Below are 143,349 nucleotides of genomic sequence, written 5' to 3' on the forward strand. Positions count from 1 at the left end.
ATTATATTTTAATTTAAGATTTTTATATCGTGATATAATTTGATTTATAAAATAATTTTTAAAATTTAAATTCTATAAATTAAATATTATCATTTAAGTGATCATATCTACTTTATAATATAATAATTTATAATAGTACTATTTAGTATGATAAGACAATAACGAACCAATCAATCACGTTTTTGCTTCCCAAACTTACTGCAAAAGCTATATATCATGCAGGAATTCTCTACCGACATAAATGAGCCAGGTTACTTAATTAAGATATGGATTAAGAAATAACTAATTGTAAGAACGGATAATTGTGATCAATTAATAATAACGAAAATATTATTAGTAATTAAAAATGAATAATTGTGATTAATTAATAGTAAGAAAAAGATTATTAACAATCTGATTACTAATAATCTTTTCTCGCAATTATCTATTTTTCTTATAGTATTGACACATGGGTCTAAAAGAATAAATCTTTCCAACCCCCAACCCCCAACACCCCACCTCTTTTTTATTTTTTAATATTTTTTTTTGAATTTATTTTTTTTGAATTAATTTATTTATTATTTATATATTAAATATTTGATAAAAAATAAAATAATAAAAATTAAAAAATAGGTGGAGTGTTGGGGGGTTGGAGAGTTGTGTAGCATAACCCGGGTCCAAAAACAAGAAAAAGATGGCACGATGCATGAAACCCAAGAAATCTTCGATCTACACGTTATTATATTGTTGAGATACATATACGTACGTGACACGCGTTTGCCTTCCACTCTTTCAGCATTTAGCGGCTTACGCTTTTTACTTCTTGGCTAAGTCATGAATTAAATTGAATCGAACTACGATGAAGTAAGAAAATACGGACACAAAAATATGTTCTAGTAATGTTAGATGATCTAGTTTTAAAGTGTGTAAGTTCTCATTTTTTTAAAAAAATGGTGAGATTTATTATTAAAAAATAATTTTTTTATATATAATCTATATTAATCTATTTTTTCAAAAGAAATGTACGAGACTTATATATTCTAAAATTACAAATATCATTTCTCATAATATAGTTATTCGATAATATTTATATTTTAAAGATTTGCAAATAAATTTATTGACAGCAAATTAATATTCACTGGTTTAGATTAGAAGATGAGATAAGACGGTTTTAGATGAAATATAAAAATTAAATAAAATATTGTTATTATTGCTTTGAGATTTGAAAAAGTTGAATTAAGATTTGAAAAAATTAAATTATTATATTTTGTGTGAAAATTTAAAAAAATTGTAATGATAAGATGAAATGAGTTGAGATACTATGAGATCACCTCTCAATTCAGGCGTGAGGCCTTACACCACACACCTACTGACATAAGTTTTTATTTTTTATCTTTTATTTTTTTCTTTCAAAATGTGTGTGGTGTAGAGTTGCTAAGTAGAATTTTTCTATATATACTTAACTATCTCAGTCATATTTATTGATTTAATCTATTTTAAATAGTTGCATAATTCAACCACTTAAATGATAACTAGCTACTTACACATACATGACTTGCGATGTTATGCAGAGAAAAGATTAAATAAAATAAAAAGCAATCTTTATAGAAAAATAAATTAATTAATCCACTGTACACGCACTGATCTTAATTAGAAAGCAATGAACTCTTTTAACTGTTACGGGCATAAACTCAAAGCCCATATGTAGAAAATAGTCCAGTCACCGTAGAATTATTTTTAGGGTAATTAACATTTTGGACAGCCCAAGCTTGTTCTGAACTTGCCCCAACCCTTCTCGGCCCAAAACGAGGATCATTTGAACTAAAGTTTTTATTGATACTATATACCATAAAAAGTAATTTGATGGTATATTAATAAAAATAACGCTAATTAGAGTAATGGATTGTATAAATATTATATATATTTTAAAAAAGAGTAAAATTTGTCATTAAAAATTTAATTTTTCTAGATTTTATATTTATTTATTTTTTTAAAAATGAATATGGGACACTTGCTTATTTTATAACTATAAATATAATTTTTCTATTAAAAATCAATATCAATATCTTTCCAAAAGAAAAAAAAAAATGAATAACAATAAGGGAAAAACCGAACGTGGCCCAATATAGGGCCCAGTCCTTCTGTGATCATCACAATTCGCCCAAATCGAGTTGGATCGTGAGCTCATTTTGATGTAACTAGGCCGGAAACTAGGCTCACCATGGATCAAAGATTCACAAGTGCTAGCTCACATCACCGAGTCAAAACTTAAAAGAGTTTGCCTCATCTGTGATACGTAAGAATTTTCTCATTTTCTGGTCTAGAGTTGCCGTAATTAAATATTAGGGTGTGAATACATAGTCGTCTATATCATATTTAATATTTAATTAAATATTTAATTATGACTGAGAAATTCACGTGATATTGTTTGCCGCCCACCCAAAGGTAAAATAATGTATGGCTTCTTCGCATCGACTTATTGAGAGTATACGGCAAATCACACCCTTCTAGCAGTTTGGAATTAATCTAAAAATAAAATAATAAAAAATGAGTTTATAAAATTGAGAGTACCGTTCTCTTGAATTTTTTTTTTTTTTAAAGAAAAAGAGTTTATCAGCTGGCAGCCCCTGTGCTCACCGCTCAACAGAAGTTATAATAACAATGAATTACAACGATGAACAGCTAATTGTACCAAATCGTTTGATCTGGCTTTGTCAAGTAGTGTGAGCCATCGCGTATCTTCTAATGCAAGCAGCATCACTTATAATGCACAAGTGATTCCAAAAAATAATCGGACCACTTTATTTGCGCACTAAGTTTTATTCCATCGTTCAACTACAAGAAAATGGCTTTTTGCATTACTTAATTTTGATGTGAAAAATATAAAATGGTTAGGAGAAAAATATAAAATAGTTGTTAAAGTTTTTCTCGCAACTATTTTATATTTTTCGCATATAATTTAAGTGATGCAAAAAATCATTTTTCTTATAGTGATATCGTGCATTAAACCTTCTCAATGTCCATTTTAATTAAGTCGAAATCCAACACATACACACACGTATATATATTGCATCGTTCTTTCAACCTTGATTATAATGTCAATTAGTCCGCTTAATACATGACTAATTTGGTCGTTGGCGATGGGCTTGGCGTTGTTGACTACACTCCATTACAAGCTGCCCAACTATCCTTGTCCGTGATTGCCTAATTCTTTTAGTCAAATGGGTTTTTCTTGTGTTTCCTTTTTTATTTCGTATATGCACTCTGAAAATTGTTATCAAAGTATATGTATTCCCACGAAATTTAAATTTAATTATAATAATAACATGCAGCAAAGCCAGAAAAACTACTGCTAAAACAGCCTGAAGTTTTCACTTGCACTTCAAATATCGGAGCTCATAATTCGGTGAAACATTGATACTCATTGTGCAGTTCATTTCGGCGGACTTTTTCTTCTTCATCACAAACATCAATTCCACTTTCCCGCTGAGCTTGGTATGGCTTGTCAACGTCAAGACCCCGCCACTCAACTCACGTCCAAGATTCGAAGTGCTTTGCAGGGCCTTTGAATTCACATTAACAGTAACACTAACTTTCTTAGTCGAAAGCATCCCAGCCTTTCCTTTAGGAATACTAACCTCACCCACCATCACACCGTCGTACATGAACACGGCAGTGGCGCTGTCATACTTGTAGGGACCGAAGTTGATGTTCTTAACCCTAACTTGGGTTATGAAGCTTATGTCAAAGGAAGCCAATGGTTGAGTGCTAGTGTTCACGTTCTGGAACGTCACCGCCGTGCCCAACCTCACCTTTGGGGTCTTAACTTTCAACACAGTGACGGAAAAGACAGCGATAACTATAGCTTGAAACACAACAAATATAACAATATATATGGCCCACTTGATCCTTTTCTTCCGGCGGAGCTCGTCAGAGTGCAAGGTCGCCAATTCTTCGTCGCTGCTTGGCTGCTTAGTTGCCGGTGCTACTGGGTACATCTGTTGGTAATTTGTTTTCTCTGCCATTTTCTTCTGCTAGGAGCAGTGTATACAGAGTTTCGAAAATTTTTGTGGTTAATCCTTTTACTGAAAGGCGCTAGCTAGGAGATTAGAAGGTGATTGTTTGTATGGATAATTGGCTGGGGAGTGTTGGTCTATATAGGGTTTTGAAAATTTACCGGAACACAAAGGATGAAAGATGAGAGAATATAAAAAGAGAGTTTTTTTTCAGATGCGAAACACGCGCCAGCGTGGAATTGTTGACTTCTAGACGGTCGTTGTACTTTGTAGTGACGTGTGCCTTCTCGAAGAGTGAATAATTTAGTGAACCAATTATAACGTGCTGCTACGCGTTTTGCTCATGAAGGACGTGTAGTCAAGGTTAGCAATTGAACTAACATTAGATCCCTTTCCCAAGTTGATTTAATTGAGTGCATAATTATTGTTCGGAAATTAATGGAAAATGTTTATTTTATTTTTCTAATATAGTATAATATTAATAGCTAGAAATTGCATTCTAGATTTTAATTAAAACTAATATATATTCATGAAATCGTATTTTTAAGAGAGTCACAGTTAATATATATATATATATAGCGTGATGCAAAATTAATGTAATTGCAGAATATTATTGTTATTAAAAAATAATAGTTCTTAGGTTCATTTATTCCTTTTTCATTGTTTTAAGTTTAAATGGTAGTTTCATATAATTTTTTAAATTTAATTTATAATAAAAATAATTTTATAATATAATATATCACATTAATTAAATTGCGTTAAAGAAGTCACCTTTTTTTTTTTTTTTTTTTTTTTTAAGCCTTCCTCAGATGGCACCGGGACGAATCTATTGAGTGACAGGGGGACAACCCCCGTTGGGGGAATTTAAAGTGCTTATAATTTTAAATAAAAATGTGTAAAAATTAAAAACTTGATGTGTAATGTATTATTGTATTTTATTAGTGGTTGAAACTAGTTCGGATGAACATAATCAACCCAATATGATAATATGATTTTAGGATGTATGTAGATGTTGAGGTGATTTCAAATAATTTAGATTGCTTTATAAATAATAGTATTTTGTAGATACCATCACTATAAAAAATGACAATTTTTCGATGTTTTTATATACCGATATTTAAGAAAATGCTGGCAAAAATAATCATTTACCGACATATTATTTTTGCGTTGAAAATTATCAGCATGTATGCCTTTATGCTAGTAATTAAATATACATTTGCTATGTTTGCATAAATATTGATAAAGTACAGAGGATTTAGCATCAAGATTTATATTACTAGTATTTATAGATATTACCGATATATACAAGAAAAATGAACTTTTATTGTAATGAACAGACTTTGTAACTAAAATTAATTATGAATAGTCTTTTTGTTATAGTAAGTTTATCAAAAAAAGTCCGATTTTCTTGTAGATATAATTGAATATACATTTTATTGCATTTACATAAATTTTGGTAAAGTAGAGATGTGTTTAAATATAAATAAGTTGATATATATTTATATGTATGAAGTAAGTTAAGATAGATTTAATTTTTTTTTTATCAAAAATTAAAAAAATAATAAATCTTATCGACAATTAATTTGGAATGAAATCCTTTCAACAACTAAATACAACCTTAATCAATAAAGGATGATTATGTGCGCGTGCATTTACTTTCTTAAAAGTTCTACCATGTGAAGATTCGAGGTTAATTGTATTTTTCTGTATTTTCCATCAGCTCTCCTAACAAATTTTCCTATAAATTGATCATTTTTAACATTATCAGGGCATTTTTTTTTTCCTGCATAAATTCGAAAAACAATACTCACAATTAGCTAGTTGGTGCGGAGAACTCGCTCTTCACACTGTTCTCATGATATGATTTTATATTTTACAGAGTTTAATTAAGCATAGAAGAGACACAAAACAGTCCGAGAGAGTAAACAGGAAGATTTCCAAGAATATGACTCAAAACAGTTTATACAAGCAACTTCCATCTCAAATCAGGCAGCAAACTGGACCAGGCAATCTACCATAAGGGATATTAAACATTTACTCTGACACTTTGGAGAATGGAAAGTGCAGAAAATACATCGATCCTAGAATTAGTGCGCGCATAACCTAACACAATAGACCATTTCCAAACTTGTTTAAAGAAGCATATCCCAAAATTGGATTTCACCTAGACTACTGGACTTTCACTGTGGTAAGGATCCTCGCCTTTATTGTATAATTAAGCACTACTCTTGTACTGTTTGGTTTTTTTAATATTAATATATAAGTGCTTGCTAAGAAAAAATAAATACTCTTAAATTTAAAGGTACTAATATAACCAAAACATAAATCACTTCGTATAAAACACATATTATGCTAAGTAAACAGCCAAATACAAAATTATTGAACGAGTACTAAAACACACCTTAAAAAAAAAAACACACACACACACACACAAACACAACCAAAAGTGCTTTCACATGCAATTCAAATCCTGGATTGCCTTTGCTGACAAATTAATAGCCAAGGTGCAGTTCATTTGGGCAGACTTCTTTTTCTTGATGATAAGCATCAGTGTCACCTTCCCACTCAACTTGGCTTGCCCATTCAAGGTCAAGACCCCAGCACCCAGCTCACTTCCCAGACTCCCATTGAACCTTGGCAGTGCATTCGAGCTCATGTTCAATGTCACACTCACCTTTTCCGTCGAAAGAAAGCCAGCTTTGCCTTCGGGAATAAGGACATGTCCCACAGTTACACCCTGGAACGAGAACGTCGCGTTGGTGCTCTCAAATTTGTAGGGTCCGAAGTTCCTGTTCTTAACTTTTATTTGGGCCATCATGGTCAAGTCAAAGTAAGGTATCAACTGAGTGCCGGTCACCAAATTTGGGAACGTGACCGTTCCCAACCTGACCTTAGGCGTCCTGACCCTCATCACAATGAGAGTGAAGATCAAAGTCTGTATAATCTGACTGATAATGCATGAGACGATGCACTTTATCCTCTTCTTTCGACGAAGCTCCTTGGATTCCACCCCGCATGATTCTTCATCGCTTCTAGCTTGCTCGTTTATTGCCTGCTGGTCGGTTTTCTCAGCCATTCTTGATCTCTGAGAGCTGTGAAAATAAATTAATGTAGTAAGTGTTTAAGGAGAGTTATGAACTGCAATATATATATATATATATATATATAGACACTTACATATACGTACATATAAGAGCTTTCTTGAGAGACATTTTTTTTTTGAAAAAATTTAGTTGCAAGAATAATTATGCATTAATCTACACACCAATTTAATATAATTATTTAAAAAGTAAATTTTATTAAAAATAATATTAATTTAAATTTTAAATATAAATGAATCAATATTGATACGCAGATTAGTATGCGAGTTTATTTGTATATAGTAAAACTTTTTTTTTTTTTTATTTCATAGGCCTCTACATAAATAGGATGGGTTCTCATCTCCATTAATTGTCTGGTTCATTTGTGCCTAAAACTATTTTAAGTTATATATTCTCAAATATTTATTTTCAAACATTCTCAAATAGAAAATATTTTTAATTTAAATATTTAATTTTTTTAATCTAATTTGACCTAATCATTATAAATTTTCTAAATTTAAAAAAAAAATCTAATTTTTTAAATCTAAAAACAAAAATTATTTTTTAATAAGATTTATTACTCATCATCTTCACACACCGTACAACATATTTATTTTTTTTAATTTTTTTTGTTTTATTCTTTTTAAACTAATTAGATTTTTTACTTATCATTCATTAATTATATATTTGGTAGAAAATAAAATAAAATAAAAACTAAAAAAGATGTGTGATGCGTAGTACCAGAATGTTGAGTAAAATTTTTTAAACTCAAATTATTTATCTATTATTCTTGAGATATTCTAAATATATAAATGGAGCCTTAAAACTGAACTTCCTTCCTGATTCTCTAGGCTCTCTTCAGCCATTTCCATGCATTCATCGTGATCGTACAACTAAACATTGTCTAAATTCCATAAGACATTAAGTCTGTGTTTAGTAAGTGAAAACCTTAAACTACCTTTTTTTTATCATTTATAAACATTAATTTACTATTATTTATTGACTATTTATTATTTTTTTATTTACTATTTTTTTATTAATATTCATAATTTAAAATCCCTTTAACATTTAAACATAGTGTTAATTTTATGGATAATACTGTTTGAACCGATAATTGATTGATAGTTAATCATTTTTATTTTTAATTATTTTTAATATTTTTTAGTGATTAAGTAAATGAATATTATTGAGTTTTTATTTTTTTTATAAAAAAATATTTTAAAGTGTTAAAAAATTAAATAAAAGAAAAAGAAAATAAAAAACTTGAAATGCCTTATTGAGAGTAGGTTGTAGGTAGAGTAATCTGTCCCAGTAGCAGTATCTAATTTTATCGGTAGGGGTACTGTGCGGCTCTGCCCTTCGTCCGGGGGAAAAGAAAAACGAAAAAAAGTGACGAGCAACACGCAACAACTACTGGGGGGTTAATTGTAATGGACCCCATATAAAAACGTAAAACACACGCAAAAAGGTCCATATGTTGTCACTCGTCATTGAATAGGCCTTTGGAAAGTACGTACGCTAGCTTTAATAATCGCCGGCCGAACTTAGGCCTGGTGTCAACTCGTGTTGCCCACGACAACAGTAGGGGACCCGGGCGTCCCCTAAGTGCATTACAAGTTTTTTAATTTTTATTTTATTTTATTTTAAATTTTTTTAACATTTTTAATTATTAAAAAATAATTAAAACATATAATTTTATTAATACTCACTTTTTTAATCATTAAATAAAATAAAAAATTAAAAAAATAATAAATAAATTGTAATAAAATAATAACTATATCATTTTTACTCTAACTTATCAAGATCAGCCTGAACGTTAGGCCGGTCTACGTTCTCCAGTGTCTCTACTAGAGAGAAAATAATTTTATTTATCCTTTTTATATATTATATATTATATATTTTTTAATTTTTTTAATAATAAATATATAATATATAAATGATAAATAGAATAATTAAATTAATAATTAAATTAAAAATAATTTTAAAATATATAAAATATATAATATGAGATAATGAGTAGCATCTCTCAAATATAATCATAATTATTAGTTGTAAAAATGTCGCATGTTCTTTTGGAAAAATAATAAATTTTATTGTTAAAAAATTATTATTTTTTATATAACACTTAATATTATTTATTTTTTAAAATAAATATATAACATTTACATATTCTATAACTATAAACTCAATTTCTCCTTCAAATTATTTTAGCGCGATTCCATAAAAGATACACAATACAATCCTATCACATAGCTTTTAAAACTGTTCAATCTATATAATAAGTCTATTTATCTCGGGATTATAAAGAATATGTGGAAAAGAATTATAAGGAGTTCAATATGCATCGAAGGGTATACATAGATTACTTATAGTGTCATGTTGTTCGACAGCACATCATGTTTTACAGCCAACTGATCCAATTGTCATTAGATGAGTTCATTCAAAACTTTTGTTTTTTCTCACCAATAAGATGATATTATATTAACATTATACAAAATGTTACATGAGTTGTGGAGAATTACATTTAGTGTGCCAAAATTTCCCATTAATGGAGCTGGGTTTTTTAATAAAAAATATTTTCTTTACAAAAAGATTTTATAGAAATAAATTAATAAATTTATGTCATTTAATGTGATATATTAAATTATAAAATTATTTTTTTATAAAAAATATATAATAAATTATATAAAATTACGTTAATTTATGAATTTATTTTTATAAATTTTTTTTATAATTATCGATTTATTTTCTTTTGCACGAAAGGCCTGAGTACTGGTAAATATTTCACGAGGTATTCTGATCATAGGTTGTCGCAGGAAATCATTTATATTTAGCTTTAAGTCTTAAAAAGATATAATTTAGTTTGTCGCTACTCGCTAGATTTTTAAAAGCCTCAAAATGTCGTTTTCGAAAACTCTAGTGTCAGAGTGAGGACTCTTTCGGCCTAATGGTATTTCATTTCCAACGGTACTCGAATCCGGGCCCCCACATGCAACTGGGCTACATAGTACATATATATGCCCCCCCAAATTTGACTAGAAACCCCCTCCCCCGGCCAGTAAAGAAAGAAAGAAAAACTGGTCTAACTGTTCTTGATTAAAGTATTGGGCCTTTAATTCAAATCCTTCTTTTTTCAACCGGAGTTGTTTTCGTTGGACCCATTGTGATCGTGTCATGTACCGAAAGTATTCCATTTTTGAGCATGACCAGAGGGGTCACAATCTTGATTGAATATTAGTTGCTTGACCATCTAGACGTTGCATGTTAACGTTTATGTTAAATTACTCATGTTTTTGCAAACTGATTTTTTTTTTTTTTGAAGTTTTGAAAATTTATTTAAATTAAACTGCTCAAAACCCCGTACTGGATCGGAGGAAGTAGGTAAAGCTGTGGCCTGCGAGCGGCCAGGTCAATGATTACAGTAGTGACTTCAACAACTTGTCGATCCGGTCGTTGATCACACTTCCAACCTCAATCATCTTTAATAATTGCATTGGGCATGCATGTGATACTCTGCATTTTTGTCGCTGAGCCAAAAGGAATACCAGTAATATTGGATACATTTCTAGTTTATGTAAACTTTGTCAAAAAATAGTAAGTATGAATCTACATGAAAAATTTATATTTTAAGGATGTGTTTCATTTTTTTTTTTTTTTCAAAAAGAAATATGCCATATTTGCACATCTTTAAACTGTAATTAAAACTACTTAAAAAATATATTTAACTAAATACCAAGATATATAATATAGAGGTACGTACTCATGATAATTTTTTATTCACTCTCACAGTATATAAGAATATAAAAAGCAACCAAACGTATATTAAAACATGAAATATATAGATCGACCGGCGGATGAAATAAAAGAAATAAGAAACTGATCAAACGAACAGGCTGATCATCAAGTTTTCACTTGCAAATCAATTCTCGGAGCTCATGATTTGGTGAAACATTAATCTTCATCGTGCAGTTCATTTCGGCGGACTTTTTCTTCTTCATCACAAACATCAATTCCACTTTCCCGCTGAGCTTGGCATGGCTTGTCAGCGTCAAGAACCCGCCACTCAACTCACTTCCAAGATTCGAAGTGCTTTGCAGGGTATTTGAATTCACATTAACAGTAACACTTACTTTTTTAGTCGAAAGCATCCCAGCCTTTCCCTTAGGAATACTAACCTCACCCACTGTCACGCCGTCGTACACGAACGTGGCAGTGGCGCTGTCATACTTGTAGGGACCGAAGTTGGTGTTCTTAACCCTAACTTGGGTTGTGAAGCTTATGTCAAAGGAAGCCGATGGTTGAGTGCTAGTGCTCACGTTCTGGAACATCACGTCTGAGCCCAACCTCACTTTAGGGGTCTTAACTTTCATCACAGTAACGGCAAAGACAGCAATGACTATGGCCTGAAAAACAACAAATATAGCAATATATATGGCCAACTTGATCCTTTTCTTCCGGCGGAGCTCGTCGGGGTTCGCCGATTCTTCATCGCTTCTAGGGTACCCATTTGCTGGTGCCAAGGGATAGGCAGGCTGGTAATTTGTCTTCTCGGCCATTTTGCTTGATTTGCTACTTCGAAAAGTGAAAAGAAATGAACTCTTCGAATTATATGTAATATGATCCCTTTTATCTTTTGTTTGCTTTTTTAGGATGAGTGGATGGAAGAGATGTTTGTAGTTGTGGTGGGAGAGATCTTATCATGTGCTATATATATAAAGGTTTACATAAAATAAGTAATGGGGTAGAGCTTCGTGGAAAATGGGATCAGTACTCTTTGACTTGGAAATTGGAATTGTTAAATTAATTGGAATATGGCAATCAAACGCGCTTGAAGAGTTGAAATTTTTGGGCTTCTAGAGGCCGGATGATGATTAATACTACATATCCGATATTTTACTTACGTGACTCATGCATATAATTATAATAATCGTACCTTTTTCAGTCTTGATATTTTTAACAAATATTTAAGGAAAAATGTCGTTTTTCTCGGTTAAATCTCTTTTTCCGAGTACACAGTCGATCAATATCTAAAGAAACTTCGATTCTATCCGACGTTGAATAAACTTGATCCATGTATCACGGTTTTAGACAGATCAGCATGATATTTTGCCCTTGAAAATAACAAAGGGATTCGACACTTGATTCATCATGTGATCGTAGATATGATCAAGAATTAATTATAATGAGATAACAAAAACTAAGGTGCCGTTTGATAGTGAGTTGAGATGAGAAGAAAATTGAAAGTCGAATAAAATATTATTTTTTAATACTATTACTATTTTAGAATTTGAAAAAAGTTGAATTATTTATTATATTTTAATCGAGAATTTATAATGAGATAATATAAACTAAGGTGCCGTTTGATAGTAAGTTGAAATGAGATAAGATGAATCGCGTAGAAAGTTGAATAAAATATTGTTAAAATATTATTTTTTTAATATATTAGTAGTTGAAAATTTAAAAAAATTGAATAGTTTATTATATTTTATATGGAAACTTAAAAAAATTATAATGATGAGATTAGATGAAACTCTTCTTGTATATATCCAAACAAGGTATGAAGGTACTATATATTGTTGGTAAGTAATATGTGAAAGAAAAATTCTATTTATAAACTGGTGTGAATAATACAGTAAAGTGTTAACATGATATGATTTAATGTGGAAGATAATTTTTAAATTTTAAATCTAGTTATTTAAATTATATGAATTATGTACTCTACATACTGGCTAGAGAATAAAATAATTTTGTGTTAAAAATTTATGAGCAATCGTTTATATAGTACTTTGCCTTGTATTACATTAACTGTACCTTAGTAATCATTCTATCTGTCTTAAAAATCAATGTCATTCTAGATGCTATCTTAAGAGATGAACTATACATATTTAGTTGTCCTATTGCTAATTAACATGAAGTTTTCATTTGGTTACGTAGTTTAGATGAAATGAGATAAGATATTTTGAATAGTAATGAATAAAATATTATTATAGTATAATTTTTTAATATTAATTTTATATTGTGATTTGAAAAAATTGAATTATTTATTATATTTTATATAAAAATTTAAAAAAATTATAATAATTATATAAGATGAGATGAGATGAGATTGTTTAATTTTTATAACAATCCTGACAAATTTTGTAACAATCATGGGAGCAAAGTTTCGGGCATCCACCGTCGTTGACTGCTGCACACAAACGATGAAAACAGCGAAGAGTTCCCCGCGACGCCATCCATCATATGATACGTACCGCCTAAAACCCAAGTAGTCAATGCTCTCTCCTCAACCATTTGTTTTCACATTATTCTCGTCTCATTTAATTTAAATATTACAATTTTTTTAAATTATTACATAAAATTTAATAGATCATTCAATTTTTTTAAATTTTAAAATAAACATAATATTAAAAAATTATATTTTAATAATTAATTTTTAATTTTTATCTCAATTCATCTCATCTCATTATTTACAAAAAAAAATACTGTCATAAAATGTAAACTACACGACCAAACAATTATTTCTTTTTCTTTTTCAGAAATTTTATTTCTATATTTTTTTAAACCTAGTAAATTATTAGGATTATAATTTTGATGCTTATAAAAAAAAAAAGAGTATAATTTGAATAAGTTGTACCTTTTATTGGGAAAAGCTGTACACTAATAATATTTGATGTTACATTAAACAGGCTAGGTAGGATTTTGAAAAGGATCGATCTTATTGATCAATAAATGCACTAAAAAATATTCCTTCTCATAATTAATTGAGCCATAAGAATTCCCACCCGATCACAAAGATGTACTGTACAATTGTTTTCAAAAGCCGTACGTAGAATATTGATATTTATTTGGTTAATTCATAATATTTAAGATCAAAATATTTCACTGCATGCATGCACCTGTTGGGAATTACTACGTACCCAATTAATGGCACTTTTTTTAGAGGAATCACTTACTTAGCAATGTTTAATTTTAAGATGAATATTTTCTCGCGCATGATATGTACCCATAGAAACGATGGAAGATGCTAGCTAGCGGGCCAGCCGAGGCCTACAGAAGCAACAGACATTGATTTGATTTTTTAGCTGCAAGCAGACGGGGACTTCTTTTCCTTTCTTTTTTCCCCTAAGCAGATCAAGGTTTTGATCTTGTCTACACCCTTTAGCATCCAGTACATATATATACTTCCTCAACAGCCAAGCTTCCACAACAAGCAATAAGCTTGCATGTTCCCTACAATAATTCTGATCAGCCACGCCCCCAAGAGGATATATATTGCATGGTTAGGTTCATGCTCCCTTTGATACTAGAGTATCTTAGATAATCTATGAATAATAGTCATATTGAGAATAATAGTGAATATATAGTAGTAAATAGTTTGTGAATAGGTAGTAAATTAGTATGAGAATATCTTAGAATAATTGTGTTTCCAAACAGACTGATCCTATTTATAATCTTTCATTGGAATGTCCAAATCACATGAAATATATTCTAAAAGGACTAATCAATGATATAATTAGAGCTTTATTGGAATCTTATAAAGAATAAAAATTTCTTATTCCCAAACAATGTGAGATCCCATACACCATCAACTCTTATATATCCCTATCGTATGAGAGTATAACAAATAGTCACTTTCTTAATAATTAAGAAAAAAAAATTAAAATATATGAGTTTGCACATTTGATTGGCATATTTACGAGGCATATTATTATTTTCCCTTTTTATTTTAAATTATTTATCTAGGCAGACATGAAATTTCAAAGAAGCGAGTTGTCTATATGGATTTAATTACCGATGCATGAATTATAAGTAAATGGCGGCGAAAACCATAGGTTATCTATGCATATTACATAACCTATATATCTAATTACAAACCGATCGAAGAGCCACCCATAGAGAGAAATTAAGGGAAGGACCGGGGAAGGATAAAGTGGTCGGAACTCAGAAGATCAAGGCTTGCAAAGACTAAGAAAATAGTAACGATAATAACCATAACAGATTCAACATACAGAACCTTCCTCCTCGAAAAGTACTTTGTCTTACAATAAATTCAAGCTAAATAGCGCCAAAACATGTTATTCACAATCTAAAACATGAACAGCTTGGCTTTTCAAATCAACAGTCATGGTGCAGTTCATATCCGCAGTCTTGCGCTTCTTCATCATCTTCATCAGCGTCACCTTGCCTCTCAATCTCGAAAGGCATGTCAATGTCAAATTCCCGGAATTCAGCTCATTGTTCAACTTTGCACCATCTATGACGACCCCATTCGAGCTAACATCGATCGCAACGTTCATCCTCTTCGTCTTCCTAGCTTTGGCACGTCCCTTGATAATATCTCCATCACCCACAACCGCATTCGCAAAAGTAACGTTAGCAGTGCTTTTTTCAAACCTGAAATGTCCGAAATTCTTGTTCTTCACTGCAATTTCAGCATTCAAAGTCAGAGTGAAGAAGGCAGGAGAGTTTGATGCATTATAGGTGAGGTTCTGCACCGTCACGGATCTTAGCCTAACGCTAGGAGTTTTGATGCGCATCACTGTCAATGCGAAAACCAGAATGATTATGGTCTGGAACACGACCCCAGCTATGATATATGCATAGCATTTCCTGTTCTGCATGTTCTTGAATTTCTCCGACTCCAACATGGCTGTATATGTAAGTTTGGCACCTGATTAAGCGCTTCCTTTTCAGCCTTGTCTCTGGATTTGTAAAAGTAAATTAATTAGCTGTTATATGTTACTGGAGTTGGATTGCTCGATTTCAATATATAATTATAGGTAACCGAGGATTTCGCATACATTTCTAATTTAGTGATCTTCGTGGAAGATGAACATGATTAACGTGGAAGTAAGAGTTTTCTTATTGGGCGTCATGATGAGAATGCAAGATATTTGTATAAGTCGTCTGGTTTTTGTCAAATGTCAATAGAGGCTCTTGGACGATGTTAAAAGTATTGAAAATAGTATGTGTTTACCGTGTTTAATTAAATCCACTTAATTTAGAGAGTAAATGGATATATCACGGCCTTCATGAATGGCAATTGGAGAGCAAATGCAACCTTCATGGCAATTGGTTGACACGTACCAACTGTCAGAAACAAGTCGATGTAGAGGCCGGTTGAGAATAGGGCCAATTGGACATCAAATCAAATTTATTCCTGCGCCGAAAGCTGGTGATTTTTTGAACAGTGCGTGGTTCACGAGAGTCCGGAATACAGCGCAATGCTATGGTCCAAGAAGCAGGATGGATGGGTTTGGCAGCAGGCGAGGGGGCCTTGACTTTGGGGTTTCATCTCACTCGTTTTCACATACCATGCCGAAGTCATGAAAAGCAAGTCACGGTTCACTTTCGAGAAACCTTACTCAAACTCACATGCACAAAGTCAATCGCCTTGTTTTTATATTCAAACTTAATTGGATGGTTTTAAATTACTCTGTTGTTTCCGTTTGCGTTCAGATTCTTCTGTCAAAATATCAGCATTAATTTGATGTGATATACGGTATCAATTAATCTTGTGAGCTAATTAGATCATGTGAATTCATCACATGAATGGAATCCAAAGAAATTAAATTAGTAGAGGTACGTTTAATTTCCTTAATAATAATTGATGTGGATCGACCGATAATGAATCATTACCATTAATGAAACCGTGTTGACATAGCTAAGGCTTCGTTTGATTATACAGTATTTCAAATAAGATAAAATTAGATATTTTGTTAAAAGTTGAATAAAATATTTTTATAATATAAATTTTTAATATTAGTTTTATTTTGAAATTTGAAAAAATTAAATTGTTTATTAAATTTTGTGTAAAAATTTGTTAAAATTATATTAATTATATGAGATGAGATAATTTGAATTTGGATATCCAAACCAGCCCACATCGATCCGCATATGAGCATATATAATATTGCAGTTTACAATCAGCGCCCTCAAATTTTCCCGCTATAGAAAACTTAGCACGCATGAGAAGGAGATGGAAGGTATATTTAGAATGAAAAATCCACATAAAAGTTGTATTAATTTTCTCGCTATAGAAATGCTACATATACACTCATCAATTGTATGAGTTTATTATCATTAGGGTGAGGCTACTCTGCTGCCTCACCCTTACCGCTGGGCTTACCACCCAGTGTAAAGTTTTTTTTTTTTTTTTCATTTCACATTTTTTTAATCACTTTCTTAATCATTAAGTAAAAAAAAAAATACACCAATATATTTAAAATCACTTTCTTAATCACTAAGTAAAAAAAAAAAATTTTTTTGCCGAGCAGTCAACCTCAGGCGGCAAAATAGTTTTTTCCTTATCATTATTCTTTTTACTAATATAAATTTTACAAATGAAAACTAGAATATATAAAAAGAAAATCTCCACCTTTTGAAAGGAAATTTTAAAATTGAGACATCAAGACAGGTTTTTTTTTTTAATGTATAAATTAAGAGCAATGCTAATTGCAAGTAATTAAGTGCATGCGAAAGATACATATATACTACCGTTCACGCTTTTGATATATCATAATTTACTTTGAAAAAAAATTTAATTTTGAAATTATTTTGTCAATAAAATTATATTATATTATGTCAACTCGTCATGTGTAGAGGATCGATGTGTACTAGTACTCCTCGCATGCTTGTAAATATAATTTTACATGATAAATTCAGGCTTAATTAGCAGTACGTACTTATGATCATGATGGGTGACAAAAACGTACATAGTGGTGAATGTCGACACTTTGCAAGTTGCAAGCATGAGTTTAGGATTTGAATATGTTCTTTAGTGGGATAGGATGCGAATTTTGAAAGGCCAACGATTCCATATATGACCACCAAACCATGAATCAGGTTGACTCTTTCCATTGAGAATCATGCATTTAATTTTTTACTCATGGGGCGGCTGGTCATGCTGCATGTCATCTCATCAACATCATGCTTTTATATATAGTTCCCATATATTTATATTGAAAAAATCTTTTTTCTTTCGGCCCATACAGATCGAGGTTCGATCGATGGATCGGACCCGAATACAATATATTTTACATATCTTTGGCCACTGATGATAACAATTTTAATTCAATATTATTATTTTAGTAGTCTTTAATTTGCAAGAATACTTTCCCTCGATCGTGATGTGCAACGTTGTCAAGAAGAAAGGGCACTAGTAAACAACATTAATTTCAAGAGTACTAGTACTTCATGTCTCCTAAAATAGGAATTAAAAATGCTGGCATATGCGACTAAAAAAAATGAAATCCTACATAGGAAATATATATATATACACAACAAACAAACAAGATGATCTTGTCATATACCTAAACCGATAGATGAATTTTTTGAATGAAAACATGAATAGGTTAAATTCTTATGTTAAGTGGTGGGCAATATGATTAATATATAATCATAATATGGTGAGGTTTGAAAGTCTTCCAATTTCTTAAAGGTGAGTACTATACCTCGTTTGACATTTTGACATCATCAATTAGCTAGAGTACTTGAAAGTTTATAGCATGCATGGTTGGGACCGGGCGGTCAAATTATATTGTTGCCATTCATTGTTGTGGAAGTTAATTAATTGGAAAAGTCTAATTACAAACACACCTATGCGCTAATATGTGCATTAATTTATTGTGATTGGTCAAAAAATAAATTTTATTAAAAACAGTACTAATTTAAATTTTAAATATGAAAGAATCAGTATTGGTACGTAGATTAGTACGCGACTTTACTTGTATATAGCAAAACTCTAATTAATTAGAATGAGCTTTCCTATTTCTCAATTAATTAACTTGCTTTTCTTTATGTGAAATCATCGCTTATTTCAAAAGTTTAAATTGATAAGAAGAGTTAGATTTAATTATTTTTATTATATTTTTAATACTTCTCCACTCTCAAGTATGGGTCAAACTCTCACTCAATGAGTAAGTCCAAACTAAATAGGGTAGAGTATAGAGTTATTACTTTAATTCAAGACATATGTTATGATATTATGTTAAATCAAAACTTATATATCTCAAAAATTTAAACTGATAAAAAAATATAAATTTAATTATTTGTACCTAACAACTAAGAAATTGCAAATGACTTTAAGGATGCAGGTCATGGCGTACTTCGAGTTGTTGATCCTAGAGACCAAATTAGTATATACTCGCTTTGAAATAATTTTTATCGTTGGATAATTAATATTAAGTAGTAATTTCAAAGTACACATACGTGGTATATTGATTCTATTAGAATATCATATATATACTAATCAAATAATATTTATATAAATATTTTAAATTATATGACATGTTGTAATAAGATAAGATTAGGAGTATTGATATATGAAATAAATAAGCTAGGTGCATGAAGACAGGTTTGGAATTTTTTTTAAACTTAATAATGTAAAACGTGTTTGAGAGATCACTTTGATCGGTAGTCTTAGTATAATGATGATATTGGCAAGTGACAACAGAAGCTTCTATCAAGTATCTGTAGTACCATGTTTGCCGGCCTCTGAGTCTTGTCGTGGCTGCAAGGAAGCGCGTTCAACATTAGAAAAATGCTAATTGAACCGATAAAATTGATCGATAAAAATGATCAATTGAGTTTTTTATTTTTTATTATAATTTTTTTTTTAATTTTACTTGATAGTTAAAGAAGTGAATATTAATAAATTCTTACTTTTTTATTATTTTTTAAAATATTTAAAACTATATAAAAAATAATTAAAAGAAAATAAGAAAAAAAACATTTATGCATAAACGGTTCAAAGCATATTTCAAGTTTTGTGTAATTAATATCAAGTTAAAAGCATATATCCCGGCCTCTAGAAAGATACTTGATCTTAGCATCCCGTTTAGATGCTAAGTATTTCAGATCATTTGTGAATAATAGTAAATGAATAGCATGATATGTTTGTATATTAAAGTAAATTATTTGTGAATTATAGTAAATTGATATAAAAATATCTAAGAACAATTATATTCCTAATCAGGCCGGCCTTAAGCTAACAATTAATATGAGGAGATTGATGATGAACACGTTATTAGCTTTTATTCTATGCGCGCCCTTAATAGAAAGAGTGTTGGGGTTTCAGTACATGAGTTAAGTAAAAGGTAATTATACTTAGCTAGATCGATGAGATCGATTGATGCTTGAAATTAAATAACTTTCACGCGTAGCGTTCAAACGAGGTTAGTTGAAATAATATATATTGTCTGAGGAAAAAGCTCTAGTGAGTTTGGTAATGCCGGTCGGATTGCATGCATGCAGTTGAAGGAATCAAACAATATTGGCCGAGAAATCATCATGATGTACATGATGAGGCAGCCATTCTAGACTTTCCCAATTCACCAATAGGCAGCCATTCGACAGTACTCCAATATTATCAATGTTTTCCATTTTAAATCGTCTCATTTTTTTTTTTGCCCACCTTTTAATACCTATCACTACATGAACCTATAATGATCTATTTACACAATCGAGGAAATTATTATTTAAATAAAAAATAAAGAGGTAATTTAAAATAATAAAAATTTTATGTATAATCATTTTTGTGTACTTCTTTATGCACTTCATTAATATGATTAGTTATTTTATTTTTTTAATATAAATAACTGATTTAACTAATCATATCAGTAGAGTGCGTAAATAGTACACAAAAATAACCATATATAACAAAATTCTTATATAGGCAATTATATATATGTATCATGTGTGTGCAATTGCGTAAATTACTACACAAAAAACTACTTTGAGCTGAAGTAATTTGACGTTATGATCTAATTATCAATTTAGAAAAACAATGTTACAATATTTTTTTTCTTGGCTTAATCGGAGGTACGTACGTACGTAGCCTAAACGCCCATGCGCATGCCATTGAGGACCATGACTGCATATTGTGATTCAAAAGTCAAAATACGTACACTACTATATATTTTTACCGACAGCAAACTTGAACTAATTATTAAGGAACTGGAATAATTTTCCACCGGCCACAAGTTTCAAACAACAAGGTTTTCTTTGAACAAGCATTTCACATGACTACAATCTATTTTTGCCATAGTCTCTTCATACAACACTATATATATATATATATACATATATATATAGGTGGGATGAAAGAATCAAGCTTCATTGACTTGATAAAAGATGAATGAATGAGTTAAAGATGAAAGAATCAGCATTATTTGGCAGACAACGGCATCTTTTTATTTTTTATATTTTTGAAGTCACAATGGTATCTTTTTTGAAACGACCTACTCTTGGCTCCAATAATAAAATATAACTGATTACTGCAAAAAATTATGCTATTATTTTATTATTGCCTTGTTCTGTTGACGTGATCATGTTCAGTAACCTTAAAATAAAAGATTTTTGTGATTTTGAATTGGTCGTGTATGTTATTTCCATCACCTACTGCAATTTGGGCTCTGGTAATATTTATTTTCTCTTTTTTCTCAATAATTAATTTATTAAAAAGATAACGATATTTTTTTAATTTATTTAATAAATCAATATAATTATGCCACATCATTACAAATAATTTTAATTTTTAGTGATTACCGTTTCTAAAATTTTAGAAAGCTCAATTTCTTTATAAAATTAATTTACAAGAGAGTCCTTTTGTAAAACTCGCACAAAGCAGCCCATATATTTCTCAAGTTCTCTGTTAGTGCGTTTCTCTCTATCTCTCTTGCTCACTAAAGACTCGGCCTTCTGTTCGGCCCGTTTTAAATCCCGTAGATCAGCCCATATATTCATTGATCTGCTGATTTCCTCAGCCCCATACGTTGGAAGACTGCTCTTGCTGAAAAAAAAATCATGCACATCGAAGTCGATTGGATTTCCATGGCTGCAATCAATTTTTTTTCAAAATTAAATAATTTAAGAATAAATATAAATTCGTTTGAAAAATAAATGAGTTGATTGCAGTTATAAAATTTCGTATAATAATAGGTTAAAAATTAAATAAAAAAGAGTCATTCCTTATTTTAAAAGATATCTTAACCAATAAAATTGAATCTCAATCTATTGAAACGGGAAGTCAATTTTATTAAAGAGTATGAAGTTAATTGTCTTAATGTCTAATGATACTTATAATTCCCTTCTCTCATAGAGAACAATTGAATCCCCGAGCCCCAATTTTCTTATAAATAAAAACATGAGGCAACCGATATACATCGATCATATGTTACATATTGTGGGTAGTATGTTACATAATTTAAACTAAGAACAAAACATGTGGACATCTTTGTCAGCATCAACACTTGATCAGACATAACTCGCTGTTAATTATAGAGTAATATACAATTATTAGTTATACAAGTATCGGGTACTCATTTTGAAAAAGAGTGAGATTCATCATTAAAAGATTAATTTTTTCATGTGGATCTTTTATTTATTCAATTTTTTCAAAAAAAGTGTACGGTACTTGCATACTTTATAACTACAAATATCATTTTTGATATTTCTATTGTATATTGCTTCAATTTTTTTTTTTTTTTTTTTTTTCTTGTTTTTCTTTCTGTACGTGTAGATTGGTACAGAAAAAATTTCTGTAATACAGGGGAGTGTTAGAGATGGATTGGTGAAGTGAGGGTGTAAATAATAGAGTTACCCACTCGGTCTTCTAGAAATGCTCCTTGTGGAAATCAAACTTGGTAGGACCTTTTTGATTGAGTTCGTAGCAGAGCTTGTTAAGTTCTTTGGCCAGAACCGGTGCCCCACAATAGAACACCCCTAATCCATACGAACAAAACCATAATCACCCCATAAGAAGAAAGCTATATATATTCGCTATCCAGCATATATTTGGAGGTTTCACTAACCAATTCTTGCAGAACAGTGCTTGGAACATAATTTGGAGAAAACTTTCTTCCAGTTGGGCCTAGCGAAGTGGGTTCGCACCTAATATTAGGGACCAGAAATGTTAGTAAACACATGCAGGATTGTATGCATATGTAACCATATTGTAGTGGTTGTGTGATTAAATTATAGAAGCATACTCCTGAGTATAAAGATGGCATTGATGGTGTCTGGAATAATAAAGATTATCATGTGAAATGGTAAAAGTCGATCGAAGTGTATACCCTAGTGCCGGAAACAATGTCGACTCCATTCTTGGCATGGTTGAGAGCTTGCACCATGGTAATGAGAGCCGATCGGGCGTCTCCTTCCTCGTAAACACTAGTCAGATAGTTGTGCATCTCTATGACACCCTAAATAAAATCGATATTTGACCAAGTTAAGAGTCGCCAAACTAGATCTGGGTAGATATTCAATAAAAGAATGCAACCAACGACAAATTTAAGCACAGGCATTGGTGGTTGTTCAGAGTTTTGATCTTTACCCTTTGATCAAGCTCGGCTACTTCATTCATGACTCCTTTAAACCAATCAAACGAGCCTTGCTCCCTAGTTACCCAGTAGAAGTAAGCGTTAGTGGTCTTCAGAGCTTTTTTCCTCTTTGGACATGCTGTACTGACCATATCAGGGTCTGTACTTCCAGAATTCAGGTCTGATATTCTACTGATATCTGAGATTGAATCCTGAACAGAAGGAAACATAACTGTTAGTTTTAAGATAAAAATATCATTCCAAGGCATTGTGATGATTCTATATAATGTAGGACTGATTAACTAGTATGTACTATATTTGCAGGTTTGAAATTAAGAGAATGCCTTCACTAGTGATGTTGCAAAATAAAACAAGATACTCACTGCCTCCTCCTCCTCCATTTTGACAATATTGTTGAGCAGATCTTTTAGAATGCTGATAAAAGGTGTTGCACCAATCCCCAGACCAACAAGTAGCAGGACATCATACTTGCTATAGTCTTGTGCTGGAGCACCGTACGGTCCATCTATTAAGAGCTTCGGTAGACTGTTATCTCCAGAGAGGAATTTTGCATATTAAAGTATGTATTACGAAGTGCAAACTAAAGGAGGGAAGACATTAGAAAGAGATTCCAAATGTACCTTTTCTTGGTTGTTTCGTCAGCCCGGAGATCTCCACTCCTTCCAGCCCCAGGAGGCTCACAGGATTCAGAGAATAGCCTCTTAAGCTCTTGTGTCCAGTCACCTAGCTGCCGAATGTGAACACTGAGGTAGTCGTCTCCAGGAGCAGAGGTAATGGAAAATGGATGCCTGCAATACACAAGCCATATCATATCAACTGCATCAAGAATCAAGAGAAGTCAGATACAGAGGAGGTCTTCTAACATAGAAGTCGGACACCAAGAAGGGAGGTCTTCTTGAGTTTTTCTAATTCATCAATTCTTCAGAGTTCATATATCATGGTCTAAAAATAAGCCTGAGGCATTCAAAAAGAAATCTAACTTTGTCTCAACTTTATAATTTTCCTTCTCCTTTCTTGCCAAGATGCCAGGAATTTAGCACCGCAGGCAGCATGGTGATTGAGATACTCACCAGAAAGTTTTTATTTTAATGAACTGTTAAAGCATTCAGCATATATTCTCACACACAGCACTTAAACTGAGTACAAGAATGTCATTAAATATAAGTTCCTAATGGAAGTGGTGGTAAATATATGAGATTTTCCCCAAAATATACGTTAAGTGATCAGCGAAAGCTACAATGACTTTACCACTCAAAAGGAGAAACCACAGGGCATTGGACAAACATGTACTGTCCACTCTTGTACTTGAACTGGGGTGGCTTAGACATTTGCAATGCGAGAACATTTCCAGGATGGATAGCAACCTAAAAATTAGACAATTCAAGGGGTGGAATATTTAGCTCTGTCAGCCTTGAAATAACTAGAAAAACACCACGAAAATATATATGCAATCCAAGTGGAAGGCATTGGCTCCAGCTGGGTGAGCTCCAGATGCCTTCCAAAAGCAAACAGTTTGCACAGTAATGCTTCAATCAAGCGGATACATGCAGCTTGGGTTTGCTGTTAAGTAAATGCCAGAGGCAATTCGTAAACTGATCTTCTCACCTTCTGAAGGCGGACACTATAGGAACCAGACCGGAAGTACCTAAGGGTCCTTTCTCCAGCATATAGTAAAACCGGAACAGCAAGATACATCCAAGTCTGCACGCAGGAACTCAATATGTTATCCAACTCTTCTAAGCAAAAGCAACGTTCGGCTACATCTGAAGATAGATATGAATATCACTAGTCAAAGATATCAAAAGTATACCGTCTTAAGGTACCACTTGTGCACAAGATAGACGTATAAACCATGGATGATGAGCAACACATAGACAATGACAAATAGGTGGTGTGAATACCAGAAGGCATTGAAACCAGTGAGCCTATTGAAGGGCTTGGGCAGCTTGATTTGATTCCGCCTGAACCATCGTGTTGCCAGTGTAAATGCAATCACCATCAAGATCACCATTAGAATTCCAGTCACACCTTCTACCCCTTTAACCAGGTCTACGTAATCGGGTTTATGCACCCCGAAGTCATGATGAAGCTTAAAAGTGTCCGCATAGGTTTCCTCCGGCAGATTTACCAGCTTTGGAAAATCACATGCAAGGTGGTCTCCGGCATGGAGAATGATACCAATTACAATGGCTGCAGCAATGGTCTGCAAGGAGCAGTTAACAATAACAAAAATCAAAACGAATGTAACCAGAGGTAGATAGGTATTCATAGATATCAAGTATGTGAGGAAATTTATAGACCTAACTCATCTCATAAAACCGGTTCAACAATAGAAGGTTGTTCATTACTTATAAACATGTCCAACACTTTATCCACAAGTAATATGAGATTTATTTCTCAAAACCATTTGTTATATGCTTGCCAGTACATTTGTGGTCCTTATTACAAGATAAGTAGTGTAGGTTTCTATTTGTCCTGAGACAAGCTCTGATATCATAAAGAAATTTATGCGCCTACTTATATCATAAAATCGGTTCAATAAGAGAATATTATTTATTACTTATAAACATGTCCAAGACCTTATTAACAAACAATGTACAGAACCTCTACGGACCAACTTTTTCCTCCTTGCAGTTAAAGTACTCCACTGCGGTGAGTAATGGTTACTTGATATGAAGACTGCTAAGCCAAACCCTTGGAAAGACGAAAAAGGTATCTAAGATGCAATATGATTCATATATGTCATCGTTCTATTAAATTTAATTGTTTAGGTCAAGATGTTTTAGATTAATTGACAACACCTTAATTTTTTGCAAAAAGAATCAAGAATCGAATCTCCCTCCCATATATATAAAAAATAATAATAGTAAATAATAATAATAATAATAATTATATAGATATGGCACTGCATCAGTATGTGTATATAGAAATGCACATTTTTTAAGAAGATGATCTTTTGAATTATTCAACGACTACCTTGGACTTTTTGGTGTAAAGTATAGCGCAGCCACGTCTAGGACAAAAAATAAGAAGACTTTTTTAAAGAAAATTATTTGTACATGTTTAGATTTTGTAAGTTCCGATAATTTTTTTGAATTTTTTTTTTTTAAAAAGACCATTTTTTTCATGACGGATAACATTTTTTTTTTCTGAAAAACGTAAGTGAGAACTAGACACTTAAACCTGTAATATTACAATATCTCTTTAATATTATTCAGCTAGAAGATTAAGGTCTGTTTAGACAGTGAAAATATTTCATCTTATCTAGTCATTACAATTTTTTTAAATTTTTATATAAAATATAATAAAGAAGTTAATTTTTTTAATTTTTAAAATAATAATATTAAAAAATAATATTTTAAAAATATTATATTCAACTTTCATTTCATCTCATCTCATCTTACTTCACTATCCAAATGCCAACTTAATTAAAAAAAAAAAAAAAAAAAGTCCTCGACATCTTCGGTTGGTGGCACAATTCGCGTCTATTTCCATTTCTTGGACAAAAGAAAGTCTTCAAACAGCCAACTTAATTGTTCTTTTCCAGACCAACTTGTTGATCAGATCTGACGACTTAAACTAACTTATGTTCTGCTTAATTAGGCGCTGATTAATTATTTTAGAATTCTATTTCGTGCGAATGGGTGCAGTCCGATAACGACTGAGATCAACCTTCGTGTTGACTTTAAGTATGAAGTCTCTCTAGAAGGCCGGTCCTAGATATGAAATTGACGTATGAACAAAGCAATAAAAAACGACCAAGAAGGATCGGCTAGGTGACTTGTACCTTGTGAAAATTGATGTTGTCGTCAAAAGGAATAAAGAAAGCCAGTTTGGTGGACCTGAGCCATGTGATGGTGTTTCTACAGACGGGCATGAGAATGAGGGCCATGTTGAACTTAAGGGTCTCAGCCGCACCTTTAGCCGTACAAAGACAATAACCCATGACTTCGAAGGCTCTTCTATTCTTGTACTCATAGAACTTCCATGTGAACAGTCCAATCATGATCAGTATCCACAATGTCAAGACCCAAATTCTCCTCCAATTCTCTTGCAAATAGTACAGCAATTTCGTGCTCCACCTTCTTATGGGGCCTTTCTTTCTCAGCCCTTGTAGGTTCTGGCTCAACGCTTGGCTTGTGTAGCTCAGCGCTTGACTGTAGTTTAGGTACGTGTCCTTTTGTAACAAAAGCGTTTCCAATTGCCATAGCTGCGAATCATCACCAACACCAATTGTCACCAAGCACTTGTACAAATTAAGCATAAAAGTCATCACGAGTTCAATCATGTGGGCGACAGTATGATCTAGAACATGTCAGCTAAATAGTGCAAAATCTTTGATAAAAAATACAACACGCGTGCCTATGGGTATAATGATATGGGATAATGTGAAACTGGACAAGTAAAATCAGACTCGCACATGGGAACGCTACTTTATATATACATGTGTGAATCGGAATTATAGTAGGTCAGGAGGCTTAAAAAAGGATATGTAATGTTAGTTGCGTTTCTATGAAGTCGAGTCTTGTATATTATTTTAAAAAAAAATGAGGTATTTGATTAAAATTAATAATATATTTTTTATATAAGTCATAAATTTATTTTATTTTTTTTAAAGAATATTATACATTCTAAGACCATAAATATTATTTATCTTCTAATATCAATTAAATGTATACAATATTATTTCCTCGGCCTTACCAATATAATAATGCTTAGGTATGTAAAATAAAGTTATGTTTCTTTCGTAAAATCTGCTACTCAATCTTTTGTAGGTATAAGGAAGTTTTAATATAATAAGAAAAATGATATTTATAGTTGTGATTGTGCAAGCGGCGTGCAGTCGCTTTGAAAAAAATAAATTAATATGAGACCTACATGAAAAAAAAAAATTAACTTTTTAATTGTGGATCCCACTCTTTTTCAAAGTGATTATACAATGTTTATAATTCTACGACTATATATAACATTACTCATGTAATAATGTTTAGTTATGTTTCTATTTTTTTTTTAACTTCAATCGGAAAGTGGTGTGCTTGAAAAAAAAAATCAACTCTGGTATTAAATAGTGACCTCATGCTAACTCAATTATGACTGGTAGCCAACATACAGTTCCGCTCTTCGACCAAAAAGTCAAAGTCAAGAACAAGATTGAAACTTTGAAAAAAAAAATCATTGTCAATGTTGATTATGGATATAAAATCCGAAACTAACCTGAAATTACAAGAAGACATTCAATAAAAAAACAAAATTGATTCGGGTTTACTGTATTTAGTTCTCCAAAATGCATGCCAAAACAACGAACTTTATATAATTGTAGTACTTTTCTTTTTCCTAAAACTCATGAAAGTAGCAGTACTACTGTACCATACAAGTGAGGATGCGAGATATATAAAACTTACCTCAATATAGCCAAGTCTTTCAGGGTCCAACTCCTCCATGATCATAGCAGCATATTCCTCTGCTTGTTCCTTCAGTCTCGATAACTTGTTCGCAGAAGCACTTAGCATAATAATCTAACCATCCAAGAAAAAAAAAAAGTCGAAATTCAACAACACCCATGAAAAGGAAACAGATTGACCCAGAAGCCATTACCAACCCCACTGAAAATGACATAATTGCATCAACAAATTCTGATCTCCCTTAAAAACAGAGAATTCGAGACGCCACTTTCCACCTTATTCTCGAGCACTAAAAAACCGACATTACAGTTCACTAACTCTTGGAAAGTCCATATAACTAGATAATAAGATGCCTAAATCAGAAAAAATATTGGGAAACGTCATAGAGTACGAAATGTGAAGAACCTAATCCCTCATTGGAGTGGTTGGTTCTTGAATTTCATGGGTTTGTGGTTACCGAATCCTGCCTAACGTTGATTTTTGTTTTAGGAAAAAATTATATATTTATAACCCAAATTAATAACCCCCTGTGGTGAGTTTCGCAGTATTACACCAAGGCATGAAGCTATTTTTTTCTTTTTTGCTTTTTTTTTTTTCTTTTTCTTTTTTTCTCAACAAAAAAGGTTTGGAGGGGGTGACTAGAAATGACTTCCCTATTAGGACATGACAATAGTAGCATCCAACCCGCTAAAAAGCACGAGGAGCCTAGACGGCGAAAACTACCGGCACTTTCTACAAGTTATACTTGACCCATAACTTGAGCTCAGCCATACGAAAGTATCAATAATCCATAAGTCAATAAGTTACCAATAAGTATGAGTGCTTTCGTTACGGAATTCAACCTTAGGATCTAATGCCATTACCAAACTCATGGAACATTAGACACCACCATCAGTGGTAGGCATGAAGCTAATTAATTATGCAAGACTATAATTAATTTGAAATTACCAAATTCGTTTGACTCAACCGTACATTCTGTTTTTTTAAAACTGACCATAATTTCAATTCCTAGGCTACTTGAGTAGTTGGCATGGCAAAAATCATACATAATTAAATAATTCAGGTATAATATTCCCGCAACTTCAATTGAAATTTCGGAAAAAAATAGGGTGACGTGCAGAGAAATTGTTTGGACAGAAACCTTGCCTCTTTAACTTCTTCTTCACCAATTCTACCATCATCATTCTTGTCCACCCTGCAATATAATTAACATGATATCAAATTAGTAAGTTACTGTGAATAGCATAATTTGTCCTTTCCATTCACGTATTTGATTGATCATGGAACTCTGGTATAAACTTTTGAAAAAAAGAGGAAGTGGAACAATTAAATAAACAAAAGCTTAAACTGATGATTGAACTAATTAAGTATGCGTGCGTACGCACATTTCGAAGAAGATCTGGAGACGTGAATCGAAACTTTGATCGGTAATCTCGGACCAGAACTCGTAAAGCTCTTCCCTGCTAATCTTGTCAACCTTGAGCCTTCGTCTCCGTCCCAGAGCATCGAACAGCTCCAGTGCAAACTCCTTCGAATCTCTCATTCCTGAATAAATTATCGAATATTCAAGAAAAAATGGATAAGATCAGGTATTCCGGAAGTGATTTTTTCTTGCCAAAAAAAGAGAATATATGTATTTTTCGGACTGCTTAGATCGGATGAGAATATGAGTCTGAACCTATGCATTGCGCGAAATCAGAGCGGTAAAGAGAACCGTTTTTGGCGAGGTTATGGAAATTTCTTTCCACTTGGCTCCATGCATCGACGATGTTGGTTTTGTTGCTGATGAATCGGAGTCCACGAAGCGCTTTCTGAGCGCCGGACCTAGTCCGGTCGAGCTGAGCTCGTTCCCTCCGTAGAGCTCGAGCGGCCAAAAGAGAGGCCAAACCGCTGCTCTCGGCTCCGGCACTGTTCTGAGAAGCATTTACCGCCGCAGCAGAAGTCGGAATTAGCGGAGTACGGGATGCGTGGCTGTGGCTCCACGAAAACCGCCTCACCAGCTCGGCCCGCAGCTCCTGAGATAACTGCCGAAGGTTTCTCGACGAGTTCCTCTTGATCGAAGCCGACCTCGACGCAGGCGCCGACGCCGAAGCAGCTGCAGCGGCTTTCCCGTCATCAATACTAATCACCGTGGCCGGCTCAACACTTCGAAGCACAATTGTATTATCATTCTGAAGATCGAGCGTGACTTCAACGAACTCTTCAGCGGAACTGTATTCAGTTCCAGCCGGCGAGGATCCAGTGCTCAACACCGTTCCCTGGGGAACGGTGTCAGAGGCCCAACGGCGTTCGTGCGTAGGATTGCTAGCCTTCATCGTCCCATAAAACTTAAAAAACAAAAACAAAAGCAAAAATACATATTACATACATATTTATATGTGCGTGTACTCGTGTGAAAGCAATTAATAACAGATTATTAATGGTCGTAACGAGAGAGAGAGAGAGAGAGAGAGAGAGAGAGAGAGGTTGGAGATGACTTGGCGCGACGCAGTGTATTTTTTATTTTTTTAAGGGAAGGGAGAGTCGTCAAACGCGTTGGGACTTGGGAATCTCTCGGAAAAGACACGTACGCGTCAGACGGAAAATGAGAAATCAGTTTAATTTCTATAATCCAGAAATTTATTATTATTACTAGCATAAGAAAAATTAAAATATAGATTTTTTTTTTTTAATGTTAACATATAAAAAAGATCTCCAATTTTGCATTAGCAATGCTTTTATTATTATTATTATTATTTTTTTGCATTATATCTAGTATTATTCAGAATATAATATTTAAAATGCATAACAAATAAATACAAATATGTATTGAAAATATCCAAATTATAATTTGGTGGGATGAACTCGATCCCAAGCAGATCAGGAATATAAATAATGTGGTGTATGGATATGCATATGTCCTAAAAATAATTTATTCTGCTAATTAGTGCAAATTATTCTCTTTCGAATCTGTGACCACTGTGTCTCAATCCCAAGAATACGTCGATGTTATATCTCCCTAGCTGATCTCAGGCTCTCTGTTTTTTCTGCTTTCACATTTTGTGGATGAAACGCGGTTGGACTGGAGCTGCCGGGTGTTAGGGAAGGTTTGTATATTATTTTTATATTTTAAAATGAGATTATATATATATATATTTTTAATTCAAACCTACAATGTTATCAAAAGGCATTTGTCTCTGAAGAGAGCTTTAGGTTCAGCAGAAGTACTTCCGTCAAAATTGAGCTTCACATGTTTCTCTAAAGGAAGACTTGGTCCATCTCATGAGAATATGAACCTTTGGCTGCTTAAATATTACAAGGAATATTACTTCTTTAGATAGTGAGATCACGGATATGAGACGAAATTATTTGTAAATAACAGTGAAATTGTTTGAGTTAAAATGTTTATAAGATTTTAAAAAATTAGAGTGAAAAAATTAAATAAAAATATTATAAAGTTAAAATATTGTTATAATATAATTTTTGTTTTGAAATTTTAAAAAGTTGAACTGTTTTTTATATTTTGTTTAGATGTAGTTTGAAAAAGTTGTAATAATTAAATAATAATTAAATAAAAAATTTAAAAATTAAAAATTAAAAAAAAATTAAAATTAAAAAATAATAATAGAATATCTTAGTATCCAAACCAGTGGTTAAACTTAATTGCTGAAACATATATATCAGTGTCTGAACAAACCAATCTTGCATGCATGTTAACCCCTAATTAGGCAAAGAAACTGATCGATCTGTCAGTAAGAATTTGATCTTCCATATGATCAGTTATCTCTCGCCCTGTCGCCCATGCATGCTTGCCCCAAACTTCATTCTCCCATCCCTTGCTATGCATTGTATCAGCAAAATATCTCCACGTACACCTCATCATGATGTGCCAATTGACTTTTATAAGCTTAAGTACTGGACGTCATGGTCCAAATACTCCTGAATAGCACACTAACAATGTCGTTTTGAAACCAAGTAAAAGTGGAATTTTGAATACCGACATCAAATGGCAGACTATTATGAAAAACCCTCCACGTACGTACAAAAGGATTAATGAAATCTTTGCAGGAAGATATTGTTCATATATTCCAAAACCAGTTATGACAACCAACAAATTGACCTAGATCGGGATCTAATAATAGCACAGGCGCCGGAACTTGTTGAAAAATGTCACTCCTTTTGTTGATGATTTTTTGATTTGATATTCTCTTCATTTAATTTTTATAATTATCAAGTTATTTTGATTTGGTATGATGTTGATTTGATTTTCATAATATTTAAAATATTTATCTTATTTTATCTCAATATAAATTTCTTATAAATAGGAATATAAGCATTGTATTTAATAACAATTTAGAAAGTAAAAATGTAGTTCTTAAAATCTCTTTCCTTGTCTCTCTCTTCTCTATCTTCTTTTATACTATAGTTTATTTTCTATCATGATATTAATCTATTAGAGTTTTTGGCTAATGCTAGGCTCGATCTTATAGAATATTTATTCTCCCGCTAGCTTGACTTCTTACAAAATTTTCACTGTTGTTTAATTATGCATCATCTCAAATCAATATATTTGGAGTATCTTTTTTAGTTGTGAGGCTCTTTTATTGGGTTTTGATCTATTGTAAGCATTATTTGAAGCCCCAGTTTCAATTTTCGCCCCTTAATTTTGGTCGAATAGTTGATTAAGGCCATATATAGCCCATTGTTAGCAACAGCTCTAGATTTTATGTTCCAGTTGCCAGTCACTTCATCACCAACACCATCATCTCATTAACTATAAATTAATGAATACGAAGGCTACTACTTTCAAATTTCAAACTCAAGCTTCCAAAGTTCTCCATCTTAAATTCAAGGGAGAATGTTGAAGATAACATCAAATCAATCTTTTAGTTTCATATTATCTTGATTTGATTTTCATAATTATTAAATCACTTTAATTTGATATGATCTTGATTTGATTTCCATAATATTTAAAATGAGCGAGCTACTTTGCTGCTTGAGTAGTACCGCTCCATTTGACCACTAGTTGCTTTTCAACTTTTTTTTTCCATTATTCTATTCACATATTTTAATATTTAAAAAAAAAAATACACCAACATACTTAAAATCAATTTCTTAATTATTAAGTAAAAAAAATTTTCCAGACGGTCAACTAGAGCGATAATAATTGGTGGGCAAAGTAGCTTTTTTCTATATAAAATATTTATCTTATCTTATCTCAATGTAATTTTTTTATAGATAGAAATATATGCCTTGTATTCAATAACAATTCAGAAAGTAAAAATATAACTCGCAAAGTCTCTTTCCCTCTTTCTCTTTTCTCCATCTTCTTTTATATTATATTTTATTTTATATCACCTTTCAGCCCTTCCAAATATGAGGAATTGTTGGTCATTCATAACAATAATAATCAGCCATAATCACATAAAATGACTAATTATTATTAGAATAATTTTATATATAATCGTGAAGTGTGTAAATGTCATGTAATCATTTTGAAAAATAGTAAGGTCCACTATTAAAAAATTAATTTTTTTCACATGGACCTCATGTTTTATTCATTTTTCTGAAAATGATTACTAGATGGTTGCATAATTCTCTAATATAAAGAGAGCTTTTTCATGAAAATAACGGATTAGGAAATTAAAACATGAGGTGAAAAAGAAAACAAGAATGATCAGATGGACTATTAAATTATAATTAAGACTCGAGTTTGTGTTATGAAAATCCGATAATTAGCTCAAAATATAAAGTCAAAAATGGTCACATAAATTATATGTTCATCATGTTTTAAATATCTCGGAGTGATCGTTGAGATTATCTAATATTTCTTCTTTCGGATTCAGATATGAAATCTTCTCCCCCCCTGACTTGTACCGTAAGATTAAACTACCAACTAATTTAATTCTGATCTTGAAAATGAAACGCCACTTGACAAACATCAACCACCAATTAAGCTCTTTCCTAACTAAAACAAAGTTCACTGCATTCACATGCATGCAGTTGCTTTTTGTCTTCGGTTTTGATAGCTACACCACCTCATTCTCCATTGTTGAGGACTTACATCATATATAAGAAGAGTAATGCTAAGGACTCGTATCCGAGATAAAATGAGATTAGTTAAAATTATATGTAAATAATAATGAGATTGTTAAGTTGAGATGAGATTGTTTTTAAAAATTATGTGTTTAGATTAGAAAATCATGAGATGAGTTGAGATAGTTTGTAAAAATAATAATGAAATTGTTGAATTGAGATAAAATAAGATGATTTTTAAAAATTGTGTTTAGACTAAAAAATGATTTTAAAATAAGTATTTAGATAAAAGAGTATCTCTCCATACGAATTGGGATGAGATCTCTAAAACCAAATGAGTCATAAGTATAAATCTCAAATACCAAGTTTTGGGCAAATCTTTTGTAAAACTGTGGGTCCACTAAAAAAAATAGTTTTTTTAACACCTTTTTTTTTATACACTAAAAAGAGCATGCATGCCACTTGTATATTTAAAACTTTTATATATCATTTCTCATATAAGAACCATACAACAGTTCATTAATTCCTCTTCCTCTCCCGATCATCAAAGTATATATATCCACTCTCTCTTTTCAAACCATTTTTTATTAATATATATCCATTAGTACTCTTATTTAACCAATCCATTTGAAATTTGATGCACATATGATGATTAAACATATGGCCCAAAATATCCGTTACAGAGAGAGAGAGAGATCAGTTGCAAGAATGGAGAGGATAGATCTCATGTCATGTGATTGTCGGAACTCAGTATAGAAAATCCTTAAATCCCATGGATAATGATATCAAGGGAGGACCTTAGAAAGGTTTTCATGACATGGATAATGATCTTCCATTCGTACTTTTCAGTCTGGGATATTAATGGATTAGCTAGCAATAACATTTCATGGCTTTTGCGAAGATGGATATATATATATATATATATAAGAATTTTTTTCCCCCCCTTTTTTTTTCTTTTTGACTTAGACAGTAATAAATAGGATAGAAACAAACAAAATGTAAAGGAATCGCATTATATATGGCTAGACTAATATTGTTCAACACGATTTTTTTTTTTTATTTATTTTTTTGCTCAAGCAAGCAAATTTTATTTAAATAAAAGATGATATATGTACTTAGGAGTAGGGTTTCTTAACAAATACTCCAATGCAGCAACTACAATGTAAGAACGGTAAGAAAAAAAAAAAAAAAAAAAAGAGAGAGAGAGAGAGAAAAAAGGATTTTAAGGCTAATTTCTTAATCACAATCGAAGTCTTATTAAAAAAATACCGACGTTTTGGAGGTTAGCGATCCCTGAAGGCGGTGAATTTGTTTCTTCTTCTTCTTGGTTTGTAGCTCGAACGAATAGTTCTAATTAATTAGCCAGTATATTGAAGCGTAAGTGAAAGTTGAAAGCCAGAAAATGAAAGGCTGAGTGCGCCATAAACAAACAAAATGTAAAGGGATTATGCAGGTGCCAGCAGTTCCTCTAATGAATACCCCCTAGCTAGCTTTTCATTTTAACCGTCGAAAACACAGAATTCTGGGCCAAATGTTTTCGCAGTGCATGTCCTTGTCATTGCAAGCTCCGAAGTGGGAATGGGAATAGTACTAAGGGTTCTTGAAGTTGTCAAGGCCCGGAGAGATGCTATGGGCTCCACCAATACCATACAACTCTTGTAAGTCAATTGCCCACCAACTCCCATGTCCGAATACCCCAATTATGTCCTTTTAATAACACCTGTTGTTCATCAATCCCTGTATATATAATTGCAGTTCTTCATATTCTGAAAGCTAAAGTACTGCTCAGTTTTACAAAACAAAAAGAAAAACTATATTCTTAAATCGGTGAATAAAATATAATTTTTAAAATTTAAATTTTATAAATCAAATATTATCATTTAAATAATGTACTTTATATATATACCGTTTTAATAATAAAATAACTCAAACAAAAAATAAAGAAAAAGATATGTGCCGAGTAAATAGATTATACATAGAAGGCTTTGAAAACAATACAAATAATTTTAAATAAAATAATGTTGCATAAAGAGAGCTCAACGGTTAGTATTGCATACAAGTGTTATTTTTCCTAGAAATAAATATTAGGCACATATAAAAAAATATTATGCAAATAATAATAGAAATAGTTCGTTTGAGATCGAAAGACGTCTGAACACATCTAAAAGGAAAGGAAAAATATACACAAGGCCATTGACTTTGGTCCCCTTCTTTCCATGCCGGGTCCAAAAATTAAAAAAAGGTTAAAATCATTACGAAAAAGGTACCTTTATGACTTTAAAATATGATATTCGGCTAAAAACACAGAGATCGAAGAAAAAACAAAGAAGTCTAGAAAATCTTTTTTCTCTATCTTGATCTAATCTTTTCAACATACGTAACCGATGGGTTGCTTAATAAAGTCATTAATTGCGGCTAATGGTTTTCCATTCTACTTAGCTTCAGTCTCATCAAGGTCAAACGAGGCCTTAAATTATCTCATAAAATTCTTTCTTATTACCGACCCAAATTTAGGGCCTGACGGATCAACGTAACGAGTCGTTGTATTTAAGAATCAACTAAACTTTGATGACTCTTTTCAAAAAAACAAAAAAACTAAACTTTGATGACAATGCTAGGGAAGAACTTTTTTGTATTTAAGAATTAAAATCTTCTAATCATCTAGTATCGATGAATTTAGTACAAGTGATTCAAACTATATATCACTCTATTGAAGAATCTAATTCTCCTAATATTATATTTAGTTGTAAAGATTCTTGTTGCAAAACTATTAATATTCTCATTAAGGATGAAGAACAAGAAAAAACCATATATATAAAAATATATATATATATATATATATTATGTGTGTATCAACCGGCCAATTAAAATGGACTTTCTGTGATCATACGTTATATCTATTTTACAATATATTAAAGACCCAATCATTAATTCAAAAATCTTAGGACTGTTAGATATTAATTTAGTTAAACTTTTAACTTTCAAGATCATAACATTCCACCACGATTTTGAATCTAACGTGCACGATGGTCCACTATATCGATGCTAACTTGGTGGTCGTCTTTTACTTTTTGGCGGTTTCACTTATTTATCAATATTCAATAACTTAACACCATGCTCATACATAATATCAAATTATTTTAATCATACCTATAGGTCGCCATCTCCATGACTTGAACTTGTAATATAGTCCTTGCTCTGATATCAATTATTAAAAATCTAATTATTGATCTAAAAATTTTAGGATTGTTAGATATTAATTTCGTTAAATCTTTAACCTTTTGAATTTACGAGTGCTGAAACTTCAATAGATCGAGAAAGTTTGCACCAAGGATCAGGATTGACAGATAATTATTCAAGAAAGCATTCAAGAAACGAATAAGAAAATTAAGTTTGGGAGGAGATAAGAGGAAGCTTCAGAAAGAAATTTCATATGGCCAGTCCTTGTCTCGCACTGGCCTCATCATATGTTATACGGCATTATCTTTAGGGTTGGTAGATTTAGCTGTAACCGTGTACGAAATTCTTTAGCTTGACTAAGCAAGCTTACTTCCTTTATTTTTCTACTTACCTAATTTATATTAATTATGACTGTGACGTAAAAAATAATTATATTTTATATATTATTTTTAATTATATATCAAGTTTATATGACAAGTAGTAATTATTTATTTAAATATTAATTGATATATAAAAATATTTAAAATAAAGAGGTTTGAAAATAAACATATTCACATAAAATATATAGTCAGATAACATTAATTGAGTAGGTGTGGACTTTGGACTTTGAAATCTCTGTATCAAAGAAACCCATTTTATTGGTCCAATATGGACCTACTGTGATTTTTCCGAAGCAACCTGGCCTGTCTTGGTTCTTATATATAGACCGATGACATTTACCATACGTGGAAGAGGGTAGAGAAACATATCATTCAGATTTTCTACTCGAGAACATTTTTTAACTTAATGATGGGCACGTTTACCATGCGAATATAAATAAATAAATAAATATATATACACACACGCACATATGTTATAGTTGAAAAACTTGCGGCGAGTTTTCCTGGTTGTAAAAATAGTGGGAAATGCACCAAGTTTTTATCTAGTTTTCAAGAAATTTTAATTAAAATATCTTTTTAAAATTAATTGTTGAAATTTTAATAATTATTTTCAAATATAACATCAGTATTTATTCCTTTAAAATATATTTTTAATTTTTTTTTTCAAATGAATTTTTTCTTTAACAAATCAAGGGGAAATACAATCAAACAATAAGATCAATTGGCGCATACCAAAAATAAATAAATAAATAAAAAGTAGAGAGCCAATCTCTGAGGTCTTTTCTCGATGTCCACTGGGCCGTACGATTGCTCAAAAGAGCCTAGAGGTTCGGGCCAATATTACTTTATAGTCTTCACTCTTCAGGCTCCTAAGCCCGTCCACTTCACATTACAATGCATAAGAAGCAAGCAAGAAAAAATCGCAACAAAATTATCGTCATGTTTTTAACTTTCTTTTATTTTTTATTATTAATATTTGAGATCTAAATAAATTTCATTTGATTTAAATTAGGGCAGCTTTGGGGGCATGGGATGAGACACAAAATTCTCATTTAATTTTATTTTATCTCATTTCATCTTATATTCAAACATAATTTAAATACAATTTTTTTAATTAATCATTATAATTTTTTCAAATTTTTAAATAAAAAATAATATTATAAAACTATATTCTTACAATATTTTAAATTTATGATATTTTTTATTCAATGTTTTTTCTTTCATTTTCTAAAATCTAAAAAATACTTAATTCAAATTATCTTACCACTATTAACAAATTATCTTACTATACTATTCATAAAATTTTCATCTCATCTTACTCCTCAAAGCTACCCAAAATTTCTTGGTACCAGCGAGTATGGGATGATCGAATACTATTTTTTTTTTTCTTTTATATCAAAATGCTTCTATTATGTACTCTAAATACTCATTTTAAAAAATCTTATACATAGGTGCATTGTAATCTCAAAGGTAATGTTAGATACATTTTTAAGATGACAAGATTAGTACATTCTCTTTAAAAAAAATAAAGTCTATTATTAAATAATTAATTTTATTTTTTTATTTATATGAGTAACAAACTTAGCCACTTTTTTTTAAAAGAAATACGCGTAACCTGCAAATTCTTATTATACAAATATTATTTTCCCACGACTATAATAGTGTTCAAAGATAATATAGGATTGATTTTGAGTATTCTAATTCAATTTGGGCCGAAACAGCATTGGGCTAACTAGAGGTTGGTAAGTAGGACGTTAATTGGACTTCAACAAGCTGCACGTGGTTGACTCCAGATTCAACGTGTCCCTACTCCCCCCCTTTTTTTTCTATATTTGATAGTGAATCATATCTCAGCGGGGCCCATCAGTCCTGATTTAGTGTGCTTACAAACATGCTGCAAAAGGTGCCACGTGTCCATATGCTTCGTCTTCATAACAATTTTTATTTTTATTTTTTTCAAGTCTTCATAACATTTCTAAGATAAAAGCTATCTACAAAACAGAGCCTTACGTACCGTTGTTTGCTTCTCTATTCAAAGAAAGTCCTTGTCTCGTACATTTAGGTGACTTTGATGGACTATATATTATACGATTTCAAAATCGACAGCCGACACACTTTTTGTCGTGTGGATCATATTCTTTTGAATTATTGTTGGGTGTCTGATCGAAAGATCACGAAGATTCAAATTAAATTGTCAATATTGATATATAATTAAAAGAAAGTCTCGTGTACGTATAAATTAGCTAGCTAGATCGATCACCTCAAATTCAGTTGTGAATTTCCAAGCTCGTGAATTTAATGACAGTCCTAGTTATATATAAAGAGTACGAAAAATGAAGAATTTTTGTACGTGCATATATTATATATATATATATATGGGGGTTGGATACGTGTTCTTCTATCTTTTGTTTTGTCATGAATTAGTCTGCATGAATGTGGTCAATCAAGAATTATCAAAGGAGCTCAGCTAGCTCGCTAGGTTGTTCTACCCACTATTAATACACGAAAATTCTTTCAATTGCGCGGACGGACAAAACTACTTTCACCGTCAGTCACGAGAGACAGCGAATCAATTTGTGGCATGGAGTGATCTCCAGCTAGTCCTGGCCTGTTCAATGAAAGAAAAATGGGGGAGGGATATATATTATCTTTTTTAGTTAGTTTTTGGGAAGTTGTGGTTTAAGATTAATGATCATGTACATATATTTCTGATGAAAATACTAGATCATCATCAGTAATATTTCAACTATTGTTGATAATCTGAAATAAAATGGTAATAACACTGTCCCATAATCGTTCGTCTGAGTTGTCTTCTGTCATTGCGTCCATGGTCGGTTCCCTACGACTTATTTAATTGACAATTTCGGATCTGATCCTTAATTTTCTATCTAACGTGATTAGCATGCATGAAGGACGTGTTTGACAAGAAAATGACTAGCTCCTACTGATCCATGCGCCTTCTCTCTCTCTCTCTCTCTCTCTCTCTCTCTCTCTCTCTCTCTCTCTCTCTCTCTCTCTCATCTCTCTCTCTCTCTCTCTCTCTCTCTCTCTCTCTCTCTCTCTCTCTCATCTCTCTCTCTCTCTCTCTCTCTCCTCTCTCTCTCTCTCTCTCTCTCTCTATATATATATATATATGATGATAAGAGAATATTAAGTTCATTAACGCCGCAGAAAGTCTGATTCTCTGAAAGATTTCTTAAAAGGAAATGATGAGCCAGCAATGTTTTTCAGAAATTTGCTTCCATATTAATGTTTTTGAGAAATATTTGGAAGGATCATGATCAGCATCTTAAATGAGCTTGAAATATCTTCCTATATACAGCGCCGATGCGCTTTCAACCGAAACCGGGCTTGAAAATCCACTACAAGAAAAATAGATAATTACAATTAATTTATAACAATGAAAAGATTATTAACAATTAATTTTATCCATTTTCCTTATAGTGATCAATTAAATTAAAATAGATGCATGCTCGTTGTAGATTCTTTTGTGTGACACATGGCATCTGAAATTCATGAGCATGCGAATCTCCATGAGGCCGCTGGTTTGACTTACTGGCTGCCGTGTCCACTACTGTCATGCTAGCTCTTTTAATTATTAGGTATAAAGTCATGTCTCGCGACCCTTCTTATACCATTTTCTAAGAGAGAGTACTACGTACAGATATTAATATGATCATGATTAAGATTGGTGACTAAAAATACGTATATATGATCGATATTTGAGAGATGATCTTAATTCTCCCCTGAACCATGATCTGCTTAATCAAAGTCTTCCTACGTACTTGTTCCAGATAATACACTTTGATCATGATTATTATATATGCACGTTGATATCATTAGATAAAAATGATTATTCTCTAATGCCCTTTTTGCAAAATAAAGTACCCTTTTTCTCAGAAGGATATTTGTTCTGCTAGGTTATATAGTGATCAATGATCATAAGCTTGTTAACTAGCTAGAAGCATATGCATGTAAGTATATATGTATGAACTATGGAATATTAGTGATTTCTTTTTGTTTTTTGATGATTTCGGGTTGGTAGGTTACACAAAATTATAACATCTCATCTCATCTCCTATAGTCATTACAATATTTTCAAATCATCATACAAAATATAATAAATAATCCAACCTTTTCAAATCTCAAAACAAAACTAATATTAAAAAAAAATTATATTATAACAATATTTTATTCAATTTTCGACAAAATATCTTATATCATCACATTTTAACTATATAATCAAATGAGGCTTTGCACTAGAAATTAAGTTATACATATTTTGCTTATAAATTTCAGTTATCCTACTCTCTGCAAGCATTAGGATTGTAATGTTAAAATTATAGAGCCTTCGACAAGCTTATATCTTTGTTCTTCTTTCTTAATTATTAACTTGCAACCAAGTTTTCTGAGTTATTAGTAGGCCTGTTCATCCGGATTCCAACTTGGGAATCCAGAATTATTCGGACCGGAACCCGGATTTCAAATCCAGGCCGAAACCCGGACCGTATTAGTTGGATCAGAGCTAGACCGGAACCCGGATAAACCTGAGTTTGATAAAAACCCGAATTCCAGGTTGGACCCGGGTTCTTTTTTTTTTTTTTTTTTTTTAAGCATAGAACTTTTTATTTCAGTAAGATTTAAAAAGTATAATTTTTTTTTTAATAAAGACCTATATTATATTAAAGATTTTTCAAGAAAAAACCCTTGTGTAAAAGCCTATATTTATGATACAAATTTTAAAAAAAAATTGAAAATCTTAATTTTTTTTATAAAAGCCTATATTTAGTGTGAAAATTTTCTAACAGATAATGTTAAAAAGCAAAATACTATTTTCCAGAATAATAAAAATATATAAAAATGAAAAACTAAAATTTGTGTAATCCACTACATCTTACATTATTTTGTTATTTACATATTGCATTACAATACAAAATACAAAACTACAAGATGAACTACAAAATAATAACAAAACAATCATGTTTCCCATTGAATAATCATTGCCTACACTAACAGCAGAAACATGTGCTATTTCATGATCTTCATTTCCTCTCCTCCTGCTGCTTCAATCTGTTAAGCAGAGGCATAAATGAGAGAATTAGATAGCAATAAATTGAACTGATCTGTAATTATGACCTCATAAATTTGTAACTTCATTTCTAAATAAAAAGAGATGGATGAGATATGACAGCAGAAGAAACTCACACAACTGAACATTTGAATGGGCTCTGTTTTGCTTTTTGACACAATCAAAGTTGCAGTAACTTACATTGAGCCAAAATGTCAAGTATAATTAGACAAACTTTGCAGATTCTATCAATTGAATTTAAATGTGAGGTCTTGCTCCATTTAGAACATTTTATGTATAGGTTAGAGATTACCTGACCATAAGCTAGTACTGGTATCATTATATCCTTGGAATAAACCATCAACAAATGCAGCAATGCATTCTTCAAACATGGCAGATGAAGGAGATCCACTCCACTACTTCCATAGACATGGTCAAATGTAAAGGAATGGGTGTCAATTCGTACTTGCTCCACAGAAACAACAAATGTAGGTAGAAAAGAAAATGTTGCACGAATTATCAACATAATATATTTCAAATAATTGCAAAAATAAATTGAAATAGGTTCCCCTGAAATTATGCTTCATTAAGGCCACATAATGTGCCTTAGCATTTTCATTGGACAACAACTGGCTTCTTATATATTGATCTCTATGTAATATTAGTAATTTCCATCAGAATTTCCTGAATAGAACTCTCTGTTTGTGATCACATAGATTCCAACCTTGAATTATTAAGTGTGTGTATATATATAGCTCAAAGTCAAGCTTGCAATTGGCTTCCAAGGCCAATTCCAAACTACCATCAATACTACTATTATATTTTACTTGATTCTATTTATGATCCTTGCAGAGGATGTTTCTACCCGAGAAATAATATCCAACCACAACAAATTATTTGCTTTCCGAGAAAATGATATATAATGCCCTGTTTTTGTTCTTGTTAAAAGTAGAAAAGTAGACCCTTTTAACTAAAACTTTGAAGAATCGATCAATAACAACTATCAAGTTGATTAACTAATATCTGGCCTCATCACAGAAGAGCAGATTGTAAATCATGGCATTATAAGTATCTGGAGGACTTTAAAAGCACACAGCTCACCTAGCAATGGGATGGAAAACACTCAAGCTAAAAATATAGTGCCAATCAGTATAGAAATAACTAAGAAAATTATTTCCAATCCGTTAATTTATTAAAAACAAAGAAACCCACAACAAGCTGAATAAAAACAAAGTAAAAAATATAAGAGAGGATAGAAACGAAATATATAGGGCATCCCAGAAAATTATATAGCCACTCACTGCATTCATCCAACAGAAAATAAAATAAAAGAATACAAAAAAGAGAAACAGAAGAACCAAACGTAAAGACTAATAAACTTGAAAAAAAAACCCTATGTTTAACAAAAAATAGCAGATCTACCTTCTTCTGTTCTTGATCTTCTATGAGCCCAACTCGTTAATAAAAAATACCCTATGTTTAATAAACTTGGGTGGATCGATCGATCGATTGAGAGAGAGAGAGAAGAGAGAGACTACCGATCTAAAGTCCGGCAGCGGCGGGAGAGAGATAGACGGCGGCAAAGCCTAGGGTTACATTCGTCGAGCTTGGATGTGAGAGAGAGAGAGAGAGAGAGAGAGAGAGAGAGAGAGAGAGAGAGAGAGAGAGAGAGAGAGAGAGAGAGAGAGAGAGAGAGAGAGAGAGAGAGAGAGAGAGAGAGAGAGAGAGATGTTACATTTCGTTAGGCTCGGACGCAAGAAAGAGAGAGAGTCAAATAAATCACATTCACAATCAAAACCCTAAAAACAGGATACCGGGGTTAAGATCCGGTACCTGGGTGTAATACCCATAACCGGCTCGAATTGGATCAGTTTTTAAAATGCGGGTTTTGGCCCAGATTTGCCGTAACCGGACACCTGGTTATCTGGGTTTCGGCCCGTATGAGCAGTCATAGTTATTAGGGCAAATAAAAGAGGAAAAAATAATGAATTCTTCCTAAGTCTTGACGGAAAGAAGATTAACAATAATTTTCATAGATTAATTCACCAGAATTCTCCCCTAGTTTGTTAACTTACTATGGTTCTCTTTTTTGGATCCTTTCTCCCTTTTTCGATAAACAAATACACACCTAACTTGTGCTCAAAAGAAGAGAAGATTTGGAATCTTGAAGGCCATCTACCCAAAACTAACACGTGTCACCTTTTCCGATACAAATTGTCTGAATAATACATTCGGTCAATTAGATCGACTTCATGAATATATAGCTTAATCACATCTTAGTGTCTCTTGAAAACCAGCAATGGTACTGATGTAGGTAAAGTTGTCCCTTTGAGGATTATAGCTGGAGAAATGTCTTGTCCCCGTAGTCTACGAGCCACGAACCGGCGGGCTTTATTGCAAAACAAGGAAAGATTTTGTACATGTCACGTAAAATGCCCAAGTTAGTTTCAATAAGTAGCTAGCTAGCTAGGTCCAATGTAGCACGTTAGCTATTTAAATGGCCAATTACATAAGGCTACGTATTAATGAAGGGATCCAACAAAAATCTACCTCTTTGAGGCCGACCAATTATATTTTGTGAAGTGTCATCGAATATTGCTTAACCCCATAATCTTTAAGTATTGAGCAAGGTGAGACGTTCTAATTAGTCTTATTTATCAAGAAAATAAAGGAAATTAATTAAATAATTGGCATAGAGAAATCAATTATGAGATAGTAGTTCTAGATACTTAATTATTAATCAAATACGTGATAATTATGGCTTAAAAAAAAGCAAAAGTACAAATATATAGTTGTAATGCATACGTACATTACGGTCAATGGAGTAAATGTTGGTGTCATCAACAGATATAGCAAGCTCTCACACGTACGTAAGCATGTCACTCTTCCAAGATCCAAAATTAGAAGACCATGTCAAACATTCTTAATCTATAAATATTTACTTCTTTTTCTGATCAACCCCCTAGACCTTCAAAGCTCAAGAGCTAAAAAAAAACTTGTGAGAGAGAGAGATGTTTCGTTTCTTAAGATCAATGTCTAGGACAGTTCATGAAGAAGTGCATCATGATGATCAGGCGCGTGAGGAGGATAAGATTGGTGATGGTGGGGCATGCACGTCTCTAACTGTGTGGAGAAAGTCACTTCTGATGAGCTGTAATGGATTTACTGTTATCGATTCTAATGGAAATTTGGTCTACCGGGTTGACAATTACAGGGAACGTCGTCCCCAGGAAGTCACTCTTATGGATGGCACCGGAAAACCCATCCTCACGATGCGCCGTCGGAAGGTGAATATCATCTTTAATCTCTCATTTGATGTTCCTCGCAATATATCTAGTTCCACGACTAAGACAGAGCCCAAGATAGAATATTTGTAGTGGAGTGGCGATTAAATTCAATATCATTTTCTCTAAAGATTGAAAGAATATTATTGATCTTGATTATGATTAATGGCAGGCGCTTAGGCTAGTAGATAGCTGGCTTGTGTATGAGGGGGAGGCAGCTAGTGACGATTGTGGAACAGGTAAATCGTTAAAGATGCCCGTTTGCTCCCTGAGAAAGCACGTCAACATTTTACATGCCAATCGAAACGTGCTTGCATATGCATCTCTTGGGACCTCAGATAGAAGATATAGTTACGTGATTGAAGGTTCGTACGCCCATAGATCATGCAAAGTGTTTGATGAACAGTCAAGTAGGGTTATGGCTGAGATCAAGAGGAAGGAAGCCATTAAAGGAGGGGTGTCTTTTGGGCTTGAGGTTTTTCTTCTGGTGGTGCAGCCAGGCTTTGATCGCGGACTTGCTATGGCTTTGGTTTTGCTTTTAGATCAAATGTTTTCCTAGATCCTAGATTATTCATTAGGTGTAATATTCATTAGGTCGAAATTTTTTGCCGATCGAATCGTTAAAGCCAGATGAGATGAATATTGCTATATATGTAATGTCATGACTGAGTTCTCAAGAGGTCCTGACAATACTATTGCTGGTAGCAAACGATTCGGAAAACACAATGAAAATGCGAATTAAATCTAGGCAAACTAATGGAATTTCCGATATTGGAAAGGACAAAAGGAAAATCAATTGCTCGCTGTATATATATATATATATTTATCAATTGCTGAGCAAAAATGTTGTGGTGATAATACGATGACGATCGATCCCCGACCAAAATTAGATTTGCAAAAATGGAGATGCGGGGTATCGATCCCCGTACCTCTCGCATGCTAAGCGAGCGCTCTACCATCTGAGCTACATCCCCAAGATGCCTTTTAAATTAATTTTATTTTGTATAATATAAAAAAATGGACAAGGGAAAGAAAGAGTTAAGGCACGGTCGTGTTACTTCTTGCCCTAACTTATTCCACAATGGATTCTCTTTTACTCTTTTATGTTAATTATTTTAATAAACTACATGGCATCACATTGTAAGGCTATATTAGTCTTTTTATATTTCTCTTAAATTCTATAGAAAACACTGTTTATAAAATACGTGTTACTCATAATAGCTTAGAAAGCTGTTCTACCCAAAAAACTATTGTCTTGAGCAAACAAAACTAATTTTGCAAGCATTCTAATAGTTCCGTCTCGGCAGGTTGACGAAGGAACAAATGATAGAAGGGGCGATCAAAGCATTTGAGAGATCAGGAACGTAAATTTCTATTGCCTCATGAAATGCTCTACAGAAGGCAAAGAATTCCCCTGCCGTGTGTACAAATTTAGAACTATTACAACACTGGAAACACCTCACCCTCTCCCAATTCACCCTTGCCACAATTCCATTCCAGCTAGAGCGTGAGCGTGAATTCCTACAACAATTCCTTTCTACCTAGCATCATAATATATACATACAAATGGTTTGGCCATTGACGAAGCATTAACTGACAAATCACAGCAATTGTCACAAGTAAAGCAGCATCGATCATTCAAGGCCATCGCGTCCTCTGTTCCAATCCATGGGCAACAATTTTCTTACCTTCTGAAGACTGTTGCAATCCTTGTCCAAAACCCTTGTAGGTGGGGGCATTGTGCATGATTGTTTTAAAATGCTGACAGTTGAATGCTTAGTTTCTGCAATCGTATCCTTAGTTGATTTGCCTGGCGATGATCGGCTTGACCTGAGAGTTGACCAACTTAATGGTCCTTTCCTAAGACAATTGGAATGATCTAGATCCTTACTGCTCTCAATCATGGACAGCTTAGGCTTTTTTGAGGACATAAGAGGGTCCACGTTTCTTACCAGATTGTTAGATGCGAACAAAGGAATTGATGTTGCAAATATTTCTTCGTGTTTACCATTTGATTTCAGCTTGCGAGCTCTCATGGCCTTTTGTGGAGGCTTCTTTGGCCACCTTATCATTCCATCTGGATTTTGCTTGACTGAGTGATTAGCAATGTCGTATAGAGTTTGTGCAGCAGCTATTAATCTTGGACATTGCCCTGCTATCAAAGCAAAAGGCACATTATAAAGCAGACTAAAGAACATAACTTGGATTTTTTTTTAATGACCTAGAATCTCAAGAAGATAGAGCCGAGAGGAGTAAATCCTGAATACATGACTACCGCTGTTACAATTGTGTATCATGTAATCCAGGGAACTCCTAGTGCGAATCAAACTCAGGAAATCCTAAACCCATTATTTGACCACTAGGCTGCACCTTGATGGGTAGAACATAGCTTAGATATCAAATGCAATTAATATCACGCATTTCTTAACAGAGCACATGACAGTGATGTTACAGCACAAAGGTGTGGCCTAACTATATGCAGCTCCAAACATGACCCATATCCCATCTAGTCATAAAGATACGTTTTTGAATCTTAGTAACACATTTCATGCAGCACACATCACTATGGCGGGTTTAATAAGAGGAACCAAGCCAGATATACGCCTGCTAGATCTCTAATGAGAAAGTGTTTGCCAAACAAAAGTGACCATCACAGAAGTAGTTGGAGGAAATATGTCAAATGACATCACATCCATCATTCTCCTCCTTTTCCTCATATATTTCCGTTCACCTGTTTCCTTCACACCAGGTATGCATCCCCTCACTCCAACTCCTCTAAGACAACAAAAGAAAAAGAAAAAAAAAAAAAAAGACCGTTCAAAACACACACACATGACACACCCCCAAAAAACAGACAGTTATATGAACATGCAAAGCAGCTTGCATATTTGTAACCAACAGAATAACAAAAAAGGTACTATAATGGGAGTCATACCATTTCCTTGATAATTCACTTGGCCTCCAGGATCTGCAATTTCATGAGAAGTAAATATCCCAAATGAAACCAGAAATCAACAACAATTATAAATGGTGAAGGCAGATGAAAGGAAGAATCTCGAATAAACTTGTGAGATTCTTACCTCGAAATATGTGAGAAGCTTTTAAATATGTTGCAGAAGATAACGAATCCCGGTCACTCCAAGGAAGTCTAACAGATGTCAATGGGGAAATTTTATTTTCTGAACTCAGTCCTGGAGGAACCAGGCTCTGGTCATAAGTTAGTGACTCTATGCTTGCAAGAAAATCGGTGGTAGTCCTTGGAAAGCTGGAAACATTCCCTATCATTACCCATCTACCTTGGCATGTGCTCCTAGTTGTAGCCGATTTAATAGCATCAGAATTATTTCTACAATGCCCACTAAACGTATGTGACCATGGAAAAGGTGGCAAGCTGACCCTGCGAGACATTTGCTTGCCTGGTCGTATATCAGAAGTATTCCTTAAAGAAGACTTGGCCGCATCAAGGAGCACAGACTCCAAATCCTTGGGTTCAGCAAGCACCAAGTTTTTTAAAATATCTTTAGGTTGATACAATGGCAAATCAAGCGGATTAGCAAGCATATCAGGCTTGCTATAAGAGTCCTGTATGGAGGAACAAGATAAATACATTATTTATTGTAGCCCTCCAACCTTATTTATCAACCAAAAATAGTTATTAATCTTCCTTATTTATATGGACAATGGAGTTGGAGCAGCATTCATGCGGCACATGTACTATGGGGGTTGCAGCATTCCTGTTGCAAATGAACTATTTCGATGCAGCATTGATGTTATAAATATGGATGTGGGGGACATATCAAATAAAGAAAGCATATGTATTTGTGTCTCCAAGACTCTCAACCAGCTGTCACGCCTTCCTCTTAACAGCAGATCTGGTCTAAGTGGTCTTTAAAATGTATCTTTTCTTATTGGAAAAAATATATTTCTATGAATTCTGATAATTATAGTGAATAGTCATGTCAGGTAATTTTCCAATAATTTTTTTCCAGATTTCCATTGTTTGTTGGCTTGATTCCTTAATATCAAAGCAAATCAAAGGTTCAAGAGTTGGTATTCAATAACAAGATTTTGCAATGAATTTCAAGTGAAAAATCAACGTTCTGATGTTTGTCCATTGAGACTGTCAAAAAAAAAAAAAAACTTCTGAAGATGTTATCCAGGCTCAGAATGGCAAGCATCATAAATTTTCCAGTAAAACTAACCTTGTTACATGAAGACAGATCAGGTGTGCAGGACTCTCCTTTATTGCCAGAAACAGAGCTCAATATGCATGTAGATATTTTCTTGTTGGAGAAGCTATCTACATCTGCAATATCTTGGGACTGGACAGGCCTGGAGAGCTGCAGGACCGAGAAAGCTTTTCTAACTGAATGCAAAATATCTTCACTCATGTTTTCTGCTTTCTTCCCTTTGTCTTTAACTAAACTGGAACACTTGTAAGTGCCATCAAGTAGATCGTTCAAAGCCAGCTCATCCACAAGCTTCGTGATGTCATTAGTATCTAACTTCAGACCATATAACCCTGGTGATAATTCTCATTATTCGTGAATAAGATTCATAGGAGCTTTTTTTTTTTTTTTTATAAGTTTCATAGGAGCTTACATTTAGTAAATAAGAAGGGAAAAAAAAAAAGAAAAGAAACACTGCTCAGGTAATATTGTAGCCTCCTCATCAATCAATACAGAATCAGAAAAAAACTGTTGATATAGGATGGTGACAGAACAGAGTCATTGACATAGTAACAGACAACTCAACTAAGACTTAATCCCAACTAACTGTGGTCAATTTAATGAAGCTACTATACACTCAGCTATATAACTTCAGTCATTCTGGCTCTCTTTTTGTATGTTTAATCATTTTATGTTTATATAAGACCTCAATAAAGTCCTTGTTTTACTGATAAAAAAATGTTTATACAAGGCATCCGTTGTACACGCCCACACCCCCATCTCCAACGACTGCTTGTCATTTCATCCTCAATTGATATTGGCCCAACCTTCTGAAAAATTAACTTCATTCCTTATCTAAATTTCCCCATTTTACAATAGACATGTAAAAGTTACAGATATGAATAAACATATTGATATGTATCGCAGTTAGCACTTACAGCTTGTTCTTTTGTTTATTAAATTCAGAAAGATTAAATAAATAAACCCTCTTCAAAGAGACAAAAACTTCAAATTACAAAAGTGAACTTCAAAATTTTTTTGATCAGTAAAACAAGGACTTTATTAAGAGAAGTGCTACAGACACAAAGGGAGTACACAAAAGTAAACCACAAACTAAAGTGTCTTCATGTGATCTGCTAAATCCACTTTACAATCTGACGTACCGAATCAAGTTACGTCAGTTTGTGGATTTACTTTTGTGTAATCACTTTGTGGCGAAAGTATTTCTCTTTTATTAATATAGGAGAAGCCAAGTACATGAAGAGGGGGGGGGGGGGGGGGGGGGGGAAGAAAAGTGAACTTCAAATTATAATGTAGAACTATTTTATTTGACAATGTCATACCAAAAAAGTTGTTTCCTCCAGAAGCTGAACTGAAGTTCGACAACCCTGCCTTCATAGAAAAAGAATCATATTTGATCTTTGCAGGAACTTTTAAACCTCTCTTATCGCTTCGCTTGTTGAAGTTGTTCTTTTGTGTCAACAATGGAGTATTTTCTACAATGTATTTTAGGGGAAAAAAATGAAAAGAGGAAATGCGTATCAGTCCAGCTCTCATAAGCTGTAATGTGAACCCAAATATCTAATCAAGCAAAAAGGGCATATCAATATCATATCATTTCTATTTATGATATGAATATCAGATCATAATATTTTTCTAGATCACACCTGGAAAATGAAATCGCTGAACTAACTAATCACTCTGTCATAGCGGAAGAGTGATAAAGGTAATTTATAAACCATGTTTTAAATCCAAAGGCAAACATAGATAAAATAAAAAAGCAACCATCCAAGCTGGAATATCACTGGGGTTGAGGCCAATGGCAAGAATGGTAAATATTATCGATATAACACACCTGGCGTGCATATCAAATAACAAAAAATTGATCCAAAATCCTTTTGACCGGCAGTGGGAGTACCATTCACACCAATCAATATTGCCAAAAAAAGGTAGCCCAATATGAATGATTCCGAATGTTTGCCCACATCTTAACAAGAAAATTTTCATATTTCAATCGCTTTAATTACTGACATAAGAAATTTTAAAATTTTCGTTAATTCAGGCATCAAAGACGTGTCAAAATAGATCATAACATAGTGTTGAAGTGGATCTTCCTCTGCATTACTTCGAGTTTCTACCTTTAGCTATCCAATTTTTTTTTTCTCTCCAAAGAATTTGGTAAAAAGTGGATGTTGTGGACGAAGTGGCGGAAACGCTTAAATTAGTATAAATTTAACTTTTGACCTAGAAATGATGGCTGTTTTTAAATTTTTAAGAGGGCTATTTTATAACCATCTTGGATCACATAACATGTGTGTGTGCATGTAGGAATATCCATGCATCGCATAAGGAAATTGGCATGATTGGGACACTATATTTTTTTTCCTTTTTATTGATAGGTTATGCAAAATGTGGAAATAAGCACATATTAAAGGGCGTATAAATATTTTCTTCCTACGGAACCCAAGATGGCATGTTGCGCAACTAAGCAACTTTTTAGGAAAAAATAATAATTTTTAGTAAACAGAGTTTGAAGCTGATAGACAACCGTTTATGTCTAATAATCAACACATTATGGCAGAAAACTGTATTACCTGGAGATATGCGCCTTGTAGGAAACGGCCCGAGCTTATCAGTAATATCTATTTTGTCCTCAACGCCAGCCAAACTCATAGAATCATCCATTTGAGCCAGCCGTGGCCTCTTTGAACACGCACCACCACTTCTTGATGCCTTTGCTGCTTTCCGTTGTAACTGTACACTATCAGACCTAGGATTCTGTAAACGACGATTTTTGCCCATACCATAAATGTGCTCAGACACATCTTCACCTTGAAAAGTGGGCAGCTGACTAGAGAGCGTACACATTTCCGTATCTGGAACCTTATCACAGCAGGCAGACTCTGAAGCCACGACAAAAAGTAACATCCGAATAATATGTTATATGGTGCATAATATATATTTTTTTTATTGGCACCGGGTGCCCAAGAACAACGTCCCGAATAATCCCGGGGTGCACAGGCCCTCGGCAAAGAGTTTCTCACAAGTACACCTTGGGTAATTTAAGGAGAAAATTCTCCAATCTGATGAACCAGAGAGATTGTTTGCACCTCGAGTAATATATGGTGCATAATATCAAGCAATAAAGTAATAAAATAGAGACAAAAAAGGAATGAATTATGAATATAAATGTGAATAAACAGTAATTATGTCAACATTTAAAGCATGGAGACAACATGTTTTCTTTTTTAGCTCGAAAAGGGATTAAGCTACTAGAGGCGAGAGTGGGAAAGAGAATATGTATATTTTTTCTTTTAACCTTTGACATCCATCATTCAGATTTACTAAAATCGAAGTAGAGTTCATTCCTATAACATTTTTTGTTTCTTTATTTCGTTTAAATGTATCTTATTTTGAAATTTTGGGGTATAAAAGGAATAATGAATCTCCTGGTTGCGATCAAGCAGACTTGTTTTGCAATCCATGTCGTCAAAGTCCCTTCAGGTTGCTGCGAGTAGTCATGGCCTTATAAGATGGAGCCATGTTCTCAAGATAATACAAGAAATAGACATAGAAACTGATAGTAGCTTAACCGTTCAAAAGCTTTATAATAGCGTTCAGGATTCCTGGGACTAATTTAGTGGATGACGCGTGGAGCTCCAACACCTTAGCCTAACTTCTAAAAAAACCGTCTGGGCGTTCACTCCTCCATTATCTAGCCTCAAACTAAATTTCTTCCGCTTTTAACAATTATTTCTCATCAAGACACCAATATGTAGTTCCATAAAAATATTTACTGATCCAATACCCTTATCCCCGTGTAATTTCCAGAATAAGTAAGCGAAATAACTGAAGTAATGGGAATAATGCATAAAAATTAGAGCCAAATTAATCTCTTCTTCAGTACATTAATGATCATTTTGACCAATGTTTCCCCGATAACCCGATATAGCGTCGAATTTTGCTAAACCAAAGCCAACATCCAGGAAAGCCTGTGCTGAAACAAGAAAAAAACTTACCTTTCTTTCTGAGAACAGAGCTGCACCGGGCGATCGGAGGGCTTACGAGAACCGGAACACCACCTTGCTCACGAGCCTCAGCTTCCTTGACGGTAACCCCAGCTCTAACAAAACCGTCCGACCCCATGAGCTTCGGCACCGCCACGTCCATAGGAAACGGTAATTCCAACGCATCCATCAACGAACAGGAACCCAATCCAACAACAGACACTCAATTCACAAGAACCGACTAGCATCACCTACGATCCGAGACATTTCAGTACGGATCATAAATAAGCAACAAGGGACCGTCTCTGCGTGGCCGAGTCGAAATTGCGGTGAGAAAGCTTGGGGGAAGTTTCGGAGAAGACGCGAGAAAGTGTGGGAAAGTGAGGGGAAGATGGGAGTTTGGATAGGGGGAACATGATGTTGCGGCGAGTGGAGGCGAAAACGAAAAGGAAAGGCTTCTAGGGCACAGAAATTGGGAATGGGGTAAGTAAGAGGAGTATTTATAGTTTTCGGGAAAAGACGAGGTTTATTTCGGAACAGTCCGCCGGTGGGGAAATTCCGGTGGGTTTGCCGTCCCTTTATGATCGTTGACGTGGCATTATCCATTATTTAAGCAGCATAGAGTGGGCTGATCGAGTGGGGTGAAACTTTGGTTTGACGAACCACTTCAGCCGTCCAGGTGTGCCAATATTATTTTCATCTTAAAGTGTTGTGACGAGTAGTTGTACCTATAATTTTGTACATAATTATTTTTCCCAATTTTTATTTTTTTAATTTAAATTCTGAATTTTAGATTTTAAAATATTCCCCATTTCGGCCGATATATCAATACATATGATTATTAACGTAAAATTATATATATAGATGAAATTTTTATATGTTAAATTTGTTTTATTATAAAAATACTTTGTTAATATATATCAGTGAATTTTTTTTCAAGAGCTGTAGTAAATTAACAAGTATTTTTAATAGTGGTCTAACATCGAACTATCAATACTGGTCATATCACCTTTTATTATTTATCTTAATAGTAATAATAATATATATAATAAGTATTTCAAATTGAGGATTAGAGAACTACTCAAATTATTCGGTGATCATGACACGAAATTTGTGATATTTTTATATAAAACATATTTTTTTTTTATATTTTTTTTATTAATGACCCGTTTTGTTAACCCTGTTTGCCAATACTTTTTTATAGAAAAATAATTTATACAAATTTTAAATAGATAAATCACTTTTTTATAGAAAAATGATTTATACAAGTTTTAAATAGATAAATCTCATGAAAATCATTATAAAAAAATAAAACAAAAAAAAAAGAGTATAAAAGAATTTTTTTTTTGTGACTCATTTTTTTACAAAGAAAAAAAAAATTATATAAAATTTATATATTTGAGACTTATACTTAACATTATTATTTCTAATAAGATATCAAAGTATGAAAGACGAAAAGATTGAGGGAGAGAAAGATGCTCTCCAAATGGTTTCGTTCTAAAACATTGCCATCTCACCTTAATGAAACTAACGATATCGTGCACACAAGTTCAATCAAAATGGGATTATTTTGTAAATAAATAAATAAAAAACACTGCAGATTAAAATGAAGATGGATTGTCACATCCTTTGAATATTGTAAGATAAGTGTGGGTATGCCACATCGTGATTGAAACATGTATGAGAGCGAATTTATTAATATGATATGATGGCTTTTAACATGCCACATCCTTTGAATATCCTTGATGGCTTCTGAGTATCCAGTCCAGAACAAGATTTTAATTTGATATGATGGCTTTTAATATTGTGGGACGCCTAGCGCTTATCTCTGGGCGTACCCTACTACAGATTATATTAAAATATTTTAAAAAATTACCCCAATATATTAATAATTACTCTTTTAACTATTAAATAAATAAAATAAAAAATAAAATATATGAGGGACCAAAATCAATGAGCAAAACCACGTGACATACCATCAAATAAGGGTGATACCCGCACATGTAGGGATGGTTCTGCACCCCACCCCAGTGGTGGACAGCCTATTCGCCACGCTTTCCGCACATCTTAGGTATATTAATATTCTATTGAGTTTAAAAATTATATATGGGTCTAGACCCAAATTATTATATAATTTAAATTACAAATTAAAATTTATACATATAACAATAATTTTAAAACTAAAAAATATAATAACTATGTTATCAATTTTTAAATTTGTTAGATTTGTTCACTAGAAAAACAAGAGTCTATTAAGTCTCGTATTATTTAAGTAAAACTCTTATATAGTCTTAGAGTTCTATACAATATTAATTTAAGAGACTAATGTAATGCACACTCTTGTTCACAATTATAATAAATTGTAATATATATTTATATATATAATTTGTATACTATAAATACATATAAATATATATTTAAAAATTTAAAAATATTAGTGAGGGCAAGGCAGGATGGGGTTGGGCCTTGTCCGCCCCCGCTAAGGAGCCAGATGCGAGGCAGGTGGCCCTGCCACTTGCACTTGGCGGACGGAGGGTTCCACCTCGCCCATGTAGAGGCAGGGCAGGTTAGCAGGGTGCAGGCCCAGTTGCCCACCCAAACCATCGAATATTACTTGCCCTGCTTATGTGCCAGAACACGGCCTTCTCTGTGACTTATTGTGGCTGATCCTGATAAAGACAGAATGTCCAGGCGTGTCATATACATTTGAGGTTGACAAGGTTGCTAAATTCCTTTACAAACTCATACAAAGATGACTCTTGATCTGGACAAGGAAATGCTTGAAAACTGGGGGAAAAAATAAAGCATATTCTTAAGTAGGATTGAATGCTAAAATTGGATTCAAATTGTTAGGATATAAGGTTTATGCCTAGTTTGATTATATAGATGAGATAAAAGTTAAAAGTAGAATAAAATACTGTTAGAATATTATTTTTATTTTAAAATTTGAAAAAGTTGAATTATTTATTAAATTTTATATAAAAATTTGAAAAATTTACAATAATTAGATAAGATAATTTTATCTATATAATCAAACCAGGTCAGGGTTGTTGACTTTGATACTTGAAGGGTAGGGCTGGGTTTTAGAGACCCCTAAGCTTGGTCTGAAATGAAATACTATTATTTGGACTTAAGACCTAGGATTTATTTTCTCCTGTTTGTATCGCTGTTTTCCATTTCTTGATGAACACGACACATTGACATGTTCCTTCCAAGTTCTTAAATCTTCTGAGGAGAAGAAATGAAATGTTGTATTTTGCAGCGACTTGTTAAGACCAGGAACTCCACCTTGTATGGTGAAGGCGCCCCAAGCTTGGTTTCCATACCGTCCAACGTGATATAAATAAATTCATTCTATTCATACTCCTACACTATATACTACACATTTTTTATTATTTATTTATTTTTATTCTTACTAAACTAAAATAATTATTCAACCATCACGTAGACCATAGATTTGATAAGGGGAAATCGATCAGGGCTACCTTTTCTTGCAAGACCATGGTGAGACGGAGATGACACGCTTGGCCTTTGGATCAATCTTCAGAATCTTATCCTTAAAGCCGGCCAAAACCCACTTCGGATTGCCCTCAAACTCCATAGCCTCTTCACCCTCTACACTTTCCTCTCCTTCTCCCTTCAAACCCATCTCAATGCCCAACCCTTTGTCCCTGATCTCCACCACCTCCACGTCCAGAAACACAGCTAATGGCATTGATGTCACAAAACCATCTTCCCCTTCGCCAAACCCCTGGCCTCGTAGTACTGGATTTTCCACTACCCCTTCTCTCTCTTACGCCAGTGTTGTTAAAGAAACCAGTGATATTGGTCCCGACTTATTTTTATCTTCTGAATTGCCCTATAACTCTAGTGACCTCATTGATGACTACCCACTTCAAGATCATCTTGCTTTCCTAAATGATTAGAAGATCGATGACTTGCTCGATCCACGGCTGGGTTTGACCGTGAATCCGAGAGCTTATGCTGAATCCCCTTTAGATGCCTGAAGCTATTTGGCTCCTGCAGGTGTGTCTTCTGCGTCGGAAGACCGAAGACGCAAGCTCTGTGCTTGGATGGAAACCATGCCTGTATTTCGCCAGAAGTTTTGTAAAAATGGCTGCAATTGCCGTTTTCTTCACGCTGATTCCTTGGATACTGCTGCTATTGTAGGTTCCCCGAGCAAACTCAACGAGTTAGAATGGTGCCAAGAGTTACTCAGATCAAAGGCAGCTCCCCAGCAAAAGCTAACCACGGCGTCGCAGTTCACTGTCGAAGCTTCTTACCCTTGCAAGAAAGAAGAAAATGCACCGTTTCAATTCCAACTTCAGTTCAAAACAAACATTCCTCTTCAACTCTAAACGCACCGTTTTATTTAATCCAAGGCGATACATTTTACTTACGTAAGATGTTGTTCCCTCAGGCCTGCGTGCGTACGATTTCCCTCCAACAAAACTCCTCGTCGTTCAAAACGTAAGAATTAAGATGTTCTTCTCAATAGGTAATCGACACGAGTATGGACGCACTGTTTCTGTGTTCCAACCTATACATAACGCGTGTCTCCACGTTGGCATTCCCGTAAATGGAGTATAAAGGAAGCCCAAAAATTCCCAAGCAGGTAAGCAGACAAAATGATTTTCAATTTGTTTTTCCGGATCCCGGGTTTTATATAGTTCTCTCAGACGCTTCCTTTCCTTGGTTGCACTTGACAAAATATTAAAAATTAAAAAACAGAGATAGAGAGAGGCTAGATTGAATGCAGGGAAATACTTTTCCCTCGCCGGTGCTCGGCGGGTTGGACAGGTTTCAGTCGGCTGTAAACTCGTTCGTTTTCTCCGACATGGTAGAGAAATTGGCCTTACACATCCGACTCGGAAACCCTAGCGACGCCATGGAGTTCTTCGAACTCTGCTTATCCCTTGCCAAGTAACGTACCATATGTACATTTTCGCTTTTGTTAGACGTATCTGAGTACACATATTTAAATGTGAAATATTCCCGGATTGAATTGTTTTTGGTTTTTTTTTTTGGTTTGTTTTTATTGGCGTGCCCCAAGCTGAGTTTCTATTTATTTTTTTTAAACGATCTCTTTTACAGTAATTCTACACTCTTTTAAATGGGATAGTTAAATAAAACTCAAATAATTTTTAATGGAGTAGCACAATTTTATTGATTAGTTAATGAATGGTAAAGTAATTGCAAAATAGTATATTATTTGCTTTAATACTTTATTAAATAAAAAATTCCATTTTTTTTTTATTAAACCTGGGTTTGCTTTCGGAATCTCATTATAGCTTTCCATCCATTGTTTGTCTTTAGGGGAATCTGGTGTTGAAAATCGGACACGTGAAGTGCCTTTTTCTTTTCTAGGCTGTTTTTTTTTTTGGGATAAATTGTCTAGGCTATGTTTTGTTTGTTTTTAGTTTTTCACTTATGCTTTAAAACCTATTAGTGGATTAAGGACCCGTTTGAGGTTGCGTTAAGAGCGTTAACAAGTGTTTAAATATCCTTAAAAGCTCTTTGATGGAAAAATTAGATTGTTTGGGTGTTACATGTTAAAATACTTTTTAATCTCATTTAAGCTAAAAAATACATTTGAGAAAAAGTATAATTTTGATGCTTTTACTCAAATATGCTTTTCTGGATAATCAGGAATGTGGTTCCAATTTTAAAAAAGGACGAAAATATTTATACAACTTTTAGATAATCACAACTTTTAAATTTCTAAGAATATGGTCATAATCTTTAAAAAATTAAATGATAGTCATTTCTAGGTTAGAAATGATAGTCATTTCTATATTTCCAAAAAAATATAACGTGTTTTAAAGAGTTTTAAACATATGGTTACTAAATAGTAAATAATTTTTTAATAGTAGAACTTATTATTTAAACTATAAGTTATAAGCCTTAAAGCTATAAGTTATATTTTCCACCTAGTCCCAAACATGCACAAAGTGTTTTACATTCTAGCTTTTATTGACGGTGCTCATTCACATGAAGTTGGTGATGTATTCAACATGTGAATGGTTGTTATTGTCCTTGGGTGCGTGTGAGAGTGGATAAAACAAAAACATGTTACCAAGTTAGTATTTTCTTATTTTTTAATGATGGGGAACCACCCCACGACAAAGCCTTTAGGACTTACCCATGAAACCTAAAACCCTGAGGAGACTAGCACAACAATCCACTGCCATGGAAACCCTCTTAAATCGTAGTTTGATCTCAGGGGGAATCAAACCTGTGACATGGGGCACATGCACACAAGTTCGCCCTTACCACTTGTAACACCCCGTGTTCCCGTAAGATAGAGACGTTACTAACAAATATGATAAAATGCCCGGTAAAGAGACTCATTACTCTGAAATATCTCATTTATTGAAAGAAACTTAATTGGAAGGATATAAATAGTCTTGAAACTTGAAACTGAATAAAGCAAAACATGAGCTAATCTTAAACAAGACTAATTATTGAAATGACATAAAAGAAACTTAATCCTTGTGTAAATGACACTTATTCATCTCTAAGTCCTTATACTAAATCTACTCCTGGCCATCCAGCTCTGCATCATCATAATCACCATCTGTGGCAATCAACATAGAAGAAAACAAAAAGACAAACAACAAAAATGAGTCGAATACTCAGTAAATAATACATCATACCGTAAAATACTATCTAGCTTAGCATAATTTGATTTTTAAAGCCTTATCATAACTTTCATATAACATTCATGGATTAACATGAACGGAAACATTCATAATCGTAGCAAACATGAAGCGTGACTGCATGAGTAACTTGTTTATCTTGAATTATACTTATTTCATGGTAAACCACGCTTGAGTCCATGGCACCACATAACTTGTCATGTAGTGAAACACGCTTGAATCCGTGTTTCACTTAACTTGCATAACATGAAGTGAAACACGCTTGAGACCGTGTTTCACTTATCTTGCTTGACGTGGGGTGAAACACGCTTGAGTCCGTGTTTCACTTATCTTGCTTGACATGGAGTGAAACATGCTTGGGTTCATGTTCACTTAACTTGCATGACATGGAGTGAAACACGCTTGGGTCCGTGTTTCACTTATCTTGCTTGACATGAAGTGAAACATGCTTGGGTCCATGTTCACTTAACTTGCATGACATGGAGTGAAACACGCTTGGGTCCGTGTTTCACTTATCTTGCTTGACATGAAGTGAAACATGCTTGGGTCCATGTTCACTTAACTTGCATGACATGGAGTGAAACACGCTTGAGTCCGTGTTTCACTTAACTTGCTTGACATGAAGTGAAACATGCTTGGGTCCATGTTCACTTAACTTGCATGACATGGAGTGAAACACGCTTGGGTCCGTGTTTCACTTATCTTGCTTGACATGAAGTGAAACATGCTTGGGTCCATGTTCACTTAACTTGCATGACATGGAGTGAAACACGCTTGAGTCCGTGTTTCACTTAACTTGTGGTAACCACGCTTGAGTTCGTGGTACCGTCTTAGCATAACTATGGTAAACACGCTTGGGTCCGTGTTACCTTAAAATGTTTATCTTTCTTAATGCATGATAATTTTCTTGGACTTCATAGACTTTTCTAGCATGGCATATTCTTGTACATGGCATGGCATAACATGATATATTCTTGTACATGGTATAGCATAGCATGACATGACCTAACATGATTTAATCATTTTATGACATTTCATGGCATGCATGATCTCAAAACTACATGAATATGGCATACATGATCTGGCTATTTATTACATGGCATGCTTGACTTAAGTTATTGCATGAACAATATATGGCATACATGGTCTAAGCACTACATGAATGAAGCATGCATGATCTGGCTATTTTAATTCATAGAATACCTATCTTAAATTATTATATGATCATATCATGGCTTCCATGTGATTTTAGTAACATTCAATCCATCAATCAACAATCCATAAAAGCATAGCATATATATAGGCTTACTTTCATGTAAATCATCATAATTCATAGAAGTTCATGAAAGCGATCTAACCTTGACTTAGCTCTTAGCGCAACGTAGATAACCATCAAAACCATATCATATTATCATACCCAATTATAATATTTACATTACACATACATTTATATGATCATATTATTTACCTCTTAGCGCTGCTTTTGAAATCTCACGTCGTAGCTCGTGACCTATACGAGGCACTAGACGTTACTAATCTTTCTAGAAAACGTGTCATAGCAATCTAATTACTTAAAATCTTACCATAGAGATAAATTAATAAAAAGAATAAATATAATCATAACATAACTAAACAATTTCTAACTGACTTAACCTAAATTCTAGGTTCGTATGTTACACCACTTGGGCTACCCACGGGTGGGTTACCAAGTCAGTATTTTCAGGACCTCATCTTTGTATGAACATAAACATGTGGATGTGTGTTGAAGTTTTTTTTTTTGGGGGGTGGGGCAAGGTGGGGCTTTGATGAAGCAAACGCCAATTAGAATTGTCAATGGGTATAGAAAATGGTGTCGTATTGGTTTGATGCAACGACCCATGGAGAGCACTAGCTATATTTGCAGTATAATCTCAATCTCAAAAAGACTAAATAATTTGAAAATGATAAAAAATCACTTATAATGACCAATTTCTCCTAATGATGTGGGAATTACCCACTCTATGTAAGTTATTCATATTTTCAATAGGCCTGTCATTCCAAACCGAAGGCCTGGAACCTTTCAATTCCTACCCAAGTTTATGGCATATTAGGTTTTGTTTTGACCCTACCCATTCTGATCCCGATAAAGAATGCAACTGGCTGGGTCAGATTGGAACAGAATTTAGGTTGGAACAAATGGAATGATATTTTGATATTTATATTTGGACACGATCAAATGATGTTGTTTTGAAATGTTACTATTAAAGAAAAATGTTCAGGTCGGGTTTGGATCAGAATATGGAATTTCCGAGATTGTCAGGTTGGGTTGGAAGGCTTAGATGTTGGGGAAAACTAGTTTTTATAATAATTGGGTTGGGTGGGAAATACATATTTTCAACTCAGGTTGGGTTGCTAAAAAAAAAAAAAATGGTAACCCCTAATTCTTAATGTGGGACTAGAGTGTTACGATCGTCCCGAAAAAAATTCTTGAGGTCCTTGTTAGAATCATGTCATGTAGTACTCCAGTATCATGTTGCTGACCTTACAAAAAGTGCTTTGATATCACGTGCAACAAACCAAGGAAAGTGATAGCCACATTTTCATTATAACTCAAAAAGGGCTAGTCAATTTGAGGCTTCACTTGAGTCACTTGTAGAGCTCAGTTTCACCTAGTAATTTGTCAATGTGGGATGTAGCACCCATGACTACCTTAATAATGTCTCGGCTACCTAATAACCCACTCACTTTATTTGGGTTATTAATATTTCCAGTGGCGGAAACAGTGGCCAAATACAGACAATGATGACCGTGTGTGTATACATGCGTATGTGTGTGCTATACACATTATTGTTTATAATTATAAAAAATATACATTATAGATGCAATTTCATTTCATATTCCATCAATTTATAACAAACATTTATTTATTTTTTATTTTTTATATTGAACTTGATAACTGGTCATATTAAAATTTTTATTTCAAATCAAATAAGAAATCCAACATATTTTTTTGCTCATGTATTTTTTCATGAAGTAAAAATTGATTGAAGAGATGGAAAGATATAAGAATAGCAAATGTTTAAAAAAAGACACATTTTAATTTTTAAAAAGTGGAAGAAATTTTTTTATCAGTAGAAGTGGAAGACTTTTGAGTTTTGAAAAAATATATAAATGAACATTCATATTTTAGCGACCACATTTTGGGTTTTTTTAACTCATATCTTAATTTTTTTAAAAAAATTTTATGAGGTATGATTTTTTAGATTTTTTTAGGTATATATATATTCATTTTAATATTTTGGAGTCAAAATTTATGGACTTAAAAAAAGAAAAGAAAAAGAAAAGAGAAACTTCTTTTTCATAATCTTATGAAGACTTAGGAACTTTAGATGGAGTCAGACGAAATTTTCATATTTTGGAAACTTTCTAGAAGTTTTCAAATTTTTTGGGATCAAAAATATTTTTTCCCAATTCTTATTTGAATTTAAATAATATTTTATAAATTTTCTTTGGTAGGCCAGGGGGACCATGGCCCCCCTCTGGTCTCAACATAGTTCCACCAATGCATATTCCCAACATGCGGCTGGGGTGTTACATTGCTGGCTACGAGGTTGAATATATGGTTTCCTGTAGCGGTTTCGTTGGTTTATGCTGCTATTTTGAATTCCATTGTCTTGGTAATTGTGTGAATGCCATTATTAGATATTTATCCCTATAAAAAAAAGTTTAACAAATCATTCGTATCAATCAAATTTTCATTTTACTTATCAAAGAAAAAAAAATAAGTTTAAGAAATAAGAATATTAAGCTTTGTTGGCTGAAGAGCTGCGTGATAGGAGCGATGAGCTTTGAGGGTTACACTACTTGCAGAGTGTGTGTGTGAACTTTCCTTATCATTTGATCCAATTAGAGATCAAGTTTGATGTATAATCATAAACATCATCATCACCATCGTTGTTGTTAATAATATCATGTTTGTGTCAGTATTGTTGTACTTGACTAGATTTACTTTGACAAAAACAGAGGTATTGATTATGCAGTTGCAAACAATGAGGTTCCATCCAAAGTTCAAGATTTGCCTTCATTGTTGAAACGGGTGATTTTTCTCTCGCCATATAGATGTTGAGTTCTTGATTCTCCATGTCTTATATCTATTTTCTGGTCCTTTGGATGCCTGTTATGCCTGGGACTGCATAAGCAAGTTGCAGGCGTTGGTGTTTGTAGAATCGAAGCATGCCAGTGTTTTAACTTTCTCATGTATTTAACTTATTACTAGCATATAATGAGTTTTTCTTGATATCATCATGGTTAATCTGTTTTAGTTTTTAGCTTATTCTTTCCTCATCACTCTGTTAGGAAGCACAGCTGCTGCAATATCTTGTCTGAAGAAAATGATACTATTTTCAAATATGTCAATGATATTATATAACAAATTGCCTTATGGGATTAGCTCATAGGGTCTCCCTCGTACTTTAGGATATATACCATGACACACAGCTTTTGTTTCCACCTGAATAAACTTTATACCTGAATTTTTCCCAGAGGAAATGGAAAGTGGATCATATAATCTCTAAGTGGTCGTTTCTATGCATGCATATTGTATTATGGACATTCAAAATATATTCTGCAGTTTGAAATTTCACGAGTTACTGATGAGTAAGGGTCTATTTGGCAACATAATTATTCTCAAGTATTCTTAGATATTTCCTTCCAAAACATCACTTAAACACAAAACGCTTTTCAATTTCAAATATTCAAAATTTTCATCTAATCATCACAATTTTTCCATACTCCCAAATAAAACACAAAAAGCAATACTACTTTTTCAAATTTCAAACCAAAATAATATTAAAAAATTAGATTCAAACTATTTTTTAACTTTATAATATTTTTATTCAACTTTCTCCCTCTCATTTACAATAACCCAATAAAATATCTTAATTCAAACTATTTCATTACCATTTACAGACATACTGAGATATTTTAAGTATCCAAAACAGGCCCTTAGTGGGAATTTGTGGTACACATATTATAACGCTCCAATGGAAGGCCCAAACCATATGACTTATACCCCAAAAGGATTAGACAATGATACAATTAGAGCCTTATAGAAAACTTAGAAAGAGAAGAACTTCTCATTCCCAAGCAATGTGGGATCCCATTAACCACCTACCCTTATCCTTATCATATGGGGTATCACAATCTGCCCCCCTTAAATTCCCGACGTCCTCGTCGGGCCTATCTGTCATAAGTGGCACGGTGTAAGTCCCATATTTCTGGTTGAGATAGGCTCTGATACCATTTGTAACATCTCAATAGAAGGCCCAAACCACATGGCCTATACCCCAAAAAGACTAGTCAATGATACAATTGGAGTTCCATTGGAATCTTATAAAGAGCAAGAACTTCTCCTTCTTAAGCAATGTGGGATCCCATTCACCAACTATCCTTATCCTTATCATATGGGATATCACACATATTTTCATGTATAAATATAAGTTTGCAGGTCAGCATGATCATTGAGTACATAAATTTTAAATCGCTGAATAATTGATGCTTCTTGTCACTGTCTCCATTTCTGTCTCCTGATTTATTCTCTGTTGTCATGCTTCCTGACTCACATATCAATGTTAGCTGTTGAGCAACCCTGATGATATCTTCCCAGGCCCATCTTTTGAATCTTGTTCTCTGGATCCCATCCATTTTCATTTGATATAATTTTTTTTTGAATGTTTGTGTGTCTCTAAGGATTGGCTACATACTATTTCTCTTCATATTTGTATTATTATTTATTTTGCAAGACAGGCCATTTTTAATGCAATGTTGTGTAGGTATGCCAGTGTAAAAATGATCTCCCCTTACTGGCAGCTATCATGGTGCTTATGATGTCTGTGAAGGTATGAGTTAATTGCTGCTATTTTAGTGTTAGGTTTGGGACTTGACCAATGATATCAATGTCTCAAGTCCCTTGCTATGATTTGCTTGTTGGAAACAAATTCAATGACTGGAACGGATTCTTTTTTATAAGGCCTTTTACATTATTGTGAAATGCTTCGGCTTAGTTTTTTTAAAGGGGGCTTTAGTTGTCTTGCTCTGTGCTGTGTGACATGGGGATTTTAAGGAGTGAATAAACTACTGCATCTGTGGGGATTGAATGAAACATTCATATATTACTGGGCTATTCTTTTGCTTGTGGTTTGCCTCTTCGGTACTTAAATGTTTTTGTTTTTGTTTTTGGAGAAAGTATTTTCTTCCCTTTGCTGTTTAATACAGAATTTCTAGCATTCTATCATAATATATTTCATTCTAGTTTCTTACTTATCGAAGAAAAAATCTGTCTTGTAAATTACATAGTATACTTTATAATTTCGTAAGTCGTTTTGTACTATATTCTTCTAATGAATTATGCTTTTTCATGCAGAATGCCTGTAAGATTGGGTGTTTTTCAGAAAAGGAGTCTGAAGAACTTTTAACGCTTGCAAATGAGGTTCGTTATGAAATATGTTTCTGAGAGTATATATTCAGAATTTTCCTTTGAATGCTATGGCCATGGCCGATAGTTATTTTTTTTTATTAACAGATAGGAAGCAGCTTCTGCAGTCCAGGAGATATTAACACAGGACCTAGTGATTCTCTTTCCACTGTTTAAAAAATCATGGATAGGTGGGAACATGCTTTGTGCTGCAGAATTTCTTACTGTATATTAATGTGCAACAGAAGTTTCTGGCTGCTAGTTATTTAACCTTTTGTTTTAAATAATGGTACCAGGCTTGTAGCCGAGGCCCCAAAGCGAACCATAGGGAGTTAGAAATTTGGGTTTACTAGGAGTATGTGGACCTTATCCTTTGAATGATGTACAGAAGATATGTACTCCAACTTCTTCAGTTACCCTTTTATGTCTAAGCAATTACTGACTTATGTAAATGCTGATGACTTTGGGTCCTGGTAGTGTGTTGGATCCATTCTATTTTTTACTTCTTAATGGTGTCCATGCTGGTGCTAGTATGGATGCTCTTTTCAGTTTATATTGACTGGGCTGACTCTAGTTATGTAGGCTAAGGCGACATCAAACAATAACTTTGTCAGTAGGGATATTACTGTCACTTTGGTTTTACTATAACTGTAGAGTTGTCAATGGTAACATGCATGTTACTCTGTGTTTTATATTGATATTAATTACCATTATTTCATCTGGATTGATGTTAGGAGAGTCCTAATTGGACCAATGATGTAGTTAAGAATGTCGTGAAACTTGTCAGGGTGCGGAGTAATGGTCAAACTGTGAGCTTGGGATGTGCTATAGACTCCATGCAGGGTTTGATTCCCCACGAGTTCACCTGGATTACCTAACACATGCTTTTGGCAGGTGGGTCATGTATTTTGGGGCTATTCCCTAGGGTAGGGTTTGAAGGGCCTGCCTTGGTGATCCGTGAGATTCCACATCATAAAAAAAAAAGAATGACGTAAATCAATATTGAGTCATTACTAATTATGATCATGTTCTTCTGGATTATTATAATTGAGTGATAAATGACCGCTCTTTATATACTTACAAAAAATGCTGTGTGTGTGTGTGTGTGTGAAGGTTCTACCCACGGATGAGGATGGGGCAGATACTTGCTTCTCTTGACATCAAGGTGACCCCCCCCCCCCCCCCCCCCCCCCTCTTCTTTTCTCTCCCTTTCTCTAAAGCTGATTCTCTTTTATTGTTTTGAAGCATATTTTAACCTATTTCTGTTTGTATTGTAGCCCGGATATGGGGCATACGTGATTGATTTCCATATTTCAAAGAATACAACAGTCTTCCCAAGAAAAAATTGTAAGACATCAAACTGGATCTATTTCAATGTGTGGTCTAATATCCGTTCACAACTTGTAAGACAGCTTGCCGTCAGAGTACTGTTCTACCTTAAACTTTGGTAAAATCCATTCATTTGGACTCAATCTAGGATTTGGGCAGTTCTTTCTTACCATAATTTTGCTTTGTGTATCGGTTTTTTTTTTAAATCTTAACACATGGAATTGGGAAAAGTATGAAAATTATTTTTAAAATCTCACATTGTAATTTTTACTTTCTATTTGGCTTGCAGTGGTTATTTGTAGCACAGACAGATAATATAGATACATCTACATGTATTATAAGTCCTCCCCTAGTGAGGTATGACTTTTTGTATTTTTCTTTACAATATACTATAATTATTTAATTTATTCTGAGAACATTTCTTTTAACATCTGTAGTTTTCTTCTGAATGGAAAGGGAGTAGACAGGAGGACTAATGTTCTAATGGTTAGTGCAATTCATTTATGTTGTAGATAACCTTTTATGACTGCAGTTGGTGCTGCCTCTGTAGCATAGGATTGATCTGATGTCTCTGTTTGTACTTCATTTCCTTTTTCAGGACACTGGACCACAGTTACCAACAAATGTGACTTCAATTCTTAAATATGGAACAAATCTTCTTCAAGCAGTAGGCCAGTTTAAGGGTAAGCTTGAATGCAAGACTTTCATGTCTAATCATCCTGGCATGCAGTGTGATCTTGATCCAGCTCTAAGAGAAACTGTCATCAATTTTAGGTCATCATGTCATAATTGTTGCCTTCATGAGTGTGATTTCATCACCTGACACCTTGGTGCCACCTGATTATGTGCAACCTGCTGTGGCTGTAGTTGACCCGGGTATGCCTAAGCAAATGATAGAGACATTTCGCTAATTTTGTGTTTCTTGTAGTTTCACTATTGTATTGATTTGCAATATGTAGAACTTCCCTTACCATTATATTGATGTTTGGCATAAATATTGCATGTACTTTTTAAATGCCAGATTCTGACATAATTGAAGGACCATCACGAATATCACTTCATTGTCCGATAAGGTTTGCCATATTTGTTGCTTAGGACTTGATGTTTTACTTCTCTTTGGAGCTCTTTTATTTTATTTTCCTTTACTTTTGTATATGAATGGAAACAAATAAATAAACAAACAACATTCTTCTCTTTTTCTGTTGACAAATCGGATAGAAATTTATAATACGATCGGGTACCATTATGGAAATTTATAACAAGATCAGGTTTCCATCATAATGGTATGATAAAAAATTTATTGATATTTTGCTTATTGCCCTTCATGCTTTTCATCCCAAACAGCTATACGCATATCAAGACTCCTGTCAAAGGATGTTCATGTAGACATCTTCAGGTGAGTGCTCTGAGCAATTGCAAGTCACAATACAAAGAAGTGATGCTTATGTGGTGTATATTATGTGTATATGTGTACATATGTATATATGTCAATGTGTGTGTATAAACCTCTTTTGCCATTTTTTGGCATTTAGCACGCTAAAATAATATCAAATGTCAGGTTTTCCCCTCTGTTGGATTTCAGCATTAAAATGGACCAAAAATAACTTCCAGTTTGGCAATTCCCGCCAAAAACCATTCTTCCTCTTTGTTTGTGCAACACGCATACCACTCATTGTCTCTCTCCTCCATTTTCTCCAAATCCATCATCCAAGATGCCAAATTCTCTGGAGCTCAAGTTGAACATGCTTGCTCGAGTGCATATGACCTGAGATGAATAGGCAGGAACCTGGTTGAGCTTGCCAATGCGTCAACGAGTCTGCCATTTAAATGAGTCCACCCCTTTACACACCACCATGTTGCATGTATGCTTCCCCAAGTACAATTTGGACATCACTTTGTCTTGACAACTCACTGATCCTGCCAGCAAATTGGCCTTGGTGAGAGTGGTAGGCTAATAGTTTGACAATTATGTGAATTGGTCCAACAAAACCAGTCTGTTGTAGTTTTCTTCCGGCTCTACCATGGTTTCCGGTGTCATTTGCATCACCATCAACATTACTTTCTTGCTTGCTCTTGGCTGAGCCTACAACTGGTGCAACTCAAACGCTAGTTAACTGTGATTGACACAGTGTGATACCCTATATGATAAAGATAAGGGTATGTGGTATACGTATGTGATCCCACCTTGATTGGGAAGAAGAAGTTCTTGCTCTTTATAATGTTCAAATGGGGCCCCAATTGTATAATTAACTAGTCATTTTGGAGTATAGGCCATGTGGTTTGAGCCTTCTATTGAGGCGTCACAAATGTTATCAGAGACTATCCTAATTAGAAATGTAGGACTTGAGCCGTGCCACCTATACAGACAAGCCCGACGAGGACGTCGGGAATTTAAGGGGGGTAGATTGCAATATCCCATATGATAAGGATAAGGGTAGGTGGTGTACGTATGAGATCCGGCATTGCTTGGGGAGAAGAAGTTCTTGCTCCTTATAATGTTTTAATGGAACTCCAATTGTATCATTGACTAGTCTTTTTAGAGTATAGGCCATGTGGTTTAGGCCTTCCATTGGGGCGTCACAACCTCATTAGTCTTGAGTTGTGAAGAATTCTTCGCACCCAAACTTAATGGGAATTGTCTTGGCCAATAGGCCAGCTTCAACTGTATTTCATGCCAATTAGAATCATCCAAGTCAGGACTGCTTTAACATTAGAATAGCGATTTAGGGTGCTAAGAACAGGACCTTGTGGTTTGAAGGCAACCTTGCAGAGCCAATGCTAGTCGAGGGGAATAGGTGTAATTTTCCTTCATAAAATATCAAATCACATTTGACACACTTAACTATTGGCCAATTGCTATCTCATAACCCATCATAAAAATTTCTCCAGTTTTCGTTATACTTTTAACTGGGGCATAATTGCCTTCCAAACTTTGGGATTAAAAGGACTGTGTTGCTAGAAGGTTGGTGAGAATTTTAGTAAAGAAGGGTAAAAAGAACTGCTGAGAGTTCAGCATGGGGAGTTGTGCCTGCATGTGTGTCTGCTTCCATTGCCTTAAAAATTCATTGATGTTGAAAATTGTATTGCTGTTTTGTGCAGGGTAATTTCTTTCCAGTTTTTTTTCTCACTATCATTTTTCAATAATGATAACTATCAGAATTCTTGTTTTTTGATTTACCATATCTTACTTGTGCTTGCTGTAGTGTTTCGACTTTGGTAACTTTGTTGATATAAATTCAAGAAGACCATCCTGGCGTTGCCCACATTGCAATCAGCATGTTTGCTATGAGGGGATTCGTATTGATCAAAATATGGTCAAGGCAAGTAGCTATGGGTTTCCACTTTCCATTTGGTTTATTTCTATTTTCTTTCATGCCTTCTTTTATTCCTTAAATAAAAATTGGGCTTCTTCGCAGGTCCTGAGAGAGGTGGGAGAGAATGTTGATGAAGTTATCATCTCTGCTGATGGATCCTGGAAGGCTGTACTGGAAAGTGATGGCACTGTAACTGTAGTTAAGACCTCCAATTCCCAGAAAGAAAAAACTGGGTTGCAAGAATCTACCAGTGTCTCAAATTCTCTTCCTAATGTCTTGGAACTTACAGAGGACAACAATGAGATGGGAGCAGTGAACTCTAGCGAAACTGAAGACCAGAAACCTTTGCAGGCTAGGCTTCCAGTTGCTACACATTAAATTTGCCTTCAGAATTGAACAGAATAAATGAGGCTAATCAAAGTGTTGCTGCTGAAGTAGAGGACGACTTCTGTCCTGGAGTTTATTTGAGATCCACGCTCATGAACTCCAGTGCTTGGTCAAATGCCCAAAGAGTTGGTAGTATCTTTGAGCCCATTGCTACTATTCTTATGCAGTCTCCTGTGTTGACTGATGATGCTGTTTCTCCGGCCATTAATCAAGAATCTGATTTCACCACCTCTATAATGCAAAGTCAATGCTCTCCCAATAATTTTCAGTTGCAACAGTCACAATATGTGAATTCTCTTGCCAACAATGAACATGTGAGGTTGCCAGCAATACCCAGGCATGTGAGCCGGACTCCAATAGCAGTGCAGGCCCTGCCAGTGCAGCATCAGGCTCCAAATCCGCAACGAAGACAAAGTAGTTTGAATTCTTTGACTCCAAATGGTTCCTCAATTTCTTCTCATGTTGTCCTTTCTTGACTTCCGCTGCAGATCATTTCAGTCCAATATATGGTACTACGGAAAGGCAGAATCACTTTCAAGCTCATGTGAGTCCACTTCAGGTGCCGGATATTTCTTCATCTTCATTGCAGGTTGGGATTTACTTACCGTGAACTCTGTATTGTGTTCTTTTTCCTGCTTTGGTCGAAGTGTTGCAGACCCCCTTTTTGACCCCTCTTTTAAGGAAAAAAATATCGAGTTGTGTTCACTGACCTGCATTATGTCCTACCTTAAAACGTTTTTACTTTCATTGAGCCCTCAGAACCGTGATTATCAAGATCATTCCTTCGTTTCGGCTCTAAGTCAATGGCAAAGTGCTTTAGAGCACATTCTAACCGATTTCCAAACTTCACACTTACAGCAAGCTTTAAACCAAAGGAAGCTCCACTCTATGGGTCAATCTTCAAGGGCTAACCGGTCATCTTCACACTGCCCACAGACCCTAATCCAGCAAGATGGTGCACAAGTGGGAACCAGTCATGCTGCAGGTATCAGCAGGCAAAGACAATGGCTTGCTTATCAAGCTGCTTTGCAGCAGGGTAGACAGGCACCATCTGTGCCAGTTCTAAGTCAAACGTCAAGAGCTGGAAACTCTTTGCCAGTGACTGATAATGGTAACCGAGGGGGAATATGGGAGCAAAGAGAGAACATTGGAAGAATGTCACATCCAAGGGCTGTTAGTTTGGTGGACTCTACATCGGAGAAGAATCAGTGGCCCAGAGGTCGAATGCGTGGAAGTCTGTCGGGTCCGGCATATTCTGCTTATAGCCAATTTATAATTCAGCCAACCCAACCAGCACAAACTGCAAGACCACCAACAAATTCGACTCCGCCAGCAAACAGTGTTACACCTCAACAGCAGATATCTGTCGCCAATAGCAGAAATGCCGGCAGTCCTCACATTCCCAGTATCCACAGGTAGACCCAGCTGGTAAATATAATTTGCCATAACCAATTTTGTATCCCACCATCACCTTGTAAAGTTTTTTAAATTTGACAAGTTATATGCTAGTTTGGTTGGTCTGTATTCAGGAATTCTGAAGTGGGTATTGACACTTGATTTCGATAATTGTCATTTGTCTGAGTGTTTATGCATCGTCTTGATACTTTAACGTTCGGTTGAAGTTCCCACTGCACTCATAAAAGCTTTTCCTTTTATTCGGACGTCAGAGCGAACCATTTTTTTTTCAAAAAAAAAAAAAAACTGATATTTGCGCAACACACTCTTTTTTCAAAAAATAAATAAATATAAAATTTGCAAAAATAATTTTTTAATAATAAATTTTACTTTTTTTAAAAGCAATATATAGTGCTATTTAATATTACTCTTTCTTATTTTTTATTTTTTCCGATCGATATCGAGATGTATGAAATTTGCACATCAATTAAAAATTAAATTAGAGTGATTTTTTTTTTTCAAGTAAACAAGGTATATTAATTAAAGAATAGGCAAAAGCCATTGTCAGTACAAAGAAATGAAAGAATGCTCTAGCTACGTTAAATTAGAGTGAATTTGTTTCAAGGTTATCCGTACACCCAATATAAATTGGTTAAAATGGCATTTGGCACATTTCTCATCTATTGTAAATTTTAGAGGTAGCAAACTGTTTTTTTGTCACGTTCGTGTTGTATCAAATAACAAATATTTAACTATATGTCAACTCAAATAACGCCAACCGTTAAGTTAAAGATACTAAATTTTTAAATTTTAATTCCACTCATTTAGATAAGGAGTTGTGACATCACTCATTTTGACCTATTTAATAACTCTTAAAAATATATTAGCACGATACGACTAATTTAAATTTGTTTATTTTATATAAATGAGTTGAATTAATATATATAACTTATTTGACCTGATTAACATAATTTTACATAAAAGTTAAAATATATATTTATTAATAATCACAATATCTTAAAAAAATATATATCAATATTTTTCAAATTTTAACATATAATTAAACTAATATTACAAGCCATACAAAAACAAATATGAGATGCATAGATCTAAAATTACAATATCAACAATAAAAACATAAACATATTGAAAAATATTAATATTACAACTTAACAATAATAAAATTTTAATTTTGAAATAAATTCTCAACGGATCAAAAGGAATTGATTTCGTATTAAGTTGACTTGTTATTAACCCGTTTATAAATTATGACTTAATAGGTCAACTCATTTTGATTTGGATATGTTAACATCGAACCCAAACTTGTTAATTTTGTGTTGTGTTTGTATTAAATTTATGGTTATATCACATATTCAAACCCCTAATTGTAATTAGGATTTACATCTCTAAAGGTTTTTGACCGGACTTAAAATCTCTACCTATAAAAGCATGGGTGTGAATTTGAAATTTGAATGCATAACTCACGGCTAGTATGGCTGAATTATGTAAATCCAGGTTCCTCACTAAATGGATTCTATTGAAAAAATTTCATAGATGCCGATAGAAGGGCCAAAAAAAACAGGATCTTGCAGTCACGCTCGCTTACGGATTCTTACATATGGCACATCAGCAGGGTAGGGTAGTCTTAGAATATTAGTTGGCACCACTTGCATTAATACTCCCATTTCTTCATCTCCATACCTTCAGGTGGGCTTCCTTCAACCTTTTTTGAACCCACTTCTTTCCAGTCTGTTGACAGCACTGTCCCATTCGATTCTATCTGTAACATTGAAGCAGAATTCAAATTACAACATTTCCATGAATCTTTGAAGGAAAGAAAAATCCTCAAAGAAATTGAGCATTGCTCCTTATATGGAAGGACTTGAACGGAAGAAAAAATTGAAGAAAGATACAACAAATGTTTGATTGATCAGAACAAAGGTAACCTCCGAGAGGAGACTATGGACTTGACAAATTTATCAGCTAGAGCCAGATTTTGTAGAATATTAGAACTTGAGTTAAGGCAAAGGTGTTAATAAAAGAAATCAAATAGGTGGGAATCTTACAAAAGATTTGCTCATAGCTCTCCTCACGTCCTCATCTGCATTTTGGTAAATTTTTCGGAACAGCTTGTTTACAGCTGCATCACCATCTAGCTTCTCTTCTTTCTCCTGAAGTTCAAATCATCGCAAGGTTAAACATCAATAACATTAGTTAAAACACATAAAGGCAGACAAGAGGTTCATATTATTGTAATTTCGTAATTCCTTTTTTGGTTCTTCTCTTTCTTTTCTTTATCTTTTTTTTTTTTTTGACGGGCAGGGAGGGGGAGTATTCTAAAATAGAAATCCCCCAGTACAATATATAAAAATACAGGTTGCTTAAAAACCTCTTTCTTCACTAGCGCCTCCAACTTATCCCAATCTTTTTTCCTTGGCATTGAAGATGGATATGCAGGCCTATGAGATCCAACTGAAAATTAATAAAAGGAAGCAAGTTAATAAACAATCACTGGAATTAAAAAAAAAAAAAAAAGGATCTCCTTTTGGTTCACTGTAACAATGGAGATCATATGCTTTTGGCATAATGCACCTACTATTAAATAACAATGAAGCACCTAACATATAAAAGAGATCAGAATTCTACAAACAGTAGTTAATAAACTTAATATCGTTTGACTCATTAAAAAAAAAGAAAGAAAGAAGAATTCTACAAACAGTATGTAAGTGTGTATTACAACGGCATGTCTCTTACCTGACGAGACATTAACTTTTTGAGTTACTGCAATTTCCTTGCTATATTCAAGCAATGGCCAGTTGATACCTTCAGCTTTCATGAGACGGATTTCAACTTTAGTTGACAGTACATCGTATCGACATTTCTCAGGTACTATCTGTTTTTCATACAAAAACCAAAATCAGACTACTAAATACTTATACATATATATTGGGTCAAACGTGAGGATTGGGTTTAGGAAAATTTCCTAATATTTATGTTCATTCAACACCTGGCTGACCTATAGATAGGCTGATATTTAAGAAAGAAAATACCAGTTCATAGCCAACTTTCAAGACATATAGAGGTTCAAAGTGGTGCAATGCCATCAAAAGTCTTGCTAATTCTCCATTTAGTTCACTTTCCACAAGAAAAAAAAAAAGGAAGAAAAACAAATACAAAGCAGAAGACAAATATTTTGCCCCATTTCTGCTCATCACTTACAAGCTAAACAATTGAGAGGAAGACATGAATAGAGTCCTATTACTTTTTTCTACTTGTTAAACACACATTCAGAGCTCAAGTAGAAGAGATTGTTGAACAACATGGTTTCTGAAATGCCCTTGTAATGTTTCAGCTGGTAGATAATGGAGTGTAAATTCCTAAATGATCCATGCAAGAAACAATGGCATCATACAGTAAAATGTAAATTCATGCAATACCTTCCCAAATAACCGAGGTTGAAAATGATAAGCATCTTCACCAGGGACATAAATGGTGATACTTAGCTGCAAGACAATAAAAATTAAATTAGCTCATTTAGGCAAACAAATACTACCAAAGCCATCTCCAGCTACATGAATATTGAAAAGAATAATCACCAAACAGCAGCAGTTTACACAGGGTAATCGAAAGCAAAATTTATCTCACGTCAAAAGCAAATATGTCCAAAAGATCTGCATACAATCTGTTCTCCAAACTCGACAGCCACATTGTTGGCCGGTATGCCCTTTGCAAATATTGTGACAACAACTTCCTCTGGCTTCTGGTAGTATTCAAGTCTGTTCAACCATTCAACCATCAACCATTAGATAAAAATTCAGATGAGATTGTGTAACCTGAATGACATAAGTGGGTGAGAATAGTAGAGGGAATTGCGGTAGTCTTAAGAGTTCTAACTTGGGAATGTCCAACAGGGAACACAAACAACCTTATTATGCTTGATGATTTAGATTAGTGTTCCATGTATCGACAGTTATGCCTGGCCTTAGAAGTACTGAATGAAACATCAAGCAAGAAACTGCACACAACAACTAACCCCTTACATCAGAATTTGTCTATACAGGGCCATTGGGTCATGTAACTGCAAGTGCTTTCCACCATTTCTCACTGCAGGTAAACTTAAAGCGAGGTAAAAAAGAATGAATAAAGGTTATAGCTACTTCAAACCCCACTTCAAGAAGCTTTCCTCTTTCTCTAGCCCATAATCTACATACAAACATTACCTCTGGCCACATAATCAGAGCTTAATGGATGGGATGAAAGGAAGTGTAAGGACTTCTAGGATAACTAACGAATACAATCAAAAGCTCTGGAAAGCTACACAGTTATAACAACAACTTTTTGCGGTAAAGATTGAGGGCAGTCAGGGTGCAAAATACTTGACGAGAAAAAGTGCAAGAACCTGTATTTTGGTCTGACTGGAGATATTGTGTTCATCGTATGGGACATGTCAAATGCTTTCTTAGCTTCTTCAAGAGTTCCAATAGCTGCATCAGATAATTCACATGCAGTAGAAGCCGTTGTCGTAGTTGGTGATGCATCTGGTGTCAAGCTCTCCGCTGGATCATTAGCTTCCTCTGAAGAAACATCCGTAAAAAATTATAGAAAACTTCTCCCAATAAAAATTCAACTACTAGCTCAGCAATAACTACCAATGACCAAAACTCGGTCTTGCTTCTAAAAACTCATTAGAGTATCACGAACGTATTAAAGACACGTATCTCAAAGACCGCCAACAATCATATACCTGCTATGTGCTGATCGCATTCTTCAATCAACTTGGTGAATCTTGAATCGTTCTGTGCCAAAGATGCGCCTTTCTCAAGAGATACCTTAGCATTACGATATTCGCCGAGCTTAATACACGCAATCCTGTCGAGGACGGAAGAAAACTAGGCAAATAAGTAATAGAGGAAGTTTTTAAAAAGTGGGACAATCTAGTAGTTAGTACAAGATCACTGATTCGCTTCACGCCTCGCGGTGCTTACACCTCTCGCCTATCGGATATCAGTATTATACTTAAAAAAATCGTGAATCAACATCTAAAGAAAGGACTACAGAACTAAAAAAGAGGATTTTATCATTATTGAACTACTCAATCACATTAGGGATTATCAACATAAACATAAATTCGGGAACGTCTAACTGAATGACCACCACTTTTAAACTTTAAATTCCGAACAGTCATCCTGTACGATAATAGTTGAACCAAACAAGAATGACTAATATGCGAAGCATTACGCACCCTTTACGCAGATAAGCCTTAGCCATTGAAGCATCTAATTCTATTGCCTTGTTTGCATCCGCAACCGCTTCTGCTCGAACAAATACCAAAAAAACAAGAACAGAAACAAATAAATAAATAAAATCAGTAGCTCCCCCTGAGAAATCTAGCAAAAATCAAAGCAATGAAGAAAACCACTGATAACCAATAAAAAAAAAACGAAGTACCGGTGAAATAGCCGAGTTTGAGACGAGCCTGTGATCGGTCGGCGTAAAGATCGGCGTCGTCGGCGTTGAAGGCAATGGCCTGAGCGTAGAGATCAATGGCCAGTTGGAAGTCGTCGTCCAAGAAGGCATCCTTCGCTTTCGCCGCTAATTGGGTTCCCATCCAAGACAGGAGAGGAGTTTCTGTAAGTGATCCGACCAGGTTGCAGAGAAGAGAAAGCAGAGGGAAACTGTATGGGGACCCAGAAGTTGCAATAGGATTTATTAGTACTCTCTTCTGGAAACTTCCTTCCAACTTTCGGACAACGGAGACTGTACCTATTGTTACCTGTTGAGGTATGTTATAAAAAGTAATAAAATAATAAATAATAGTAAAATATGTTAAAAAATGTTGAACACCTTACGCAAGGAGGAAGAATCATATTACGACATGTAGTCAAATTTGGAAAATTCACGATTTGCAGGTTTCATGGATACGACGTGTCGTCTTTATTGATTCAAAAACCCACATCAAATGTTATCTGGTATGGAGTCATGGACAATGGTGGTCCACGTGATATTTTTACTTTATTATAGAATATCATTTAATTAAAATTATTCTATATTAAATGAGATATTGTGATGTCGAAATATTATTATTTTTATATTGAAAATTTTCTTCCTCAATAGGATGCAAATCTGAGTATCCAGCTATATTTGAATCCACATTGAGTCTATAATACAGTCTCGATGTTCGCTTGAGTTAATCCGAATAGGTATTTGATTATAAAAATCTGGATACCCAATTACTCGGATTGTAATTGAATATTTAAATTTGTCAAAAAATAATTTTAAATAAGAGTGTTAGAAACACAAATCAACGTTATTGTATATATAAGGTAATTTTTTAAAATATAAATTCGGTTATGGATACCAAATATTAATTTGTAATCAATATTATATAATTGTACTCATATTCGAATAGGGTGGGTATAAGATTTTTGAATATAAGCCAAGATAAAATTTGGGTATATGCCCGCCCGAATGAGTCCGATTTTTCAAATTACAGACCAGACCGAAAAAAGAATCAGCCCGAATACATAGGCCTACTCAATTACAGTTAAGTTAGATTTCATTTAAACTTATATTATAAGAAAGCAAAGTGTAGCACATCAAATGTTTTGAAAGATAAATTCATCTTAAATAGTAACATTTTTCAATGCAAAACTGAGGTCCCTTTACTTTAGAATTTACAAATAAATAATTAAAAATTAAGTACGACTAGATATAAGCGCGCACACTCAACAGTGTTGATATGTGATAATTTAATTTATAAAAAAGTTTAGTTTTAAATCTTTCTTATATATCACTTTCTTTTCAATTCTGTCAACTTTGCACAGAATTCGGATGGTAAGTTGAGGCAAGATAACATAAAAATTAAATAAAATATTAACATAATATTGTTTATTCATATTATTTTTATTATAAAATTTAAAAAATTTTAAAAATTTATTATATTTTGTAAACAATTTTAAAAAATTAAATATGATGACGAATTCTTTCGATCCAAATAAACCCTCGGTCCATCAATCAGCACCCACCTCTCTCCGGTTAAACTTCATTACGTTCGTACAGTTTCTCGGTCTTACGCAGCTACGATACGAACGCTAGCTGGATCGCGTCGACTCACTGAGTGAATGAAGTGCCGATCCGTAGCATGCATATGGTCGGGCGCGCATCCGTCTCACAGAGTAACCGCCACCGCCGTGCTGAAACAACCTCCAACTCTCTATACAGGCGGATCAGATGGCTCCATCATCTGGTGGAATCTTTCCTCCACCGGTTCCAATCCGGTAACTTCAACTCGCTCCTCTGCGCTTCTTCCTTCTTTAGACGACTCATTGTTCTCACTCTACCATCTATTTTTCAAAGAGCCACTGAACCGAAAACTGTCCTCTGAATACAAGAATTAGGCTCTAAAAATGGATTCGCTTTGCTTTGACATGCGGCTCTGTTTGCTTACTGAGAAAATTTAGAAATGAAATTAAATGGTTTGGGTGTCATGTACTTTTCTTCTTACTTACTAAATAGTTGCTCCTACGATGCAATTCTGGTTCGATCAGGCTCTCAGTGGACGGGCGAGTTATTTTCGTCTTTAATTATCAATAGAAAAAACAAATATATTTTCCTCCCACGATAAATTGATCATGCACCAATCTAATGAGGTTTCATCTGGACAGGAAATTAAACCAATTGCTATGTTATGTGGCCACGCCGCACCCATAGCCGATCTCGGAATTTGTTATCCTGTAGTTTTGTCAAGAAATGAAAAGCTAGACGCTTCAAGTAATGTTCTGGCAGGATCTACTCCTGATTATTATGGTGCGTTAATCAGTGCGTGCACTGATGGCGTATTGTGTGTGTGGAGCAGAAGCAGTGGGCATTGCAGACGGAGGAGGAAATTGCCACCTTGGGTAGGCAGTCCATCCATGGTTCGAACATTGCCTTCAAACGCAAGATATGTGTGCATTGGCTGTTCTTTCGTAGATAATGTGCAATTGTCTGAATGCGGTTCCGTTGATTCCTCAGAAGGAGCTGAGGGATCAGTGTATGGAGAATCTCAGCACAGAAAACCACCAAAATGTGCTGTAGTAGTTGTTGATTCATATACACTTATGATTGTCCAAACTGTTTTTCATGGGAATTTATCTATCGGTTCATTGAAGTTTATGGCTGTAGTTTCGTCCATTGAGCACAAAGAGAAACATTCAGTAGTCATGGCTGATTCTTTTGGTAGGCTGCAATTGATTCCGATATTAAAGGATCCCCACCAGCATGGGGATGATGCAACTGGTTTGCATAAAAGTTCTCAGTCAGAGATGACTGTTTGGGCAGATGGGTTGAGTGAAGGTGGACAGGTTGTGTCAATCGCAATCTGTGAGAATGTTATTACTTTTGTTTTTAAAAAGCACTGCATATTTAGGCTATTGGCAACTGGTACCACTATTGGAGAGATTTCTTTCGCAGACAAGATCGTCTATCTAAATGGCAGGTCTACTCACTCACATGTTATAGGGGGGACGTTTCTTGAAAGTGAAGAATCTGGGAGAAAGCTGAATACTGATGGATTCGATGAATTATCTACAACCAGTTTTATTGTATGGAATAATGATGGTTATGCTATTGTGTATTGTGTATCATTTTTAAATAACATATTCAAGTGTGAGGCTCTTTGTGAGATCCCTACCACTTCTCATCATGATGATGCGAGATTATCCGTTTGTTTCATTCAATTGAACCGCTATCTTCTTCGCATTTGTTCACATTGTATTTATGCTGAAGAACCTTTGCTGTGGAAACCCCACATAACCATCTATTCACCACATACAGAAGATGATGACCATGGAAAGTTGTGCTGTAAGTTCAGAATACTTGGAGAAGGCAGTTTTTCTGTTGACTGGATCGAAAAACCTACTTCACATCATAAAATTGAGGGTCCCAGTGATGGGAAGAGTGAGTTAAGTTCTTTGGAATCATCTGTTCCAAGTCCAATAAGTGGTAATAATATTCATGCATGTTATCAGTCCAACAAGGCACGGATTGTATCTTCTTCCATGGTTATTTCAGAAAATCTCCTTGCCCCTTATGCTATTGTGTATGGTTTCTTTAATGGAGAAATCGAGGTTGTGAGATTTGATATGTTTCATGGAATAACTTCTCATGGTAATAATTCACACAATGAACTGGGTTCACATGCATCCAGACGATATTTTCTAGGGCACACGGGTGCTGTACTATGTTTGGCTGCACATCGGATGGTGGGAACTGCCAAAGGATGGAGTTTCAATCAGGTTTTAATTTCTGGAAGCATGGACTGCACGGTTCGCATATGGGACCTTGAAACGAGCAATCTCATTACCGTAATGCACCAACATGTGGCTCCTGTGCACCAAATAATTCTTCCCCCGTCCCGGACTGACCGTCCTTGGAATGACTGCTTCCTCTCTGTTGGCAAGGACTCGTGTGTTGCTCTTGCTTCTCTGGAGACTTTGCGAGTTGAGAGAATGTTTCCTGGACACCCCAGCTATCCTGCTAAAGTTGTGTGGGATGGAGTAAGAGGTTATATTGCATGCCTTTGCCGAAACCATTTGAGGACATGTGATGCGAGTGATGTCTTATACATTTGGGATGTAAAGACAGGTGCTCGGGAGCGGTTTCTTCGTGGGACTGCTTCTCATTCAATGTTTGATCAGTTTTGTAAAGGTGTCAGTATGAATTCCCTATCGGGCACCATACTGAATGGAAATACCTCAGTTTCATTACTAAGTCTTCCAATAATTGAGGATCGAAGCTTTTCTCATTCTAACTTAAATAGTACAGATAAGTTGGTCACTTCGTCAAATGTGGTGCCAAGTATTGCAAATATAGTTGAGCCCAATACTTCCCAAGCACATATTAGTAAAGGAATTTCGGCAAAATCACTTCCAACCACTCTATCTATACTTCAAAGCAGCAAGTCCTCCATCAAATGCTATTGCCCATTCCCTGGAATCGCTGCTCTGAATTTTGACCTTGGATCATTGATGTTTCCTCATCAGAAGCACGGACGCACTGCCAATGACAGTAATAAGTTAGACAATACCAATGTGAAGGAACAGGGTAATGACAGACTAAGTCCCCACCACATTAATATAGAAGATGGTGATGTTAATGAGAGCATGAATACTTCTATAGAAGAGCTTGAATGGATTAGATCACTTGAAGAATGTTTACTTCGATTTAGCTTGTCATATTTACACCTGTGGAATGTAGATTGTGAGCTTGATAATTTGCTTATAGCAGACATGAAGCTAAAGAGGCCAGAGAATCTTGTTGTAGCTTCTGGATTGCTAGGGGACAAAGGGTCTTTGACATTGACATTTCCTGGTTTGAGTACTATTCTTGAGGTAATTGGATGAACTTTTTTTAAATGTTGGCCCATGTTTTCTTGTTTGGCTCCTTGCACTTTTTCCTGAGGCATTGTTATAATGTTTCAGTTCTGGAAATCCTCATCAGAATTTTGTGCAATGAGGTCACTGACAATGGTGTCCCTTGCCCAACGAATGATTAGCTTCTCTCACTCCAGTTCGGCTGCCAGCAGGTATTGCAAAGGTTCCAAAGGGAAAAAAAAATTACTTCACAGAGTCCAACTTGTCTCATCTCTAACAGATTTAATATTCTTCAAATTCTACATCATGTTATCAATTTTATATTGGCATCAATCTAGTATGTGTTCAGCAGAGAACTAAAATATGAAAATTCTTTTGAAAATTTGTAGGAAAAGTAAGATTATTGAAATCTTGCAAGAGCTGGAAATAATGAAGAGAAAAAAAGTAACTTGTTTAAGTCTTGGGTGATAATGTAATAGATGTGTGGAGAATATTATTTATTAACTTTTTTTGTGATTTAAGAACTGTATGGTTGCTGCTGTGGTAGTCATCTGGATATTATTGTCTTTATATTAATTTAATATCTTCTATTGAGGCTGACATTGTTTCCACATGCTTAAAACAAGGGTTTCCATTTTTTATGTTATTTTTATTCCTTAAAGAAAACTTCAAATTAAGGATTAGGGATATCTCAATCAATTTGCCTTAAGCCTAGATAAATTTTTACTACAAAATTAGTCTGATAGTAAGGTTGCTTTTCAATCTCCTGCATATGTGGTTTCCTCTTGCACTAGCTCAAATGTAATGTTGCTGCTCTCTATGTATGATTTTATTTCCTCTACTAGGTAATTACCGTGCCAAGATTGTCTCCTAAAGGTTATTCATGCATGACAAATGAACATAAACTGTATAATCCCTTTTCCAGTAATGTAGACTGGTTTTGAAAATTGTGAGAAGAAGGTGGAGGCTTTCAAGGCTTTCTTTCGTAATAATCTTTCATACTGAATGTTTGTATTGAATTATTTTTCTATCACTAGTTTTCAGGATTTTCTAGATCTTATTTCTTCATTGCTTAGGTGTTTTTTGGTATACTCTCTGTTTACTGAGGTCACACACGTTTTTTTTATCAATAATAAAATTTGCATTACTTATAGAAAAAAGTCATGTAGATCATTTATATTATTTTTGCTGATCTTTTAACCTGATGGCATTGTTTGCAGTGCTTTAGCAGCATTTTATACTAGGAATTTTGCTGAAAAATATCCAGATGTAAAGCCACCTCTACTCCAGGTTGCATCTTGTGTTGGAAGCCATACCAGCATGGCTGAATTTACCAATTAGTCAAATTTTCATTAAATTTATGTTTTTATTTCTGCTTCTCTGTTTTACAGCTTTTGGTGAGTTTCTGGCAAGATGAAAGTGAACATGTACGTATGGCTGCTCGCTCTTTATTCCACTGCACTGCTTCACGGGCAATTCCACTTCCTCTGCGTAGTCAAAAAGCAACTGACCAAGCAGATATGAGCTCTCTAATTGGCACCAGAGAAAATGAACATGAAAATGTAAATATAGAAGAAACATCTGCTAAAGGATTGCATTCTGATCAGCTCCTAGAAACACAAGGGATCTCCCGGGTGGAGGAATCTAAGATACATGATTGGCTAGAATATTTTGAAATGCAAGACTGGATTTCTTGCGTGGGAGGAGCAAGCCAAGATGCCATGACGTCTCATATTATTGTTGCAGCAGCACTGGCTATTTGGTATCCCAGCCTTGTGAAGCCAGGTCTTGCCATGCTGGTTGTTCATCCCCTAGTAAAATTGGTTATGGCGGTGAATGAGAAATACAGTTCCACTGCAGCAGAACTCCTTGCAGAAGGTATGGACAGTGCATGGAAAGCATGCCTTGGTTCTGAAATACCTCGTTTGGTTGGAGACATATTCTTTCAAATAGAATGTGTAAGTGGTCCATCAGCCAACTTAGCTGCACAAAATCCAGTTGTACCAATTGCCATCCAGGAGACTTTGGTCGGTGTTCTTCTTCCAAGCTTAGCAATGGCTGATATACCAGGGTTTTTAACTGTTATAGAAAGCCAAATCTGGTCTACTGCATCCGATTCACCTGTTCATCTTGTATCTCTTACGACTCTCATCAGGGTTGTGCGTGGTTCTCCAAGAAACTTGGCTCAGTACCTTGATAAGGTACGTATGGTCCATGTTCAATGTGGAAGGTAAAAATAAAAAATTGAAATCTTACCTATAAAAAAAAAATAAAAAATTGAAATCTTAAATGCATGAAATTATGAGAAATTTTAGAAGAATCACCATTCCGTCCAACATTGATTTACTTTATATAGGGTTTTGAGATGTGTAAGTTATACCTACTAATGGCAGGATAAGCCTCTATATGTGTAACGCCTCAATGGAAGATTCAAACCACATGACCTATACTCCAAAAGGACTAGTCAATGATATAATTGGAGCCCTATTGGAACCTTAAAAAAGCAAGAACTTCTCATTTCCAAGCAATATAGGATCCCACACATCACCTAACATTATCTTTATTATTTTTATTGTTTGATGTGACTTCACCTCAAGCTATAAGATTTTTCTCTACCCCACCAAAAAGTAACAATCTTGCTTGTCCCTCTTTGTTTAACAGTAAATAACAGTTAATCATATTGCTAATAATCTTTTATATTTAATTAAATTTAAATAAATTTTGTCCTCCATTTTTTTTTTTTTTTTTTGTCACGTCTCTGTTTAAATTTATATTTGACATTTGGGCAGATTTACAGGTGGTTAACTTCATTTTGCAAACTATGGACCCTAGCAATTCTGTCATGCGCAAAATGTGCTTTCAAAGTTCAATGACAGCCTTGAAGGAAGTTGTACGTGCATTCCCTATGGTCGCCTTGAATGACACATGGACCAGATTGGCTGTTGGGGACGTGATTGGAGAGATGAACAGTGCTAACATTCGGGTGTATGACATGCAAAGGTACTAGTAGACAAAGTATTGCTTAAGAATTTAAATGATTATGTACAGATGCACCAGAAATGTGCGTGCACGCACACACACACACCGAAAGAGAGTATCGTGATTACTCTCTATAGCAAAAACCCTAGCAAATACTGCTAGGTAGTCAATTATCAATTAGATTCTAAACTGGTGCGTATGATATCAAATAATTTGATATCATAAATTGTCACTTGGGGTCTCAGTTGATTAAAGAAAACGTGAGCTTCTGCATATCTTGATATACAAATGTTTTTGTTGAAATTCTTCTTATGGTTACATCTTAATTAGCTTCGTGTCTTTGTTTTTCACTGCAGTATGATAAAGATCAAGGTTTTAGATGCAAGTGGACCTCCTGGACTTCCAACCATGCTTGCAACGGCATCAGAAACGGTGGTAACTACTGCAATTTCTGCATTGAGCTTTTCGCCAGATGGGGAGGTACTTGTCATTGATATACCCTGTAAACAGAAAATATGCGTTTTAACAAATGTCTAAATATATTCCTGTTAATTGCAGGGGTTGGTTGCTTTTTCTGAGCATGGTTTGATGATAAGATGGTGGTCATTGGGATCCGTGTGGTGGGAAAAATTGAGCAGAAACTTTGTTCCCGTGCAATGCACTAAACTTATCTTTGTTCCTCCATGGGAGGGATTCTCACCGAACTCTTCTAGGTCAAGCATAATGGCATGCATAATGGGAAATGGTAGACAGGTCAATTCACAGGAGAATAACAGCATTTCAAGTCACGCGGAAAGTCTGAAACTATTGATTCATAATCTTGACCTGTCTTATCGGCTAGATTGGGGGGGTGAACGGAAACTACTTCTTTCGAGGCATGGCCATGAGTTGGGCACTTTCCTGTTATAAGCATCCTCACCTCGCATGCAGATTGTCAAGGGCAAGCCCTTGGAAGTTTTTCGTCTTATATTGAAGTAGGGAATCACAACCAGTTTGCATTTTCAGTTGCAATTTTGTTACCAATAAAAATAGGACGTCTTTTTCATTTGATAAAAATAGGATATGGTGCTTCTTTTTTCTATTGGCACTGGATGTCTAGGAACAACATCTCGACTAATCCTGAGGGTGCATAGGCCCTCGGCAGAGAGTTTTCTACAATTGCACCTCAGGTAATTCAAGAAAAAAATTTCACATATGATGGCCACTAGAGATTATTTGCACTTAAAGAGATTTGAATTTTAGACCTAGGGGAGCATTCCCCAAGCCCAAGGCCTTTGATCCAACCCCTAGGGTTTAGCATAGGATATGGTGCTCTTAGTTAATTTCTGATCATCATCACATCATCATCATCATCAAGTTTCCGGGGGTGCAATTCTATTTCGGTGTCTAAGAGAAGTGTCCAAGGATATGCAACCCGAACTTTTTGCTCAAAGCAGATAACTATAGGTCTTGATATATGCATTCATATCTTGGTTATGGCGGTGAATGAGCAAAAAGAATATTTCTATGCGGGAAGATGAGGGAAGAGTGATTTCCATGTAATTCTTAACAGTAGTCAGTAGATTGCCGAACCTATTAGGATGTAGAACTACACTGGGTCTTTTTCTGGTTGTAACCTTTTTCCGGTTCTGTTCTGTATAAAGCAATTCCTTTCTAACGATTTTAAAGGCTATTCAGAAGGTTGCAATGGCAGTAACAAGTAATCTGAAACTTTAGGTTATGAATTTTAGTCAATTTGGGATCGGAAATTTTGGAATCCTTTTTTAATTTGCTGATTTTGTGGTGATAAATAGAAGGCATGCAGTTCGAAAAGATCATATAAAGTTGTGTTTTTAGTTTACATAAATCGTCATCATTTGCTTTTTTTTCTCCTTTGTCTTCTTGATTGTCAAACATTAATATTGCCATAAAGCAGTTATTCATGAGGTGCTCTGTACACTTGCGTTTAGGCTCAAAACATAATACGATAGATTGGGTCTAGAAGTTTGAGAGGAATTGCAATTGCCTCAGTAGCGGGCTTAGGCTCTCCATCAATTGTTCACAAGGATGGTTGTGAATGCCCTCATATGTTGTCACGACGATGCTTGCATCTTTTGAATGTCGCTGGATTTGTTTCTTCACGTTGCATGTATGATGGGTGCAGCGATAGTAGCTCCTATACACATGATATATATGTTTATCATATATAAATCTTTAAATACATTAAGAAGAGATCAATCATGAAAGAAGTATGGAAATTCAGTAAAATAGAAGGTGCTCAAACATATATAAAACTATAACTGGATATTTATTTTTTTGGTTTTTTTTTTTTTTTCTGAGAAATATTTTAGCCACAATGATTTTAGAAAAGTAAACTTACAAATTGATGTGCTTAGATTTAGTATGTTAGATTGTAAAGTCACTTTTATTGTAAAGTAGATCCAACATATATCTTATGAAATTATACTATTTTGCGAGTTTACTTTTGTAAAATATCTTTATCTGTAGTACCACTCATGCAAAAAAACCCTATTGCATATGCATATCAATACTTAAAAAAACTAAGTAATGTTTTTGTGAAAATTATCGCAAATTTGTTTGTGAAAATTTTTGACTAGCAAAGTATCAGAGTGAGTAGCCTTGATCAACATGTAATCAACATTTTTTACAAGTTTTGATCATTAAAGAAAAAACACGTGATGTGATAAGTCTCATCGAATGAATTTAAAGGAGCAAGAGTGCTACACCCTCACGAGCAACTAGCCACCCATCTTGCACCTTGTCCCTATTTGGGTAGGGTGACTAAATCTATCCCTGCATCCTGTCTCGATCTGGACAGGATGATCGTTTGCATTGGCCTATCGGGTGGGCAAATTGACACCACCACCGTTTGGTCATCCCGTCTCACAACATATTTTTTTACAGAAGATCCAATAACATTGCTTGTACATAAGAAAAATAGTATAAATCCAATAAAAAGTCTCAACAAAGTGACAAATTGCACATATGTTCATATTTATGCGCAGACCGATAGAATGGGCCATGACCATGGGCTACGGCCATGGGTCATAAAGATATGTGCACAAATCTAAAGATCTGTGGGATGGCTCAAGGCCGACATGGCCATAGGTCATAAAACTTGCAAATCCACGATCGTAATTGTGATTCTTTAACTTATAAATCCACGGCGATCATAGTTTTGAGTCATATAGACCCACGGCCAAGCTATGGTTTTATCGTCGTAGACTATGGCTTGACAATAAGATTGCAACTTGGTCATTGGTCATGAGTTGTGACCCGTGACAATGGAGAGAGAAACCATCTTAGAAGAGGAGGAGGAGGAGAAGGTAAGAGGGAGGAGAAGAGAAAGTAAAGAGAAGAGTGGATGATGAACTGCTATTGAGACATGAAAGAAAGGGGGAGAAGAGAGAAAAACAAAAAGAGAATATGGGAGAAGGAAAAGGAAAGGATCTAATAGAGAGGAGAGGAAGGGATAAGGATGTGGAAGGCGAGAAATGAGAGGAGAGAGTGAGAGAAATTATGTATTTATACTTGAGAGAGGTTTTTTTTTTAATATATATGATATACATATGTATATATATTTGGGCTGGGCAGATGGGTGAAACTAAAAGGTGGGCAAGGCCCAGACTAACACCTGCTCCCGCCTTTGTGCAGGGGCGGGCGCCTGCCCGTCTGCCCTAGGTGAGGGCCATGTACGGTTACCCCGACCAGGCCTATAAAGGAGCCAACTGGCAAAAAGAATAGTACTGTACGTGAAGGAATAAAGTGGTGGCAATTTTAGTAGCCTATCGATCCTGCTTATGTATAAATGGAGTGATAGTTTGAATAATTGAGGGATAGTTTGAACCAAGTAGAGCGTAATTATTTTTATCAGTCACACAAAGGTAACAAATTTTCCAAAAACCGCACAACCAAAAAATTTCTGCTAGTAACCATATAATAAGTAGTTAAGGACTGCATGATTAATTTAATTTGTAGAATATCCCGAAGCAAATATATTAGAAAATGGCATACGAGAGAAATTACTGAATGAAATTAAGGGATAAAAGATCTAGCAAAGTGAGCACTGAGGCAGGAAATTATAGCACCTGGGGTGGATACTATTCTTCACAGCTTTCTGCCCGTACTTCCGCCACTTGAATCCATCGTCTAGAATATCATCTGGGCTTTTCGTGTGGAAGGCAATCCTCTGTGGAATGGTTTTCTTTGTCCTGCTTACCCTTCCTTTATGTCTAGTACTGCCATTTTCACGGCCTACTCCATTCTCAGCCGTTAGGGGCTTGCTTGTTGATGAGGGATTTTGGTTGTCAAACTTGAAGTTGGGACTAGCTGAGAGAAGGCTAACCCAGTCGATGTCTGAGGCTGTTTCAGTTTGCATTAGTCTGGGTTCTTGCATTAGATGTGGAGGCGATGGAAGTGAGTAGGAGATCGGAATGTTAATGTTTTGAGTCATGAGTGGAGGGGGGAGTTCGTCCATGCATGACAACGGTTCCCCAAGGAATAAGTTTCTAAGGAATTAAGTACCTAGAGCTAGGCTAGCTATGGGTTATGTTTGGACCTTGAATGTAATGGAAGGATAGACTTGCTTATGTTTGGAGAGTTCCATGCTCACACGCAGAGAGAGAGAGAGAGAGAGAGAGTTCCATCCATTTGGTCCTTTGGACATGTCTTTATGCAATAGGACAGTTGAACAGAAGTAGGTGAAGTATAGTTGGCTTTATCATGCGCATAAGCTAGCTGGGGTTTCCTCAAGAAGTTCTCTCTTTCTCTATCTCTCTCTCCACCGTCCGGTCTGTTGTCACCTACACATGCACATGCGTGCAAGACAATTGGCTTCTAAATGGTTTAAAGTACAGGATTTAGGTATTGATCAAAGCGGCTAATCAGATCGACCAGCGTCTTGGGTTAAGAACAAATGTTGGTGTGGTAGTTTAGAATTTCTTCATCAATTGGCTGACCAGCCACTCCGATTAACCCTCTCAGCGGGCATGGTCATTATAAGCTCCCGGCCGCAAAATAATCAACTCATGACCACTTCAATTAATACATATAGATCATAATTAAATACATGTACTACTACTACTACTACTACATATATATCTATATATATTATTCTAATGCCACATTTTTAGTTCATGGTTTTTAATTAGATAAAGAGTTTTGCTACATGCACTCACTAATGTGATTGGCCAAAATAATTATTTTATATTAAAAAAAATAACACAGTCAATCACATTAGTAGCTAGAATGCGGAAAAAGTACGTAAAAGTGATTGAACATAAAATTTTTGATAAGATTGCTTGTATAAGAATTTATCTACACCCAGCATTAGCAATGCCGCCAGTACACTACTCATGTACGTACGTATGTGCTTAAAATCATATATAATAAATTAAGGAACGCACGTCTAAGATAATGAAAACTTAAGAAACTAATTCAGTAGTACTGTAAACAAAATGAATAAAGAAGTATGAAATTAAAGGCAAGTACGTATACTACTCTCGATGCAATTAAAGACATCAGTTATTCTTCTTCATTTATATAATATCCCATTGGCAAGCGACTAAATTACAATCTTAATTATCATGCATGCAGTTTATCGATCGCCAGATAAAATTAAATATATATAGTCGTCTGCAACAAGTAGTACTATATATTTACTAATAATGGCTAATTAATTAGGCTATGCAATCGTTTCGTTACACAGTTCATTGATTGAACATAGTAATATTTCATGCATGCATGCATATGATCATCGTGTATATAAAAATAACTATAAATTATAAGGCCTCGTTGTTATCTTTTATATATTCGTTTGATTTCTGCTAATTTAGCCGTGAAGCAGTTCAACTACAACCTACGTACGTACATTATCTTAGCGGTTGAATATTTTATCAACGGTCAATTACGTAAAGAAAATATTATTAAGAATTCTTAATAGATCGATATATAGCCGTACTCATGCATGTAGGTACGTAAAGCGATCGATCGTGCACGCAAGCTGACTTTTGAATAGCCATTGATCATGATCGATCTCCTGGCCCTTATATATGCTCCAACTAATGTTTTTGTCCGTACAAAAACTCTATGCGTAGTTTTTTTCACATTTTTTTAATATATTCTATTAATATAATTAGTTGTATCATTTTTTTAATATAAAATAATTAATTTAGTCAATCGCATCAATTGAATGAATAAACAATACGTAAAAATGATTACATGTAGCAGAACTCTTATAAAAATAAGCTGATTAGATCGGTATCAAAATCTTAATAGATCAATTCACACATACTGTCATATATATAGAAGAATTATGAAATATAATTAATTATTAATTACTCTGTCCCATGATCAACTTAAGTTTTAATATTAAACTTTGTGAGAAAAATCCTCTCAAATCATTGTTCGAGCTTAAGTGCCTCAAATAAGAGAAAAATAGACACATGGATTAGAACTTACAATATTTATTATTTATTTAATATTACCCAAAATATTTAAAAATGTAATAATAAATGAATAATGTTGCATACCGTTATAGAGTGTGCAAGTGTCGTACAATCATTTTGAAGAAGAGTTGAGTTCATTATTAAAAAATTTATATATTTTTATGTGACTCATATTTATTTATTTTTTATAAAAAAACTATACGGTGCTGCATAATATTCATTGACTGCAAATATCATTTCTTCCATATATAACATTTACGTATACTTTGAAGTAGTAAGCTCTGTATAGGGCTGAGCAGAAATCCGAAAATCCGACTTCGACTCCGACTCCGATCCGGCTCCGCTCCGACTCCGCTCCGACTCCGACAAGTCGAAGTCGGAGTCGGAGTTTTTTTCCCCCTGGAAGTCGGAGTCGGAGTCGGAGTCGGAGGCAGAGGTGTCCCGACTCCGATCCGACTCCGACACACCGACTCCGACTCCGACTCCGACTCCGACTCCGACTTCCAATCCGACTTCCAATCCGACTCCGACTCCGACTTCTACTCCGACTCCGACTCCGATATTGTGCATATTTTATAAAAATATTTGTTATCAATAATATATTAACATCTAATAAATAATAATCTATAAACATTATAATGAATAATATAAGTTAATATAGTTACTATAAGTTAATTTACATTACTAATTTACTATAAGTTAGTAAGATACTATAAGTTAATATAGTTATTAGTTACACTATAAGTTACTAATTACTATACCTTATATAGTTAATTTACATTACTAATTTACTATAAGTTACTATAAGTTACTATAAGTTAATATAGTTACTATATAAGTTACCATACCTTATATAGTTAATTTACATTACTAATTTACTATAAGTTACTATATAAGTTACTATACCTTATATAGTTAATTTACATTACTAATTTACTATAAGTTACTATATAAGTTACTATAGCTTATTTTATATTTTACATTACTAGTTTACTATAAGTCAATATATAATATATAGTTATATATATACTATATATATTAAGGGCTTGTATAGTATATAGTTACTATACTATGTATAGTAATTAACTAACTATACTTATATAATATATATAGTTATACTTATATAATATAATATATATAGTTATATATTAACTTACTAATTAACTATATTTATATAATATATATAGTTATACTTATATAATATAATATATATAGTTATATATTAACTTAGTAATTAACTATACTTATATAATATATTGGAGGAGTACTTATATACTAGAATATATATAGTTATATATTAACTTACTAATTAACTATATTTATATAATATATTGGAGGAGTACTTATATAATATAATATATATAGTTATATATTAACTTACTAATTAACTATACTTATATAATATATATATATATAGTTATACTTATATACTATAATATATATAGTTATATATTAACTTACTAATTAACTATACTTATATAATATATATATATAGTTATACTTATATACTATAATATATATAGTTATATATTAACTTACTAATTAACTATACTTATAGTATATATATATATATATAGTTATACTTATATACTATAATATATATAGTTATATATTAACTTACTAATTAACTATACTTATATAATATATATATATATAGTTATACTTATATACTATAATATATATAGTTATATATTAACTTACTAATTAACTATACTTATAGTATATATATATATATATATATAGTTATACTTATATACTATAATATATATAGTTATATATTAACTTACTAATTAACTATACTTATATAATATATATATATAGTTATACTTATATACTTATAGTAAATTAGTAATATACTAGTTATTAGTTATAACTTTAAGTTATTATATATATTAAATATATATCTTTAAGTTATTATCTATTAGTACTAGTGTAACTAGTGTTATGGACATATTATTAGTTACTAGTTAGTAGTTATTACATCTAGACTATCTAGTTATTAGACTATAGTAAATAAGTTAATAAATATTACTAATTTACTATATATTAATAGACTAATAGTATTAGTATTAGTATATTACTAATATATAATATATTTATTAGTATACATTTTTACTAACTTAAATATATTTTTACTAACTTATTAATTTATTTTTACTAAATTAATAATTTGTATTTTAACTTTTTTTTTTCCAATTTTTTAAAAGTGAAAAGTGGAAAACCCTAATGGGTTAGGCTGAAACGGCGCCGTTTCAGCCTAACCCATTAGGGTTTTCACTTTTCATTTCCCCCCCCCCCCCGATTCCCTCCCCTTTCCCCCCCCCCCCGATTCCCTCCCCTCCCCCTTCAGACTTTCAGTGTTTAGACAGTTTAGTGCCCACTGCCTTCACAACTCATTTTCTTCCTCACTCCTCAGTGCCTCACCTCTCATCTGAACCGGTGCCGTGCCGTCGCCCCTCCGACCTCCGTCACTCCTCTGAAAGCCCATTCTTTGCAAAACCGAGGTGCCTCTCTCTCTCTTTCTCTCTCTATAATTTGTATATCTTAACTATTTTTGCATTATTTTTGTTCATTTTCTTGATAGTTGTGGATATTAGGTTTGTTTGTGTGCTGGAATCGTTGGATAGTTGTGGATTTTAGGATTGTTGTGTGCTATTTATGAAAGGCCATGGGTTTTCTTCATGAGAGATGGATGGGGGTCATGGGTTTAAGCAGATTCGCAGAAGCTTTTAACCCAGTAAGCACTGAGTTCGCTCGAGCGAAGTGTCGAGCGAGGGTCGAGCGGCACACTCTGCCTGAATTCGCTCGAGCGAAGTGTCGAGCGAGGGTCGAGCGATGCAACCACATTTATAGATTCCTAGGACATTTTTTCTCATTACTACTATATAAGTATATATGTATATCATATAAGTTACTTGAGTAATCTTTACATTAGTTCATGAATTTATTTTCTTTATGTTTATCTTATTTGTTGTGCTCTACAGTTCTAGTTATTAAATAATGGATATGGAAGGCACAAACACTCCTACATCCACAGGTGCATCTTGTCCTGGCATTCCAGCCCCAGAACAACCGATTGATATTCCCATTCCAATAGTTGATGAGTCTAGCGGACCAATAGGCTCTTCAGTAGGTACTCCTAGTGCCTTTCATTCTACCCCTCGCCCTCCACCTGGTAGTAGAAATATTAAGAATAGGTCTGAGGTATGGTCCCACTTCACAAGAGTGCCCGACTGTGATCCCGAAGAGCCTATAGCTACTTGTAATCATTGTCATAGGCAATGGAAATGCCATCCCAAAAGGCAAGGTACTTCGGCCATGAAAACACACATCCAACTTTGCCCCAAAAACCGTAAGAGTAAATTGGATAAGAGTCAAACATTCTTGGTCCCGGAAGCAAGAAGTGAAGGAGGGGAAGGGGAGAAGACCTTAGGGATGGCCAAATATAATGAGAAAAAAATACGAGCTGCCCTTGCTAGGATGGTGATAGTGGATGAGCTACCATTTAGATGTGTTGAGGGAGAAGGGTTTCGGGAATTTGTTAAATCCCTTGATCCAAGGTTTCCTATTCCTTCTCGATTTACCGTAATGCGTGACTGTATGAGGGTATTCTTGAGAGAGAAGGATAGCTTGAAGAAAATGTTTTTGACCACCAAACAAAGAGTATGCCTAACCACCGACACTTGGACTTCTATCCAAAATATTAATTACATGTGTGTGACCGCTCACTTCATTGATAATAATTAGAAGTTGCATAAGCAGATCATTTCATTTGTTCGGATTAGCGACCATAAGGGGGCAACGATTGGGAGGGAGTTGGAGGAGTGTATGCTTGATTGGGGCATTGACAAAATCCTCACAATTACAGTGGATAATGCTACCTCTAACGACTCTGCTATTGATTGGTTGAGAACAAGGGAAATAGGAAGTGCGGATTGTATAGCAAATCACGAGTTTATTCACATGAGGTGTACGGCACACATCTTAAACCTTATTATGAGTGAAGGTTTGAAAGATGTTGATGACTCAATTGTAAGGGTCCGAAATCTGATTAAGTATGTGAAGTCTTCTCCCCAAAGACTTGCCACTTTCAAGTCTTGTGTTGATAGATCAAAAGTTCAATGCTCTAGTTTTTTGACTCTTGACGTGCCTACTAGATGGAATTCGACTTTTCTTATGTTGGACGTGGCTGAGAAGTATCAAAAAGCCTTCCAACTTTTGCTTGATGAAGATCCCTACTCACGAGTTTATTTGTCTGAGGATGGACATGGGAGAAAGGGTCTAGGAGCTCCTGGGCCGGATGATTGGGAGACCATAAGAAACTTTTTGAAGTTTCTTCAAATATTTTATGGTATTACATTGCGCATTTCTGGTACACTATATGTCACATCAAATAATTATGTCCAGGAGCTTATTGTCATTCATAAACACTTGAATAATTTTTGTGACAATAGTAATCGACGTTTGAGTTCAATGGCTTTCAGAATGAAGACAAAGTATAATAAATATTGGGGTGATCTTGAAAAAATAAATCGGTTGTTGTTTATTGCTGCTATTCTTGATCCGCGGTTTAAATTGGTTACTCAAGCATATTGGTTCAAGAAAACATTGGGTGAGGCGAAGGGTGAGGAATTTGTTGCACTCCTCAAGAGGGATATGGAATATTTGTATGAGGCATATGTAGAGTTTGGTGGTGGGTGCGTAACTGGTGCTAACAAAACTCAAAGCAGTGAAGCTAGTGCATCAATGGGGAGTAGTAGTACAGTTACAGACTATGATCCATTGGATTTTTTGAGGGAGTTCCATAAAGAGCATACAGCATCTTTGATGGATTGTAAGTCAGAGTTAAAGCGGTATTTGTTGGAGAATATTGAGATTCCTACGGGGAGTTTCGATATTTTAATTTGGTGGAAAGTCAACTCTACCAAGTATCCAGTTCTTGCTCTAATGGCAAGAGATATCTTGGCCATTCCTATCACCACCGTTGCATCTGAGTCAGCATTTAGCACAGGAGGCCGTGTCCTGGATCCGTTTAGGAGCTCTTTGGCTCCTAGAACTGTAGAAGCTCTCGTGTGCTCGCAAAATTGGTTGAAGTCTACTCCCATATGCTTGAGTCAAAATTATTCTGAAGCCATTGATGATGCAGAGAGTTATAAGCTAGACTCAGGTAATGTATTTAGAGATTTTTTTTAAGTTGTTATATGAGTTGATTTTAACATTTTGTAATACTAATTTCCTATACTTTAACATCTTAATGCAGAATTAGCCAATTCTATGGCCAACATACTCCGTGAAGAGGATTGACAATCTTGTTTCTGGTATCTTATTTCAATTTTGCTTTCTTCATTTTTATAAATTTATATGATATCTTATTTCTTTACTAATTTTTTTTTTTTTTCAGGCACAAGTTGAAAAATTACATTTTTTGGACCTTTGGTTATGTATTTTTAATTTTAGGTTGTAATTTTGGACTTTTGGTTATGTATTTTTAATTTTAAGTTTTAATTTTGGTTATGTATTTTTTAATTAACATTTTGTAATTTTGGTTATGTAATTTTAATGTGTGTATTTAGTTTTAATTTAGTTTTTAATTTTAGTTGCACATTTGAATTTAGTTTTATTTTTTATAGTGATAGATTTTGAATTTAGTTTTATTTTCTAATGTGATGATTTTGGTTAGATAAATTAGAAATCTCAAATTATATTTTAAAAAAAAATTGATATAGAAGTCCAAATCCGATTAGAGTTGGAAATTGTAAAATTGAAATGTTAATTGGGTTAAAGAAAAAAGTCTAAAAAAAGGCCCAATAAAAAAGCCCAACAAAAAGCCCAACTCCGACTCCGCTCCGACAAGTCGGAGTCGGAGTCGGAGCGGAGTAGGGTGTAAGTGGAGTCGGAGTTGGAGGTCGGATTCGGCCTCCGACAAAGTCGGAGTCGGAGTCGGAGTCGGAGGATGCCAAATCCGACTCCGGTTCAATCGGTGCTCAGCCCTAGCTCTATAGATATAAAAGGACGGCCTTGAAAATGAGAATGATGATGAGCGCTACGAATGGCATTGGGAATTAATATCTTATTGTGATGATTATGTATGTAATCTATGTGACAACTTGTTTTGACTTTTCTACGTACGTAGACCTATAAATTATACCACACATCCCTACGCCGCGGTTCTAACGTCCTAGTTTCTAGTATGTATAAGAAGTACATCATATCATACTGGCTTTATAAATATCAAGCTGGTTGGACCCTCCACGCAGGTTCCAATACAAGAAAAATGAATATTTATAATAAATTATTTGAAATAAAAATAATTATTTGTGATTAGAATTAATTCATGATTTTGATATAAAATAGTTATTTTTATAAGAAATTACTTGCAGCTAATAAGCTATCTATATTTTCAATCTTGAGTCACGAACTATATATATGTCATGATGGGGGAAATGCTTCCAAACTTTAAAACTACAATCCCCTGAGATTTTCTTTTCCATGTATAAATAGTCGAACGCGATCAAAATAGAACTGCATGTTTCTGTTCCAAATAATAGATAATTAATTAGATCGGCAGTCTTAATGACTTATATGATATAATTTGATTTGAAAGATAAATTTTAAAATTTAAATTTTACAAATCAAATCTTATAATTTAAGTGATGTAATTGGTATATATATATGCTTTACACATTGGCTTGATAATAGAATAATTCAAAATTAATACAATTTAGTCACGTATGTCACTTTCCCTGGTTAAAGTTTGGGAGGTGCTCGCCGGTCGATGATCTGTACGTGGACAGATTAATGTCAATTAGAATTAAAATGGTTAATTAAAGAAGATATTTAATCACAAATCCTTATTAAACGATTGTGGAAAATTAATAGATCTACATGAGTAGCGTTTGAATAGGTTGGATCGTTTATTTTTTCAATGCCTGAAAGGATATTTAATTAATTCGGTTAATATTTTAGGCTCTAGATTAATACAGAACATGAAGAATCATTAATGAGGGGAAAATGAAATTACAGTGTGCCTGATCTGCGTTTGGAACTTTTATGCTAGCTTTAGTATCCCATATATGTAAGTACATGCTCCGCGTCAGTGACCATCATTTGTGGCTGTCGATCGATCAACGAACCAAGGTACAGGAATGTTTTCCGTTGATGAATCCAAAAAGCATCCACTCAAGGGCGGTTGTGAGGCCAGTTCCTCAAAATCCTCTAGGCTTGGAAATAGTTCGTTTTCCCATACTATATCGTCTATATTGAAAATTCCATTACCTTGATCAGTGTCTTGCACCAATATTTGCGGTTCCTCTTTCTTCAAGCTCGCATTTTGCACAAACTCGTACTCTGTGGATGCCATCAAAGGGGTTGTTGGAGAAAGGATTTTGGAAGAATATGGAGAAGATTTGTTTTTCTTTCCGGGTGTTGTTAAGTGGCTCCGGGTGCTTCCAGCAAGGGAGTTTCGACGAGTTGGGCGGCTGTGATTGTGTTCTGAAGTGTACGTTACAATGAAAACTCCCGGGTCCAAAGGACTACGTTCCACCTGCTTTCTTGCTGAACACCCTTTTGAACTGCTGCACCTGTAGTAGCTCCTCGGATATAGCGATCCCTTGATGGGTTTCTGACCGTATTTACGCCAAGCCCACATATCTGAGCAAAATCCCTCGGCCGCTGTCACATGTTGCACCACCCTTTCGTGCTGATTCTTCCTGCAGCAATATATGGAAAATAATTGTATAAAAAATTTATGGGAGATCAATGGACTTTCAAATCTATAGACTACAGCAAACTTTTTAACCCCCCCCCCCCCCCCGGGCGAATAACCGACCTTCTTGATCTTGGTGATTTTATTATACTTCGCTTCTGGTCTGGTTCTTTGAGTTCTTTAGGAGCAGATATGGAGCTTGGCCGGATGGTTTGTGATGAAACAGGGTTCAAGACAGGATAGAAGGGCTTGTTAAGCATTTCCAGTTTATCTAAAACTGTTGTAGTTTCACTGTTTTCAGGAAAGCTTAAAGCACCATCTTCTACAGCATTCATAGGTGGAAAACAAGATTTTGGATCCCGAAGGATAGCAGTAGGGGCTTCAATATTTATGCACCCTCTTACAACAGCTTGCAAATCCCAGTCCTCCATGCATGCAAATTCACTCATCAAAGACCTTATAATATTTGGAGAGAGAGAGAGAGAGAGAGAGAGCAGCGGACTCCGGTGGAGGAGGAGGTGACTCTATAGACTGTCAGAGAACTGCAGAGAGCTTTGTGAGGAAAATATTGAAGTCAGGGTTTGATTATATATAATTGGGGAGAGAGAGGTATACATGTTAAGACCGTCATTTTGAAGATGACTTCCTTAATTTGTTGTGAATTTCTAGTCGTTTGACTACTTGTAAAGTCAAAGGTTACGATCATAAACAAAAAACAATAATCGCAACAATGATAGCATTCCCTTCTTGTTTCTCTAACTTGTACCGAAGAAAATTGAGCGTATGCAGTACTCTTTTAGGAACTCTCGCGGTTACTTCTGTACGAAAATCATGTGCGCAATAACAGATCGGGACCAGTATATAATTTGGAATTTCTGGATACGCTATGTTGACCACATGATCCAGCTCATAAGACTTTCACTCGCAAACCATTTGAATTGAAATATATTTATGTGAAATTACAGTACAGTTTCAAAAGGTTTTATAAAAATAATTCTATGAATCCACGTAATTTCATATAATTTATTAAATCTATTTTATAAAAAATAACTTTACAATTTAGCTAATTTCGCACTTCATGAGTTGGTGGGATTAATTAATTTTGTGTAATTCCTTCATAGTCAAAATATTTTTTTATATTTATTATTATAAATTAAATTGTCTGGATGGAAATAAAGTGATCAAATCTCCAAAGATGTGAACTTTTAATGACTATTCATGATCATAACCCCAGGAAGAAAAATACACAGAAAGGGATGATCTATGCGCATTATTAAAATTCTCCTTTCAGTATAATTAAAGTCCGTGAACTTTTAAAGTGATAGATAGTTACAAAACAGCTTAATCAGTGTCACATTCAGCCGTTATGGGGCTTTATGCTAGTGTCCTGCAGGCCGTCACGCGGTATCTTACACACCCTTGATTCGAATATATGTAGAAGGCCTAGAATATATTATATCTTGGTTGGTCCCTGATCGATCGATCTCCATCCCTTCTGCACTTTGCATGAAAAAAGGTTGCCTTAAAGCTCTAAAAGACAGTCTTTGTCTAATCGACTCCATCGATCAGTTTTGTCACCCCCACTTTTGATATCATGATATGCTTAGAGTCAAATTTGCTTTCGTGAGAAACAAACACACACTAACACACAGCTAGCGCATGCCCATAAGGGCATAATTATTTTGTTCACAAAATCATGGACCGCCGTTCAAAGACAAGAAACATCCCAGTCAAAGAATCATAATTATATCAAGTTACTGCTTGCAACTTGCCCGAGTGATACGTATAAACCCCGGCCTGCCGACGCAGTTCTGGCCACGAGCTCAATGGCCGGGACCTTGGGACTGATCTTTATTTAAAAAAAAAAAAAAAAAAAAAAAAAAGGAAAATGGAAAGATGATTTATTGTTTAAGTACGTACGTACCTCCTGAATTATCATTATTTTTTTATATATAACATGAACTCTAATGCATACAATATTATAGAAATCCTGGTTTCCGAAAGTCTAAATTCATGATGTCAAAGTCTCAAAGTTTTGAAGTAGGAATAGAAGTCCAGAGATCAAATATGTAGAAAAAATATTATAACGATTCAAATTGAGAAATTAAGTATGATTTTTAATTATATTCCGTGAGATGCAGGGAAGCTCGCTCGAAAATGGACTTTTGGTGACCACCGAAGATTTGACAACTTTTAGGCTTAGCTTGGCTTTACGTAGAGAATCTATTGAGAATAGAGTAGAGGGCCATTTGGGGGAGGTTTGCAAAGACTGGAAATTTGGAATTAAGGTCTTGGCTTCGGATGAAGGGGACTGCATCTACGTGCATACCACGCTGATAATCAGGACTGTCCTAGAGGCTAGGACTGAATCTGAGTCAAATCGTGCATTATAAGTTGCCGTACATTGTTGTACGTATTGATCATTCAAAACTTTGACGCTGAAAAACCACCTTAATTCGATGTAATTAATGAATGGTACTATATCGATGATATCATGATATTCCTATCATGATTTCTACTTATTTAGCTGCTGAAATTACATGAAAAAAGAAACTTGTTAATGAATGATAAATCTATCTAAAAATATCTAGTTTACAACTCATGACGGGATGATGATCATGCACGTGAAGGGGTGTTAATCTACATGATCATGTCGTGGATTTTATTAAAACCATTGGATTCACTGATTTTCTATTGGCTTAAACATTAGACAATCAGTACTAATGATTTTGAACGTGTATGTATCTTGGAACCAATACTGCTATTTAATTAATACCCTTTTCTCTTTTCCCTTTGCCACTACAAAAGGTATATATTAAACATGTAGTACTCAACTTTCATGGAATCCAGATGATCGTTTCGGTCCCAAATTTTATCTAAATCCAGACTGGTTACACCCATAGCTACGTGAACTGATATTGGGCAGCCTAAAATATGCACCTGCTCTCTCTCTCTCATTCTTTTGAATATTTTAACGTTTTCCATATATGCCTAGTACTCCACTTTTCATAATTTTTTGCGTGTTTCAGCTTGCTATATGAAATGGTTCGGGTTCGAGGAGATAGATTATCTAAATCTGTCATCTGAACCAGCTATCGTTCCATTGAATTAAGCAGCAGGACCTGCAAATAATAGTTCCGACGGGTACAAGTAGTACTAGATTGTTCCAAGGAATTACTGCATGGGGACGATCGAATAAATTGTTTATGATTAGATGGAGTACTGCCAGAGCATAGCTCTGTCCATCATGTGTTTGTAATTACATAGAATAGATTGGTTTCATTATACAAACATCTTATCTAATCTAATTATTATAATTTTTTTTTAAATTTCTATATAAAACATAATAAATAATTCAATATTTTCAAATTTTAAAATAAAAATAATATTAAAAAATAATTTTATAATAATCTTTTATTTAACTTTCATCTTATCTTATTTGTATAATCAAACGAAACCTTATGATAAAGCACAGGCACATCTAGATCCTAACACCACAAGAAAGCTTGATATATAGTTCAAGTTTCAATCCATACAATCATGAGTCTAAGAAATTTGCTTAAATTATGTTATATAAACTAGTATAATTGAGATTATATATATATATAGAGAGAGAGAGAGAGAGAGAGAGAGAGAGAGGATTTAGAGTAGCATTACTATTCAAAACTTAATCAGGATCTAATTTTTATATCTCAATCTCGAACAATTTTCAAAAGTTGTTAAGGTGATACTGAATGGGATAAAATATATCAGGCTCAATCCATCTATGCGCCCTCACTATAAAATAAAAGAAGAGAGAGAAAGAAGAGACAAAGAGGAAATAAGGAAAAAGAAAGTGTCAAAGAGAAAAAAAGAAGAAGATGGAAAATAGGAGAAAATGAGAAATGAGAGAAAACATGTCCAGAGAGGAGTGGAATACAGCTGTCATCCCTCATTATTCCCAAGGCCAGGGATAAAAAATGATTAGACCAGACGATAAATGAGACTTTGTCTCTTCAACCTCTTTAATAGAGTGATGAAAGTTCTAGCTAGAATATCTCTTATTGCAAATAGATCTCTAACTTCCATTATATAGTGTAAAATGAGACATTATGAGCGACTGTAAAATACTCATGTTATAATATATTATTTTCCTCCCCAAACGCTCGTGGAAGTAGATATTATGTCGAATCATGTAAATTCGTGTGCTAAATCTCTTTATTTTTCTTGTATTTATTTTTTTATTTATTGCCATGGATGTACATTCAAATGTCGTACAATTGCATTGAACTACTATTGAGGGCTCCAAATCACACCGATTGATACTTGAGTCCTCATAGCATGCTAGAAATGACTATTTATCTCCTTCCGATTTATTGTGTAATTTTTCGACATTAACATATACACTTTTGTAAGCACAAGTAGAAAATCAACAAGTGCATACCAAGAATGATACCATTTTATAATCCAAGCTTTTAAAAAAAATTAAAGATGGGAGACACAATCATAGGAATAGACAACACTAATGCATATAATGCACCACGTGGATTTATCTCTTTCAACATTTGAATGCATACATTGACAAGTTCCATCCGATTTTGATGTCCACGTTGATATACAACTTTGTTGCTATGAATGATATGTTTTAGAGAAATGCTTGGTACACCAAAAAAAATTATTAAAATATATTAACAAACTGATGTGGTTTAATATGGTACGTTAAATTAATTGTAAAATTATTTTTATTCATATAAAATAGATCTAATATATCATACAAAACCATATTAATTTATAAATTTATTTTTATAAAATCTAATAGGTATGGTCGTAAGTATACATCTCTTTCTTCTAACAAGAGATTTGAGATTTGAGATTCATTTCTATTTATATTGTAGAGAAAAATATTATTTTTCAGTTTAAGTCATATCGGCTTAATTTTATTGATTCATGAAATGATGAATTTTAAGTAATTGTTGATTGAAATGGTTGACAAAAAAAAAAAATTAAAAATGATAATATTTGAAAGAGAAACAATCACTATTTTTCGATTGCAAATTAAAATTCAAAGGGTTACTCAATGAAGCCTCTTAAGATTAATTATAAAACCAAGAGTGTATTGATATTTATCAATTCATATAAGGTCATTATTTTTCTATATTAAGTTTATGTTTATTTTATGTTTCAACTTTTTAAATCTTAATCATTATTTAAAACGAAACAAGTTGATTAATTTAATTAAAAATTAGTTTTTTAAAAAGTATTATTGATTGGCATTGGTAAGAACTAACAAGTGGATGGAAAAAAAGGAAATAAATAGTTATTCTATATTCAATATGATATTTAGAGTACACCATTTATATTACTTAAATGGTAATATTTAATTTATAAAATTTAAATTTTAAAATTATATTATATCATATAAATACTTACTAATAAATATAACATAAGTGTCAATTTAAAAATAAAATAACTTCCGAAATAAATAAATAGTGTACGTAAGATCATCCGTTTGCCGCAAACAACATGAGAGTGGGCCTTCTTTTGCTATTCTCTTGGTCCTAGTATCGTATGCGGGTTGTGTGGGTTAGTTCTCTTTTTCCCCAGTATGAGAGGCTTGTTCTTGAATCGGGCATTGTGCTTTTGTTCTCTCTTCCCCTCGTAATCTCTCTAGATTTGGTTGCGGAAATCAGCATTTGATGGGATCTATGCTCGGCGACTGGCCGTCATGTGACCCTCACAACTTCAGCAAACTTCGACGGGCCGATCCTTCCATTCCTTCAGTAAGTATTTTATTTTCTAAACCTAACCCATTTTGATAATGTTTACTTTATTGAGTGTCGTAGCCATGAAAAGCAATGACTTTGTGTGATCAGGGTAGCTTTTTGGATGTACCCACTTATGTTTCTTGGGATACTGAAGGTTATGGAAATTTGTAAATGTGTTTATTGGTGAGATTAAAGTTTAGAATCAAATAGATTTAAATTATAGTTTATGAAATTTTTCGTTTTGATTTCATGAATACTTCGATTCATGGGAACTGACTGTTACTTTAGCTTGGTTGGGTTGTCTTAGTTTTACATAACGCGACATTGTAGGTTTGAGACATTGGGCTGACGTTGATCAGTCGCTTCCAGTTGTGGTGCTGATTTTATTTGCAGCATCGTGCCTGTAAAGATAAAATTTCATTGTAACAGATGCTGGCATTTATTCTGATATATTTGCAAATTTGAGGATTAAAGTGTTTAACTTGATGTGTTGGGTGGTCAGCGACTCTTCAATTTCTATGATGTTGACCCGGGATAAATTTCATCTGATATTCAAATTTTGACTTGTCATGGTATTAGAACAAATGGAGAAAGTGGATATACAAATTGATTTTAGAGAGGGCTCAAATGGAGATCTTGCTTTTCCAAGATATATTTGTGGAATCATGAATACACTTTCTTGAGTGATAAAATGGAAGATGTATGAGTTACACTTTCTCGTACTTAATTTGGCCTTTGGAGTGACGTAATTGTTCATGTCAATGAAAGTATCTGAAAATTAAAATTCTAGCTGGGTATGGTGGCCAAATTGATAAAAAGAATTATCGGAAAGAACTTCCCTGTTTTATCCTTCCCTGTCTCAGTTATTCTACTGCTTAGTAGTTCACCTTTACATTCACTCCTAGATTTTTTTCTCACAAGAAGCAAGTGAGATATTGTTTAAGATGTTTGAATTTATTATTTGGACGCTTGAGCATATCCAATAGAAAAAACTTGCTAATCAGGATTAAATGTGATCAGCTGTGGATAATGAAGTTCACAATCGTATTAGTCAACTTTCTTTGTGGAGGGTTTGTTTTGTAGCCATTCAAGTTATGGTAAAATTGTTCCCAGTTGAAATAAATGGCATTCAGCAATTTCCCCATGTTTATAAACGAAATCACTGCAGGCTCTATCTTTTTTTGGGTCATAAGATGCTAACTTGTTGCGTGCAGAGTGTAGGCTGCTATTTTATTTGATCTAGTTCTTCTAATCAAGTTACATTTGGATATACAACCTCATGGTATAATAATATCTATTCCTGCTATATACATCCTGTGCTGGACTATCCCTTTTATAAAATTAGTGATATTTAGATCTTCTGGTAGGGCTCTTAAGCGTGTGTGTATGTGTTTTGGCTGTGATTTTAAGAGTGAAAAAGTTTATCACTTTGTATTCTTTGTTATGTTTCTGAAGAAAAATAGGATCTCTCTTTTCATCTATAATAACGTTTCTATCTTTACGCAGAGAATGATGCCTGCAACTTATCATCGTACTCACAGCCGCACCCTTCCACCACCTGATCAAGGTAATGAAGACAATTAGTATCTGCTGATTTTCCTCATCGTTTCATTTTGGGGCTTCTCTTATTTATTTTTTGATGGGGCTTTTTAGACCCTTACCTTCATTTCACATGCATTATGACAATTGTGGCTGTTGTGCTGTCAAGTATTCTCTGTTAATGACATCAAATAAACAAAAGTATCCGTATCTGACAATAAGGAACTGACTTGTCTGAAACTTATTCTGCAGTGATAACTACTGAAGCCAAAAATATCCTTTTGAGACACATCTATCGGAGTGCTGAAGAAGAGAATGATGTAACAAGTTCTTCATCTCATATCTAATATCTAAGTACACACACATGACATGATGCAACAAGTTCTTCATCTCATACTCAAGTACACACACGACATACTCATCTAGTGTGGCCACCAAGTGGATATGTGGGTCTGCAAACAAACATAGGACAGTTTTTTTAGCTTCTGTCAATCTTCTGATTTGCATGGCCTTTCGTTTTTGCAGTTGAGACCAAAGAGAGCTGCGACGAAACATCTTATACCCGAGCATGGATGCAAGCAACCGAGGGCAACTTCCTACTGAGCTCTTCTTTCCAAAGGAATGAAGGGCATTTGCATATTCACTATTGTAAGCTGCTTAGCTAGAACTGAGAACTGAGAAGTGTAAATTTTGTGCGTAGAAATCAAATTTTATTTAGAGAGAGAGAGATATATATATATATAAGTACAGTTGGGTGATCCCTGTGATAGTTTACAAGGAATGGAGTGATTAGAGAGATATTTACCTTTTTATTCCATTCACGTAAATTTCTAATCTCGCGTGGTCATCAGGTCAGGTGCTCTTAATGCCGTTGGCATCATGTCTGCTGCAGCTTTTGTTAGCTCGGTATAATTTTGAGGGTGAAATATTTGATAATATTATTTAGAAATAACAGGTAATATATGATAAAATCTGAATTAATAACTTGGAATTGACATTAGAATTACAAAATTTTAATTTTCTTAAAGTTAAATTAGAAAATATAGAGGAAACTAATTCTATTAATATAAGATATTTTCTTACATCGATTTTCTTTTGTTGATAGATAATTAAATGTTAAAAAAAAATATTGGAATATGCGTTTAATGTTTACACTTTCAAGTCCCGACAGAAAGCCAGAAACCACACGAACCACTGTGTCACTCGTCAGCGTCCCTTAGCTTCTTGAAAACTCAATGGCCATGGCAGCACCTCCACTCCGTGTCCTCCTAGTCCCTCAAAAATCATTCCCTGTGTCCACTAAATTTCCCTCGTTTTCTCTCTCACAACTGTCTATACGACCCGTACGCACGAAAACGATAGCAGCTCGGCACTCTGTGTCGGTCGCCACAACCAGCGCGTTGGAAGTCGAGCAGGCTCCACTCTCCGCGCCGTCCGCCAAAGTCTTGCCCTTCCGGGTCGGGCACGGGTTCGATCTCCACCGGTTGGAGCCCGGGTACCCTCTGATTATCGGTGGGATTAACATACCCCACGACAGAGGCTGTGAGGCTCATTCTGATGGTAGTAAATTCGTCCTGTTCTGATTCGATTATGTCGTGATTTATTTTTGGATGAATTGAGATTAATAAGTTTTGGGTTTCCATTTTTCCCTTCATTTTCTTTGAATTGAAGTCTGCTGGCGAAGGCGTCTATTTTCTTTGTGATTTGTTTCTATTGCTCTATTGCTGTTGTTTTAGCTGCTTCTGCTGCTGTTGTTTTTTAGTTGTAACTGTTATTATTGTTGTTTTTTTTGCAGGAGATGTCTTGCTGCATTGTGTGGTTGATGCGATTTTGGGTGCTTTGGGGCTTCCTGATATCGGACAGATTTTCCCAGACAACGATCCTAAGTGGAAGGGAGCGCCATCCTCAGTTTTCGTCAAGGAAGCTGTGAGTTATTGTTGAATGTAGTAGCTATGGGGCATTTGTAGAAAGTCATTGTGGATATTTAATTGTTACTATGCTTTTGAATGTTGAAATGTTTTATCTTCCCATAACTGCAAATGGTTTGGAAAAAGCAAGAGCGCAAGAATATTTTGTGTTGTTGGAAAGCAGCATATGAACTAGACTGGCCAACTTGGGGCGATTGGGTGGCGGTGGCTACTAATTCAATCAGAGTTGTTGGGTCCTTCAGTCTTTGTTCAACATGATGGAAACTATTTTCTTTATGATTCCTAAGGGTCTGAGTTCGTATATCTTTCTATGAAGTGGTAATGTGAGTTTTCATTTGACCACAATTTAATGTACCTCATAGGGTTTAACTTTTCATAGCATTGACTGCTTATTTTCCAACCCTGCATAAGCTCAGATATATGGTCCATCCAATATTTTCTCATTTCTCAGAATGGTGTTATTACATTATCTGAAATCAACACAACCTCACTAATGGGTTATGTTACATTTAGAATGTGCTGAAGACTTGGATACATGCTATCGTGCTGCCAGACGTTGTTTGCAAAATTTGAAAATTATAGACCTAATTAGAATGCTGTTGGCCTCAACCTTGAGATGAATATCAGAATATCCTAACAAAAGGAAATGGATATAAAGAAAGCATAAGAATCTTGTTTTCCTAACATCTTTACAAGCATGAGAATTAAAGGACGTTATTCTAGTCACCATGAAAATAAGTGACATCAAAATGGGTGAGGTACCGCCATTTTTTCTATGATAGGGCTAATGTACTGGGTGACTTGTATTCTTTAAGGGTCTGCCGCTCTTTTGTAGTCAAGTGGTGCCACTCCCTGTGAAAGGGTAGGTCTTTGGGCTCAACCGAGGAGATGAGGGTATTGAGTATGGGGAAGAGAACCACCTGCGATGTAGTTTACCATGAACATGTGAGAAAGGGGGGAAAAGGCATGAATTTTCTTGCAAACTAGTGCATTTAAAACATGATCAAAATGACTAAATAACATTTGTGAACTTTGACTCGTAATCTGGTAACCTGTAACATATAGTGACCAAATGAACAAATGCTGTAGCAGTAGTTGTCATAACATTGATTTTATTGCAGGAAGTTTCCTTGGAGGATGCTTCATAAATAACAACGTAATAATCCATCAATTTCCCTTTTCTGCACGGTAATAATCTTTTGGATGGTCAATGAATCTTTGTTGGAACATGGGTGGATACAACAAATGTCATTCTTAGCAGTTTGGTTGAAGTTTCTTATCAAGCTTATCCTCTTTGATACGATTCATTTCAGGTCAGACTCATGCAAGAGACTGGTTATGAGCTTGGAAATTTAGATGCCACTTTAATTCTTCAAAGACCAAAAGTGAGCCCGCACAAGGAGGCAATCAAGGCAAACTTGTCCGCACTGCTTGGAGCAGACCCTTCTGTTGTAAATCTGAAAGCAAAAACTCACGAGAAGGTTGACAGCCTTGGAGAGAATAGGAGTATTGCAGCTCATACTGTGGTTCTTCTAATGAGGCGATAAAAATTGGCCAAAATATAGTGTCTCAAATGTAAGAATTGTGCCTGATTAGTAATGTTGAATACTGCTTACACATCCAATGGATTGTTTGCCAAAACTAACATAATTGGTTGGAATAGAAATTTTGTGATGTTATGGCTTCTGGTGATGGCTGTTTAATTTTTAAGTTTGGTCTTTGTAGTACTTGACGGACACGTCTTCTAGATTTGCATGAGCTCTTCCTAAAATTGGTCAGGCCTTTTATATTTATCATCTATTAGTCAAGAAAACTTTATCAAAGCATCGATAGGAATTTTGGTCTAAACAATCCATATGAAATAAGGAAACTATGTTTTGCATGTGTCATATTGGCCATGGTTAACATTTTGACCGGGATCCCTCCAGAAAGAGTCGCATTTTTTTAGTTTAACCAGGTTTAGATTAGAATTTGCCAATTTTGAATTCAAACTTATTGTTCTACTCATGTTTAAGAATTAAACCATGTCTAATTTTCCATTCAACATTTATCTTGAATCTGTGAATATATTTCTTTGACCAGACATATGATGGTTTTGCACTGCTCATGCTTGTTGAACGCTTCCTCGTAAAACTTCCTCTTTCCCATTTTATATTGTTGGTTTACCCAAAACAGAGGAGGCGTATAGCATAGAGAAACATATAACTTGACCATCTTGAATCCTTTCCCGCACTGTTGTAGCGTTTTAAATGTTTACTGCATTTTCTGGTGAGAAAGTTTGATCATCTTTACTGGTGAGAAACCTATCCATCTTTCAATTAATAAATAATAATAATAAAAAGTTTGGTAAAGATGCTGTTAAATTATCTGACCAAATTGTGAACGCGAGATAAATGTAAGGCTGTAAAAGTCGATGGATCAGAGATACGTTAACCCGCGGAACGGTGCAATAGTCTAGAACCATAACATTAAGAGAAAAAATAAAATAAAATAAATGTGGTGTGTGAAATGTGAAGATGACAAGAAAAATTTTTTTAATATTAATGCTAGGTGCATGGGCTGTGTATGGGCTGATGTGGCGGTCTTAAACTGCCAACTGCCACACGGTATTGTCACGTCATCAAGTTTATTATAACTAGTTGATTGTTGACCAATCAATGTATTGAGGCGGCATTACCACGTGAGTCCATGTACATTCTTCGTTTAATTTTATTTTATTATTAATAATTTTTTTAAATTTATATTTAAAATATAATAAATAATTTAATTTTTTTAAATCTTAATTCAATATTTTTAAATTTTAAAATAATAATAATATTATTTAAAAATAATATTTTATTTAATTTTAACTTTTAATCTAAAATTATCTCTTTTTATCTTACAATTCAAACAACTCCAGTGACGCGTAGGGATTATAAGTTTCAACGCTCCACGTGCGAGAACATATGGGATGACTTTGATTAATACTAACACTATACAATATGGGATGACTTTGACTAAAAACATTTTTTTTTGTTGACTAAATACTAATATTATACAATAGTCTTTCGTTAACTTCCATAAAATGGAAAATTACCAAACAGAGCCTGACCAATTGGAAACCTCGAGGGTTTGAACCGTTTCGTTGACCAAAATAAAGGAAAATCGCACCAAAAATCTGTTTTACTTACGGCTAATCACCTTAGCCACCCACATGATGCTTGACAAAAACTTGATAACCATTTAATTATGGCCGCTAACACTTCTTTTTTAATTGAAATCAAACATTTAATTAGGTATTAATTTGGACAACTTAGACATATAATTATTAACCTAAAACTAACAACCAGTCGTTCAATATCTTTACCCAACCCATTATATGTGCATGGGTGCAGATTTACCAGCTAAACTACTATAGCAGACACGACAGAAATATTTTCCCAAAATTAAGGGGATGTTTGGAGAATGTGATTGGATAAAAACATGGGGCCTGCTGGCTGTAGTTGAACGAACATTCTAGATGGACCGACGAATTGAATTTTTTGAACCCTACATGATAAACAAGTGGTTTAATAAGATATATTTGTATGTCTTTATAAACACTTCATATAATATATAAATATAGGTCAAAAAGTTTGAAAACCCACTTGCGCATGCAAGAATATTTCCATCGGGTCTCTCCACCGCCACCGCTGGAGCTCCGTTGCGGTTTTTGTTAGTATATTACATCTATATATATATATATATTTTAATTTTTTTCTGCATACATTTTTTCATATTTTTAAATATTTTTCTCTTTTATTTTCTTAAACCTCATAAAGCATCTCAAGTCAAAAACTTTCACCATTATTCACTAACAATTACATTATTATTCATAGATTATCTCATCCTAACTCATTATCTAAATAAGGCCTAATTGTGTGTATTTATTTAATATTTAATTTCTTTATTTTCATGCATGACTCAATAATATTGGTACTGTATCATCTACCTACGTGCTACCCTGATCATTTGATACAAATATATGAAAGCTTTCACAAAGGAGCATGCGGCTTGTGTGTGTGTGTATATATATGAAAAAAATCTATATATCATTAATTTTTTATTATCCTCTCGTTATCTTATGATGTAACATAAATATATTTAATGCTACATCATGAAATGATAAGACGATGGTGAGTAGACTTTAGATAGAGATTGAGTTTCAGTCTTTAATTATTTTTCTCTTTCAGAATCCATAGATCTTTCCCAATAAAAACAACAAAAATTTAAAAATAACAAAAACAAAAGACTAGTGAATTTTGTCTTCGTAGTTATTTCTAGATACTAGCGTGGCCATGAATTGCTTGGGTTGTTGCTGCTTTTGATTGATCTGTTTCATTATATGGGACCAAATTTATGTAACGGCTTGCCCATTTTATCAGGTAATCTCTCTGTCCTAACCCTCAACTTGCTCAAAATAGGACATCATGAAAGTGATTTTTGTCGTCAAACCACTCTTTTGACAAATGATTTTCTCCATTTTGAATGAATTTTGTTATCTTTGACTATATCTATTTCGTGTCATAATTTTAAGTAGTGGTTGATATATAAGTACACTTATGTATAATATCAAGAAGTATGATAATTAGGGATGGCAAGATCTAAAATAAAGACCGACATCGTTCCACTCCTTTTGAAATTTATTGGTTTCCATTGGGTCTCGGGTTTCTACCATAATCGGACATTAATTTTTGCTCTAGTTAAAATATGAATTACATTTTTTTTTTATAATAAATAGTGTCTTTTATTTTTTTTTTAAGAAGAAGATGATATCCTAATTTTATTAATAACTCTCATTTGTGGCGGAAGAAAAGTGAGGTAGTTACAACTTAAATCCTCTCATTACCGGTTACATGAATTGATGATCACATAACACATTTTAAATGATTAATCCATTTAAGTGGTTTACTATAAAACTATTTTAATGCGTCACATCAACCAATACATAAGAACATGATAAAATTGAAGAATATTGCTTCAATTAAAATTAGATGGACAGTGAATTTCAAAGTTGCACATGCACTAATTAATTCTCCAAGTGTCCTTCACGGAAGCTTTATCTGATTTTGAACGAGTTATTTCCCGTCAGAACTGCTACGTAGCAACTATAAATAAACCCATTTGAAGTTGTATATCCTAACCTCAAATGCTGGTGTTTGTCTACAGCGGCACAACTTTCTAACGCCAGAGAAAAAAAGCTGTAAGACTGTCCATTAACGTCTAAATCTACTCGTTTCTCTCTATAAAGTGCTTCCTTCTTGCATTCGATCTGCACAACACATCTCGACAGATTTTTCTGTGCATCCCATTAAAAAAATGGGATTGAAAAACACCAACCAACAGAAGTACTTGTTATCTAAGATAGCAACCGGCAATGGGCACGGAGAAGATTCTCCCTACTTTGATGGTTGGAAGGCGTTTGACAGTAATCCATTTCATTTTAACGAGAACCCTCATGGAGTTATCCAAATGGGTCTTGCAGAAAATCAGGTAAAAAAATGATTATAATCAAGCTTTGTTTATCGGTTCATTTTAATTACCTTGGTAACTAGTTTGAAGCACATATATAGTACTGATCAAACTCATGAGTCTTGGTTGTTATGTCTTGTGCGTGCATGCAGCTTTGTTTTGATTTGATTCAAAAGTGGATAATGAATAATCCAGAAGCCTCCATCTGCACGCCCGAAGGAGTAAATGACTTCAGAGATATAGCCATCTTTCAGGATTATCATGGTTTGCGCGAGTTCAGAGAGGTATGGAAAATATGTTCCCTCATATAAAATAATATAACATCACGAAAATAAATTAAAAAATTGATGTAGATTAATGTGATACATCATATTATGAATTTACTTATATTTCAAAATAGATGTAATATATTCTTCAAGTTTTGTTCATTCTATTCTTGAGACACGCACATTAAAAGGAAAATCTGTGTGCTAAAATTATCAGAAGAAATATTAATAATCAAGATTCTTATGTAAATCCACAGGCTGTTGCCAAGTTTATGGCAAAAGGAAGAGGAGACAGAGTGAGATTCGAGGCTGACCGCATTGTTATGAGTGGAGGAGCAACGGGGGCACATGAGATGATCACCTTTTGTTTGGCAGACCCTGGGGAGGCATTTCTTGTGCCTACTCCTTATTATCCAGGGTACGGACAAACATCTCTGCATTTCATTTTCTACCTTTCTAATTAATGGCTTTAGATCTTTTCTATCTGATCAAGTCAGTGTATAAAATACACTATTCATATCACTTAAATAATACAATTTAATTTGTAAAATTCAAATTTTAAAAGTTATCTTCCAAATCAAATTATTTGATGTAAGCAGTATGAAATATAGGTCTTAGAATAGCAGTACTGTATATTTATATATATCACAAGAGTTAATCTACATATGCAGGATTATTCTAAAAAAAATTGGATTCATATTGCAGTTTTGATCGGGATTTGAGATGGAGAACGGGAGTACAACTTCTTCCAGTAGTCTGTGAAAGCTCTAATAATTTCAAGGTGACAAGACAAGCTTTGGAAGCTGCCTATGAGAGAGCTCGAGAGAATAACATTACGGTAAAGGGCTTGCTCATTACCAATCCCTCAAACCCACTTGGCACTGTGTTAGACAAAGAGACGCTAAGAAATATAGTGAGCTTCATCAATGAAAAGAACATCCACTTGATCTCAGATGAAATCTATGCTGCCACTGTCTTCAGTCAGCCTGATTTCATAAGCATATCCGAAATAATAGAGGAAGAAATCACCTGCAACCGCGATCTCATCCACATTGTTTATAGTCTTTCAAAGGACTTGGGGTTCCCTGGATTTAGAGTTGGCATTGTCTATTCCTACAACGATGCAGTAGTTCACTGCAGTCGCAAAATGTCCAGTTTTGGACTTGTTTCCTCACAAACCCAACATCTCATTGCATCGATGCTCTCAGATGATGTGTTTGTTGATAGATTTATTGCAGAAAGTGCTGAGAGATTGGGAAAACGACATGGGGTCTTCACTCGGGGTCTTGCTTCAGTAGGAATTGATTGTTTGAACAGCAATGCTGGTCTCTTTGTCTGGATGGATTTGCGTCGGCTCCTTGAAGAGCAGACATTTGAAGCAGAGATGAAACTCTGGCGAGTTATAATAAATGAAGTCAAGCTCAATGTTTCTCCTGGTTCTTCTTTCCATTGCTCAGAGCCAGGGTGGTTCAGAGTTTGCTTTGCTAATATGGATGACAATACAATGGATGTGGCTTTAACAAGAATTCATAGTTTTGTTCTCCAAAATAAGGTCAGAGTTCCCAGCAAAAGACAGTGTTGGGAAAGAAGCAACAACCTAAGACTCAGCTCCTCATCTAGAAGAGTGGATGACAAATTGATGGCACAGTGCCTGTCGTCTCCTCACTCCCCTATACCTCAATCTCCCCTTGTTCGAGCCAGGACTTAGATATATACGTTGTGACTTTCCACCATTTATTTGTTAAGATAAAGGTTGACGCAATCTTTAACATCCTAATTGATCCTTAGGCTGACCCATTTTTCCAAGGAATAAAAAACTTATTCCTTGAAAAGGGATGATGATGCATTAGTCCTGGAACCATTTAGTGGCTGCTCTTCATCTCATGGGGATAATTTGATTCATTCATTCCTCTTCTTCTTCCTTCTTGAGTGCATTGTTTTGCTTGTTTCACATACGAAATGGTGGTGAAAAAAGTTTCATTTAGTTAGTAAGAAATTGCTCTGTAAGCATCCATTTAATTTCTGTATTTTAACGAATAAGATTAAAGATTCTTGAGTACAAAAGTGTGTAATAGTCGTTTGCACAAAATCTAGCTAGCATCACTCAGATTTGGAATTTCTGTGAGACAAGTTGGATCATATTATTATTCAACCATATTCAGGAAAAAAGTAAAAGTAAAAAACAGAGAACAGATTCTTTGAAAGAACCCAAATGAAACTAAGCACTTCATCCACTTATTCACCATTCTCCTAGTGGTTGCAGTACTGCATGCTATCTGCTATTTGGTCTTGCATGTGCAATGATTTAGAGCATTGGCAGGACTGTGTTAAGATATAAAATAAATAATAAACTATGCTTATTCTCATTAACTTAAACTTTTGGGATAAGTGATGATTTCATATGGTATTAAAGCACCTTATGCTTTTGAGATAATGATGATTTTACATACTGATGATATTGCATAACGACCCTTGGTAAGCACCAAATCATTCAAAGATAAAGCCACTGCAAAATTGAATCAGATCGACTTCCTACATTTCCATGGCAATAAACATGTTCATGGATTATGACTGTAGTTAGTTAATTGAGTTCCTCTGGGAAGACAATAAATCAAAGAAATTGCCTGTACCTTGAGAAGTACAGCTTTCCTAAATTCTTTCCTTTTTTTTTTAGACTTTGCATTAGAGATTGATTTTTTATGATAGCTTGAAAATCACATAATATATAGATTCATATATAACCATAAAATGTTTTCATTTCATAAATAATTTAATAGGATAATTGATAATTCAATGGACTTTGCAGCCTGTGTTGACTTAGGAGAGTCAAGTCTTTACACCTTTTCCCCGAGGCAAGTCATTAATGGAGATTTGTTTTCATATGGTTTTTTGTTTTTAGTTTTTCCCTCACATTCACTGGTTGAATAATAATTACACGTAAAATTAAAAAAATAACGTCGGGTTTGTTTTTATAAATCATTTTATTTAATTATTATAATTTTTTTTTAAATTTTAAATTAAATATAAAAAATAATTCTACTTTTTTAAATATTAAAATAAAAATAATATTATAATAATATTTATTTAACTTTTAACTTTCATCTTATCTTATCTTTATAACAAAAACAAAAATCTGATAACGAAACATAAAAAATGGTTAAATATTATTTTTTTTTTTTTAAAAACAAAACATATTTCAGTTATAAGTCTAAGAAACTTAGATCGAGAAAATATCATAACATTCACTGGGAAAAATAAGGCACCATAAAAGATAAGGTAATGACTTGAGCGATCGGGAGGCCCACTTGGCTTAAAAGATTTGTTTGATGAAACACTAATACCTTGATCATCTACACCAAGTAACATACTTTCACCGCCAAGTGTCATGATTTAATTGGTTAACTTAGTTTTAGCGTGACTTCAAATGCTTGTTACCTAACTTTGATCCGATCCATTCTATTGTTTAAGATATATTTGGATAATAAGATACGATAGAAATTTTATAAATAGTAATAAAGTTAAGTTAAGATATTTTATTAGATTTTGAAAAATGGAAAAGGTAAAATTGAATAAAAATATTATAAAATTAAAATATTATCAGTATATAATTTTTTTAATATAATTTCTATTTTAAAATTTGAAAAAAATAATATTGTTTTTGGTATTTTATTTACATGTTTATAAAATTTATAATGATTAGATAAAAATTTTAAATATTTAAAATTAAAAAATATTTATATTTAAATAATATTTAAAAATAAAATTATAAAAAATTTTGAAATAAGATGATCTCACTTCCTAATCAAGCCATTGAGATCGCTAACTTACAAGATAATTTCATCTTCTTTTTTCAGGTCGGTCAGTCCCTGCTTACAAAAGTTAGGTGTTGAAAAAAGTCTCGACCGTATGGTGTTTGAGCTCTAAATTGATGATCTTTCTCTTTTGATAGAAAATAAAACACAGACAATATTTTTTACAATTTTTTATACAACTATATTTAAAATGAGGTACATTTTTATAAAATAACTTATAAAAGTAACATTATTTTATATAAATACTCTTATTTTAAAATATAGTTATATAAAAAAATTGTAAAAAAGGTTATATGTCTATTATTACTCTTGATTTAAAGTTCAAAAACAAGAGACTTTATTTTTTCCTGTATAGAAAGTCTTTGACATACCGAAATATTTGGTTTACAAAGTAATCTTACAAAAAAACATATAAATTGATGTGATCTGATTGGTACATGCTACTTGCCGATTTTACCCCTTTGGGGTCGGGTGTCACGTAGGGGAACCAGAGTGCCCCTTGTTCCTTTTCCTTTGGGCTCGAAGGCCTTCCATGAGCTGGGGTTTATCCAGCTAGCTCAGGTCTGTTGTGCATGGGCTACATTCCTTAGCCCTAGGCCCTAGGGGAAAAAGACCCTAACACGTCATATAATTTGTATTTTGTCCCATGTATGATGCCGAGTTGTTCCGAAGCTTCTGGGATCTTACCTTATTATGTACTAAAAAAGAAAAAATCAACACGTATGGCTTGGGATACAACACGATGGGTCTAGTAGTTGGCAACTCGAAGGACAAGGTGTTTTTTGGCTGAAGAAAAATCCCACAATTGGAGTTGTTGAATCGATCCAAGGTAGTCGACATCACTCTAAAGAAAAATGCTAAATGTATTTGATAAAAATTTATAAAAAACTTACATCCACAAGTGTCAGTTATTGATATATTAAAAATCATAAAATATAAATTTTAAATTTTAAAATAAAACTAATAGATTGAGTGTTTATAAGTAAAAGTAAAAATATATATATAACACTACTCTCACTCTAAAATAGGTTGTCGGCCATCCATGATGAGTGATACGAGTGGATCCCTCATCTTGAAAGGCTATTTGGCTACCTTTTGATTTTTTTAACATGTTAAGATTATTTTATGTAAATTATTATTAATTAATTTTGTAAGATTAATGTGGAAACATTACTTTTAATCAGTGGAGGACTTAGGAATTTTTCTAAGAGGGGACTAAATTTTCTAACGTGTGATATATTGAAATTTAAAAATTATAAAAACATAAATATATATAAAATTAGATCTCAATAATCTACAATATATACGTAAAAAAAATTCTAAAAATAAAACATTTTAATATATGTTTCAGGTTTTTTACGATAATGTTTCATTAAATAATATTCATCTATTATTATTTTTATAATGAAATATTTAAAATTTATTTACTTCGTATAAACTATCAAATGATTTTTTAGAATGTTATCTTTCATTCTAGTATATATATAAGCTAGTTTATTAAATTTTATGTAAACTCTATAAATTTTCATGTCACATTAAGTATATAATATTATAATAGAGATCTTAAATAAAATTTTTCTTGCTCAATGAAATCTAGAAGATAAAACCTCTCAACTCTTTTCCATGGATTACCAATCTTAAGTGATTTTTCTTATAGTTTTATTTTAGATTCCAAATTAAAAAACCTAATATTGTATAACAAAAAACTTTGAAATTCATATTAATAAGTTTATTATTTCTCATAAACTTAGTTTTGAATAAATTTTGGTGATACCATACTCTTCAAAATAAATAATATATTATAATTATACAAGAGTTTGAGATTATAGGAAAAAAATTGAAAATACATTTCTAAGTATATTAAAATTTTATAAAATATATAGATATTATAAATCTTTTTGAAGAGTCATTTTCTATATTTATAAAATTATGAATAAAAACTAATGTATATTTCATATTTTAAAAAACTTTGGAGCCCCTCATATGCATGTGGTTCCGCCACTGCTTTTAATGTGGGACTATAACGTTTGATATTAAAAATGTTCCACTGAGGCTTACTTTTTACCTGTCAAGATCTCAATCCCTATCCATGCTTGTCAACTTTTTTTTTCTCTTTTCTCTTTTTTTTTTTTTTTTTTTCCTGAGCCTAAATGCATATTTTATTTGTATATATAATTAAAGAATAATGTTATCGCAAACTTCTTTTTTTAAAAAATCAGATTTATTATTAAATTTTTTTTTTAATTCCAAAAAAAAAATACTCACAATTCAAATTTCTGGTAATTTAAAAAACATGAGGGTCATTTAAGGTAATTTAAAATTCACTCCTAGGTGTTGGGTTAATTCGTTCCTCTGGTAACGATCGGTGCAATTATTGTCGTGTGAGAGCGCAAAGCATTTGTTTTGCAAAAGGAAATCATACGGATAATCTCATTGTCGAGGTATTTTATTTTATTTTATCTTATTATTATAATTTTTTAAATTTTTATATAAAATATAATAAATGATTTAATTTTTTTAATTTAAAATTAATAATAATATTAAAAAATAATATTTTAAAAATAATTTATTTAACTTTTAATTTTAAACTTTCCTCTCAACTAAACAACTTACCGTCTCCTATCCAAAAATAAAGACAACTTTCCGTCAAACCCACCTAAATGTAACAAAGATATGTATTAAAATTTCAATGTCACTGATTTTTCTTCGATTAATGTTACATATAGTCATTTTTATATATTTCTTATACATTTCATTGATATAATTTATTAGATTAATTTTTTTAATACATCACCAATCATATTATTAAAATGCACAAATAAATCTATAAAAATAACTGCACATAAAATTTTTATTTTTCCTCCTTGTACATTCTCCCAACTGACGAATTATATTTTAAAAAATGAAAATGATTTCTTCTTTAAAAAAAAAATCGAAGAAGGAAATCGATATGCTTTTAGCCTTTCAAAAAAAAAAAAAAAAAAAAAAAAGAGGCTGTTTAAAACTAGTGTGGGGAGTCACGGGAGAACCGTGTCCAACGTGGCAAAATAAAAACGGCGTCGCTTTTTTCTCAGCTTCTCAAAACGCTGCATTTCCTTTTTCTTCTCCAGATTACACCCACGAAGGTGATCGCCACTCCCCCTTGGTTTTCTCAGGTCGCTGAAGGCCTAACAGAGATCTAGAAACTCTTTTATCTCCACCTCTGAAGACGAGGTAGACTTCATAGACTTGCCTTTACGTAGCGCCAGCTTGCTGAGTCGCATGTTGATGCCAGAGTCGGTGAGGTTGAGGTTCTCGGACCCGCACACAGATCTCTCATCAAAGACAAAGATGTAACTTTCTTCTTCGTTTCTTTGGTACGTTGGACCATATTGTGCTCATGGAGCGGCCGTTGTTCTGGTTTCAAGGTGAATTTGTAGTGTACAGGTTTCGAGACAGAGGGAAATGGTTGGAATTGGAATGAGAATCTCCCAAAGAGATCATTGTGGTCGGGAACGAAAGCTAAAAAAACATTTACGAATGTCAGTTTGATCGATGAATTTGATAAAAATAATTACGTCTTCTCCTCTTTATTTTTTTGTGGGTCAAGAACAGAGAATCTGAAAAAGACAAGAATGCGTTTAAAGAGATCCATACATCCAATGTTACATTTTCTCTGGGTTGATTTTTGATTTACCCATTTTAAAGTTAGACTTGCGCAGCCCAGTTGCCAACTTACACATTTTTTATTTTTCTGGGTATTTATATCAGATTTCACACTAGGTTTTTCTGGATTTTTCTGGGTTTATATCGGATTTCTGGATTTTTCTAGAGGATTCACATTTAGATTTCACATCGCATTGTTCTTTTTGGATTTTTACACATCCTATTTCATTTGGTTGAACGATTTTGAAAAAGAAACGTGATAGTATAATAGTATTTGTCACGAGACTTATAAATTTGGTGACCATAGTCGATTGAAATTCTACATGGATGTCCATGAGAGTAAGATGGGAAGAATGCGAAGACGAATAGAGGTTTAGGGCATGCGAAGAAGAAGATGAGAAGAAGAACCTACAAACGAGGAAGCTGCGTCGTCGTCCCTCTCTAGCTTGGTTTTGAAATGCTTGAAATGTCTTCTCCCTCATCGAATGTCTACATTTCATTTTTTTTTTAAATATATTGGCTAACGTGCAGTTGATTCCCCAAAAGTTCCCACCCCCGGTTGCCTATAGAAGAACTGTTTCAGAAAGCCATACAATTTGCTCGATACCGAAGTAGGCACGCCTCTCCCTCCATCTAGCACCGGCCTACAGTCTGCGTCTTCATTTTCGGCATCGACTTTGGGCATGCAGCTCCATTTTCGACGCTAGCTAACCCATGCCGTCGTCTTCTAGCATATCTAGTAATCTCTCTACATATGTGAACAAAATGAAACTCCAAAAATTAGGTTTTTTTTTTTTTTTTTTTTTGGAAATAAACATCCATCCATTGCATTGCATTAATATCAATCATCAATTACATAATGTTCCTTATCAATACAATGCATAATCTAAGGAGGACCCTCTTCCATCTATACATGCTCTTCATCATAATCTAAAATTAGTTTGGCTAAAAGACATTTTATCCTGCATAAAACGTTGCTCTAAGCAAAAGCAACATTTTTGCCCCCCTTACACCTAGAAAGCAATCGATTATGTAATCTACCATATAAAAAGACTAAGTTAATATCTTCTACATACTAAAATCCTATACAATTAATCAAAAGCAAAAAAGAAAAATACTTTTTGTGAGGGGGGTCATTCTCCGTGTTGGGCCAAACTACATGGGCTCGACTCTAGAGGTATTGATGGTCTAAGGATAGTTCGCCAGAAGGAAATCGACATGAAATAGTAGAATAGATTAGGCCGAGTCAAGAAGGGTAAGGTCAGACCAGGAAGCCTAAAAAGAAGCAATAAAGTAGTACACGCTTGACTTAGGCCTGAGTCGGAAAACTTGACACATCTACTAGCCAAAAATCCATACACACAAGGTCAGGGACAACTTTGGCCATTGGGCACCAACAACTGGACAAACCTGGAAGGTGGAAACGCTTGACCTAGACCATGTTGCATTTAGTAAAGGATGGAGACAGACACACCACAACATGAACCCTAGATTGTCAGCATTTGCCACTATCAAGTATGGATAGCCTGTCGCATGGCAGAACATTGGAAAAGGGCATGACTTGAGTATGAAGCGAAATCACCAAGATTGGCTTGCCAGGGGCCCGCCCCTTCCAGGTAAATATACTCCCCTTCATAGGAGGGAAGTGTCTTGAAGACCTTTCATTTGGCTCCCTTAAATCGTAAACGAGAATTTTAATTAACTAGACATCTAAGGTATCTCCCACCACCCCGAACCCTCATTTTCTATATTTCTATCAGTTTAAGCTTTAGAGATAAACGATAATTTTACAGACTAATGATCTTGCATTGACTCTTATAGCAGATCAACTTCCTGCATTTCCATGACAATAAATATGTTCATGGATTAGGACTGTAGTTTGTTAATTGAGTTCTTCTTGAAAGACAAAAAATTAAAGAAATTGCCTGTACCTTGAGATGTACAACTTCCCTAAATTCTTTTTTTTTATTTTTTACTTTGCATTAGAGATTGATTTTCGATAAAAGCTTGAAAATCACATAATATATAGATATATAGATTCATTTATAACCATAAAATGTTTTCATTCAATAAATAATTTAATGGGATAATTGATAAAACGCCCAAACAGCCAAACTGGACTTTGCAGCCTGGGTTGACTTGGGAAAGCAAGTCTTTACACCATTTCGCTGAGTCAAGTCATTGATGGAGATTTGTTTTCATATGGTTCTTTATTTTTTGGTTTTTCTCTCCACAGATTTTTTTTGGTGAAATAATAATTGCACAAAAAATTAAAAAAAAAATAAGATCTGATATGTTCATTTAATTATTATAATTTTTAAAATTTTTAAATAAAATATAAAAAAAAATTCAATTTTTTTAATTTTAAAAAAAATATATTAAAAAAATATATTATAATAATATTTATTCAATTTTTAACTTTCTTCCTATCTTATTTTTATTAAAAAAACATAAAAAATGGTTAAATATTCATAACTTGGGCTCTATGTTATGCAATCTTTACAAATATATATATAATGGATTTCAAGAATCATTAAATTTAGTTTTGTAAATGAATGAAAAGAATCCTTCCACTTATGGTCTTTAACAACTATTACATCAGCACCAATAAATGTTGTGGCCCATGACAGTGAGATTATGGATGGCTAATTAATCCAGTGTTAATTTTCTACACGTAATTGATCTCCGTTTACTTGCACTTTTCGAAGGGAATGGGGCTTCTTTTTTCATGTGTTTGAGAATACAGTCAAAAAAGAAAAAAGAAAGGTGGGAAGATAAAGGCTAAAACCTTTGCACTTGAAAAGATATAAGCAATTCAGATCTCAAAGGTGGAGCAGTACTATACAATGCGGTTTCGATAAAAGGATAATGATGCATTTATTATCCAACAGCTGTTTTTTTTTTTTTTTTGTACGTTTTGCTATAATAGAATAAGAATACAACGTGTAGATTCTCCCAAGACTGTTCAAGAATTAGTGGATACAAATACCACCAATACCATGACTTGGTAGACAGCTTCCGGGTCCACTTGCTACTCTCCAATTTAGTTGACCTTTTTCTTGACTTGTTTTAGGCATTCCACCTAGTTTTAAAGTCCTAAAATCTTTAAATTTTATATAAAAAATATATAAAAATAACTATATATAAAATTTTTAAATAAATTTTAAATAAAAAATATATAAAAATAACTGTATATAAAATTTTTATATTTAAAAATGAGCATGTCAAAAGTTTTTAGTATAAAAACAAAAGATCTCGGTCATATGATTTTTGAAATCTAAACGAGAGTAATGATGGAGATGTAACTTTTCTTACAACTTTTTATATAATTATATTTTAAAATGAGAATATTTATGTAAGAGTCTTGCAGCTGTGCCACCCAAGCCAAAAAAAATTGAAATTTTTTTTTTTTCATTTCATACTTTTTAATCATATTTAAATATTTTTAAAAAATAAAAAAATACGTTGATATATTAAAAATCACTTGCTTAATTATTAAATAATTTTATTTTTTTATCAGCGATCAAGTTGAGCGGTACAAAGTGAAAGGAATACTAGTTTTTCTTTGTGAGATCCAATCTTGCAAGACATAGCAATCTCTTTGAAATTGCATAAAGATTGGAGTTTTAAAAAAATCGATAAATTTCAAAATTAGTCTGCACATTCAGTGGCGTAATGGGCAACTATAAATTTGAAATTTGGTATCATTTTTCTAGTTTGCATTCTAATTTGTATTTTGTACATTGATGGTGGGAAGGACCCCCCTTATGCTTGTAATTTCCCTTTATATATATATATATATATATATATATTCAAGCTTGCTTAGAAAAAAAAAAAAAAAGGTGATGTTACTTTTATAAATTATTTTACAAAAATGCCCCCCATTTTAAATATAGTTGTATAAAAATTAAAGGGCTGTTAAAAAAAGTTATATGTCTATCATTTTCTATCAAAACGAGGAAGATCATCAATTTAGAGCTCAAACACCATATGGTCGAGACTTTTTTATTTCTCCCCTTGTACAGAAAGTCCTTGGCATAGCCATTTCCAAATTAAGAAATATTTGGTCTTAAAAAAGATGTTACAAAAAAATTTAATAAATTGATATGGTCTAATTAGTATATTAGATTTAAAACATCTTTAATTATAAAGTAAATTTGACGTATCATATAAAGTTATTTCAATATGTAAATTTATTTTTATAATATCTTTTTATATGTGTAACAATTATTCAATAACAATAACCTGTTGATGAAAATAAACAATTCTCAAATACACACAAGAAACCACTTTAATTCCAAAACTTATTTTATTCATTTTCTCTGTACTCCATAACCCACTTCCTCTAGTTCTCTCAACATTAAACTTCAATTGCAAGTGCTAACCTGCATAATACATAATTGATATGAATTAAACACAAGAGGGCCCCCTGCTCATGGTTTTCTGCATTGGGTTTTACAGACAGATTTCAATTTTACAACAAAGTATTCAATTTTCCAGTTGTTTCCGCAGGCCTCCCCAATCAGCATATGACACATGGGCTATTTGGATACTCTTCTACAGCAGGGAGCGGATAATAGTATGTGAGCATGGGAGGAGCCGGAGTGATAATAGCGTCAGCCTTCTTCTCATCTTTCTTCTCCTCTTTTGCAGGCCCGACGGTCAGAATCTCTGTGTGCCAAAATTTGCTCAGCTTCCCCACAACATCCACAGGGTCTACCGTGCCAGTGACTGTCAATTTTTTATCCTCCATCTTCATATCAATTGAATCAATGCCTGCAAATATTGTTGAACAGAGCAGAATAATATAAGTCATGAGTAGAGAGTGATTAAGTTTTCTTTTTTCAATCAAATCCGAGACTTTTTAGGTAGGATTGATAGCTCCAATTGGTCGCAGATATTTGCAGGAAAACGAAGGGAAATAAAATTATCCGAATGACAAAAGTTGCGTTCAAATCATCTTATAAGAAATCTTGAAACAGAGATGGCACGACCAATAAGTTTCATTGTCTTTGTCATTAAAAAAACACAGGCAGCTGGAACCTGTTAGAGTCTATACCTATAAGGCTGGAAACTGCTTTCAGGGCCTTCTTTTTTTGTCTGTCATCGTGCAAGTCCACCTTCAACACAATTTTCTGCAACAAAAACAAAGTATATTTGTTTCAGAGATTAGAGACAACAAACATGACTATGATGACACAGAAGCAGTAATATTCTCTAAATAAAGAAAGACGAAAATCCCATAAAAGTTCATACTTTTGAAAATCAATTTCCAAAGTCTGCTAATGAATAATTCAGAAGTCTTCAGAGAAAGGGATAGTTTCAAGAACAGTGACATGTGCAATGAAGAAAATGATCAAAGAAAAACAATGAATTCTGGAATATCAATAGTAAAGTTCATCAAGAACTCTACAGTATAAGAATTGCATGCAGTTTACTTCGTTGAACATCGCGAAACAACCAGAAGGTATACTGGCATGGAGGGAAACCTCACCTTCATTTTCCCGGGTCCAAACTTCTCACACGGGCGGGAGGGAAGGGCAAGCAAAATAAATGTGTTTCAACACAGCTTAGTTTATAACCAATCACGTATAATATAAGATGAACGGATGGGCAGAGATTATATAAGCGAAGCAGCTGAAGAAGGAGAATGTGCGAAGAAAGAGAGAATCCCAAGACTTTACTCTTCGTTTAACAGGCTTTGGAATGGTCCCACTTAAGTTGTGTTTAGATAATGAGATGATTTTAGATATTTTGTAAATTTATAGTACTGAAAAAGTAATAAAAAAATATTAAATAATAATAAATAGTAGTATAAAATAATAAAAAATCGATAAAAAAAAATATTGATAAAATAATTAATAACTTCACCTCCCAAACCAAATTTTAAATAAAGTAGGGGGAAATGCCAAAAGCAAGTCAAGAAAAACAGTCAATTAAATTGGAGAGCAGCAAGGGGACCCGAAAACCGTGCACCAAGTCATGGTATTGTAGGTATTTGTATCTACTAATTCTCGAACAAGTCTTGAGAGTATTGGACACGTTGCATGATGCTATGTGATTAAAAACCAGAACTTGTAATCAATTTTAATGATATGACATTTCGAATTAGGACGCATGAACCACACTCCTATACTGCCTAAAAGTTTTTTTTATTTCTAACAACGTCTTCGAGTACATAAAAAGAAATTAATCTTTGCTGATGCAAGTGGGGTTGTATTAGCAATTTCAACGTATTTTTTTAAAAAGAAATTCAAAAAATTATTTTTTATGTAAATCCTAAATTTATTTATTTTTTAAATATAAAATGTATAATATATTTATATTTTAAGATTATAAATATTATAGAATGTAATTTTATTAAAACGTTTTTCACTTATAAATCTAAAAAACTTGATCAAGAAAATATGAGAATATTCCCACACGTCATTACCAGACAGTGATATCACTGGAAAAAATAAGGTACCATGAAAGACAAGGTTTTAGTTAATGCCTTGAGCCATCGGGAGACCCACTTGGCTCAAAAGATTTGTTTGATGAAACACTAACACCCCGATCATCTACACCAAGGAACATACTTTCACCGCCGAGTGTCATGATTTAATTGGTTAATTTAGTTTTATCGTCACTTCAAGTACTTGTTACCTAACTTTTATTCCATCCATTCCATTTTTAGGATATGTTTAGATAATTAGGTGGAATAAAATTTTTATAAATAGATGAAAATATTTTGGAAAAATGAAAAAGAGTATTAAATAAAAATATTATAAAGTTAAAATATTATTATGATATAATTTTTTAATATAATTACTGTTTTAAAATTTTAAAAATTGATATTATTTTTTATGTTTTATTTAAATGATCAGAAAAATTATAATAATTAGATAAAAAAGTTAAAAATTAAAAATTAAATAATATTTAAAAAAAATTATAAGATGTTTTGATATGGGACAAGATCACGTCACTTCCCAATCAAACGCCATGGCCAACTTGCAATATAATTTAATTTTCTTTTTTTCAAGTCAGGCGGGTGCCCACAAAAGTTGGCCAAGAATTGAATTTGAGTGATACCTTTTAATTTCAAAGGTTATGGCCTTTTCGTTCCATGAAAATTACGCGTTTTGGAAAATAATTCAAGGATCTGTACATTTTATAGGATTAGTCTAGAAGAATTAAATTTCACACACAATCTGAATGGCTAGCCTTTCGCTTTAGACCTTCTCGCGCACACTTTCTATGACCTTTCCCATTCGATAAAAGAGTGGAACGCCCATACGTTAATAATGCCTACGAAGTTTCCCCTGAATTCAAGTCCACTCATTATACGTTTTCTTATTTAAAAACAGACAGACGTTCATTGCATGGTAAACGTCTTCGTCAAGAGTAATGATAGTTATAATGGTAAATATGTAAATATTTTGTAATTATTTTTAAAAAATTAAATAAAATATGAGATTTACATTAAAAATTAATTTTTTAATAATAAATTTCATTTTTTTTTAAATAATTACACAATATTTATGTATTTCACAATTGTACCTAATATTAGTCTATTTAATATTATCTGTATATAAATATTTGAACAAAATGAAACCCATGTGAGCATTTAATGTTGTGTTTGTATCTCTATGTATTAGACCATTCAAGTTGGTAAAGAAATTAGAGACAATGGTACTAACAGTTGTTAGTGAGAGATGATAACAGTTTGGACAATTAAATGTTGAATTTATTAGCCTTAATATGTATATATATACATGTCATGTAATTTGTCACATGTATGATGTCGAGTTGTTCTGAAGCTTCGTACTCGAAAAAGAAGAAGAAGAAAAATCAACACAGATGGGTTGGAATACAACACGATGGGTCGTAGCTGGCAACTCGAAGGAAAAGGTGTTATGGCTGAAGAAACAATTGGACTTGTTAGCATCGATCTAAGGTAGTCGAAATCACCCCAAAGGAAATGTTAAGGGGTGCTTTTATAGCCACAGCTGGGGGCTAATTTTTATTTTATTTTTCACATCATTTTTTAATACTTTAAAATATTTTAAAAAAATAAAAAAATCCACAATAATATTAAATAGCATTTTCTTAATCACTAAAAAAAAAAACCCCTAGGAGCAGCTCCTAAGAGGATCTCTAACTTTATTCAAATGTTAACTTAGTAAAAATTTATAAAAAAAAATTTACTTCCACACAGCGGCGAAACCAGTAATTTTTATTGAAGGAGACTAACTTTTCTATCGCACGAGATGTAAAATTAAATAAAATTAAAGCATATATAAAATTAAATCTTGACAACCAAATAACGTAGAAATAAAATTTTAAAAATACAACTTAATGTCTATTTCATATTTTTTACAATAATATTTTATAAAATAATATTTATCTATTATTATTTTTGTAAATATGAAATATTTATAAATTATTTTCTTCATATAAACTATTAAATGATCTGTTAGAATGTCATATTTCATTCTAATATCTAAGTTAGTTTAGGAAATTTTATATAAAATTTATCTATTTTCATGTCATATTAAGCATAGAATACTACAACTGAGATCTTAAATAAATTTTTCCTTATTCAATGAAATTTAGAGGATAAACCATCTCCACTATTTTTCATATAAATCATCATCTAAATGATTTTTCTAGTATTTTTACTTTAGATTCTATATCAAAGAAACTTAATATTATATAATAAAAAACTTTAGGGTCAATGTTAATAATTTATTATTTCTCCTAATATTAGTATTAATTTAATTTTAGTGTGTCCTTAAAAATAAATAATATATATAAATTATACAAAATCTAGGAGTTACAGGAAAAAAATTAGAAAAAGACATTTCTATGTATATAAAAATTTTACAAAATTTTAAAAAGCATAAGAAAATAAGAAAATTATAAATTTTTTTTAGGGGGGCCAATATCTATATATATATATATATATATATGAAAATTAGAATTATGAATAAAATTTAGGGGCTATTCTAAATTTTGAAAAAATTTTGGAGGAACCATGGTCCCCTCAAGTCATATGTAGATCCCACTGATTCCACACGACTCAATTATTGATATGATCAAAATCTTAAAATACAAAATTTAAATTTTAAATTAAAAAAAAAAAACTAACAGAACGAATCATAAATTATAAATATATATATAACCATCCCCAAAAAAATAAAAATAATAAAATAAAAATAAATCCTTCTTCCTTAAAGTATCTTGTCGGCCATCTATGATCAAAGTGATTCGAATGGGTCCCTCATCTCTGAAAGATTATTTTATGTAAATTATTATTAATTAATTTTGTAATATTCATGTGGAAACATTACTTTTAATGTGGGACTATAACGTTTGATATTAAAAATGTTCCACTGAGGCTTACTTTTTACCTGTCACGATCTCAATCCCCATCTATGCTTGTCAATTTTTTTTTTTTTTTTTTTTTTGGGGTGCCTATGCATGTTTGATTTGTATAAAGGAAATGAGCCGCGCTTGGATGTAGCACGAGATCGCTATCGAGAAGACTAAGGTTGGGTTTAAATATTGAAATATATTATAAATAGTATTGAAAAAGTAAGTAAAAAATAATAATAAAATATATAATAGTAGTAAAAAATAAGTGAAAAGTAATAATAACATAATAAATAATAATAAAGTAAGTTGAAAAGTGTTGAGAATACCTCAACACCTAAACACACTCTAAAATATATATATTTTTTTATTTTCTTTTATATTAAAAAAACATTTCTTTAATTATTATATAAAATATAATTTTTAATCCAACTCTTGATAAGTAGGGTTGTTCATCCATCCGGCCCAACTTGAAATCCAGTTATACCGAATTCTAGTTCAGGTTTTCGGTCCGGATCAAATCCAGGCCAGCACTCAGATTTGGAAAACCGCATTAATCCGACCTGGGTACCGGATTATAAATCCGGGATTCGGGTTTAAAATTCAATACCCAAGGTTTATAAATTGGAAAAAAAAAAAAAAAACCCTAATTCTAGCCGATCCCCCCCCCCCCCAAATTCAGATCTCTCTCTCTCTCTCTCTCTCTCTCTCTCTCTCTCTCTGTGTGCAATGTAAAGTGTTTCGCCTCCCTCCCCCAGATCGCACGGTTCACCGATCATATCCTTTTGTCCGTTTAGGTATGTTTTCTTTTCCAGTGGAGCTAAAGTATCATCTTCCAATTGATCGAAAGGGTAAAGTTGGTGCTGCTCGTGCTACAGACACAGAATCACAAGTACAAGCAGTAGCTGCTAATAAGGACGATGCCCCAAGTTCTGTGGGAACTTGGGTTTTTTGTTGTGTTCTCTATTTGTTGATTTTGGATTTTTTTTTTCCATTGCCATGTCTGTCTCTATCGCTAGTGACCTTTTGGTAAGTCTCTCTCCCCATCTGTGAATAATGAATGTAAATGTGGTAGATCTAATGATTTGGTGAACTATGTCTCTTTGTGCTTGGTTAGATATGGTAAATCTAGTGATTTGTCGAATGAGATTTTTCGACGAACTTGTTGATTGGGTTCCAGTTCAAGTTCATATTTGAAGCATTTTTTTAGGGTTTTTTTTTTCTTTTATTATTTTGTTGATTTGAGGAGTATTTAGGTATGTTTTGATGATAATGTTTGAATGTAAAAGATTTAAAGAAATATTAGTAAATAAATAGATGTAATCTAGTATAAAGATTAAAGAAGTTGCACAGTTTGTTGTGTTGTCTCCTCTATTATGTTGAATTTGGTAGGAAATAGGATTGTTCATCCGGGTCAATTTTTAACCGGCTCGGCCCGAAACTTGAATAACCGGATTCCTAGATGAGGTTTTTAGATAAGGTTTTCGGCTCGGATTAACCCGTATCATGAAAACCGGATGAATCCAGGCCGAGTACAGAATTTTATATCCAGAACCTCAGTTTAAAACCCAATATCCGGGATATTTTTTTTTTAATTTCCGAATGCGAAAGCGGAGTCGATTAAGTCAATATTATTGGGCACTGGGAATATTGGTGCGTGCGTGCATAGTCATAGGTTATCGAAGTCAAACCTCATTAATTGTTTCTTTCTTACCAGTTACCATTTTCCAACTTTGCCGTCTTATATACCATTCTAGCCAAAATAGGAATGAATGCGTACGTGCTACTTCTGACCGCACCTCCAGTTGCAGTAAACTCTGAGAGTCCGCGACGCTAACGAAGACGAAGAAGAACAAAAAGAATAAGAATATAGAGGGTGTGAGCTGATCTTATCTGGTGGAGGGCCGGAGGCCATGTCATGTGAGTGATTTAATAATTTTCATTAACTTCTTGTTCATGGGTTTCATTTTTTGTGCGGATTAATTTTAAGGAGTGCGTGAAAAGATTGAATAGATAACATTGATCTGGAGGGGTTCAAAGATGACACTCAAAAAAAGAACATAGGTAGGAAGCTTGCAAACGAAAAGCTTGACAGACAGCTGCAACATGCATTTAGTTAAAAATAATAATTAGTTTTGTATATAAAAGAATATACTTTTCAACATTTTTTCTTGAAAAATTTGTAATAGAATGAACATACGCTTTAAGATAAAAACAAAATCATTCTTAAAAGAAATTAACAATACAAATTTTTGTAGTTAAGAAAAGGAAAAAAAATCTCGGTTCAATCCGAAACCAGGATTTTCAAGTTTCAACAAATTCGGATCCACCCGAGTTCTAAACTGGGTCATAACCGGGTGTACTCAAGTTGGGTTTCAGCCCTGATTTTAAATCCGGTTTCAGGACCGGGTACACCCGGATATCCGGTCCGAAACTCAGATGAACAATCTTAGTGGGAAAATGGTATTTTTGTTTTGCTCGTCATTCATAATTCACATATTATTGGTTATGTTCTATGTTTTAAAATATGTACTTTGGCAAACAAAGATTGTTTTTGGCCTGTGGAGATTGTTTAGTTTGGATCTAGGAACGCCCTATACTCGAAGTCAGAAGGAATTCTCTCTGGCTCCATTGTGAGGAACAGACAAGGCAAAGACGAGCATATATAGCGAAGTGTTGTGTACATGTTGGATATAATCAACAATGAGAAGGCGATGCACTAGAACTTTGTAGTCTGAGATGGGTTTAAGCTTGTGTGTAAGGCATTTTCTATTTATAGTGCACTAGATACATATATATGCATTAGATACATTCTATATTTACTAAATGATATACATTCTGTTAAGCTTGTGTGTAAGGCATTTTCTATTTATAGTGCACTAGATACATATATATGCACTAGATACATTCTATATTCACTAAATGATATACATTTTGTTAAGCTTGTGTGTAAGCCATTATACATTCTCCAATACCTTAAATTAATCATTACAAAATCTCCATATAAGTACACAAAGACGCCAAAACTTGAGAGTTTATTTGATATCTCAAGACAAGATCTGTTCCAACTCACACCTTTTGATTTCTCAGTTTCTGCTTATTGTATTCTTTTAATGACCCAAATGAGAAAAATTGGTTGGCCAAAGTTGAAATTTCCCTTCGGAAGGGTAGGTTTGATTCTACCTTATAATGATCTTCTTCTTTTATCCCATTCATAAAGTTTTGCAAATCCTTATCAATTATTTATTGGGGAAAAAGTTGTTGTCTTCTTTGATAATTGTTGTTTTGTGTTTTGGTCACAGGCCGAGCTTCGAAGGAAAGGGCAAATAGCTTGTCAAGCAAGTTAAGCGTGAATGAAGAATACATGAACTAGATACACTGTATATTTATCTATTTATAGTGGCATTATCTCGTGAATGAAATAGACAACTAGATATATAATTTTCATATATTGTAATTGTGTTTTGTAATGTAATGTAAAAATATCAAATAATGTAATTAGTTAAAAAGGTAATTAGGTTTATTTTATTTTATTTTTGGAAGGAGACACTTCTTATATCATTAACTAGAAATATTTTTTGTTTTATATATAAAAAAAGATGCTTTTCAACATTTTTTCTTGAAAAAGTTGTAATAGAATATAGGCTTTTAGATTAAAAAAAATTATGCTTTTCAACATTATCTTTTTCTTGAAAAAAAAAAAAATTAACATGCAAGAAGCTTTTGTTAAAAAAAGAAGAAGAACTGGGTATAGCATGGAACTCGGATGAATTCGGGTTCCGGCTCGGATCATAACCCGCACTATTTGTGATGACCCGCTTTTGCGTGTATTTTCATTGAAGGGTTGTTTTTAATTTAATTAATATATTAGTTTATTTATTTTAAATTAATGTGTTTTAAATTGGTTTTTAATTTATTTGATGTGTTTATTTTATTTAGTCGTTTTACGGTTTTTAAAATTGTTTTCGGCGGATCAGTTTTGGTTTCCGGAGTGAGGACTGGACCTCATTTCTTTTCCCTCATCTTTTCTTTTTCTTTTCTCTTTTTCCTTTTTCTTTTTCCTTTTCCTTCTTTTTCTTTCTTTTTCTTTCTTTTCTTCTTCTTTCTTCTTCCTCCTCTCCCGCGTACGCTCATCAGCCCCCTTTTCTCTCCTTTCGTCGCCGCCCCTTTGACCGGCCGGTTCTCCGCCGTCCGGCCACCGTTTGGTGCACCGTCACCACCGTTCTCTTCCCCTTCCACCATAGATCATCCCCACCAATTTTCAGAGCCATCGGACCAGCCGTTAGCTTTCGAGAGCCGCTGGAAGTCGCTGCACCTGCTCTGTTTTTGCCCCTGTCGCCGGAATCTTCTTCAGCCCAGACCGCCGCCGTCCAGCCACCGTTTGGCTCGCCGCCGGTCTCGTTCGAACCCCCTCCCTCCGGCGCACCTTCCCACCAAATATCTCCCCCATCCGGCCGGCCGTTTGGCCGGAAAAGCCATTTGAAGCCCCACGGTTTTTGGCTCGATCCGCCGCCGTCGCTCCACCTCCGGCCACCATTTCTTCACCACTTCATCACCGGTCCCTTGCCGTCCTAACCCACCCATTTCCGGTCTCCAACGACCACCGGAACAGCTCCTACGAGCTTGCTTTTCGATTTGAGTTTTCCGGCCTATTTCTGGCGTTTTCGCCACCACCCACGGCCAACCACCACTTCCAATAGCTTCATAATCATCCTTAGGCCATTCCCTATCAATCCTAAGCCCTGGTTTGTCCCCGTTCAAAAATGGATAATTTATTACCCACGGACACAGTGTAAATTACACTGTTACGTTGCTTTTCCTCCGCCGTTTGCAACGCCGCGAGCTTTCTAAAAATACCGTATAGCGCTGTAAGTATTTTCCAAACCCTATTTTCAGATTTTAATATATATTGCTCATTCAATTATTTATTGTTGTTGGTTGTTGATTCCGGACTGAGTCCGAGGAGTTTCGGGGGTCGGATGGATGGAGGACGGAGTTGCCTGTTTATTTGATTTATAATTGTTGAATTATTTTATTATGCATTGTTATGGCATTACATGGTGCATGCACGTGTGTTTGTGGATTTATGTGAAAAGCCTGTGTATTGGCGTAAGTGTATTGCGGGTGCGTGTATATCACGAGCCCAAGCCGGGATGGGTTATTATCTCGGTGGAGCTCCTCTGGTCACTCGGGAGCGGAATAAACTGAGTGATGTCCCCTGAGTTGTCGAGAGCGATGACGGGAGCAGGGCTAGGGGATGCTTGGCTACGAACGCGCCGGGCGCGGAACCGGGTATCGCCCTACTCACCGACTCCGTGGCCCTTCGCTGGCGAGGGCTAGAGGATGCTTGGCAACGAACGCGCGGGGCGCGGAACTGGGCATCGCTCGTTAGGTGTCACATGCGTGGTGGTACTCTACGGCGTGACACTGGAGCCAGGGTGTGCGAATGACCCCTAGGGGAGGTCATGGTGCATACGGTTAAAATTGGATAATGGTTTGTGAGGCCAAATGGGACTTTTGGCGTGGGCCAGATGGACTTCTGGCGAGATATTGGGCCAGATGGACTTTTGGCGAAATATTGGGCCAAATGGACTTTTGGCATGTTTTTCGGAAAGGATATGTTTTTGGGCCAAATGGGATTTTTGGCGTGTGTGGAAAAAATTATGTTTTATGGGCTTTGTGCATTGGACATGTTTCATGCATATTGTTTGAGTCCTATGTGTTTTTATCTGGTAGCGTTTGGGTTTAATTACCTACGGAACCATTTGTGGTTCCGTAGCTTTTGGTGCAGGTGATGAGGATGAGGAGGAGGAGGCTGAGCCCGAGGATACGGCTCCGCCGGGTTGCTGATGTTATGCTTTTCTTTATGGTTTTAAATCTGTATTTGTGTTTTTGTAATATTTTATTTACGTATGTTTTAAACAGCTTGTATTACATTAAGAAAAAAATTCTGGTACTTAGTTATATCACTTTCGTTATCCGCTGCGTTTTTCTTGTGCACACTTGTTGCCTTTGCACACACTTGGCACCCGTCGATGGGATGGTGACCCGGGTTGTCACCATCTGGACGTCTCGATTTCCCCGTGTTCGGGCGTGGGGAATTGGGGGCGTCACAGGTGGTATCAGAGCGGTTTGGCTCTGGGTAAAACCACATATCCCGTAGGCAGTACCAGAATGCTTTTTAAAGTTTGTGTTTTAAAATTATGTTAAGTAAAGTTGTTATTTGATTTGTTTTATTTGTTTATTTGTTTGAGCTTGTTTGCTTGTTTTTTTTTTTTTATTTGGTTATGTTTTTGCATGCTGGTTTCTTTCGTTTCTTGCTATGTGGTTCTATGTTTTTGGTTTTTGGTTTTATGTTGGTTTTATTTGTTTTTCTTAAAGGGGGTCAAGAATTGTGTTGTGGCAGGAAGGCGGTATAATCGATGATACTATTATTAGGCATGAACAATTAGTGTATTAGGTTTGAATTTTAGCGATGTGGTTTGCTTGTATGATGTTGAGGTCTGAAAGGACTGTCATGGTTTAGGCAATCTTTGTAAGGTGGGAACTCACGTAGCATTGAGGGGAGGGATTAGCTTTAAGTCGCTTAAGATGATTGAGGTCAAGGTTTTGTAGAATTTATGTAACGAGGCTATAGTATAGGAGAGTGTAGGTTCAACGAACTTTAAGGATATATTTAAGGGAATTTTATTTAAGGTTTGAGACCAGATATATGTAACATGGTGGTCAGCCACCGGATATCCACCTTTCAGGATTTAGTGGATGTGGCCACTCCTGTGGAGCGAGAGCATAACTTGAGTATGGGCTCCCCTCTAGGACATAAGAGGCGGAGTTTTTCTGGTGAAGGAAGTAGTTCGGGTTCGCCTCAGAATTTATTCAGCGGACCGGAACTCGACCGCAAGCGTCCTCAAGTGTTCGTATGGAAGGACGAGTGCCAATTTGCGGAGTTTGTAATAGAGCCCATGTGGGTGAGTGCCCCATTAGAGTTCAAGGAAGCCGTGGAGCTCGTCGCAGTGATAGAACTAACTAGAGGCTTTTAGGTCGGGCTCGAATGTACGCGGTGACTCTTGGTACCGTTGGAGGTGAGGTTATGGAGACTCAGAATGCTGGAGTCATGGCGGGTAGGGGTCTAATCTAATCTTTAGTGATGAACGCCTTGTGTGGTTTGTTTTTATTATCGAGGCTTGGAGAGAATAGCATGATCTAGGTGATCTTTTAGGGAAGTAGAATAATTGAGTTCTTTGGTTCCATGGAGTTTATGAAGTGGTCTATAACGTAGTAGGTTGTAAGTTCAACAAATTTCGATGTTAGATTGAATGAGATTTCAGCAAAGTTTTAAAGTTTGGGGCCTTATAGATTTTAGGAATATAAGTTTATGGTAATTAAGGTGTTAAGCTCGACAAGTTTTGGGGGGGAATAATTAAATTTCGAGTGGTAAATTTCGTGATTCGGATGAGTAATTTGGTGGCAATTGGGGCTTTAGATTTTACAAGCTTTTAAGGTGAATGATTTGGATTAAAACCACCAATCTTGAGAATTTCAGAAAATGATTTATTATCTATTAATGTTTTAGAATTTGAAAGATTTGGGAGTCGATTGTTCTATTATGGGATGTAAGTTCCTTGATCTTAGAAGTTTCGGAAGATGATTCTTATTTGATTAAAGGTTTTAGAATTGCAGAGTCGAATGACTGATTTATAATGAGAATTGAGTTCTTAGTTTTACAGACTTAGTGCTGTAGCTTGATCTACTCTAATGAGTGATTAGTTTGTAATCATTAAAAATGAGGTTGATTAGAGTTGAGTTATTGATATGAAAATTTTCTAGAGTAGATTCCTTTGAGGATTGGAGGTAATGACCTAGTTCGTGTATTTCTTTGGGGATTGAAGATATCGAGTTAAATTAGAAAATAATTATTGTTAACTCGAGGTTGTAGGAAATGATTTTATCGTTTCGAAAGATATGGGTCCATCAGGGTGTTGGAAATAGTAGATTTTGTATTGGTATTGAATACGATTGAATTTGAGGCTATACGATCCGTAGACTTTTGGAAATGGATTCTTAGCAGGTTTAAGGTCATTCTTGGTACCAAACTTTAAGCAATGGCTAGTTGTTGATTTAAGGATATAAGTTGAGTAGATTCAGGAATGATTCTTGTTGAGTTGAGGATATAAGTCCAGGTGATGGAAATGTGATAATGGATCACTTGTACGTTTGAATGATTTGTGGTGTTGGCTAAGAGTACATGAGATCGATAAGTAGTAATGGTAAGTGCGTATGGATTCCGGGGAGTGCGGGTCCTAGTCTCATCTATTCTTGACTTGGTAGGAGTTGAAGAGGAATCTTTGTGGTAATATTAAATTCAAGAGATTTTGGCTTTGAGTTGTTTGGTAAGTTGAACAGAATGTGCAGTCGAAGCGGGTTACCCATTGGGATGATGGTTTGAAACGACTGTTGTATTTATTTTGAGGATTAATTGCGACTTGAAGTCATAGGAAATTTAAATTGGTGAGGCTATACTTTTCTTTGGAGATCAAGTATCTAGTTGGGAGAATTGGGGATATGGTTATTTAACTTGAAAGGAGTTGTTAGGTCGCCATGTGTGGTATGTAATCTTGAAAATTTTGGAAGTTGAAACTTATGCATCAAAGGCGGGTAGCATGATCATATGTATGAAGTAATAAAGCAGTAGGATCCTTGAATGTTGTTTAATAGTTTTGGATGGATTGGAGATTTGAACAACATGGCCTATCTTGAGATTTGATTTTGTATACAATTGAAGGAAATAGTCGTGCTACTACTAGGGTTATGGGAATGGAAGTAGGTGAGTGAGTTTTCAAGAAGGGTTCATTAAGGTTATGGTGAATTCAATCGCGGTTCATAGTGAACTTAGTCATCTCTAAATTAGACGATATTTAGATTTTAGGTGATGATCTTGAAAGTGTAAGTTGTTGGGTAGGTGTTATAGGTGCTTTATTAGTTGGTCGGGATGGATCCGAGCCTTTTGTTCTCTATCTTAGATGAGATTGGCGTATTGGTGATAATGTTGCTTGTTTTTAATTTGGAAGTTGCAATTGATTGATATTGTCTTTTTGTTGATGATCATGGGTGTCATTGCGGAATTTTGATTTGATTAGGGTAGCTAGAGATAATTGAAGGATAGGAGTGAAAATTCATGATTTTGGGAGACTATATTTTCTATCAAAATGTGATAAAGGATTTTCTTACTTTCAGGTGTTAAGAGTTAGCTTGTATTCAAGGGTGTTAATTTATGAGGATATAGTCTTTTTGCATTTTGGCGGGTTATCAGAGTGCGCACGGAAACGTGATTTTTGGAGATAGTTAGGTATTTAAATTTTGTGCTGAATTTGGGTAATTAGTGACGACTCGAAATTTCGAGCAGGTACTTGTAATTGGAGAATAATATTTTTTGTTGTGCAAATGATGATTATTGATGGTTTATTTTGGAAGTGACTATTAGATTACCAAGATATGGTGATTTCGGTTTACGTGGCCGCTTTAAGAGTTCTAGACGTGATGCATTTCTGGGAGATTAGTGCGAATATGATAGAGTTGCTTATAGGAGTATTTTTGGGAAGTGCATTCTTCATACTTGTGTGGAAATGGTTGATGG

General features: G+C 34.0%; 15 protein-coding genes, 1 long non-coding RNA gene, 1 other non-coding gene and 1 pseudogene across 25 annotated transcripts; 6 read left to right on the plus strand and 12 right to left on the minus strand.

Annotated features, from left to right (window-relative positions):
* Positions 1 to 3,250: 3,250 nt before the first annotated feature.
* LOC122289982 lies at positions 3,251 to 4,157 on the minus strand. The gene has a single exon (XM_043097473.1). The coding sequence runs from the start codon at positions 4,002 to 4,004 to the stop codon at positions 3,351 to 3,353; it is 654 nt and encodes a 217-aa protein (XP_042953407.1). The 5' UTR covers positions 4,005 to 4,157; the 3' UTR covers positions 3,251 to 3,350.
* Positions 4,158 to 6,447: 2,290 nt separating this feature from the next.
* Positions 6,448 to 7,071, minus strand: LOC122289372 (late embryogenesis abundant protein At1g64065-like). Its single transcript, XM_043096346.1, has one exon. It carries the CDS (start codon positions 7,069 to 7,071, stop codon positions 6,448 to 6,450), a length of 624 nt encoding a protein of 207 aa, XP_042952280.1.
* Positions 7,072 to 10,815: 3,744 nt separating this feature from the next.
* On the minus strand, positions 10,816 to 11,774 carry LOC122289072. Its single transcript, XM_043095993.1, has one exon. It carries the CDS (start codon positions 11,629 to 11,631, stop codon positions 10,984 to 10,986), a length of 648 nt encoding a protein of 215 aa, XP_042951927.1. The 5' UTR covers positions 11,632 to 11,774; the 3' UTR covers positions 10,816 to 10,983.
* Positions 11,775 to 15,150: 3,376 nt separating this feature from the next.
* LOC122289373 (late embryogenesis abundant protein At1g64065-like) lies at positions 15,151 to 15,723 on the minus strand. Its single transcript, XM_043096347.1, has one exon. The coding sequence runs from the start codon at positions 15,721 to 15,723 to the stop codon at positions 15,151 to 15,153; it is 573 nt and encodes a 190-aa protein (XP_042952281.1).
* A 5,905-nt stretch (positions 15,724 to 21,628) lies between these two features.
* Positions 21,629 to 31,276, minus strand: LOC122290324 (respiratory burst oxidase homolog protein A-like). Of its 4 annotated transcripts, none has more exons than XM_043097958.1 (15): positions 30,496 to 31,276; positions 30,203 to 30,362; positions 29,964 to 30,012; positions 28,818 to 28,931; positions 27,203 to 27,625; positions 25,226 to 25,618; positions 25,021 to 25,116; positions 24,664 to 24,779; positions 24,036 to 24,203; positions 23,778 to 23,940; positions 23,409 to 23,606; positions 23,149 to 23,277; positions 22,888 to 22,966; positions 22,681 to 22,798; positions 21,629 to 21,911 (listed from the first exon to the last, which is right to left on the minus strand). In XM_043097958.1, exons 1-14 carry the CDS (start codon positions 31,130 to 31,132, stop codon positions 22,689 to 22,691), a joined length of 2,835 nt encoding a protein of 944 aa, XP_042953892.1. In that variant the 5' UTR covers positions 31,133 to 31,276; the 3' UTR covers positions 21,629 to 21,911; positions 22,681 to 22,688. The 4 variants fall into 4 exon arrangements, with proteins under 4 accessions (XP_042953892.1, XP_042953893.1, XP_042953891.1 ...); XM_043097959.1 differs by having other exon boundaries at positions 21,629 to 21,866; positions 22,677 to 22,798; XM_043097957.1 differs by having other exon boundaries at positions 22,677 to 22,798.
* Positions 31,277 to 43,266: 11,990 nt separating this feature from the next.
* LOC122289693 lies at positions 43,267 to 43,906 on the minus strand. Its single transcript, XR_006236215.1, has 2 exons — positions 43,774 to 43,906; positions 43,267 to 43,462 (listed from the first exon to the last, which is right to left on the minus strand). It is a non-coding gene; the product is annotated as an uncharacterized LOC122289693 (long non-coding RNA).
* A 2,522-nt stretch (positions 43,907 to 46,428) lies between these two features.
* Positions 46,429 to 47,536, plus strand: LOC122290236 (protein LURP-one-related 17). Its single transcript, XM_043097833.1, has 2 exons — positions 46,429 to 46,747; positions 46,917 to 47,536. Exons 1-2 carry the CDS (start codon positions 46,472 to 46,474, stop codon positions 47,301 to 47,303), a joined length of 663 nt encoding a protein of 220 aa, XP_042953767.1. The 5' UTR covers positions 46,429 to 46,471; the 3' UTR covers positions 47,304 to 47,536.
* A 109-nt stretch (positions 47,537 to 47,645) lies between these two features.
* On the minus strand, positions 47,646 to 47,718 carry TRNAA-AGC. The gene has a single exon. It is a non-coding gene; the product is annotated as a tRNA-Ala (tRNA).
* Positions 47,719 to 48,098: 380 nt separating this feature from the next.
* On the minus strand, positions 48,099 to 55,476 carry LOC122289644. Of its 3 annotated transcripts, XM_043096822.1 has the most exons (8): positions 54,933 to 55,476; positions 53,508 to 53,816; positions 52,257 to 52,409; positions 50,947 to 51,266; positions 49,825 to 50,326; positions 49,680 to 49,712; positions 48,697 to 48,899; positions 48,536 to 48,604 (listed from the first exon to the last, which is right to left on the minus strand). In XM_043096822.1, the coding sequence occupies exons 1-8, from the start codon at positions 55,108 to 55,110 to the stop codon at positions 48,542 to 48,544; spliced, it is 1,761 nt and encodes a 586-aa protein (XP_042952756.1). In that variant the 5' UTR covers positions 55,111 to 55,476; the 3' UTR covers positions 48,536 to 48,541. The 3 variants fall into 3 exon arrangements, with proteins under 3 accessions (XP_042952754.1, XP_042952755.1, XP_042952756.1); XM_043096820.1 differs by having other exon boundaries at positions 48,099 to 48,899; positions 54,933 to 55,472; XM_043096821.1 differs by having other exon boundaries at positions 48,099 to 48,896; positions 54,933 to 55,470.
* A 4,070-nt stretch (positions 55,477 to 59,546) lies between these two features.
* Positions 59,547 to 74,673, plus strand: LOC122289886 (annotated as a pseudogene).
* A 1,238-nt stretch (positions 74,674 to 75,911) lies between these two features.
* Positions 75,912 to 80,210, minus strand: LOC122290355 (protein SGT1 homolog A-like). The gene is made up of 10 exons (XM_043097996.1): positions 79,904 to 80,210; positions 79,698 to 79,767; positions 79,200 to 79,324; positions 78,855 to 79,029; positions 78,135 to 78,231; positions 77,893 to 77,958; positions 77,210 to 77,348; positions 76,845 to 76,927; positions 76,522 to 76,626; positions 75,912 to 76,235 (listed from the first exon to the last, which is right to left on the minus strand). Exons 1-10 carry the CDS (start codon positions 80,061 to 80,063, stop codon positions 76,128 to 76,130), a joined length of 1,128 nt encoding a protein of 375 aa, XP_042953930.1. The 5' UTR covers positions 80,064 to 80,210; the 3' UTR covers positions 75,912 to 76,127.
* A 1,255-nt stretch (positions 80,211 to 81,465) lies between these two features.
* LOC122290284 lies at positions 81,466 to 88,979 on the plus strand. Of its 3 annotated transcripts, XM_043097914.1 has the most exons (9): positions 81,467 to 81,732; positions 82,120 to 84,538; positions 84,722 to 84,825; positions 84,916 to 85,019; positions 86,028 to 86,097; positions 86,199 to 87,008; positions 87,605 to 87,807; positions 88,143 to 88,266; positions 88,345 to 88,979. In XM_043097914.1, the coding sequence occupies exons 1-9, from the start codon at positions 81,577 to 81,579 to the stop codon at positions 88,693 to 88,695; spliced, it is 4,341 nt and encodes a 1,446-aa protein (XP_042953848.1). In that variant the 5' UTR covers positions 81,467 to 81,576; the 3' UTR covers positions 88,696 to 88,979. The 3 variants fall into 3 exon arrangements, 2 of the variants coding, with proteins under 2 accessions (XP_042953848.1, XP_042953847.1); XM_043097913.1 differs by having other exon boundaries at positions 82,120 to 84,825; XR_006236344.1 differs by lacking the exon at positions 88,345 to 88,979 and having other exon boundaries at positions 81,466 to 81,732; positions 82,120 to 84,825; positions 87,597 to 87,807; positions 88,143 to 88,262.
* A 568-nt stretch (positions 88,980 to 89,547) lies between these two features.
* On the minus strand, positions 89,548 to 92,453 carry LOC122290286 (probable WRKY transcription factor 43). Its single transcript, XM_043097915.1, has 2 exons — positions 91,875 to 92,453; positions 89,548 to 89,941 (listed from the first exon to the last, which is right to left on the minus strand). Exons 1-2 carry the CDS (start codon positions 92,261 to 92,263, stop codon positions 89,764 to 89,766), a joined length of 567 nt encoding a protein of 188 aa, XP_042953849.1. The 5' UTR covers positions 92,264 to 92,453; the 3' UTR covers positions 89,548 to 89,763.
* Positions 92,454 to 100,987: 8,534 nt separating this feature from the next.
* Positions 100,988 to 102,512, minus strand: LOC122290287 (probable WRKY transcription factor 29). Its single transcript, XM_043097916.1, has 2 exons — positions 102,061 to 102,512; positions 100,988 to 101,941 (listed from the first exon to the last, which is right to left on the minus strand). Exons 1-2 carry the CDS (start codon positions 102,384 to 102,386, stop codon positions 101,326 to 101,328), a joined length of 942 nt encoding a protein of 313 aa, XP_042953850.1. The 5' UTR covers positions 102,387 to 102,512; the 3' UTR covers positions 100,988 to 101,325.
* Positions 102,513 to 107,424: 4,912 nt separating this feature from the next.
* Positions 107,425 to 110,047, plus strand: LOC122290289 (DET1- and DDB1-associated protein 1-like). 2 transcript variants are annotated; one of them, XM_043097919.1, is made up of 4 exons: positions 107,425 to 107,696; positions 109,188 to 109,248; positions 109,473 to 109,567; positions 109,746 to 110,047. In XM_043097919.1, the coding sequence occupies exons 1-3, from the start codon at positions 107,613 to 107,615 to the stop codon at positions 109,565 to 109,567; spliced, it is 240 nt and encodes a 79-aa protein (XP_042953853.1). In that variant the 5' UTR covers positions 107,425 to 107,612; the 3' UTR covers positions 109,746 to 110,047. The 2 variants fall into 2 exon arrangements, with proteins under 2 accessions (XP_042953853.1, XP_042953852.1); XM_043097918.1 differs by having other exon boundaries at positions 109,473 to 109,540.
* Positions 110,048 to 110,369: 322 nt separating this feature from the next.
* Positions 110,370 to 112,834, plus strand: LOC122290288 (2-C-methyl-D-erythritol 2,4-cyclodiphosphate synthase, chloroplastic-like). Its single transcript, XM_043097917.1, has 3 exons — positions 110,370 to 110,780; positions 111,016 to 111,146; positions 112,462 to 112,834. The coding sequence occupies exons 1-3, from the start codon at positions 110,456 to 110,458 to the stop codon at positions 112,693 to 112,695; spliced, it is 690 nt and encodes a 229-aa protein (XP_042953851.1). The 5' UTR covers positions 110,370 to 110,455; the 3' UTR covers positions 112,696 to 112,834.
* Positions 112,835 to 116,329: 3,495 nt separating this feature from the next.
* LOC122290190 (1-aminocyclopropane-1-carboxylate synthase-like) lies at positions 116,330 to 118,806 on the plus strand. The gene is made up of 4 exons (XM_043097764.1): positions 116,330 to 116,659; positions 116,791 to 116,922; positions 117,162 to 117,322; positions 117,610 to 118,806. Exons 1-4 carry the CDS (start codon positions 116,486 to 116,488, stop codon positions 118,610 to 118,612), a joined length of 1,470 nt encoding a protein of 489 aa, XP_042953698.1. The 5' UTR covers positions 116,330 to 116,485; the 3' UTR covers positions 118,613 to 118,806.
* Positions 118,807 to 128,651: 9,845 nt separating this feature from the next.
* On the minus strand, positions 128,652 to 130,052 carry LOC122289978 (heavy metal-associated isoprenylated plant protein 39-like). The gene is made up of 3 exons (XM_043097464.1): positions 129,856 to 130,052; positions 129,421 to 129,496; positions 128,652 to 129,137 (listed from the first exon to the last, which is right to left on the minus strand). Exons 1-3 carry the CDS (start codon positions 129,859 to 129,861, stop codon positions 128,884 to 128,886), a joined length of 336 nt encoding a protein of 111 aa, XP_042953398.1. The 5' UTR covers positions 129,862 to 130,052; the 3' UTR covers positions 128,652 to 128,883.
* Positions 130,053 to 143,349: the final 13,297 nt, after the last annotated feature.

This window comes from Carya illinoinensis, chromosome 12 (genome assembly GCF_018687715.1).
Source record: "Carya illinoinensis cultivar Pawnee chromosome 12, C.illinoinensisPawnee_v1, whole genome shotgun sequence".
Classification (NCBI taxonomy): Eukaryota; Viridiplantae; Streptophyta; class Magnoliopsida; order Fagales; family Juglandaceae; genus Carya; species Carya illinoinensis.

Bases quoted from the DNA above. Each gene is read 5' to 3' on its own strand.
- LOC122289372 (XM_043096346.1), bottom strand. From the start codon at position 7,071: ATGGCTGAGAAAACCGACCAGCAGGCAATAAACGAGCAAGCTAGAAGC.
- LOC122290284 (XM_043097913.1), top strand. From the start codon at position 81,577: ATGAAGTGCCGATCCGTAGCATGCATATGGTCGGGCGCGCATCCGTCT. The intron at 85,020-86,027 runs GTATTGCAAAGG...CATTGTTTGCAG, and splicing joins TCCAGTTCGGCTGCCAGCAG to TGCTTTAGCAGCATTTTATA. The intron at 86,098-86,198 runs GTTGCATCTTGT...TCTGTTTTACAG, and splicing joins TAAAGCCACCTCTACTCCAG to CTTTTGGTGAGTTTCTGGCA.
- LOC122290287 (XM_043097916.1), bottom strand. From the start codon at position 102,386: ATGAGTGAATTTGCATGCATGGAGGACTGGGATTTGCAAGCTGTTGTA. The intron at 101,942-102,060 runs GTCGGTTATTCG...ATATTGCTGCAG, and splicing joins AAATCACCAAGATCAAGAAG to GAAGAATCAGCACGAAAGGG.
- LOC122289072 (XM_043095993.1), bottom strand. From the start codon at position 11,631: ATGGCCGAGAAGACAAATTACCAGCCTGCCTATCCCTTGGCACCAGCA.
- LOC122290190 (XM_043097764.1), top strand. From the start codon at position 116,486: ATGGGATTGAAAAACACCAACCAACAGAAGTACTTGTTATCTAAGATA. The intron at 116,660-116,790 runs GTAAAAAAATGA...GCGTGCATGCAG, and splicing joins TGGGTCTTGCAGAAAATCAG to CTTTGTTTTGATTTGATTCA. The intron at 117,323-117,609 runs GTACGGACAAAC...TTCATATTGCAG, and splicing joins CCTACTCCTTATTATCCAGG to TTTTGATCGGGATTTGAGAT.
- LOC122290289 (XM_043097918.1), top strand. From the start codon at position 107,613: ATGGGATCTATGCTCGGCGACTGGCCGTCATGTGACCCTCACAACTTC. The intron at 109,249-109,472 runs GTAATGAAGACA...CTTATTCTGCAG, and splicing joins CCTTCCACCACCTGATCAAG to TGATAACTACTGAAGCCAAA. The intron at 109,541-109,745 runs GTAACAAGTTCT...TCGTTTTTGCAG, and splicing joins GTGCTGAAGAAGAGAATGAT to TTGAGACCAAAGAGAGCTGC.
- LOC122290288 (XM_043097917.1), top strand. From the start codon at position 110,456: ATGGCCATGGCAGCACCTCCACTCCGTGTCCTCCTAGTCCCTCAAAAA. The intron at 110,781-111,015 runs GTAGTAAATTCG...TTTTTTTTGCAG, and splicing joins CTGTGAGGCTCATTCTGATG to GAGATGTCTTGCTGCATTGT. The intron at 111,147-112,461 runs GTGAGTTATTGT...GATTCATTTCAG, and splicing joins CAGTTTTCGTCAAGGAAGCT to GTCAGACTCATGCAAGAGAC.
- LOC122290236 (XM_043097833.1), top strand. From the start codon at position 46,472: ATGTTTCGTTTCTTAAGATCAATGTCTAGGACAGTTCATGAAGAAGTG. The intron at 46,748-46,916 runs GTGAATATCATC...GATTAATGGCAG, and splicing joins TCACGATGCGCCGTCGGAAG to GCGCTTAGGCTAGTAGATAG.
- LOC122290355 (XM_043097996.1), bottom strand. From the start codon at position 80,063: ATGGGAACCCAATTAGCGGCGAAAGCGAAGGATGCCTTCTTGGACGAC. The intron at 79,030-79,199 runs GTATATGATTGT...ATGTTTCTTCAG, and splicing joins ATGCGATCAGCACATAGCAG to AGGAAGCTAATGATCCAGCG. The intron at 77,349-77,892 runs GTATTGCATGAA...TATGAAAAACAG, and splicing joins AACCTCGGTTATTTGGGAAG to ATAGTACCTGAGAAATGTCG.
- LOC122289978 (XM_043097464.1), bottom strand. The intron at 129,138-129,420 runs GTATAGACTCTA...CAATATTTGCAG, and splicing joins AGCAGTTTCCAGCCTTATAG to GCATTGATTCAATTGATATG.
- LOC122289982 (XM_043097473.1), bottom strand. From the start codon at position 4,004: ATGGCAGAGAAAACAAATTACCAACAGATGTACCCAGTAGCACCGGCA.
- LOC122290324 (XM_043097958.1), bottom strand. From the start codon at position 31,132: ATGAAGGCTAGCAATCCTACGCACGAACGCCGTTGGGCCTCTGACACC. The intron at 28,932-29,963 runs GCAAGGTTTCTG...TTGGATGGTTAG, and splicing joins GTGAAGAAGAAGTTAAAGAG to ATTATTATGCTAAGTGCTTC. The intron at 22,967-23,148 runs GTATACACTTCG...CCCTAATATTAG, and splicing joins ACATTGTTTCCGGCACTAGG to GTGCGAACCCACTTCGCTAG.
- LOC122289373 (XM_043096347.1), bottom strand. From the start codon at position 15,723: ATGTTGGAGTCGGAGAAATTCAAGAACATGCAGAACAGGAAATGCTAT.
- LOC122290286 (XM_043097915.1), bottom strand. From the start codon at position 92,263: ATGGACGAACTCCCCCCTCCACTCATGACTCAAAACATTAACATTCCG. The intron at 89,942-91,874 runs GTGCTATAATTT...TCATGTGTATAG, and splicing joins AAGAATAGTATCCACCCCAG to GAGCTACTATCGCTGCACCC.
- LOC122289644 (XM_043096820.1), bottom strand. From the start codon at position 55,110: ATGGATGCGTTGGAATTACCGTTTCCTATGGACGTGGCGGTGCCGAAG. The intron at 53,817-54,932 runs GTAAGTTTTTTT...TCGTGGCTTCAG, and splicing joins CTCTGTTCTCAGAAAGAAAG to AGTCTGCCTGCTGTGATAAG. The intron at 52,410-53,507 runs GTAATACAGTTT...AATACATTGTAG, and splicing joins TACAAGGCGCATATCTCCAG to AAAATACTCCATTGTTGACA.